We start from the raw sequence: 144,179 nt of genomic DNA, 5'->3' as shown, positions 1-144,179 counted from the left end.
GCATTAATTAACAACACCCATCTTCCAACACAGGAAACAACTTGCTGTTTTCGGTTGAGAAACACGCATTGCAACTCTGAACTCGGACTAACACTGTCAGCCTCAAAACTGCATAACATGCGTGCCTCCGTCCTCAAGTTATTACCCATTTTTACAGTCATGTGACTTACTCTAAATCACATGATCTGAATCTAACTATAACTAAAGCCTTTGACCGCAACAAGAAAATATCACTGATATTCACTGGAAACCTATTATTCGTTACGGTTTAGCCAAATTTGCTAACACGGTTTCAAGCACTTTCGTGTTCGGAGCAATTCTACAACATGTTCGCCACTAAAAACATTTATTTTTTAGGCCATTTATCAATAGGCAAATCCCAAACGAATTGAAATTAGCGTAAACATTTGCTTCTTGTCTTAAATATTTGTTTCTTGTGAGTTTTCCCATCACGTTTTTGATTTTGTAATAATAATAATAATGTAGGTGGCCAAAATATAGTAACGTTGCACCTAATTATCTTGTCATTTCAGACAACAGGAGTAGAAAAACAAGCCAGTTCCTTTCACAGCAAACCAACGCAAAACGGAAACAAGACGAAAACGGCACCTACCTGATGACGTCACGGCAGTTCGTTCGAACTGAGTTGATGCTGAATTCTCCAAACATTCAGTAACGGTACAAGTGGTGTGGACGGTATCCAATCTTCCAGCCAAACCTTATGCAGGTTTGCACCACTTATTCAAACTACAGTATCGTGACTCTGCAAGTTTTAAGGCGCCCTTGAGAATACCGGAAAGGACGTCTCTTTAGCTAAACGATTTACTGTTAGCAATATCTCTTTATCTCCACCATGACATCAATGGATGTCCATATGTTAATCAAACTATCAAACTTAAACTGCTCCACGCATGTGTAAGCTGGTCGGAATTAAAAACACGGAAAGCTCGTGCAGCGTCACGCTTACTTGACGACATATGGCACGTGCAAAACGAACTGGGCGCAGTGTGGGTTGCGGTACGAAGAAGCGTCATAGGACTTCCACTGATACAAACTTCACAAACATCACGAATTGCCTCTCGACATTCGAGGATAGGCGGGGATTATCTGAAAAGTCAGTTCAATTAGTGAATGTTCCGTTGAGAATAATGTCATATTCTTCATAGCACGTGCAGTCCGTGCGTTCCGTACACTGTGGAATAGTCTAGCGGGATACTGGTTAATTCGTAGGTTTTTGAAGCGAATGCTTAATTCTAAACATTATTTGAGTATACCGCACCAAATACTTGCTTAAATATACGAGGACGACAGAAAATGACGGCTTAAAGCCGCCCGTATCCCACCTAAATTTTAACTAGGAGGAAAAAGAGAGAAAAAGATGTTCAGGTAATATTTGACTAGAATGGTAGATACGACCTGGGTTTTTATTCTCGAAACGTTCGTAGCCCTAAGAATTCGTAACTTTGATCGTACCCAAAGTGTTACGAATAGGCCTAAGACGTTCGTAGAGCTACGAACGTTCGGGAATAGCTAGCCAGAAGTCTTTCCAAATGACTATCATGGACATGGTGCTGATCACCAAAGGCACAGAGAGCGAATGTAGATGCAAACCAGATCCTCTCGCGTGTAAGGGACGTAACTCTTAGCATCAATTCTGGTGCAAGACACAGGGTTATCCGTATCATCGTTCCAAAATCAAGATATAAACCCAAGTGCATTTTACAAATGTTCGGAATTTTAAAAAACCACATTTTATATTTATGTATAATGCATAAATATAATTAGAAATTACTAAGGACCACTAAAAGATTACCACAAATACGTTAAAAAAACCCAGAGCCCCTGAAGAGAAACCTTAATGCGGTCAATTTCTCCAATGTCATTGTCTGATTGTGGTAACAAAAGAAAAAGCAGTAAATGCCAACTGTCACAGATGAATACCTACACTACGTATCTGTCAAAAGACCACTGGTGTACAAGAATGATATATAGCGTCATTCACTGACCACTTGGACATCAGACACGCCCCTCCCCGTCAGTGCCGATACCTCCCAGCTGCTGCACCCCGCTGGTGTCGAGGTAGCTGCTTTGTCTCGCTACCCCGGGGTATCCTGATCCGATACCGTGCATACGTCAGGGAAATAGTATATGCCAATTCCATAATCTCATGGCAGGCAAGTCGACTTATATAGCAGGATTGTTTTACATCCTATTGTTAATTGTTAGGGCCAGAAATTCGAGAAATGCCAATAACTGGATGATATGTATTTCTGATGCTTCAATGGGGTGGAGACTTCAGTCTCAGTATATACCCTTCAATCCCAGTATATACCGTAAAAGCGGTTATTGATTATGACTTTTTGGGCGATATATTTTCAGTGAAGAGAGTACAATAGAATACAATGCAATACAATACAATACATACCGTACAATTTCAAAATAATTTTTCCAGGTCGAATTTTAGAGGAGTTAGGGGGGAATGAATGAGTTTAATTTTACGCCGCTTTTATCAATATTCCATTAATATCACGGCGGGGAACACCAGACGTTGCTTCACACTTTGTACCCATCGGAAGAAATGAACCCGGGTCTTCGGCGTCACGAGGGAAAGTTTTAACCAATCTGCTACCCACCGCCCCACTGTTGAAGGGATAATCAGATATGACAGACAAAGTTATCTCATGTTACCTTTCGGCAGAACCAGTTTTTGTATACTGAGGAATATATGTGATAGGCTACCTTGGATTAGGTTTTATGTTCACTTGTAACGAGAAAAAGGAGCTTTTCTCTTTATTGCCCTGTCATCATTAATATAATGTGCCGACTTAACCCCCATACGCCAATTCATACGATATTAACAAAACATTGCAAAATATATTACACAGGCGCTCTCGCAGTGACAGCCGTTCATTCAGACCCCTTCATGCGTAGGTGATAATTGAAACATCATGGGGCATTTACACAATTACTAATAAGCTGGTACATGAAAACACCTTTTAGTAAATTTGCAAGAAATATTATTTGTATGAAATAACGGGATACATATAACCCTACGAGATCTATGATTGATCACAGCTCAAGGCCACACTGATAGCGAAAATAACAGCTTGTGTATGGCTTGCATGGGCGCATCGATTCCAGCATTGAAGAAGATCCAGTTTCCCAACAAAAACACGCCATTGAATGTTTTCAGGAAAGCATCGGAAAAACTGTAGCATTGGCCTCTATATTCAATTTGGGAATTCACCAACCTAAAAAGTGGTGAAAAATGAGTCGTAAACTCGACAGTAATCTATCATGCATTTAACCGTAGATGTTTTGTGAGACGGACGTAATTTTAGTGCAGCTTTATAGACGGGCGTTAGATGGATGTTTTAACTGTTTCGGCGACAACACGTATATAGGGTTTCTTGTGTTACTGCAGGTGCTTGACAATGACTTAGTGAAACGGGTTGCGACCACTTTGGAGTAGACTAGATTTATGTGTAGCTCACGCAAGCGTTGTGGCGCAAACAGGTAAAACACCTTTTAACGATGAAAGCCCGTTTTTTAACCGACGGATGATTATGATTAATTGGTCATGGTGGTTTGAGTCGAAAATGTTTTTAAAAATATTTTGATTCGCTGGTAATGCAAACTTGTAGGGAGGACTGGAGGAAATGCATTAATAAAGGTCAATAATATTGAATGGACTCATGCCGACAGTGTGCGAAATGGTTTCCAAATTTTGCTAGCCAGTTGGGTTACCTATATCTTAGAGGTACCCGTCCATAAAATGACTCGCAGGCTCGAAATTTGAATGTAGACACGGGTTTCGTCATTTCGCTGAACGTTTTTATAAGGCCATAATCTTGCATGATTTAATAGTGTTTTATAACTTAACAAGTCGGAGAAAGTGATATATTTACAAACTGACCCCACGAAAATTCATTAGCCAGTCGTGCTGTTGACATTTACTGGTGCGACTGGATTTTTACTTGCCACGGGCCAACGGGCCAGTGTCACTATTCCACACACGGCATGGGGAAAGTATTTAGCACAAAGGGAAACGCACACCAGTGTTTGATGGTGACTGAAACGGAACAAACAATAATTGTTGATTCGAGAGCAATGTATTTGATGCATGTGTTGAAGTTTTGTTTGTGGGTTTGAGTGTCTCATTTGGGCAGTTATTTTCGTTTTGATAACGCATGTCATTCTTTCGTCAAATTACCAATGCTTACTCTCTGTCGGGGGCTCTCTGTTATACACTGATAGAAACAAGTAAGGATCATACCGAAAATGAGTTCTCATTAACATTTCCATACAATGACCTACTTTTCAGCCGATGTTTCTCCAGTGAAAGTGAAAATATGCACCTCAAACAACTCTGAATGCACTGAATTCCAAGAACACCATGTTTCATGAGAAAATGGTACTTACAAATGAATTTGAATTTTAAACTTAAATAACAAAATAACACCGTATTTCGATATTTTATGTCGTGGTTTAGGCAGCATACCTTACCTAAGAAATCACATGCTGCCCCTGATTGATGAGGTCGCAAAATGATTCACAATGCATCTGGCTCACTGGTTACACCTGTTGTATTTGGGGTCTTGTTGCTTATTCCGTACAGTTCTGTAACACACAATGAGATTGACATAATATCACTCAGACCGAATACCAATTCCTTACCAAACCGCTAAACCTATCTAGAGGCAGGTTTTGAGGTTTTGATATTTCCACGATATCCAGGTTTCCGTTTGTAATATTTTCCAGTTTTCGTCATGCATATGCGGGAAATAGAATTGCGCTTTTTGTGCCATAATGCAATTTGACAGTGTGCAACTATATTAGAATTCTATTGAGGGGATAATTAGAGGTAGCGTTTATAGCGCCATACACTATTGATACATGATGTAAGCGGCTGTTCCGGAAGCACGTGATCGGAACCAGATTTGAATAGCGCTGTGGTGATGAAAACTGGAAAATATTAAGGAACACTTGCATTGTCTTGTTATCCTTTATTTGTTTCTCTCAGTATATTAACGTTTTTCATATTTTTCGAGGCGTTTATCACTGCATAATCCTATACAAGTTATACTCTAAGGGGAACGTCTTTACACAGAAATACAAGTTTTCATTTGTTCTTTTTTTTCTCTCCTCGTTCTTTTTTCTGATAAAAGTTACCACACACTGTTATTTACCATTTTATGTTCATACATTTTCTAACAAAAGTGACCCGTGAAGGTCCGGGGTAGAATAGGCCTTCAGCAACCCATGATTGCCATAAAAGGTGACTATGTTTGTCGTAAGAGGTACGGGTGGTCAGGCACGCTGACTTGGTTGGCACATGTCATCGTTTCCCAGTTGCGCAGATAGATGCTCATGCTGTCGATCACTGGATTGTCTGGACCAGATTCACATATTTACAGACCGCCGTCATATAGCTGGAATATTGATGAGTGTGGCGTAAAGCTAAACTCACTCTCACTCATTCACTCACTCTTACAAAAATTTGGAAACAAAAACGAAACTTTCCTTTCCAAGCGGCATGACAGCAGACACGGACAGAAGGAAAATGTCAACTTTGTAAGGTCATGAGATGAAATAGACATGTTTGTTAACAGGAAGATGATTGTTCTTCTACTAACATTTATATTTGAATGGTAACAGTGAAACCTACTGTTGCTATGTGGCATGAAACAGAGTGAGCATAAATGTTTATTTCGCTCCATGACGAGACTGATTTAATATTGTCAGAATAATATCAGTATTCTACATCGTCATTTGCTATTAAATCGCCTATATCACAACAGTATAGTAGTTGATGGTTCTGTGTAAAACGTTCCCTCGTTACAACGATTCCATAATGACAAATTGTGAAAAGGGTCCTCACTGCCCCTGGACGTATGGTAAATTGAGACGGTCGGGGTCCGAACCCCACAACGACAAAACCATCTTTCCTAACCGATCGCCCCGAACGTCGAGACTATAGTTGTTACAGGCCCGTCATCAGTCGGCAGCCATGCCATGTGATAGTGAACGATTCCATAATGACAGATTGTGTAAAGGGTTCTCACTGCCCCTGGACGTGTGGTAAATTGAGGCTGTCTTGGTTCGAATCCACAAGGGGACAAAACCATCTGGCCAAACCGATCGCCCCATTAAGCAGGGACTACAGATGATACAGGCCCGTCATCAGTCGGCAGTCATGCAGTGTGACAGTGTACTACAAGAAAGTCCGCTGTAAGTACGTGATGGTCGCAGTAACGTCGTGAACTGACAGTAATGGAGTGGTCACTCTCCGCCACGTCTAGCAAGGTTAGTGCTGCCTCTTCAGCGCGTTGTTTCTTCTACCAAGTCGCAATCTTACTTCATTCCCACGAGAACTTTCTTCTCACGTTTTTGTTCTTAAGTACTCGCGGATGTTGTCACAAGTCAGAAGATATCGCATGACGATACGTTACCTTCAGTAAAACATAGTAGATGAAGTAACTAGGGAAACAAGAATGAGATGCCTCCTTTCGCGTCTCACTTGTAGGGCCGCCTCGAAGAAAGGGGGGCTCTCCATCAGTGTTACTGGCTTGACAGCGTGGAGAAACTTGCCCACAAAAACATGCAGTTAGGAGCGGATGCTTGTGAAAACAGGTTTTTATTTCAACAAAGGAAGGTGAAGTACAGAAACTGGTACTTTTCAGGAAATACGAATTTTGCTCATTTTGTTTGTGTTGCTTGTTTGCTGCATTTTTTTCAGTTAAGAATACAGAAAAGTGAGTAGATCCCGTTTTGTGTCACTTGTCAAATTGCCCAGCGAACACCCCAACCGCTGAGCTAACCCACCACCCTTGTCACCGTTAACAATATCCCAGCTATAATCTTGCGGTGATGCTAGTCAGAGATCGCCTCATAGCTGGAATATTGCTGAAGGCGACGTTAAGCACCAAACCAACAAACAAACCAAGAGTAACGTTCAACTCGTTCATGTCCCCTCATCATAATGGCGGCAAGTAAATAGAAATATTAAGAAGGCAGAATGAAACCCACCTGCACAGGTACCACAATGACATAGACACGAATCTGGGATTCGAACAATGATCGGCAGGCCAAAACAGAAAGCTCTAAAGTGCAATTTGGACCAATCTGAACCATAGATATACATCAAGAGAATCGATCTACACAATTAAGGTACAATTAGACGCATAAACCTAGAGCACAAGACTTAAAAACAAATCCCGTTAGTCGTCCCTTGTAACAAGCATAATTTGCAAAAGACAACTTCTTACCTGTATCTTCATGTTGTCAAAAAGGTGTAGATCTCTGGTGAAAAAACTAAATCTCCCGAATAACATGTCAGCGTTTTACCTGTGTTATATCACCATGGCTCGTTACACGAACATGAAAAAATGCCTGGAAAAAAACCCACAAAAAACGTTTGAGTGAAAGGTTAGCATAGGTCTAACGACTTTACGCTGTCGTTATAATGACATCGATCTTCAAGATGAATCATTCCTCTGACGATTAGTCAAGTCTTGAGTTGAAAATTCTGTTTTACAAGGTTAGCACGACGCCAAGCGATGACATTTCACCATGTACTGCATCTTTTGAAATGATCTCCTGTTAAATTTCCGTCAAACTTTGGCGTCGTGAGTACATACGTGAAATTATTTAGTAAATTACAAAAATTCAAAATCTCAAAATTTACATAAACTAAAAACATGGAAACTGTGTCATTTTGTTGTTTAGATGATAACGAACTCTGGGGTTTTGCGAGATTTCTAACTGCTAAACTGTATTCTTTTAAAGTCGGTTTTCAGGTATTAGTTTGTGAGAAATTGTGCCACTGAGTGAGTGAGCAGGTGCGCGAGGAAATAGAAAGGAGAGAGGGGAGGGTGGGGAGCAAATGTAATGTTGTCTAATAGTAATATAGACAGCAAATCAATACACGTCCAAATTTTACACTAGGTTTGAAACATTACACGTTCGCGCCCACGCACTCGTTCACAAAAACATGTGTCAGACGAGCTTATCCTTTCAGATTCTGTGGTCTCAAAAAGATTTTTTTTCTCTTCATGATTTGTTATCCATAACGTACACCATTTCCTCTCATCTCAAAGAACCTTTAGTCAGCGTCGTTAAACTACAAAACTGCCCCACCCCCCATCCCGTCCCCGGTTCTCTGTCCGCGTGGACGCAGGTGCGTGATGCCGCGTGTTGTAGTCGAGCTGTTGCCCGTTCAGTCGTATCAATCAGTTCTGCCAGATGAGAAAGGTTCAGCATCTTTTCAAGAATTCTTCAAAACCATTTGACATTGTCTTGTTTTATCATTCTCGCATTTCCGAATCGAAGCCAACTTTCAAAGGAGCATTCTTCTCAAGAGGATTATATGAGCGAACCATAATTGACAACTTTCTGTTCAGTTTCCATCAGTTTTCAGTCAAGACTTATAGGATGCGCTTTTCGATTTATGTCAGGTAGAATCCGAACAGCATGTGGGCAACGGTTGCTTAAAACCTTTAATCTAATTTTTTGAGACTTGCTATCTTTATCCACTCAACGATACACATTGCATATTTACTAACCAACATATGTAATCAATTTTTTTTCTCTACAAATACAGGCAATCCCACTCTTTGATCTTTTGCTTCGGCGAACTACACGCACCTGTCCCCAATCACGTGGTTCCGATCACGTGCTTCCGGAACAGCCGCTTACATCATGTATCAATATTGTATGGCGCTATAAACGCTACCTCTAATTATCCCCTCAATAGAATTCTAATATTGTTGCACACTGTCAAATTGCATTATGGCACAAAAAGCGCAATTCTATTTCCCGCATATGCAGACGCCAGTGGCACAAATACATTATTTTAAACACGTGGCATTGTATGTACGTTGCAGATATTATTTGCTACACGATGGTTATGAAATAGTTCTCGGAGTGGGTGAGGACCAGATCACCAAGTGATCAACAGCATGAGCACGATGATATGTGTCAACCAAGTCAGCGACCTCTTTCGACAAGCATGAGTTATTGAAGACCAATTCTGACCCGGGTCTTCAAGTTACCTCACTCACACATGGCTGTCGTTCACCTCCTATCATTCAAAACGAAGGCACTGCAGTTAGTTTATTATTTTGACTGAATGGCGAATGAATACACTGACTTGAGGTGGGAGTATATAGAACCATTCCTTCACGCGAATTACCATGAAGAGGTGGTGAATGGTTAACCACATGCACAAGAAAGACTATGCTACAAACTAGCATATTTGATGCCAGTTAGTGCTTGCACCGCTATTCTTCTATGATATTGAAAAATAATCTAATTTTACTAAATTTGGAAAGTTATTGAGCGATTATTACTTCCGATCGCGTCACTGCACTGACGTAAGAAAATGAATTGGGGTTGAAAAACAGCATGATTTTAATTTTAAATGTTAAAGTGGATAAACGTTGAGGAAGACTGAACCATCTCGAACATGAAAAAAAACCCCTGATGGATCTTTCTCCAAAATAGCTACCAGTGAGGCTCACGTCACCTGCAAAATATTATTTTAAATGAAATACAGACCGAAGGTATCAACGATGCTCTACTAAGTAATCTTTATACGTACGCGAAAGGACCAATAGAACTATCGAGTAAGTAACTCAGTAGGTAGGTTTTTAGCAATATTCCAGCATCACCACGAAGGGGGACACCAGAAATGGGTTTCACACAATGTACCCATTTGGGGAATCGAGCCTGGGTCTTCGGCGTGACGAGCGAGCGCTTTAACCATTGGGCTAAACCTCTGCCCTTAGAACATATAAGAAGCACAGTGAGTGATAGACTAACAGCTAGTCTCTAAAATGAACATATTTTACTGAAAAAACGTTCACAGTGAAAAACATAACATAATGAAATGAAGCCCTGAGACTTTCTTCATTTCTGAAGCTATGGAAATCTAGACTACATTTTCTAGACTTGCATGGGCTTTCTTGGATATTTATACTTCAGGGTCTGTACGACACACTAAGTGAGTGAGTGAGTGAGTGAGTAAGTGAATGAGTGAGCGAATTTTCTGTCGCTTGCACCAATATTTCAGCAATATCACTGCGGCAGACACCAGAAATGGATGTCACACAATGTACCCATATGAGGAATCGAATGTGGGTCATTATCGCGACGAGCGAATGCTTATATCAACAGGCTACCCCACGGCTCCCTAAGAGCACAGAACTATGATGTTCAATAAAACTATTTAAGCCTATACGTGACAATATATTGTCTTTGATGCTCGGCAATAAACTCGTCAAAGCATTGCTACAATCTGTTATACCACGCGCACTTCAGTTGTTACTAATATGCTTTGGTAACTAGTTTACAACATATGTGCGTGTTAACCGACGTCGCCTGCACGTGCGGGTCAAGTTGACACTTGACTTCCGGTCAGGAGGATTGCGCGAGCAGGTGACGTGTGTCAACCACAGGTGGGATGTTGTGTTATGGCTCGACTGCGATGCGCGATGGGAAGCACTTAGCATGACATCAGGGCTGAATGAGTGCAGTTCGCTTTGATGGGAAACACAGTCATGATGGACTGGGATCCTATCTACGTGCTAACACGGACGGGCGGCCACGCATTCAAGTAGCTGTGCCAGTCAAGATTCAAGAGCCTGATATTTGAATGAAGGCTGTGTTTCTCATCAGCCGGTAGGTGGCGCCAAGGGCTGTTGGAAACATTCGTGCTCACACGAGCTTCATGTTTTTTTTCTTTCTATTCACGTGCGTGTGTAGACAGAAACGTTTTGTTGTTGTAGTAGAACGAGCATGAAAATGGCGAATTTCATGTTTGATTTGGATTTAATATGAGATGATAGGGTTGAAATTTTCATGGTATAACACGTTACGTCTGTTGGATGTGTTTGGTGTTTGCTGTGGGTTAATTCTTTTTAAGTGCCTTAAGATGCACATTTGTCAGGGAATTGTGAATGTTGAGAAAATCTGTTTTGTTTCATACCGTTTTGAATCGTATTTCAGTTACATCATGACGTGTCATTTTGATGGTTACTCACTCACTAACTAACACACACACACAAAAAGCAAAAACAAAACAACCAAAAAAAAACAAACAAAAAACCAAAAAAACAAACAAACAAACAAAAAACAACAAAAAACGAAAACAAAAAAACCCAAACATACAGACAAAAAACCCACACACCCCAAACAAAACAAATGAAAAAACTCCTGAAAACAAAACAAAACTAAACAAAAAAGCCAAAAACAAAAGCCAAAAACTCAAACATTTATTTAGCCTTTGATTACAATAACGTTATATTTTTTGTCATTAGCTAATCCCTCAACAGCTATTATATGTATATGTGCGCATTGTCTACTCTTAAAACAAAAGAAAACTATGACAACCTCAACCACTTCCGATTACCGGAAGCTGGACAGACCACCCCAGTTCCGCACAAAAGGTCACCCGGTTTCAAATACATGTGGTTACATTCAGCAAAAGTCATCATGTTAAAAAAGCAATATTTGATATGGAAAAATAATTTTAATCACTGGATTACAAAACACAAAAATCTTTCACAATATCAGCTAATCACAGCTGTGATATTATTCTGGACGCAGGTCAGCGAAAGGTGTGAAAAACTACGGATTATAATTGCTTCAGGTTTAAACTGATTGACGGATTGAGTGAACGAGTGAGTTTTACGCCGCTTTTAGCAATAGAAACTAACATGATCGAATGGTCAGGCTGTCCTACTTGGTTGATGCATGTCATTGTGTCCCAAATGCTTAGACCAGTGCTCACGATGTCGATCACTGGATTGTCTGGTCCAGATGTCATTATTTACATACCGTCGCCATATTAGCTGGAATAATACTCGTTCACTAAACACCTTGCAGGGTGATATGTTTCTGAAAGCAGTTCTACACAGCGAGTTTGTACTTTAGGCGATGGCCCCACGAGAGTTGAGGTTTAATTTCATGTGCAGCCTGCATTTTTGTGTGACATATTCGCGAGAGCTGTACGTTTCGCGTTAATGAGGTTCATGAAACAGCGTAAATAATCAAAAATAATATATCGCCATATGTTTAATGCCAAGATCTTTATTATAAAAAGTCACCTAGGCATCAGGTTACATATGTCATACTCACCTTTTCCCTGAAAAATGCATTTTTTTTGTATTTCGTAATGTCAACAAGGCTGTGTGTTGAAAACAAGTTGAAACTAACGTCAATGATGTAGATGAAACGTATGATTTCATAATTGTGTGGTGGTGTTCAATAAATGGGTAGGATTATTTGTATGCTCAAATTTTGGTGTTTGTCAATACTTTGGTTTTGAATTTAATGATACCATGTCTGAATAAGCAGTCGTCTTGGCTATTTGCACCAGCATATGTATTGCTTGACATTATCCCAGACCGCTCACAATCCTCTTCTGGGCATGCGCACTACTTTGATCAAGTCAAGCTGCACGAAATATGCCGCTAATCAGGCCTGAAATATCTGTTATTTTGATTATTGAAATCAAAACAAAATGCAGTAATCACGTCTTATCTTTATTTTCCCGGCATTCCTCGGAAGCGGCGTGAGGGTTGGCTGAGGAAGATACTATTTCCCCGACAGCTGGTCGTGTTATGGCAGGAGACGACCGCCGTGGGGCAACACAAACAAATATTATGTTGTCATGTGAGTAGAATCTAGATCGTGTTTGTCTATACGAGTCGCTAACTAGAAGCATCCGACGGTCTCGCTCGGGCAGGAAGGGGCCACCCCGGGGTCTGTCAGCGGCACACCCTGTCAGCAGATCCTGTTAAATAATTTTAAATTCAACAAATTGTTTTCTTCAAAGAAAGGCACAGGTGTTTCATACAAACTGAACATAACGCGGGTCGTATGGATAACACCTGAAGCAGGAGCAGCAGCAGCAGTAGTAGTAGTAGTAGTAGTAGAAGTAGTAACAGTAGTGGTAGTAGTGCTAGCAGTCACGGTGGTGGTGGTAGTAGTAGTAGTAGTAGTAGAAGTAGTAACAGTAGTTGTAGTAGTGCTAGCAGTCACGGTGGTGGTGGTAGTAGTAGTAGTAGTAGTAGAAGTAGTAACAGTAGTTGTAGTAGTGCTAGCAGTCACGGTGGTGGTGGTAGTAGTAGTAGTAGTAGTAGTAGAAGTAGTAACAGTAGTTGTAGTAGTGCTAGCAGTCACGGTGGTGGTGGTGGTGATAGTAGTAGTAGTAGTAGTAGAAGTAGTAACAGTAGTTGTAGTAGTGCTAGCAGTCACGGTGGTGGTGGTGGTGATAGTAGTAGTAGTAGTAGTAGTAACAGTCGTTGTAGTAGTGCTAGCAGTCACGGTGGTGGTGGTGGTGATAGTAGTAGTAGTAGTAGTAGTAACAGTAGTTGTAGTAGTGGTAGCAGTCACGGTGGCAGTAGTAGCAGTAGTAGCAACAGTAGTTGTAGTAGTGCTAGCAGTCACGGTGGTGGTGGTAGTAGTAGTAGTAGTAGTAACAGTAGTTGTAGTAGTGCTAGCAGTCACGGTGGTGGTGGTGGTGATAGTAGTAGTAGTAGTAGTAGTAGTAACAGTCGTTGTAGTAGTGGTAGCAGTCACGGTGGTGGTGGTGGTGATAGTAGTAGTAGTAGTAGTAGTAGTAGTAACAGTAGTTGTAGTAGTGGTAGCAGTCACGGTGGTGGTGGTGGTGATAGTAGTAGTAGTAGTAGTAGTAGTAACAGTAGTTGTAGTAGTGGTAGCAGTCACGGTGGCAGTAGTAGCAGTAGTAGCAACAGTAGCTGTAGTAGTGCTAGCAGTCACGGTGGTGGTGGTAGTAGTAGTAGTAGTAGTAGTAACAGTAGTTGTAGTAGTGCTAGCAGTAACGGTGGTGGTGGTGGTGATAGTAGTAGTAGTAGTAGTAGTAGTAGTAACAGTCGTTGTAGTAGTGCTAGCAGTCACGGTGGTGGTGGTAGTAGTAGTAGTAGTAGTAGTAGTAACAGTAGTTGTAGTAGTGCTAGCAGTCACGGTGGTGGTGGTGGTGATAGTAGTAGTAGTAGTAGTAGTAGTAGTAGTAACAGTAGTTGTAGTAGTGCTAGCAGTCACGGTGGTGGTGGTGGTGATAGTAGTAGTAGTAGAAGTAGTAGTAGTAACAGTCGTTGTAGTAGTGGTAGCAGTCACGGTGGTGGTGGTAGTAGTAGTAGCAGTAGTAGTAACAGTAGTTGTAGTAGTGCTAGCAGTCACGGTGGTGGTGGTGGTGATAGTAGTAGTAGTAGTAGTAGTAGTAGTAACAGTAGTTGTAGTAGTGCTAGCAGTCACGGTGGTGGTGGTGGTGATAGTAGTAGTAGTAGTAGTAGTAGTAGTAACAGTCGTTGTTGTAGTGGTAGCAGTCACGGTGGCAGTAGTAGCAGTAGTAGTAACAGTAGCTGTAGTAGTGGTAGCAGTCACGGTGGCAGTAGTAGCAACAGTAGCTGTAGTAGTGCTAGCAGTCACGGTGGTGGTGGTAGTAGTAGTAGTAACAGTAGCTGTAGTAGTGGTAGCAGTCACGGTGGCAGTAGTAGCAGTAGTAGTAGTAGTAGCAGTAGTAGTAACAGTAGTTGTAGTAGTGGTAGCAGTCACGGTGGCAGTAGTAGTAGTAGTAGTAGTAGTAGTAGTAACAGTAGCTGTAGTAGTGGTAGCAGTCACGGTGGCAGCAGCAGCAGCAGCAGTAGTGGTAGTAGTAGTAGTAGTAACAGTCGTTGTAGTAGTGGTAGCAGTCACGGTGGCAGTAGTAGCAGTAGTAGCAACAGTAGCTGTAGTAGTGCTAGCAGTCACGGTGGTGGTGGTAGTAGTAGTAGTAACAGTAGCTGTAGTAGTGGTAGCAGTCACGGTGGCAGTAGTAGCAGTAGTAGTAACAGTAGCTGTAGTAGTGGTAGCAGTCACGGTGGCAGTAGTAGCAACAGTAGCTGTAGTAGTGCTAGCAGTCACGGTGGTGGTGGTAGTAGTAGTAGTAACAGTAGCTGTAGTAGTGGTAGCAGTCACGGTGGCAGTAGTAGCAGTAGTAGTAGTAGTAGCAGTAGTAGTAACAGTAGTTGTAGTAGTGGTAGCAGTCACGGTGGCAGTAGTAGTAGTAGTAGTAGTAGTAGTAGTAACAGTAGCTGTAGTAGTGGTAGCAGTCACGGTGGCAGCAGCAGCAGCAGCAGTAGTGGTAGTAGTAGTAGTAGTAGTAACAGTCGTTGTAGTAGTGGTAGCAGTCACGGTGGCAGTAGTAGCAGTAGTAGCAACAGTAGCTGTAGTAGTGCTAGCAGTCACGGTGGTGGTGGTAGTAGTAGTAGTAACAGTAGCTGTAGTAGTGGTAGCAGTCACGGTGGCAGTAGTAGCAGTAGTAGTAACAGTAGCTGTAGTAGTGGTAGCAGTCACGGTGGCAGTAGTAGTAGTAGTAGTAGTAGTAGTAGTAGTAGTAGTAGTAGTAGTAGTAGTAGTAGTAGTAGTAGTAGTAGTAGTAGTAACAATAGCTGTAGTAGTGGTAGCAGTCACGGTGGTGGTGGTAGTAGTAGTAGTAACAGTAGCTGTAGTAGTGGTAGCAGTCACGGTGGTGGTAGTAGTAACAGTAGCTGTAGTAGTGGTAGCAGTCACGGTGGTGGTAGTAGTAACAGTAGCTGTAGTAGTGGTAGCAGTCACGGTGACAGCAGCAGCAGCAGTAGTAGTAGTAGTAGTAGCAGTAGTAGTAACAGTAGTTGTAATAGTGGTAGCAGTCACGGTGGCAGTAGTAGCAGTAGTAGTAACAGTAGCTGTAGTAGTGGTAGCAGTCACGGTGGTGATGGTGGTGGCGGTAGTGGTAGTAGTAGTAGTAGTAGCAGTAGTAGCAGCAGCAGCAGTAGTAGCAGTAGTAGTAGTAACAGTAGTTGTAGTATTGGTAGCAGTCACGGTGGCAGTAGTAGTAACAGTAGCTGTAGTAGTGGTAGCAGTCACGGTGGCAGTAGTAACAGTAGTAGTAACAGTAGCTGTAGTAGTGGTAGCAGTCACGGTGGCAGTAGTAGCAGTAGTAGTAACAGTAGCTGTAGTAGCTGTAGTAGTAGCTGTAGCAGCAGCAGCAGCAGCAGCAGTAGTAGTAGTAGTAGTAGTAGTAACAGTAGTTGTAGTAGTGGTAGCAGTCACGGTGGTGATGGTGGTGGTGGTGGTAGTAGTAGTAGTAGTAGCAGCAGCAGCAGCAGCAGTAGCAGTAGTAGTAGTAACAGTAGTTGTAGTAGTGGTAGCAGTCACGGTGGCAGTAGTAGTAACAGTAGCTGTAGTAGTGGTAGCAGTCACGGTGGCAGTAGTAACAGTAGTAGTAACAGTAGCTGTAGTAGTGCTAGCAGTCAAGGTGGCAGTAGTAGTAACAGTAGCTGTAGTAGCTGTAGTAGTAGATGTAGCAGCAGCAGCAGCAGCAGCAGTAGTAGTAGTAGTAGTAGTCACGGGTTTAAAGTTTGAACCCCATTTCTGGTGTCTCTTGCTGTCATATTGCCGGAATATTGCTAAAAGCGGCGTGAAACCACACTCAGTCACCACTCAACAACCACTCATTGTCGGCTCCATACTCGAGTGAGCTTCTGTCTTGTCATGAAACTGCATACCGACATGCACACAGAAGTAATGGAACCAGTTAAACAGCTGAGTTGCATGTCACGTGATGACATGATGGCTGAGAATGTTGCACGGGCCAATTAGGGAGAAAGTGCACTGTTTTCACAGATGCCCGTTCATGTTTGCGGGTGATCGAGAAAATGAAGACTCCCAACAACGTCTACAGGTGAAAGCGGCACTGTCTTACTGTCGGCAACAACATCGTCAACAGCATCAATAACGTCATATCGGATAACCAGCATCCCTTTGCCATTCCAGCTTGTCTGAGATACTGACTGATTGAACAAATGTTTTATGCCGCATTCAGCAATGTTACATCTTTATGACTTATCCAGCACACTGCTCTGGTGAGTGAGTTGGGTTTTACGCCTCTTTTAGCAATATTTCAACAATATCACGACGGGGACACCAGAAATGTGCTTCACATATGATACACATGTGAGGAATCGAACTCGGGTCATCGGGACAATATATACCGTGAGGCTGAGTGAATACACTTTTACGCCGCTTTTAGCTCTATCAGAACTTTGTTTCACACGTAATACCTTTGCTGAAAATCGAACTCCTACGTGCGGTTCACGTGCGGAAACCTTAACCACCGGGCTAACCCACCGTCCCAGTGGAATATTCACATATGCATTTAATGTCATGTATAAAGGTAACAGGAATTATCGGTGGCCCTCCCTGGTTTAAAGAAAAGGCACTCATCGACCTTGAAATTACTAATGGTACACGTGCTCTCTTGTCAAACAACACCACTCAACAGGTGGCGCCATGAACTAACAACGCCGCAGAATATGCTCGCGTAGGTGGATCCATCTAGGAGCAGTCACCTGAACTCACGGACCAGTAATGCCCTCACACGAGAGTTGTTCATTCCCATATGTGCGTCGGCATTCTCGAAGCTAGAGAACCATCATAATCAAAAGAACAAAAACAATGGAGGGATAACTACGATTCTGGCCTTTATTTATATTGGACAAAATTCGATATTTGCCCACATCTTCGCCTTTTAGTCTATTTCATAATAAATCCATAAGCACAACAATAGTGCTATCTATTGTTGTAAGGACATATGGAAAGAAGATGCGATTCTTTTAATAGATTCTGGGACGGTGGGATGGCTTAGTGGTAAAAGCCTTCGCTCGTCACGCCGAAGACTCGGGTTCTATTCCCCACATGGCTGCAACGTCCGAAGCACATTTCTGTGATATTGATAGAATGTTGCTAAAAGCCAAGTAAAACTAAACTCCCTTTAGTAGATTCTGTTTAATGGTACTGTCGGATGCTGAGAAAACTACTCGGCTCTTTAGCCTCTTCGGTGCCAAACATATTCACACGGCACCAGTAAAGCGTTTATGGTTGGATATTGATTCGTACAGCAGTTCACACAAAACCTCTCCCTGTGGAACACAATGTGTTCTAATGGCTTTCCGTCATATATATTTTCTGTCAAATTATGGTGAATTTCCGTTTATGTTTTAAAAAGCAAAAAGCCTCGTGTCGTCGCCATATCAGTTTGACCTAGAAAAATGATTTCGGTAGTAAAGCGAACGAGTGACCGTAGAGTACTAATGGATACATAATTGGTAAATTGTGTTGTGAAAATAAACTTTGACCACAACGTGTCTACCACATTCCAAAACGCCAACTAAAATAAACATGATAAGCTCCAGACAAGGGACCGTGTGCAGAAGGTCCCCGTTAGGCCGCCATAACCGGAAGTCACGAAAGACGGCCATCTTGAAATCAGATGTGAGAGGAAACGAGAAGCTAGGTGAATCCTGCCTGCGCAGACGAAGGGGAAAGATGGCTCGCATTTTTTGCCGGATTTCATCCCGGAATCCGTGAGAATGGCAGCCCAACAGCTGGAGAAAACAATACAAGATCTGGTTATCCAAATGCTGAGCACATGAATAAATACAGCGACTTCCAGTCAGAAAATGCATGAGGTGGTTCAAATGTTTGTAGAAGCAATCATAGTGCGAAATAATGCACTTTGTGGACTTTGTCGTCATTTTGACACATGTATGTCTTTCTAGATCTTCTCACTGGAACACCATAGCCCCCCACACGCTCCAACCTTTTATTAGTTAGGCCTGGTAACGCAGAAAGCGTATGTAATATGAAACTGTGAAAATCGAGACGGTTTATGTAAACAACACATGAATTGATATTTTGCATTTTTCCACAGTAAACAGATTCATACAATATTAAATTCGTACTGAGTACAGATATACTGAATACATACACTGAAAACTTTGAAACCTTTCACAATCTGGTTTTACACTGCCAACGGAATATGACATCAATGACTGATTCTAAGAGAATCATTGATATTTTCAAAATTATAATAGGATCAGAAAATGTTTTTATTCAGTAGAACATTCGCAGGTAAAGAGCCATGTATGTTGTAGTGAAATTAACTGTTTATTCCTGTGTAGTATATAGTTATGTTGGAACAGTGTCTTTGATTTTAAAACGACTCGTGCAAACTCATCGTTTACGAAACTTGGCCCAGAAAAAAATCTGTCCAGACTAAAGAGTTCCGAATGAGTGAGTGAGTGAGTGAGTGAATGAGTTAACAGGCAATGTTTCAATTCAAATAACCTTCGTTGTAACATTACTGTTGATCATCTATAATATTATGACTTCAAATATCACGATAGATTATGATCCTAGTTATTTGAGGATAACTTTAAATTCAGTTTACAAACTCTGTTTTATTTATTTTTCCCATTAGAAAGTGTTTTATTTATGTCATATTTTGGTCTAAAATACAATGGCATCCGGATTTTTCGACAATTTGTTTAATCAAAAGTATTAAACATTACACATTGCACACGGTTCCTTTCGGTTCGTGTGTTCAATTAACACATACAAAAAATATATGAATGATTTCTCCCTTTTCTTTGTTGTTGGTGATTTGGTGCAAAGTGTGTATGATTTAATTGCATCAAACCTTCTCCTCCTCAGTGAGACTATCTTTAAGCTGGAACAACCCACTAAAATAAATGATTACCCTTCTATAATCGAATAAACGAATATTATCCTTGATGATTGCCAATGACAGACGTCAGTCTTTATTTTAATGCTCCAAATCAGCGTTTACTGGAGACTGAATGGCCCCAAAAATTAACCCGCATAGAGGTCGCGAAAACATTAATTATCAACAGTCTCTTCATCTGTCACTTAAATATTGTGTGATCCTGCCCAGTGTTCGGGATGTTAATCTGACCAAATCCGTTGTAATTCAACCACAGTCGTTGCCAACCACTCCGACCCTAATTATAGATGTGCCGGTGGACGCCATTTTTCAGTGCACGTAACCTGATGCAGATCCCCCCCAACATCCCCCGTTCTGAGAGGTCAAATATTAATTTACTAGAGTCGGATTTGAAACAAGATTGACGGGTTCAAATTAAATTTTGGTGCGAAAGTCCATCTGAGTCCGATGGGACTTTTAGCCGAATACGGTTTCATCAAGGGATTATTTTAATTATCAGGTGGCCATTATTGAGGAGTGTAGTGGTGGATTATCTACCCTTGGTGGCATTGTCGTCATGTTGAGAACAAAGAGAAGCCTCACAGTCGTTGAGAAATGGTTTCAAAATAATTCGAATCATATTATTTGTCACTTAAAGGTACATTTGCATGGCGGGTTTCAGTGGGTACAATGTCAGCTTTGGGGACAAAGGACCAAACTGATACTGCGGTCATGAATTATTTAAAGGGCCGTTTCATCAACACTTCCTTGTGTGCAGTTAACATGGAAATGACCTTTGTGCCGACACAAAACACTCATTTGTACGTTGACAGGGACGATGTTTCTGCTGCAGGCGGTTTTTGACAATCGTCATTCTTTCGTTCCATTGTATCGACGTTCTGTACAATATCTCAACATGCAGAGGGTACATATTTATTTATATGACACGATGATGTCATCTGACTGTGACGACAATTGAGACTTATTTTGATGTTAGGGTATGTAAGGCATGATGTACGACTGGAAGTGAGTAAATACATATAACGCTGTTTTAACGTAATTTCATTTTTTTAAAAAAAGTGTTAATTTGATATAAGAGGGTGTCAGAAGTGATGCAAGATTTATGCTGAAACCCAGAGCACACGTATTGTCACAATATTTCATTTACGATATTATCGATTTTTATATCGTCAATCATTGACCAACCATCGATGATATTTATCTACATTATAGACAACCCTAATATTAGTGAGTGAATAAATTTAACGCTGTTTTGAACACGATTTCTGTGATATCTTAATAAGGGAGGGAAGCCGTTTACCTCTATGAAATTTCGCGTATTGTGGTAGCATATCAAAGGATGTTAAACATTCTTATCATACAAATGCAAGCAACATGGGTAATATTCATTCTCGCTTGAGTACGCATGAACAGAAATGTATCCTCTTTGTTGAAGCCTTGCGTCCAATCGTTACGCTAAAGACCCGGCAGTAATGGTACAATGGTACATTTATCACCGCTATGTAAGTATGCATATGAGCGATGGGGTAGCCAAGTGGTTAAAACGTTTGCTTCTTCCACCAAAGTCCCGGGTTTGATTCCCGACATAGGGAAAATGTGTGAAGTCGTTTTCTGCTTTTCCCCGCCGGGTTATTGCTGAATATTGCTAAAAAGCGATATCTGACCCGGGTCTTCTTTTATCTACTGGCGTTTGCTAACTGGACAGGAATGAGGCAATGGTTTCGTTACGCTGACGGTTATCAGGCAATGGTTTCGTTACGCCGACGGTTATCAGGCAATGGTTTCGTTACGATGATGGTTATCAGGCAATGGTTTCGCTACGCTGACGGTTCTGATGCGATACGTTGCTCTAGTCATGGACTCGAATACAAATTCACAAATCCCTGGTTCTATATTTTTGATGGTACGAAGACTTAACAGTCCGTAGATCGGGCAACAATAAAGAAAAATCCTCATGCTGTTAATCATTAGTGTAACAGCTGGATATTGCTGCAATACAACCACAAGGCGAAACGTCATTGCCCACAGACAGTCACATCGAAAATTTTGCAAAATGTTCTAGATTGACTTTTCAAAGATTTATTTATACCAAACAGGTAATTTGGGGATGGAAAACAATTACCAAACCCGTCACCTAACCATGTTAATGTTCCTTATGTTTCCACTTAATATTTACATAATCCGGAGAGGATACAGTTTTTAGAACCAAGGCTGATGTGTATTTGATTTGAGATGCTTCCGCGAGTAAATATAAAGATATAAACTGATGGAGTTTTCATATTTGCATGCAAACAAAACGTAATCTATGCAATTTGTCCAAATTCAGTTTTCCAACATGCATCAAAATGTCATCCACAATTACATCTAGGAGCTAAATGCATTTTTTAACGATCTCTGAAATAACCCAAACCATTGCAATGCGACAGTACTTGTCAGAAATGCATGTTTGAGGAAATAAAACGCCACATTTTTGTCCGCAATTGTGAAAGAACTTCAGTTTTGGGGAAATCCATGTGGCGTTAAAACAATTTTCTCTTTGATGTAAATGAAAACGTTCCAAGAAATTCGATTTAAATATCACGTGTCATAAACGTAAGATCATTACGCTCATGTTGTCATGGATTTTGTCGTCAGGACATAATTGACATTGACATATTAAATCAAGTTTTTTGATACGGCTACGGTAATTGCGTATAAAGTTTCCGTTGACGGTCTGCCAATCAGAATCGTTCTCTCATTACACGACCTTGTGGCCAAACTTTGGAAATCCACAAACACCTCTATGGATTGAAGATATTTTTGCTATTTCGACATTATTGGCATTCATTATGTTATTTTCATGAACTTTCTGATGATACCGTAAATTCAGATTTAGATCAAATATAAATTATACTCGAGAAAAATCATTTACAAAGTTTTAAAAGTGATTTATATGACATGTGGAATGTGTATTTGGAAGGGTATGATATGAAAAACTTTAGAGAATTCGTCACATGTTACGTCTCAGTATCAGTCACGAAATCGCAAAGCCAAGGGGACAGTGGGGGTAGTCTGGTGGTTAAAAAAATTAAAGCCTCACACCGAAGAGCCTGGTTCGCTTCCCCACATGGGTACAATGTGCAAAGCCCAATTCTGGTGTCCCTCGCCGTGATATCGCTGGAAAATGCTAAAAGCGGCGAAAACTATATTCAGTCATCACACAGAGTCCTCTCAGAACTGAGATCCGCCGAGGCCACGTTATTGGTTCTCGGTAAATCAGTACAGACTTGTGCGTTTGGAATCCAGCATTGTCAAGCTGGACAATACCGCCTATTGCTTTCAGAACTCAGGCAACGTGAAGACCTATGAAGCTTGTATATTTGTACCTGCGCCCATTGGAGGAAGTCACCACACATCCCGAGACTTCCTCTATCGCACCAGTGCACTTCCGGTACGCAACTTCCGGTATAACACTCCCCGTCGCATATACACATGGAAGCAAACGGTAGTTGTCAGTAAACAAAACTCAACGCCAGCGTTACTGATGATGTAATCAATACCACTGCAAGCGCTGAAGTCGATTACGTTGAGGTAAATTAACGCCAAACGTGGGGGTTTCAGGCTCATCTTACCGTAGTTCGGAAATAGTTACGAACAGTTAGTGCATATTTGGGACGTAAACTAGGAATTTATATAGCTGTGGACATAACAGTGGATGTTTCGAGGTTTCGCGATCCCTGGTTGCTATGGTGATGATGAGCTGCTTGATCTTGGACAATCTCTTGGGCTGATAAACTGCAGAAGTCAGGAAACTGTACTCTGGGTAAAAGTAGAATTGCCTTCTCACAAATACTTGCTATCCAACAGTGTTTGACACAGTGTTGTTGAAACGTATTATCAACTTTCCCCAAACAGAATGACAACTTCCATGACTTTTTTCATTTCTTTTTTTTTCACTTTCCTGGGGAAATGGATCATGGAAAAGGTCATGAATATTACGTCAGTCACAGGAATCAACAGCTGTTCGTTATACTTTATGAGAAACCTTACTCACTCTCGGCGGTTTCGTCATAGTTGCTAGCTGCGTGGATAACTGCGTACGGCTCGTCACTGGATTGTCTGGACTGAACCGCCACCGTATAATAACCGAACAAAACAAAAGATCTCCACTTTGCAGTGTTTCGGGGACTGTGGCATTAAACAACAAACAAAACTTCATCAGAGTAATGGATGTTTCAGATCTGCATCATTTTGGGCTTTTCCTCCAACACTGATAAGCATATTGGCCGGGTTATAAATGGTACAGAGTTCAAACCGGCATGTAACCCAGCTTACTCACAGACACAATGAACTGCCTTGGTTCCATGCAGCATGAAATCTTTGAATGGTATTTGAGGAAATGAAGTGTCACGTTTAAAGATTATCACACCGTTGCATGGTTACATCTTGTCATGTCTTACATCAACTAAAGTGTACGAGGCCCCTTCTCATTCAACATCCTTGATATTTATTACACATGTTCCCCATTTTGTACAACACCATACAATTACAGATCTTGAATAATCTCTGTCACATGCAGATGCTTTATTTTGAATAATGTATTCTTTTCTATACTTTATCGATCTCTTTATTCAAATTTCTTCTTAAAAAACCCAAAAAAACCCAAAACAAACAAAACAAAAAACAAAAACAAACAAACAAAAAAGACCCCAAACACATAAACCGTCCTCAACATGCTCATCAACATTCACAGATATACGTGATCTGAATTCAAACTTGTGTGTGTGTGTACATCCATTCGCATGTGTTACACGCATGCATGCAAAGTCAAACATGCATGAATATACACTACGCACACTAACAGATACATGGTCAATGGGTTCGCGCACACACCCAAGGTATGTATACCGTCCATTAAAGAAAGCAGAAGGATAACTAAGCAACCACATGGACGTACAATCCATCAAACAGACATATACAGAGAGCCAAACAAACAGACAACCGTGTATGCACACGCAGACACACACAGACAACCGTATGGGCACACGCAGACAACGTGTAGACACACACAGAGAGACAACCGTAGGAGCACACAGACAACCATATGGACACACACAGGCAACCGTGGGGACACACAGACAATAGTATGGCCACGCTCAGACAACCATATGGACACACAGACAACCGTGTAGACACACACAGACAACCGCATAGACACAGAGAACCGAATGGACACACAGAGACAACAGTATGGGCACACACAGACAACAGTATTGACACACACAGACAATAGTACGGACACACACAGACAATTATGTGGGTACGCACAAACAACAGTATGGACACACACAAACAACCATATGAACACATACAGACAACCATTTGGACATACACAGGCGACCGCATAGACACCTACAGACAACCGTATGAACACATTCAAACAACACTATGGACACACACAAACGACAGTATGGACACACACAGACAATAGTACGGACACACACGGACAATCGCGTAAACACACACAGGCAACCGCGCAGACATACAGTTAGCATATCGACATCGACATACATGGACAATAAATAAGCGTAGTGGCACACAGAAGAAAGAAAACAGACTCACACAAGCATATAGAAGCAGGCATAGACTTACAAATGTAAGCATACAGACAAACAGAAGCAAGCATTCAAAACGTAGAAACAGGTTTACTAATACACACAAAAGGAAGCATTCACACTGAAAGGGCCATGACAGACACCGAGAAGCAGACTTACACACTGCAATACAACTGAGCATAAGGAGGCTAAAAGCTAATAAATATAAGCTTCATAAAATATAGACACGTAATTAAAGTGATGTGACACACGTGCGTACATACATTGTATATGCATATATAGACGCGTGCACATTTGTGTGCACACATGCACGATACAAGGCAAATGTCTTACAACGTAACATTGTTTTCAAGTTAAATTCAAATTAATTTCACCTGCCGCGCTAACTCCCATTTAGGGGCAACATACCTCGTTGTTATAACAGCTAAACAGAACAACCAAAAGTGATCTCCAACTGTTCAGCGGCAATTACTTACAGAAATCACACACAGATTATACATTTCCTTGACTTGTAAACTTTACGGCATGTAAATCTGGTTCACGACATGTCGGAAGTTTGTTAACATTGAATGTAACTCATTCTAATGAGACGCAGCTAAAGTTCGACCGAAAAAATAAACCTGTTTCAATTCTTGCTTATTAAACCATTCAAGGTTATGCACATATGTGGAGCATTAGGCCACGGCTGTGTAGCAGTTTGTTCAGCTTACGGCAGAAATGCCGATTGTTTTCATACGTTATGAAGTTATCGGGTCCGAAGGTAAACAGCCATCTTGGTTAATGGGGAGGGCAGATGTGCACGCTTCCATCTGCTGTTGACGACGTCCACGTGTCGCGAGATGATGGGCAGACGTTGCCGTAGCCTGATCGTCTAAGTCGATATGTTTATTTCTATGCTGGTTATGTGTATGGACGCCTAATCAGTTTGTTTCTTTCTCGCAACCATCATTAAAACAGTTCAGTTACGCAACAGTAGTAAAGCGATTGTCAGATGCATTGGGGATCTTGAAAACATCGAAAGATCGTAAAAATATTTAAGGCTTACTAGCAGACTTGGATTGCGCGATACGATTCCTAAAATAGCTTCGTGTGACTAGCTACATAACTGCTGATGCGGAGTGAAGCTACTTCACTCAATCTTCCTGAAATAGAAGTTACGGAGTGCGTAGCGTACGAGCGCTACGTAGAGTCAATGCGTCGCTTTACCATCTCAGACCGCCTAAATGGCGCAGTGGTTAGTGCGTCCGCCAGGAGAGAGGAATGCTGTGGGTTCGGGTCCCATTCGCGTCATACCAAAATTTGAAAGACGTTAAGATTGAATAGGGTACTTGTTGGTCCCTGTCTGGCGGTTGGCATTGATAGGTACAACAAGGCCTGGTCGGCTCGGAGTCAGTATAATGTGTCTGTGTGGAGTATTCATGCTTAACTCCGACACGGTATCTCAGTGAACTAGCACTATAAAACCAGCTTAAGTCTGGACTAGCACAAGCAACCACACATCCACATGCTTGTCATGTATGCGAAATGTACGACGTTAAACCTCAAGTATGACGTTAAACCTCAAGTATGACGTTAAACCCCATCTTACCTCACCTCACCTTTACAATCACCAAGAAACCATGCTGCAGTATCAACCTGTTGTCTGGTAGAAAACTAAAGAACGGCACATGACATGATTTAAAGTCAAGTCAAAGGAGATTATTTGTAATGAGGCCAAGGGCCCATATACAAAATATACTCTACATTATTAAAAGAGTATACAGATGAAGTCTATATAATACTTCCACTATTTTTAAACAACTGCATAAAAGAGAATTCATCACCAGCAGTTTGGTTAATCCAGATGTAACGAAAGCCATGAGAAGATAAAATATATTTTTTATGAACGATACCCAACTCTTTTTTTCCAATCTCATCAAAATATCTTAACATGTAATATGCTTTCTTGGGTAGTCTACACTCGCTTATTCTGAGCAGTTTTAGCCCATAGCGTGAAAGCCGTAGGTAAGTATTTATATATTTTGGATAGCGACCACATTCGCCACAGACAATGGCATTAGGAGTTTGTTGACTCCATTTCTTTGAGTGTGGCTATAGTTGAAATAAGTGGCAATACTGTCCTGTCTACAAAGCACAGCGGCGTGAAGCACGTCAGGCTAATGTAATAACCTTCTCATCTGTACTTCCACCTATAAACATATTCATATTTCTTGAAAAAAATATTTACCTGTCAGTTTGGTTTGAATTTCTTCAGGTGTCAAACTGAGAAATGGAAGTTTGGTTCGATTTATCGATTTCTATTGCAGACTAGGGCAGGTGGATATCCAAGTGGTTGAAGCGTTCGTCTTCACGTTGAAGGACCTGGTTCGAGTCTCCTTATGGGTGTTTGAAATCCTGTGTTCCTTGTGTTTATATAAAGAGAATATTTCTGTGAACCCACTCACTCCCACATTATGCAATAGTCCTTGATTTGTAATACCATTTCACCAAGCCTAATGCAGTAATTGATATCCCAACGTTCCATACAGAATAACAAAACACAAAGCCCTAATAACCTCTCATAAACTGAAGTTCCAAAGTTCCCATGACAAGACTAGATTAACCGTCTTAGGAGATAATCCCTATATTTCACATGTGATGGTGTGATACTAAAAGAAGCAAGCTTACAGTGGGATACGCGATTAGGGACGGAGGAGTTACTCACCTTGGACATATCAGGAAAGAAGCGTCATAAAATCTCCTTTTCTCGCTCCTCATTTTTTATCATGTAAACTCAACGTTTAAAAATCGTCTATCACAAGCTCATTTCGGGTGAATAGGAAGGGCAAAGCCGTCAAGTTTCGAAACACAATTGAGGTTTCTCAATCCATATGCTGTTCATTACAGCGAAAACAGTTTTACCTCATAAACATTTGGTGCCAATCCATTTCTGATAAACCACGGGAAGCACTTTACTCGTTCATGGCAGTAATTGGTTCTCCGGAACGTTCAACAACCAAACCGACAAACGATATAGCTTCTGACGTGTCACTCAGTCCTGTTTTAAATGTCAACGCGTTAGGGATTTTCCACAAATAACGGTTTTAAAATATGTTTGTTTAAATCAAAGATGTGTAGAGCTTGAACTCGGGCCCCAGAAATACCACATCTGTCTGATGTTGAAATATGAACGCAGCGATAAAGACCAAAGGAGATTGTTATTGTAACATTGGAATTATAATGCAATAATTCTTGTACCTCGAACGATGCTTTGAGTGGGCAGTTTTCTCTTTCTTCATCCTTTCAGTCTTCTTTATCACGTATCAGATTACATGGCTGACATTTCACGTTTTTCCGACCAGCTAACGTGTGAGTTTCACATTACAGAATGGAAAGAATTAGGTGCACAATTCTTTTCGGCCTGCCTTCATTTTTATCGTTAAAGATTTAATTTCATGTTCGCTGTGGATCTGACCATTACATGAATAGAGACTGACAGACAGGCACACATGCACAGTACAGGTGAGACACACGTGCATGATCCATCCTGTGACAACCTGTTGCTCTAACATCTAGGAACCCGTGAATATATTACGTGCTCATGCACACACAGGGAGTAGCCTAGTGGTTAAGTCGTTCGCTCCGTAAGCCGAAGACCCGGGTTCGAATCCCCATATGGGTAAAATGCGTGAAGCCCATTTCTGGTGTCCCCCGTCTTGATATTACTGGAATATTGCTGAAAGCATTCACTCATTCACTGTAAATGCACAGTTCACTTTAGAAAGTGCTAACTTCGTTAGATGACTGTCAGTGCTGACGATTAGGTACCTGATTTTGAAAAAATGTGTTTGGATCCCGGATGGGAATTAACCCCTTTCTAACAGGCAATGTGCATTCATAGCCTTTATTCACAAGTACAGCTCAACGGGGGAAAGACAGAATGTGTCACGAACTACGTTTTGAGAAGTGAAAGAATTACATTGGGCTTTGGTAAAAATAGGAAATCATAGGCTGTAAACGCACGAAGTGTAGATGGGAAGAAACGATAATGACTTTTCAGTTCTTCTTTAACAAAAACAAATGTCTGGAAATTAATCGTCGAAATATTTTGTGAGTTAATTATAAATAAGCCAAATTCAACACGACATGCGGTAAAAGGAGAAAAGGTGAAATCTTTCTTCAGACATTCGTGATCACTCGTGTTATTCCGGGACAAGTCGAATAGCGACTCCTGCCCCTCTCGAAGGATTTCATATTGGCGTGGGAACATCAGAACTACCTCAGACAGGAACGATAACTTTAGTCCTGTTTGATTCCAATGGTACTTAATATCACTCATGCATAGTATTGCTGTTTTTGTTTTTCCTTGTCTATTTCAAAGAATTAAACCTCCTTGATACACTTAAAGGAATGAGAAAACATTTGTTAAAGACGTATTCGGACGTAATTATTGCCACATGTTCACCTTGTATTTCCAATTAATTTTCTAAAAAGACTTTAATAATTACACACGGGATTTGTTTTATTGAATATGCAAATAACATTTTTGACTTGTATTGAAAAAGAAGCATACTGCATTAAATCCCAAAGCGGAAACTTCAAAATATTTCACAAACTGCACGTTCGTGTAACCTTGCCACCTTGTTATATACCAAGGTGAATTTTAACTAAATTCGCTGAAACATATATCAGTGACAACACCACACATCCAAAATATCACCACAGATGTGAAATATATGCTTAGTATTAAAGATCAGTTTTGAATTGGTATACAGAAATAATATTATTGTATAAACCCAAGCCTTTTATAATGACATTTCCTAACTGTTGGAATCGCACATACAATCACCACAACAAGCCCGCAAGGTCGTCAGAAAAACACTCATATTATAAGTAATAAGAACGTAGCTAACTGGATGTTAGTGTCTATTGTTAAGCTTTTAATAAAAATCATGCGATTGATGGTGAGAGATTCAAATACACGATCGTTAACTTTGTTAACATAGCGGCTCTCACTGGTCCAACTGGGTGTACTTGCTTACGATCTTACGGGCTTTTGTGTGATGATTGTATGTGCGTTTGCAACAATTACGTTTTAGGAACTGCTTCACTGAATATGCAAAAAAAAAAAAAATGATAAAAACCCAGATACACTAATAAATCCGAAATTAGAAACCAAACTGACCTTAAAATATATCTCGAATTGACCATTCGTGTAACCTTGATGTCACACCCTACGTGGGATTTTAAAGAATTCGCTCAAAAATATATAAATGACAAAAAAGTTCCCCGAAAATGTTCCAAGAGATGTGAAATGCAAGCCCAGTGTTAAAGATTAAAGTTGATTAGTTACAATGTTATTGTCTTGCCATTTATGATGAGAGTGCCAAAAACTGTTCGAAGCGCACATACAATCACCACAACAAGCCCGCAGAAATACACCAGAGAGTCTTTAGGATCGTGGACACCATCGTCCTGGAGGCAGAATTGGACCGCGAAGTCCCCCCAGAGACAGCACGACTGCCAAGAAGACATTCCATGGACAGAAGCGAACCAAGGAATCTTCTGGAGGCAGGCCCACTGCCACGAAGCTGACGTAGGTCCAGGGAGTTTTTCCAAAAATGCTTGAGGAAAACATAAGAAACATCCTTTGTTCACCATGACGTCACGTGAAAATAACAACTTGTGTCAGGCTACAATGTTTTGTTATTTTTTGTTATTTTTCTTTTCTTTTTTTTTAAAGGAATGATCATAAACGCATATATTTGGCATTCATTAACTATGTATTGATGTGAAGCATTAAACCTCTCATTATCTCCGTGAAGTCTCCCAGAGGCAGGGTGACTGCTAAGAAGACATTCCATGGACAAAGGTGGACCAGGGTCTCTCCTAGGGGTAGGACGACTGCCACGAAGACATTCCATGGACAAAAGTGGACTAAGGTCTCTTCTAGGGGTAGGACGACTGCCACGAAGACATTCCATGGACCAAGGTGGACAAAGGTCTCTTCTAGGGGTAGGACGACTGCCACGAAGACATTCCATGGACCAAGGTGGACCAAGGTCTCTTCTAGGGGTAGGACGACTGCCACGAAGACATTCCATGGCCCAAGGTGGACCAAGGTCTCTTCTAGGGGTAGGGCGACTGCCACGAAGCTTAAAGGGGACCAGACAAACTCATTTTTCAGGAAAACATGGTTCTTGCAGCAACAGACCAGCTAGTTAGGGTTGGTACACTCTGTGCCCCCTGTATTTCTCAGCATTCCCCAGTAGGCCCAATGCTGACTGCGCTTGACTGGGAAATTTAGGCGGATAGGTAGATAGGGACCCCTCATGCACGCTCTGCATGATGCTGTCATAGAGATGGCATAACTTAGTGCTTACCCACTATTTATTCCTTCCCAGACAGACCAATTCCCATATGGTCACTCTTGGCGGCAGTGTACTGACCGACTGTGACCACCTTGTCGTGAAGTTTTGCAATATTTCAGTTTGATAGTCTTGTTAAATCTTGCAACGCTTTCATATTTTAATCACTGTACATGTAGTTAGAATCTGTGTAAAATATTCTTTACCTTCTCTTGTAACAACCCCTACATAAGTGAGAAGTTTAATTCAAGATGGTTATCCTTGACGTTTCAGACACATGAACGTGAGCATGTGCGCGCTCTGCGACCCTGCTTCCTCCGTGACTATCTCGGCAAATGGATGCTGGGACCTTCTTGTAACGCAGGACTGAGGCATGGAGCGTCCTGGGGGTAGGTCCCCTTTAAGGGGGACAAAGCCACGATCCAGGATGAAAATGTATGCACTTCCCAACTATGCGAGTGGGAGAGTAATGAATCTGTAGCTGTTTCCATCTCCAGATATGTACATATATGTATATGCTTTGTAATGTGCGTTCTGCGTGTCCCAGGCGTGTGAACATTTGAAAATTATGGCCGTCTTATTGTTATGATAAGGATCAATTGTTTCTTAATTAAATGCTTTGCAATAAATATCTTATCTTACCTATGTTTTCGCGCATAAAAAGCATCAAGAGAGGTGCGAATCTTCCTGGAGGTTACGGTAAGGAGCGAGTAGTGACGAAAGTTTCTTCCGAGTGATTTCCGACCTTTTACGAGAAATACCGAATGGAACCGGAAGTGGAAATTGGAAACCATCGTCTGCTTCGCACCCCATTGTCGGTCATTTGAGGTTTACTTTCTGAATTTTCATGGGTGAATAGATTGTTATGATATACGTCTCTGAATGTAAGGATACTAGGAGGTCAAATAATCCTCATATTTCGTCATAATGACAACATATAGCAAAAACCATAAAGATAATAATTAGATTTATCAACAAACACTTGTGATACCTTAAGACAAGTTAAGTTGGCTTAACTATTGTTTGGTAAGGACTACGGGGCAAGTGCCAATTCTGGTTTCTGGAAATGTATTAGAACGTGTGATACACAAGTTTTAACTTTTTGAAGCTCTTATTTCTTTGTAATTTCAGATATTTTATGAAGCAGCCAATCCAATAATGTGTAAATAAGACGTTGCAAGCACTAGTGAACTGCATTCTAGCCTCTGCTTATATGTAAATATATTCAGACCTTTATAGCTTTCTCTTATAGCCTTACTCATAGAATGAACTGGTTTCATGCAATAACAAATCTGCATTATAACAGCTAATCAGTATCAGGTTAAAATATTTTGTTTCAGGATGAATATGTCATGTAGTGAGGACTTACTTCCCCTCAAGTGGTATGACAACCTTTCCCGAGATGCTCAGCAAGTCATGTTGTCACTACAGAGGAAGTACAGCAAGATGCGAGACCAGTATCTGATGGCACAAATGAAAAAGGAGCAACTTTCTCAAGGTGAAAGACTGTTCTATATCATTCCTTGTGGGGCTTTGTTTTTTTTTTATGTTTTTAAACAGGTGATATTTTCCAATCATGTTTTTTTGACTGTACAACACATTATTTTATAGAACATCCAGCACTTCCAGCAAACAATGTTTTGTCTTAGACAGATCATGAGAACAAAACGCTTGTTTCTAGCATTGAACAGAATCAGTCAATAAATCAGACTATGCTTAACAAGGGATGAAAATGCCCTTAGTCTTCAGAGTTGGAATGTTTCGGGGTTTTTTCATTTTTACTCCTATTTTCAACCTTAAGGGTGCATTCAGAGTATTTAGTGGAAGTTTGATGGAGTACCAGTAATCTTGCGTTTTGTTTTATTTATCCACCACAGCATTGCTTCTCTCATGTAAACAAGTCAATAAACAATAAAACAATACTTTTTTCAGATAATAAGACCATACACCACTGCTGTGGTGCGTATCTGCTACTTTTTCTTTACTACTACTGCACATATTTTTTCATACATACGTTGATACAGCCCTTATCTGGAACCCTGTGAATGTTATCACTAATCATCCTAGAATTTCCACTATATTTATCATAAAAGTACAAAATCTGGTTCCCATTTTACAACTTCTTGTAAGGCTATGACCTTGCGACTTTTGTTGTTGCATTCGTACTAACTATACTGTAAAGTTGACTTCAAAACTTGAAGCACTATGAGAGCTTTAACCTCTGTGACCCAAGGATTGCTGTGTCTATTCTACACATAAAACAATTAAATTCTGCTCCCCATAACTATATTGTCTATGAAAATAAGTAATCATTTTTCTGCTTCTGATAATAGTGTTTTATGGCCGTTCATTACAAGTAACCTGTTCTTCATTTCAGACCCAAATGAATACTACAGATCAATCTATTCCAACCAGTTCAAGGCTGAACCTCCTTCTTGTCGGTCTGTCACCAACTCCAACAACTATCCACTTCAGAATCTGAGAAATATCAACAAAGTCATTTCTCAAAGAACTGGATGCCAGCTGAGCCTAAATGAATCTATTCACATTAAAACAGAACCGCCAGATTCACCATTTGTCACTGAACAAATTTTCAAGAGGGCTTTTGAATTAGCTCAGAAAAGTGAAATTAATTTCTTGCCACCAAATGCAGGCAAAAATGTCCCTACCATTAACCAGGATACATTTTATGAGGAGATTCAAACAGAAAATGAAAGTCCAGCTAACACATATGATCTTGATGCCATGAGTCTTTTAGCAGCTAATGACCGAGAAAGGGCAAAATTGGAAAAAAGGAAAAGACTAGAAGCACCATTATTTGATGACTTTCACAGCACAAAGAAACTGAGGGCATACGATTTAGATATTAATGACAGAACTTGGAAGGAAAAATGTTCAGAGACTGTTATGGAAAATCAGCTTGTACATTACAATTCTAAATGTCCCAACATATCACAATCAGTGGTGGATGCCATACCAGAGACATCTTTCAACCTTGGCTTCCTGGAACAGGGTGAGTTGACCCTGGTTCCTACAATGACTTTAGAAGCTAATGGCTCCACCCTGACAACTGATGATGAAGATCTGTATTTTGCATCTCAAGATCTTTTCACGTCCCAGGTAGTACCTTTGGAAATCAGCAGTGAAGAGATAGCCATTGAGCAAAACAAGGATGTTGATGTACAAAGGATGCCTATTCGGGAGGAACATGAAATGAACATTGGACATGAAGAACATGACTCAAATATGAATCCAGGTAATCCATTTGTTCAGGTTGACCAAAGCAGCAAGAATCTCAGCCACTGTTCCAAAGAACAAAATACGGACAATACTGTCACTTATGGAAGCACAATCCAAAATAAAACAACAGGGGAAGCTGTTTCAGCTGAAACAGTAGAAGGTATTTCAACTGACAAACAAAGTGCTCCAAGTTTGCAGCGAAAGGGATGTCAGAGTCACATTGAAAGCTATTTTCAACAGCAACCATCTGCTGTTGCTAGGAAACTGGAATTAAACAAGCAGATGAGGTACTGACATCCAATGATCTGTTGATGTTTCAAATGTTACCCCTTTGCAGCATTAATTAAGCCTTTGGATAGAATTTTTCACAAACTTTCTTTCTATATTTAATTGTTTAATCCTTAGCTCTTAAATACATAAGGAGAAATACATCATTGGTATTTCAAATTAACCTTGCACAGAATATTTGTTGGAATTTGAATAGGTAGAAACTAAACATTATTTTGAACTCATCCTGTACGTAAGGATATCTGAATGGACTGTCATGCAATACTGAATGGTATGTTTAGTACTATGAACAGTAGATGCAACATAATTTCTTTTGAGAGAGCCGGAAATATCTTTGCAGGGAAGCAGGGAGAAAGATGAAAGCATCAACAACCATGCCAGGTATGACCTGATTCCACATTTGTAGATCCTGGTATAAAACAATAGTTATCTCCTAGAGTTTAGCACCAGTGGCTGACATGCTCGGTTTTACAACCCAATATTGCAAAATCATAACTAGCAAATAATACTAACCCACTTATTCCAGTATCAGCTCCTTCTTTAAAATTAATCCAACAATAAATAGATTTATTAACAAAAGGCTATGGTAGAAGATGAACTGTTTACATGGGGTATGTTCTATGAACTCATCATTGTGCAATCAACATTCATGAAACAAGAAACATTTCATCTCATGAAATGCTCCCTTATGATATGTAGGAGAAAGAGATATCTCTGAGAAGACCCCCAAGATTCCAGATTTTGGCAAAGCAAAGAAGTCTAAGATCTCCAGTGGAAGGCAAACTACCGCTAATCAGGTAGTAACTGGTCAATATATATGTATATTCGAATCATTATTTTGAACTATACAGGCAGAAGTGTTTTTTCTTTATAAAAGCCATATGACATAATGTCTCACAAGAATAATAAAATGCCCAGTAAAATTCACAGATACGTTTTTGGCTTCATAGTATTTAGCAGATTTTTCCCAACTCTCAGAAGGGATGAGTATTTGAGTCATTTTACTTAATTGTGGTCCATTAGTCCCTTCCCAAATACAAGAAACCGTAATGTATTTTCAGATCATTATCAAGAAGTTGCAGGGGATGTAGAGTCTGGTTTGGTCCGTCCGTCCATCCATCTGCATACTTTGTCTGAAGCATAGCTCCTAGACTACTTTTTAAGGCTTAACCAAACTTGGTACACACGTCAAGCATGATCCCTATATGTGCTTTTGGGGGATTACAACCAGACGTGAATTTTATTTTTGCTGTTTCTATGGAAACATGACTTAGGCTGTGACTATGAGGATGTCTTCTGGTCTGGAACTACACATGCTAGCTTTATAAGACTCAGAACATATATCAAGCATGATCCCTAGACGTGCCTTTTCGGGATTAGACATTGACATGAATTTTGGTTTTTTTTTTGGTTTCCATGAAAACATGACTTAGGCTGTACAGTGACAGATGATGAGGATGTCATCTTGTCTGGAGCAGATCTTCCAAACTATACATGCTAGCTTTATCAAACTTGGTTCACATATCAAGCATGATCCCTAGATATGTGTTTTGGGGATTAGACCAACATTTTAATTTTAATTTTTGTGGTTTCCATGGAAACATGAGTTAGCTGTGACTTTGAGAATGTTATCTTGTCCGGAGCAGATATCGCAACCTTTTTGCTTTATCAACCTTGGTACACATCTTCCTGTGTTCAACATGATCCCCATATGTGCCTTTTGGCTGCTACACTAGTGTATGAAATTTATTTTTTGTGGTTTCCATGACAAAAAGTTTGACTTTGAAATCGGTGGTTGTGCTCTTTTCTGGAGCAAAACTTTAAAACCATTCACTATTTCTTCACCAAACTTGGCATATAGATAGGCCTGGTGGTATAGTGGTGCCTTTTGGTAGGGTTGACTTCTGAATAAAATATTTTTGTATTTCCACGGCAACAACTTTGACCTCTACTGAATTTGGTGGTAGTGTTCTTTTCAGGAGCAGAACTGTAAAACCTTACAATACTCTCCTTCCACTCTGCCTTATTCACACCAAAACGCTGACATATTATATCATAATCAGTAGACGTATTCATGTAGAATATTTTGCCATTGTGGGGGATATTGTTGACTTTGTCTTCTTGCTACTGATGCAATATGGCCTACTGATTGGAGAAACTGTCTGCAGCTGGTATCAGGAAATGGTATAATGAAAAAAACCCAATGAGACCTAAGTACAAACTGATCTTTGTTTGCCCCCTGTTACATGACACACATACTGTTACCATTTATAAAACAAGATTCTACTGTGATATTCATCTGAACTATTTTCCCATTCATCAATGGAATATGCTTAAGTGAAACATGAACTTGGCTGATCCTTTCAGAAACAGATCATTTCTGTTTTTGTCATTGTCAGTCTTTACCTTTTTATATTTTGATAGATACAATATTTTCTGCATCATTGAAGTATCAACTCTCTATTGATATTCATAAGTTTCATGACAAATTAACCAATACATTTTATGTGATGACAATCTTTGTTTTCAGTTTGTATCTTTTAGTTTATCATGTTTCCAGTTAAATGAAGACTATGCAACAGTTGGGCATCTGTATTAATATTCATAAGTGTGATGACAAATGAACCAATACATTTTAAGTGATGACATTCTTTATTTTCATTTTGAATCTTTTAGTATATCTTGTTTCCAGTTAAATGAAGACTACGCAACAGATGGGCATACAAGTGTCATAGAGATGCATCACTTGTCAGAAGAGTCAAGGAACAGGATGAAGCAATACATCTGCAGCAGTCAATCTGTATGCATTAGTGTTGTGTATTCAGACAATACAACTAGCATGAGGTGCTTCCAGCCAGCAGGACTAAAGGTAAAATAATGGAAGGGTTTTGTGCCAGATGATCAGATTCACACTAAAGGTTATACATGCCAAATGTGAAATTCAACCAAAATGTTCAGTTGTTAAGTATCCATACAAATTGAGATTACTGGCTTAAAGAAACTGTAAATTATTCAGTGGTGTATCATACTTAGTTCTGTAATGATTCACTTGTGTATTCAGTCACTGGAGTTAAATAGTTATGAATATTTTTAAAAGATTGTTTGTTATTCATGTAACTGACACACGCAGAATATATCCAAGCTATGCAATTGTGTAACTTGAGCTGTTTAACCAAAGCACTGTTTGTGATGTATTGCTCTTTTGCTCTATAGAAATTATTGATAAGTTTCAACCTAAGCAATTAAATGACATGTTTGCCACATTAAACATAAAGTATTCATGAATAAATATTTGTATCTGTTACTATATATTCATAAAACATATCATAATGGCCCATGCTGTATTCATTACCGTCCTAATCATTATAGCATTATGACAGTCTGGAGTGACTTATTTTTACTTAGTTGACCTGAATATTGTAAAATCATGATTACACAATCAGGGCATGTCTTTGTTTGTTTCGGCAAATGTTTGATGTGATAGAGTATGTGCTCTGTATGCTGCAATCAGCTATGTCAGATTAGCAGAAACTGTAAGTGGCTAAGTAAGTGTTAAGCAGAATGAACAACGAAAGATAGCGGTAAGAACATGCATTTGTCATCATGTAAGTTTAGTTTCTTTAAACACTCTTGGAAACTTCAGTTAAAATCTGGATCCTGACATTTTTATTTCAAACACCTTATCTAATTTATGATATCTGTAATGCAGAGAAAAACATGGATGATAGGATCATTAATGGGATAAATGAAATGGATAATAAAATATCTGTTAGTATCAGAACACCCATAAAACTTGTTCATTTCAGCTCAAGTTTGTAGCTATGAAGGCATTCACTATGAAGTCCCAACCAGGATCGTCTGTGGCTCTGTTTTCCTGCACAGCAGATGATAAATTCTACATGAACTGGTTCAAGTACATTGAATAAACCAAATGACTGCTTAAATGCTCAGATATAGTGTCTCTTACGCCTTTCTTTTCTCTTTCTGGTTTAATATGCCTAAAGTTCCAACATAATCATCCTTTGTATACAGGTTATTTATTCTTTAATTATGTTGTTTTATATACTTACATAATTCTTACATGTTAATATGACACTATTGATAATTATCGCCTTTAAAGTACAATATATTTATATTTTCAGAAACTTTTTCTTAGATATAATGGAGAATAACAGTATTGAGAAAATAGTGATGAATGGAAAACAAGTATGCATTGAACTGTTCAAGCTTCTTGAAGAAACGTGGAATAAAGGTATGATAGATTATAAGAGTAAAATCAATATGTGAAAAATATGTGCTGATATCAGAAACAATTTGAGATTTAAGATTAATTGAAAACAAGAACCAAATACATGTATGTTGTAAATGAACAAAGCTTGAAACAACAATTACAGTTTAGTTCCATAAACATTATTTCAGGTAATAAAATTTCATCAAGGTTTACAAAGCAAAAATAGTGTATGAAATTGTGAAACGTTCCAAACATCCTTTACTTAATTTTCAGATGTTTTACCGGTACTTGAAACATCTTAAAAAGTGTCATAATATTCTACTCCTGGAATGAAAATTAGATAATTGCTTAGCTTTTCCTCCTAAACTGTCAAACGCTTTTTGCATCTCTTGGCAAAACATTTAAGACAATTTTTTCTAATAGTTTGCTGAAACTGGCCCATAAACATTATTTCAGGTAATAAAATTTCATCAAGGTTTACAAAGCAAAAATAGTGTATGAAATTGTGAAACGTTCCAAACATCCTTTACTTAATTTTCAGATGTTTTACCGGTACTTGAAACATCTTAAAAAGTGTCATAATATTCTACTCCTGGAATGAAAATTAGATAATTGCTTAGCTTTTCCTCCTAAACTGTCAAACGCTTTTTGCATCTCTTGGCAAAACATTTAAGACAATTTTTTCTAATAGTTTGCTGAAATTGGCCATATTATCCTTTTTGTTGTTTTAAGGAAAAATATCAACAATGCAAGCTGGAAGTTATTTGTTTTACCTGTCGGTCTCCCTCATTGAAAACACTGGTTAGTTTTGACATCCAAAGTTATACTTTCCTTATTATTTATCAGTTATTCTTAAAAATATGTAGATTATTGTGGAAGAGCAATTATTTCACCGAAGTGGCAAAGCACATCAAGGGAGACAACTGTATTAATTGTCATGGACTGTTATCCGCTTGGTTATCATATTCAGTATGTTAACAGTTGTGCAACATTGCACAAGTGGGTACAAGTGATATTTGAAAGTAAAAACATATGGGCTAGGAGATTTGAATGATAAAAAATACAGTGAGTGATTAGTGATACAAACAGGTGTAGTGTCTAGGAAGACTTGAAACATCTCATTCAACTTAAAAGGTGATAATTATGGCTTGGACTAACAGAAATGTTTTGAATGCTCAAAATATTTTTTGCAGATTGTTCTTCATGGAGACTCCTGGATCCAGTAGTTGGTTCCTGGTTGCTGAATTCTGACAAACCACCTAGGTGTCTACAAGATGTCATTAAGGAGTCTGGAGTTCGACACACTATCAGTGTAACATTTCTGTAGTCATATCGGTTGATGACTGTTTGTAATAATGTATAGGTGAATTCATAAGAGGTGAGGTGAGGTAAGGTGAGGTGGGGCTGGCGTGGGGGGAGGGGAGGTAAAACCATGTTTAAGATTCCATGCAGAAGCGTAGTCAGTCAATTTAGTATGGCCAGGAGATCAGTCCACAACCTCTGAAAAGCACAACCAGTTTAAACAGAAGGATTCAAAACCAAAGTGAAAAATACAAAGAGTAAAATAATGATTTGTGGTACCTGTCAATAGGGTCAAATGTGGCGATGTGCATTGTTCTTCAATGACATACTTGTATTCTTGCATTTTTCTCAATGAACCTTACTCTTGTTATATGTCCTGTGATTAACTGACTTTACTGCACTGAATGAACATTTACAAGGTGCTCACTTTAGACCAGAGGCTGACGTAAGTCTCTCAAAATTCTAAATTTAACATTTAATAGGGAGGCTAATTGTCAAGCTCTTGGCAATTAACATTTCTGTTTTTGAAAGTCAATGGGATCTATATTTTTTCACTCAGTTTTGTTAATATTTTTATAACATTTTGGAAAAACTGTCTGTGTGTTAATGACATTACGCTTAAGTTCTATTCCTTTCTGCCTTTCTGTACACAGTTATGTATGAATGTAGGTGATTCACGATGGTGTGAAAAGTCTGGACTATGATCTAACCCTCCTCCAAGACATCATGATCAAGATGAGAGAGCGGCTGTGGTCACATGATCTCTGGGGGTTATTCAGCAACGTTGAGACCAGCCTGATTCCGTTGTTAGCACACCTCGAGATGCAGAGATTCAAAGTCAACACAGCCATATTTGTTGCTTCTTCTAATATACTAAAGGTAGAATGCAATGTTTATCAAGACTTTAAAAGATTTTATAGGTCGTTTCCACTGAAGGCATTTAAATTTCATCTCGTGTTTGTTGATCTTACATCAAAAGATCTATGACAGGAACTTCCCTTTGAATTGTCAATCTGATACATGCTGGTTTGTAGTTATATTTTAGACTTTGTTCTGTATTATTTTAACTGAATTGTGATGATATCTCTGTGATGGTAATATTTGCCTTAAACTTATAACTTCCTGACTTATTCCTGTCAAACTATATACATTTGTTGCAGCTATTAATAGATATTAGTATGTTTTCTACTTTTGTTTGTAGAAAAAGCTGATAAATTTGGAGGAGAAAGCCTTTGCTTCAGCAGGGCATAGTTTCTGTATCAACAGTCATCCCCAGCTCAGACAGGTAGGTTGTCAACACATGGAATCCACACAGACATTTTAATGTCAGATGTGGAATGTGCCATTGACCAAGCCATAACTGTTTGTGACATTCAGAGGAAAAGAACTTTTAAATAATTACTTACTATGCTTGAAGATAATATTGCTCATTGACATGGGTCAAAATTCAACTTAAGCAATGTTGAAGTGAAGTTGAAATTTCTGGCCAGCAAACACAACATCTCTCCTGCAGTCATTAGATCAGGGGATCATCTGTGCCATCAAAACGCTAGAATAGATAGATCTAGGATAGAATGTATTGATATTGAGGATAGAGGACAGTTAAAATGTCAGAGAACTGTGCAAAACTGTGACTGTGTTGGATTGACATTGCCCTGTGTGAGACTACTAATGATCCCATACAAATAAGCCGATCCCAGGCCAGTCCATAATAGACAGATTCCAGGTGATTTTCATGTATTTTCTCTGGCAATAGGTATATGTTATTACAGACTGATTGGGATCAACTTACATACCTTTTTACACTCTATGTAAAATGAATTAAAACTGTCTATAAGTAATTTTTATCAATTTTTGCAAATTTGTCCTGCTTCATTAAAGAAAAATCATTCCATTAACAGTGTTTATTTTGGAAAAAAATATGTACCAGTCAGCAGTCATTTGTATGTATCATTTTCAAATTTAGGGACTTTTCTGTTCAGAATTTGTAAACTTACTTTTTTTGGACATCTATGTGTCCTTCCACATCTTCCTGCCTATGCCTGTAAATATAATTTCTTTGTTTCAGCCATAAGTCATCTGACATGGTTACATCCATATATAGTTCCATCAGTCTAGTACCATATTCAGTATTAATGATACCAAAAATGGTTATGTGGAATGGTTGGATTTTTATTCTTCGTGCATTCAGGTTCTGTATGAAGAGCTTCGACTGGATGAGAAGTTACCAAGTAAGAGTAAGATAGCCAAAACCACTATTGCCCATCAGAAGTCAACCTCTGAAGCCACCCTGACCCAGCTGAAGGACACTCACACTTTACCTGCAATAGTGTTGGAATATAGGCAGGTGAGTTATTCCTAAGATACATACATACAGTGTACTTGTTTTGTGCCTCAGCAAATTTCCATCTTTATCACTGCAACTGGCAAGTGATGACGTCTTAGTGGCAGATGCTGCTCTTTGAGAAAGTGGGGTGCACACTTTTGAGAAAGGGTGGTACATGCTTTATTATCACCCATTATCACGGGAGATTCAAAGGTCATTTAAACCAGTTGTATATATTGTGAGTAGCATCCTAAAATCATGTGATGCATTTTCATTTCATCAACTCAGAACAGATTTAGTACCTCCTTACAACTTAGCAATGTCCATGTGCTATTTTCTGACACAGGTCTCATGGAATTTCAGTTGATCTGTTACACACTGCCATGAGGCAGTTGCTAAGGCATTCATACATTATCATGAAGACAGGGGGTCAGTACCTCACATGGGTGAGGGGTACCCTGCCAGGTATTGCTGAACGCAGCTTAAAACCATACTCACTCTCTTTACATGAAAGGTGATACATTTGGACTGATTGTTTGCCTATGTAACCATCTATAATGTTGGTACAGTCCTGAAGAATGCATGTACAAAATATTGCAAATTTTATCAGAGGAAGACCAGGAAAAAACCCAATAAATTTTATCTTGTACCTGTGATACTGACAGCTGCAGAAACTGAAGTCTACCTATGTTGATGGGATGGCATCGTGTGTGAAGAAAGGCTACCTGGCAACCCACTGGGACCAGACAGCTGCTGCCACAGGGAGACTCACATCATTCCAGCCCAATATACAGGCCATACCTAAGGTTCCAGTCACCATCACAGATGTTCAGGACAACTTTATTGTTGGTAAAGCAAGAACCTTTTTTTCAATTTTTTCAAATGTGATGTTAAACTTATGTTATATATGGAGCCCAAACAACTATCATCCAATAAATTAAGAATTCATCAGTCTTTTTTCTTAGTTCCTTGCACCTTCTTTGATGATAAAACAGAAAGGAAAAAAAGACTTGGGTTGGTAAAAGTTACTATAATAACACTTAAACAGAATAGTAATCAATTTTCCCCCATCACACCAAAGAAATTATTATTAGCTTTGATATATCTGTAATAACTATTATACATGTACTTAGGATGTTACTGTTTCACATGGCCATCAGCCATTGATCACTGACAGTGATCTACCATTGATAAGGCAAATGTAGGCTAGCAGCTAGTCTCTGAAATGAACCTATTTTACTGAAAATAAATGTTCATAGTGAAAAAAAATAGTGTAATGAAATGGAGCCCTGAGACTTTCTTCATTTTCAGAGACTAAACAAATCTGCAGAGTGATAATTTCTTGGAATTTCTAAACACGTGCAAAGATTCTTATCACCCATTACTGACATGCCACTGAAGGTGTATGTGAAGCTAAGGAAATCTAGACTTGCCACATTTTCTAGACTTGCATGGACTTTCTTGGATATATATACTTCAGGGGCTGTACAACAGACTAAGCCAAATGTTCCCAAGACCCATAATACTTCATACTACCTGGACTTTCCTTTGACTCACTTTACCCATGTTTTCATGTCAGCCTGAAGCTTTGAAATGTATTACAGAATTTAAGAAATGTTTGAATCGTCAAATCTGTGTGTGCAAGCAGTCACTCCAGACATCTTAATGAATGTTGTATGGTTGTTTTGCCAGGTAAAGTAAGTGAACAAGCAACACAGATCTTTGCTCGAGAACCATTCATCAGCCATGATGGACACCTGTTACTGGCAGCAGGTAGAGAAAGTCATTTTTCTTTCAAACACTGATCAACAGAAAGTATTTGTATTCAAGATTTGAATTTATGTTTCCATCCAAACTGAGTTAGATATAAAATAAATGGCCCTCCTATGATGTGCCTTGATATCACATTGCATGAGTTTGTCATGGTAGAAAAAATGTGCTCTACATGATCATAACATGTCTGAGTGGTACTTCAGAAACTGGGAAGTACAATATAGACACAATTTTTGTGATGTATTCCTGCTTGACAACAGAAGAAGAATCTGTTTCTTGAGAAATGTTGCCCTCAAGAAATAATGAAGTTGTTATCCCTATAGTACGTCTATATTGTGATCATAACAGTCATTTCATTTTGAGCAACTAGCCTTGATTATCCAACACAAAGGGAAATGAATTCTTCTCACTCTGCCAACGTATATTCATAAATTCCTGGGGTGGTGGAGTATCATAGTGATTAAAGCATTTGCTCACCACTCAGAAGACCCAGGTTCGATTCCCCACATGGGTACATTTAGTCAGTCTCACAGTCCCTGAACCACATTATTTTGCCCCCTGCAAAACCTCCTCTGCAGTGCAAGTCTTAAATGAAGCAGTCTAGTTTTCCTCTGAATCGCATCTCCCTGGGTCTCCTTTTCAGTTAATATGGGTTAGTTGGTAGAATCAAAATAATATATATTCAGAAACTAAGCATTAGTCAAGGGTACATGGTGTGAACCTGTTTCTGGAGTTCCACACTGTGATATTGCTGAAATATTGATAAAAGCAGTGTAAAAGCAAAGTAACTCACTCACTCACTTATATATTCCAAGTCAATAAATGAATTCAGATGAAGTGTTTGTATATTATTTTTTTTAACCAATATCTTAACAAATGTTTTTAGACTTTCAGCAGATAGAGTTAAGACTGTTAGCTCATCTGGCTGATGACCAAGTCCTTCTGGGTATCTTCAACAATCCTCAACTCCATGACATCTTCATCAAACTCACATCACAATGGTTTGGACTACTTTTGTTTTTTTAAGATTGAGGTTTAGAGGGATTCATTGAGGTTATAAAAAATGATGTGCAAACTGTATGTAACTGGACATTTTACTAGAAGTGATTGTCTTTAGAAAAAGTACACATCCTGGTACACTGTATTCTTATGTCTGTTGTATGTTGTGAGACTTAATCGGTCGATTGTCACATGTAGGTTGGGCAAGTCTGTTGATGAAGTCAGTCCATCCGAGAGAGAACAAACTAAGAGAATAGTCTACTCAGTCATGTATGGAGTAGGTGAGTTGCAGCTGTCATCATCCAGTTGTGAGGAAATTATGCAGGGAGTATGTATTGATTTGGAACATGTATTTTGCTGTCATGTTCAAATATCTTCAACCATTTTGTTAGATGTTTGGCTGAGTAGTGATTAAAGACATTTTGCACAATATTTTTGTAACATGGTTTTAGTTGAAGAAGAACTGTCAATATGATACACACCAGTTTCAAGTTCCTTTATCCACCAATGAGCCTGATGATCCCTTGTCTTTAAATCAAGTCACAAATCGTTTCAAGTTCACTCACTGTGTTGCTTTTCTTATTTAAGAACAAAAAAATTGAACCACTTTTCTCAATTTACCAAAAATGAAGTATATAATTTCAAAATACATTTTGTGTCTACAAGAGGAAGCTGAATGATATGGAGTCTTTTATATTGTTTATATCTTCACCATAATCTAGGTTTCATGCCCAAAATCAGTAAAACCAACAAATACAAATTTCTTGCCCAAAAAACCAACAAATATGAAAGATGGCATTATTTGGTTATAGTGTAACAACCTTGGCAAACATTGCTATGAATTAAATTATAAATAGTTCAAGAATTATGTACAGTATGTATTATTTATTTTATCACCATGCTCATGTTTGTGGGTTGTGCCATTCTGTCATATGCCTGACATGCCATGATATAACTGGACTACTGTTCATAGCAGTGTTGAAACCAACAATCATTCTGAGAATAGTACTTCAGTCATATCCTAACTATCCTGATTGTTTTCATGTTTGAAAACCCAGCACCAGTCTATTCTTCCTTTTGGAAGCATATAACTTTGAACAAAAACCATTGTTGTGTTGTAGGTAAAGAAAAGTTGGCTGATTATCTAAAAGTGAGCCCCAATGATGCCAAGGCTATCATGACTAGTTTCCTCAGTATGTATTGCAGCGGACTTTCTTGATGATGATGATGAAGATGATGATGATGATGATGATGATGATGATTATGAGCATGATGAGCATGACTGATCATTATCAGTATTTAGTGGTTTCTAAGGGTGCTATTATTGGTACTGAATTATTATGTATTTACTAAGCTAATTTATTTTAACAAGATTTATAGGGGAATGCTAGGCCTAGGCATTTTGTCTATCGTAAGATGCTTGATTAAAGTAATTCACACACTTGTCACAAGTTGTGCTGTTTTGAATACAACCACAATGATCAATGCTCGATCCTAGATTGGAAATGGACAGCATGGCATGGAACATGGTAACTCTTCAATAATAGATTAATCAGATCAAATGGCAACTGTACCACTGCTCTCCGTGTTGTTCATTAATTTGGATTACCTATGGTTTCAGCGAAATTCCCAGCTGTAAACAGCTTCACGAAGAAGTGTGTCGAGTTCTGCCAACAACATGGTCAGTGTAATTCATGTTTATCTTTAAGCAAAAAGTAGACTATATGACATGAAGGATGATTTTCAACTCTACCAGTACAAATGTTTCAAGCTTCAATGTGCGTATCAACAAGAATAATGCCCATGCATATTTCTGCAATTTGTAGGTTTTACACATACAATTTTCAAGAGGAAACGTCTCATCCCACACATTAATCATCCATCTCACCAGCTGAGGGCACAGGCTGGGAGGCAGGCTGTTAACTTTTGTGTTCAGGGTAATCATATTAAAATCAAACTTTCTTTCAAGTCTTTAAGATATATCACTTGGACATGGTTGGAGAGTTCTGAAAGTAATCAGTAAACAGGAAATACCAATAATGTCAATGTCTTGCATGAGATTTAGTGCCAACCATTGTTAAAATGGTCAGTTTGCTTGTGGCTTATGGCAATACAAACAGGTTTAGATTTTGAACTATTTGGAGTACAAGTTGTGCAATGCTGCTACAAGATGTTATTACATATTGTATGTTTACCCACACACAGGATCAGCTGCTGATTTGTGTAAGGCAGCAATGATACAGGTCCAAAGTCATCTCAACAAGCATGGCATGAGTGCAAAAGTTAGGTATGACAGACATTACATGAGTGATTCTAGTTACATAATTTATAAAGTTCATAAATATTATTGTAGCAAGTATTTATTCAAATACCTGACAAGTAGACACTTCACCTTTATGATCCTACTTACTTTGTGTAAGGCAGCAATGATACAGGTCCAAAGTCATCTCAACAAGCATGGCATGAGTGCAAAAGTTAGGTATGACAGACATTACATGAGTGATTCTAGTTACATAATTTATAAAGTTCATAAATATTATTGTAGCAAGTATTTATTCAAATACCTGACAAGTAGACACTTCACCTTTATGATCCTACTTATCTGAGCACTATTCATACGTTAATGTATCAAATATTTTTGGAAATAGGACAAATAGACATGCTGCACCTTTACATCCCACTTATTTAAACTTTGAGGTCTGAGCACTGACTCCATGGTCAAGTGAATTGAGCACCTGTCTGGAAAGCGAAAGGTTGATCCCATATCATACCAAAAGTTCAGAAGTGAGGCTTCTTTTCACGTTTGCTTGGAATTGTTGGATGAAACAAGGACCTCTTGACACTGTGTAAAATGTCTGAAAGGGGTCTTCATTTAATTTTTTTCCTTAATTTTGGACACACTGAAATATTAAACCCCTGTGAGATTTTGCACATGCTGAATGTATACAGTACAAACATATTTGTCTCACTAATAAATAATGTGGATTTCTGCAAAACAGTTCAATCTTTTTGTCTGTAAAGACTGAAAATATTTTACCTTGAACTTGTATTGATGTTTATCAGACTTCTTGCCCAAATCCATGATGAACTGCTTTATGAGGTGGAAGAGGAACACTTAGACAAAGTCAAAGGTCAGAGAAATGTTTGATGGGACAATAATGTACACACCATTCATTTACATCTCAAATACCTTTTGTCTTCCTGCCATTAGAAATAGAGAGTGTCTAGTCACTAACGTCAGTTGTTCAGTGTGTAGTATCTTCATTCTGTTAAGAAATACTGTTAACCCTTATGCTGACAAGTTGCCATCTTCTTTTCTTTTCATTACTAGATTATCACTTATTTTATTGGAAATAAGAGTAATTTGATTGAAATGTTATAATTATTTGAGTGATGTGTCTTTCAAAATGGGAAGGCAATGGTAAAGTTTAGGTACAGGGTAATAATAACCACATGCTTACTGTTCATATCTGAATCTCCATATATACCTCCAGGCGTTAGATTTTCAAAATTATCTTGTGTAGATACTAGTAGTTGTAGGTGCCATACATTATCATTAATGACTATCTTAGAGCTAAGAGAGCTTCTAAAATATAGGTCCATGACATTTTCAGTGTTTGATTTGGAGGACCCTCAAAAAAGTATTCACTTGTAGTATCAATAACTTCAGATTGAAGATAGACATGTTAACTTGTGCCAAAGTAATTGTAATATTGAAGCATGTGTTCCTCTGCGTGATATGTTGCAGGTATTGTGAAAGATGTCATGGAAGACAGCACAGCTCTGTGTATGGACATGGCCAAACTCAATGTCCCAATCCGAGTGTCTCTCAGTACTGGAACATCATGGGCACATCTACAATCTTCTGAATAAACTTGTGACTATCTACCATCAGTTCAAGCCTTGACATACATGGGAATGTCAATTTAGTCTGGAGCTGAGACCATGAGTTTATGACATTAGACAATCATATGATGATCAGTTTAAGCTGCTGTGCTGACACATGAGCATTATGATCAGCCAGTGTGCTGAAATGTGGTATGAACAAAAGTGAATTGGTGCTTTTGAATTTGGAATGTATTTTATGCGGATGAAAAATAAATTTTAAAGAAGTTTCATATCTGTTAAGATTTTCTCTTTTAGATGTGGTTTTAGATTTGCCTGGTTATCCCAAAACCTGGACGATGTTAATGCATTTATCAAACATTTTCGTACCAGGGCTATTGATATCTTCAAACAGGACTGGCATTCATCTCTGTATGAAAGTTCAAGATATGACTGTTATCATGAGTTTAAATCTCTACTTGAACCTGAGTCGTATCTATACAACCTACGTAATACAAACCTTCGTAATGCTTTCATACGCGGGAGACTTGATCTAAATGAGTTATATATCAATCAAGGAAGATGTTCATCTATTATAAAATCACAAAGGCTCTGCCCATTCTGTAACACTGTTGAGAATGAACTTCACTTTTTATTTATTTGTCCTGTATATAATAACATAAGGCAGATTTATTTCCTGCCATGGCTAAGATCACACAAGAATGCTACAAAACTTTATTTAATACTTTCAAGTAAAGCATCCCTTTTCCAACATGAGACAGCTCTATTTATTCACCACATGCTCATACTGAGAAAAGATTTACTGTAATGTGTGTCATACGTTGTATATGTTGTACATACTATACATATATATTTTTATATGGGCCACTGGCTTTCATGCAATAAACTGATTGATTGATTGATTGATTGATTGGTTGATTGACATTAGACAATCATGTGATGATCGGTTTAAGCCGCTATGCAGACACATTAGCGTTATATATGATAAGCCAATGTGCTGAAATGTGGTATGAACAAAAGTGAATTGGTGCTTTTGAATTTGGAATGTATTTATGTGGATGAAAAATAAATTTTAAAGAAGTTTCATGGTTGTCTGTTCTTTATCACTGCACTCAGCAATATTCCAGCAATATGGCGGCAGCCTGGACCAAACAATCCAGTGATCAATAGCATGAGCATTGATCTACGCAAGTGGGACATGATGACATGTGTCTACCAACTCGGTGACCACCCAGTCCTGTTATAGGCCTCTTACAACAGGCATCGGGTACTGAAGACCAATTCTAACAGATCCCTTCACAAGAGAGAACTATTTGGTTCAGCGATGAGACAACATGTACGCAAGCTGCATCGAGTTGATGGAGGATTGCAAGGGGACCCCAGTTGCAGTGAATAACGTTTTTGCGGCAAACAACAAACCACATACGGAAAATCAACAGATTTTCAGGAAGCCAGAGATGTACATGTATATACAATCAATCAATAAGGTCCACCCACAATCCTCCATCAGTTGGGATCTGTGTGTGGTGTTACTCTCTCTATCCGTACTTTGATAACATCTGGCCCATACCGGCAATCAGCAGCATCTGAATCCTCTGCCATTCCTTGTGGGGTGACTGTGACAAATGCACATTTTTAACAGAGGGATTTACGTATATTACCGTAGATAAGCCGAATTTTGAGGACCAAAAAATCAGTCTAGCTGTTGCAGGGTGTCGGCTTATGTGTGAGACACAATGTCACGAAAGTATTTTTCAGGTCGTCAGAGCCTTTTCAGGACGATCTTACAGGCAGGGATAATCTAAAACACAGTCTCCCTGTTACAGGTTGGCGGTACACCTGCCTGGAGGAAGATTACGGCGATTACAGCCACTTTGTTATAAATGATCATTAATGATCAAGTATACAGTTTTCGTTATTTCAAAATATTTTGCTCTTAGTCATTACTAAGTTTCGTACCTATCTATTTACACAAGAGAGACTACATATGTGGTAGATTAACCCTGATTACACTTAACAATAACAAAGGTGTAATCCTGTCCGGTCGCCAATTGCAAAATGACATGTGCCAGTGCGATCAGCTGTTTCCTGTGACTTCATATACGGTGATTGCGTCTATCCTGTTGTTTTTGTAGCCACACAACTTGTGTCACAAGTGATAACGTGTAGCTTGACCTTGGATTTTGCGTCCAAGCTAGTCCTAAAGAGGTTTGGTTGGTTCATTTGGGTTTTTGTTTTGATGGTTATGGTAATGCATTGATGGCATCGTTCTGCAAACAGACAGTGAGGTCTCGTGATAGGTGAGGTCCTGGATCAATGTCCGACGATCGGCAAGGGGACAGCCATCAAAATGTGGCACAACAGAGGTATCCAGTACTTCCTGTTGATAACAGTGTTTGTTGTGTGTCTTATGTAGTGAAATCCAACTCGCAGTCATCACTGAGCCACTGCCAAAGTGTTTATTATGATTTCCAGTTGAGGGGATTGGGATTTGTCTTAAGACGTTAACGAAATCAACCCCATTTTAATATCATCGTTGTTAAAAAAACCCACACACATAGGGAAATATGTAGATACAATCATTAAGTTTTCAGTACACGGCAAAAGCGCCCACAAAACAGCAACGACCCTTCAGCTTTCAGACAAATGATACAATGATTACAACTCCTTTTCCACCCATGTTTGGTTGTATAAATCTACTCCAGTGTCAGTGTTTGCCCATAACTCTCAAAATCTGTAGTACGTAAGGACCCTGTGCCTAGATATTCAAAGCTCTGTTAGCGCCAAGACAATCGAAAGTGTTAATGTATGACACTTACGACTATCTTAACGCTAATTAAGGGAGCTTCTAAAACGTGGGCCCAGAACAATGTTGTAGGTCCTGATCAGAATGTGTACATCTTAATGTGAGAATAATATTCTTCGTTATTGGCGATGAGGCCATAAGGGCCTGCAGAAAACAAAAGCTGTAGGTACGAGTGGTTTTCAATCGGCTTTGAGCCTAATATAAGGAACAACCTTAATTTCGAACGCAGCACAGAAAAGAGATGTGCTGTTTCAGCACTCTATAACCTATATACTCATACATGAATCTTTTGTACAGTTACATTTTGTAAAGTCTCTCATAATACCGCATGGACTGGTCCTATATCTTAATCTTTTAATGAACTATATATGTGTATGTGCTTTAGTTACTCTATACTAGTATATATGAGGGCTGAGACTCAACTGGCTATCTGTCTGCTTGCCTTTTCCTTGCAGGTGTGTATGTGTAGATTACTATTCACTTATAGGAAATTTATAAAATACCCAGATGTTACATGAAATTGATGATCCTAGGTTTAAAGTCCAAAATATAAACATGTACATTGACTTGCATGTAGGATGACACTGAACTACATGGGAATATCTTACAGATGGCTAGGTTGTGAAGTAACTCAATTATGAAAGGGTCATGGGCTATCAGTAGTACTTAATGGGTTGCGAAGCAGAGCTCGCAAATCCTGGGATATTATCAGTGTTCCCTCGGGGTTAAAACAACAACAACATGCATTGCCTAAGCATCAACCAGCCCCAGCAGAGATCATATACATGTGTTATTATATGGTCTCTGGCCCCAGAGAATCGCTCTAGATTCGTGCCCCTGTGGCATGTATAATATTATCAATTCTCAGTCGACCCTGCTTCTGTTTTCAAAACAGCACAAGGCAAACTAATATTGCAACAAAGGATTCAGTTGTAGTCCATTTTTCAACAAGCGAAAGTTCTCTTAACGGAAAAGCACATACTTCAAGAAATGTATAAATAAAGAGAAACTTTGCATACTGACTCTCACTGGTAATTCTCTCTTTAGAAACGTCAAGAGTTTTAAGAACGCCAGGTGCAATGTTTCAACAAGGATCTATCAGCACCTTCTAATTACGCTTCAACAATTTCAGTTTCAATTTCAAATTAACAACTGTATAATTTCACGTAATACATGTTATGCTACAGTCTCAATTGTAGCGCAACTGGAAAATCGCCAGAGGTCAATGAAGAAGGTTATTGCAAGAGTTGTCTTTTCTTGAATAGAAGCACTTCCGTTTTGACATTCGATGGCAACAGCTCAAGAATGTAGACCTTTGTAACTGCCTAAACGATGTTTCTTCATTGGGAGACAGGAGAAGAAACTTAACATGGTAGGTAAAATAACATTATTCTTCTTAATATCAGGCCTGAATACACGATGACATATTAACTTATCGTCGCACTGGTATCCAAACGCACAGCTGGTTAGATCTATGCCTTTTCAGACCCAAACTGCCAGAGGTCGAGCAGACGTGAATTTGTAACTGTTCGTGTGCAGATATTTGAGTGAGATTGAGGAGTCTAATGTTCCTTTCGCAGCCACCTTGTTTGACACTGGCGTACATCCTTGTGCCTTTCGGTAACTGGGCTTGGTTAATGTTACTTACCGTATTTATGTTTTTATTAAAACATGAGAGAACAGCATGCAGCGATGAAAGATACCTGTGCCGGTGTTGGATTATTTCGAGAGAAATGTTGTTTTGGGGCAACTTCACTGCTGACTGGATCGTGGTATTTATTGTGCTTTCTTGTAAATTAAGTTTCGGAAGATGTTATAATTCTGTACTTATGCTGTTCACACACTGCCTTGGTGACAAAAATGTTCCAAATCTCTTAATTACATGTATGTACTCTGAATCTAATTGTCAAAAGATGAGATAAAATAGCCCAAAATCTTAAATGCAAAATTTTATATTTATGATAGGATTGGTGAGGTCCAAGAAAGGGAGATTGTTCTGCTGCTCTGTTACATTGTAAACTTATTTCTAGGGTGTTGATTGTTGGTCTAGAAGTTTATATGGTCATGATGGTTGTCTGGGATAGAAAATGTATCATCATCATTCCTGTTGAAATAGCCAGAGCAATTTCCTCAGTGTGTACAAGTATTTCTATTTGCCAAAGTACATTTGTTATTGCCACAGTACATTCTAAAAAAAATTGTCATCAACATGGTGCAAGCATTATCATCACCATCCACACAAAGAATCATCATCACGTGTTCAGGGTGAATTTACTGTAATATACCTGCTATGTTTACTCCAGGCTAATATGCATACAGATATTCAGATGTACTGTCAAATTGTGTTATGCTTTTATAACATCTAAATTGGTGTAATTTTCCCAAGGTGCATCGAATGAGGATTAGAAAGCACAAAGTTTTACTGGGTTTGCATGAAAGAATGCTGTATATTTGATTGCCTTATAGTAGTTAGTATATCCCTTTGAAGCACTTTAAAATCTGGCTTTATGTTTATGGTAGTTTTATATAGCATATTTTTCACTATTAAAAACCCCAGATTAAGTGGGTTGTTGTTTTAACCTCTGAAACCATAGATAGTATTTTCGTGTGACAAGTTAATATTTCCTTCAGACAGTATATCAAGGCAATCATCATACTTCCTTCCATACTTCATGGTATAACAGCAAGAGTCAGTAGGTTATTCAAAGTAGGATGAATGCCTGTCAACAGCTGACCAAAATTTGCAGTGTGTCAATTTATTCCAGAGCTGTGTGGCCTCCCTGGTGGAAGATATGCCCAGTTGTCTGGTAGTAGAGGATATCCGTAGACCGACTGGTTTCCTGACATATCAGACAAAGCACAAATAACACATCTTGTCTCTGTAGCTTTACGCTGGCAACAGGTTAGATAGTTTGCTTGTGAATGAGTGAGTGATTATTTAATGTCACATCTGCAATATCTCAGCCCTGTTGTGACGAAATATACAATAAAAAATGAAAATATTTTGACGGGTAAAACCTGTCGATGATGGACAGTAAAAATACTAGATTATCACAGATTTGAATGTAAAACTAGCATGTAAAACTAAAATATTTTAATTAAAGAAGACAATACAATATAAAACATGGGCTATTGCTTGCCAACAACTAGTTTGCTTGTGAATAGAAACAACTTTATACCAGAGCTGTCTACATACTGCCACTGAAGACGCCCATCTGGTACAAACACACATTGTACCTTTTGAATTTAAAAAAGTACAAGCAGTGCGTGAATTAATAAAATCCTCTAACATTTTGAAATCCTGGGGTAATGTTATTATTCAGTATATTGTAAAATACGTTCATTGTATTGATAGAGATTGATAAATGCGCCACTTTGCAAAAAAAATTGAATTTTTCACTCATTGACCTTTGACCTCAATTAGTGACTTAGTTGGGTATTTTTGAGCTTAGCAAACAACAGATTCATATTCAGCGCAAAGTATCTACCCGAGGATATGTGGTTTGCTTGCTTTTACTCGGAAATGTCTCATGCATCCTTAAAATGCACATTTCTGAGAAATTTGACAAGGCTATTAGATTGTTTCAGAAGCAGATTCACAGAATGAGCACACTAATGAGTCTGTGTAATTCATCAAGTATAACTTATGTTTAGTCATTAAGATCTTGAATTTCCTCAATTTTGGTCATGAATATCTCAGTTAGGAGAGGTGAAAGGATATGCCATGAATCTGCTGATACACCTTGCCATTTAAAGTGGGATGTTTCAAAACAGCTGTATACATGGCTGATGATGCTGTTGATGCTCACGTAAAACCTTCCATTGACAGCATCATATCAACCCGAAACATCCTATAACAGATTATATCAATATATTCATCACCACTCAAACCACCATCACCAAATCAAGAGAGCAACTGCTGCCACACTTTTTTACCATCTTATCCCATGAGGCTTCTTTTTTACAAACTGTTTTTCACCTTTTATCGCAGCATGTTAGTCCTATCTTACTGCAACATCTTAGTGCTCTTTATATGGTATTTATCTATATGTGCATGATTTTAGCGTTCTTGTAAAGTGCGTTGTGATTCAGTGTTTTGTTTACGATGTAACCAAAATTTCCCTCGGGATAATAAAGTATTATCTTATCTTATCTTATCTTATCTTATCTTATCTTAAGATACACAAAAACAATCAGTACATCTGACATATTGCAGCAACAAGTAGATCATGTGAAGACAACATTCATCATACACAATGGTTTTCTTAAGAAACTTGTTGAAACCATTATAAAGAAAACACTAGAAGATCAAGTTCAGTGTTCTCCGAAACCGGAACCATCTCCCATCCAATTCAGCATCCCGTATGTTGGGTCCATTATCCACCAAGTCAGTAGACTTCTAGAGAAAACGTCCATCACTGACACAACTTTCTCGTCTGGCAAAATGCTCAAAACTTGGTTATGTGCAAATGGTAAGGATTGCTCTCAGACTATCTCAAACCCCAAAGGCTGTGTGTATAAACTAAAATGTGATATCTAATTTGATGAGGCAAGCAGACCAGTAGCTACAGGAGTGAAAAAACACAAGACATCAGTCAACAAATCATATCAACAGTTTATCAACACTTTGTGAATAATCATAATCATGAAACTGCCCAAGGAACTGAAGTCTTCGCAAAAAGAGGGAAGCACAAGTTGATTAAAGCTATGTACATCAAACATACAAAACCAGCAATAAGGAGGAATCAGGGTGTGTACCTCCTGAAAAATGGTTCATAAATCAATACACAATACCCTACCTTCATAACTGTACCCATATTTAAACCATTATTTCTATGTATGCACTGTAATTACTAATTTTCAATACATGTATGAATAAGTATCTGTACATTTCCAAATTAATCAATAATTGCGTTAAAAAAGTATATGTACATTTCTAGATCAGTCCAATTGTCAGTAAACAATATTTAATATATTCATAATAATATGTATCTCTAGTAGCCCTGTTACTTAGCTCAATCCACATGCATTGCATTATCATAGCTTTGCAACATCATGGGCACAAGTAACAGTTACTGTCCATTAGTTTTACCTGATGATGTTGCTAGAAGAGGCCCTGAAACATATCCAAGAGATGAAATCCAGAAAATTCTTTATATACTGTATATACTGTGCACATTGTTTATTGATCTAGATTATGGTATAGTAGTGATCACATGGATAAAACCATCACATTGAAATGTTTAATGAATGGAATGACTGGAATGTACTTTCATCAGTTGATGAAGGAGCAAGAATTAATGTGTAATCAGATTACTGTGCATAAGCTGACCTCCATAGATAAGCCGACCCCCTAGCTTGACCCTTAAAATCAGTGTCGAAATGGTATGTTTGTAACACTGTGATGAAAAAAGCTTGGCCATAATCCAGTCCCAAGTGATGAAAACAGTGTTCCAAGAAATCCCAGTTAGTAGAAGCATGTACACGAAGCAGCATGCCAGGGTGGAAACACGTACGAGGAAGGCATGAGCGACACTCACCAGTCATAAAAATGAAGTCTTGGATCTGCTCAAAATGTAGCTTTCAAATTATGCATTGATAATAAAGAAGAGCTAGCTTTCTTTGCTATTTATCACTTTTGGATAAATAGTCCAGTAAATGTTAACACCAAATAACATGAAGATTTATTTTTTCATAATTACATCATCATGATTGTCTCATAAAAAAACAGGGCAAGTGGAAAATTAGGACAAGTTGCTTTCTTGAAGTCACTTGCCTTGTGGCAATCTGTGTTCTGATTTTTAGAAGCCAGGGCACATTTCAGTATTCTGAAGTGGAATGTAATTGGGATATTTTTGTTGATAGCAGTCCTTTACCTCAAATCGCACCGACCTCTGAGCTTGTGCAGGTGCAATTCAGTGGGCCTATTGTTTAGATTACCCTGTTGTAAGTATATATATATATATATGAAGTGTGATGTACAAATATACCTGGTATTTACAAATACATGAATAAGATTATTATGTATGTTGTCTTATGAAGCAAATGTAGGCCTTTTAAGATATTGCCGGGATAGGTATCGCATTGAAAGGTTTCCAAGCAACTTGTCACGCATGCTAATCATCCTGACTTACCAGTACTGGGTCAGTATGTGTTACACTAGGCTAGATACTGTGAAGTAGTGTAAGTATTATCCAACCTGTCCAAATTTAATTCAGGTTTTGTGGATTATTTAATATGAGTAGACCTTTTGGAAAAGCTCTTAATCTTTACAGTTTTCACTGGTTTGGACTAGTTGCCTGGTGATCTTGTTAAATGGTTAATTCCTTATAAACTGGGTAGACGAATCTGTATGTTATCAATTTGTTTAACCATAACTGAACATATACCTTTTAAAACATCAAGACATTTGAACATCTATTAGGAAAAATGTTTTATTTAAATTGTCATTTAATAAAAGTTATGTTATACTTTCCATATGAAAGTTTTATTTTTCTGCATGGTCAGTGTTCAATTAGTTTTTCAAAGAGTTTTGCTCTTCCTATCATCCATATTTTCACTTTGATCCAGTACAGTTTCAGAGTGAAACTCCTGTTGAAAATAGTTCATTAGACTTTGCAATTACTTCTTGAACAATTACAATAACAGAAATGAATGGTATCTCTGGGGTGGCTGGACAAATCCGACATTTCTCAACGATGCGATCATCATACTCCAAGTCAGGTTGGAAGATACAAAATGGTTACATAGCTGTTAGTGCTGTTGTGACTTCACATGAAGACATCAGAACACAAGACATATGAACATGGGAAGGTTACAAGTACAAGTGATAACCATGATACATGATAACAAGATGTTTGTATGCAGGCAGTGGTAATGAGGTCTCTATTTGAATAGTGAATGAATAACAGTACTATTCTTGATATTTTATGAAACCTTTTGACGATATTCATATGAACTAGTCCAGCTGATACCTGTCCAGCAGTCATAACATAACCATTCATTAAGATTAGGCTGATGACCTTATAGTGGCTTGGATTCGTTCGAAAATCATGGATTATTTGGAAATATCTTGTTTAACTAGATGGTGAAGTAAAAACATTCAGGAATCATCTTTTAGAACCATGGATATTGGATGCTTAAGGTGCTGAGAGCTGATATGCATGGTCAGATATTCTGCACTGACATGAGGTTCAAATTTTGTCATTGCAGTTTCATGGAAAATTTGTTACTTTTTTCTAACATATTTAATGAAAATTGCATAAAACGAAAAAGTATGAATTGGTATTGCTGATTTGTGTTAATGTACAGTGCTTTATAGTAATGCAGTTCTTTATAGTGATATCATTACGCCATATTTTCTTTGAAATTGACAGATCAGTGTGGACATGCACCATGAGTTATGGATAAAGATGTTCCAAGACCTTCCAGTGTGTAGGCTCTGACCACATCTTGAGACATGGAAGGGAAGGAGGAGCTACCAATTCCAGGTATCTGGGTGAATGTCAGCTCTGCAGAACAGGAGGCTGCAGGAGGGCCACACTCCCCCAGGGTCAAGTTCATGATAGGTGATGACTTTGAGGAGAGACCTCGCAGTCCAGGTTGCTATGAGGTAAATATGTAGATATAGAGACTAAATGTCTAAGTGTACATTTCTGTCTTGTCATGTGAAATGATGTGTTACATTACTTGTGATAACTGAATTCTCCATTTTCCAAATTAAATTAAAGAATTCTTTTTGGATGATTTTTACTATTCATCGGCGAATGGTTTGTTGAATATGTGGAAAGTGTATGTGGGTGTACATTGATTTGTCAGATCTTTACTACCTGTTGCAGTAAAAGTTATGAGACATTTGTCAGGTATCGGATTGAGAGATTATTTGCGAATGCCACTAAATTAACCTGAAGATGATGTCTTGTTCTGTCTTGTTCGTTTTGAGCCAAACTATGTATTATCAGTGTCCCGTATATATTGGGAATCCTGTGGTCCATTTTTGTTCCATGTGTATACATGGATTGTATCAGAATCATGGGACCATGTGATCTCGTGATCTTTACATTCAACATTAGGATTATAGTAATCATCAAAAGAGGTTTTAAAGAAGTCTCATTTGTATTTCAGCGATCTGATTCTAGTGACAGAAGAATTGTGGTTGGGGTGTGTGCAATGTCAAAGAAGGCCATGTCCAAGCCAATGAGGGAAATTCTTCAAAGACTGGAACATTTTGAGAGAATACAGGTTCTTGTTTTTGAAGAATCTGTGATCTTGAATGAAGCCATCGAGGACTGGCCCATCTGTGATGCTCTGATATCATTCTACTCACACGGCTTCCCGCTTAGCAAAGCCATTGCATATGAGAAGCTCAGAAACCCTTTTGTAATCAATGACTTGGAAAATCAGTATTGTTTGAGAGACAGGTAAGTTTTGTAACTTGCTGAAAACATGTAATTAATTAATGCTAGGGGTATAGAGGAATTATCATATATATATACATGTAGAAGCTTATGTCAATGTCCATATATATATGTATATATGTAGAAGCTTATGTCCATAGAAGCTTATGTGTGTGTGTGTGAGGGTAGGGGGGTGTGGGTTGGGGTGGGTTATGTGGTGTGGGTGTTGGTTGGGTGGGGAGTCTGTGGGTGGGTAGAAGCTTATGTCCATGCTGACCTCGTGGCTGGGGAGACAGGATGATGTCACTCTTCATACATGATCCGCCATTTTGAAGAGCAGAAAGGAGGGGGAGAAATACGTAGGATTGTTTGTTTCTGAGTATTTTACTGGATCTAACTTCTTGATACATTTTTTTAATAAACCAGATTGGAAACCTATTCTTCTAAAAATACCTGATTGTATTTAAGTTGGATTGGGAAAATCTTTCAGGAATCACCCTTACAGAACCTGCAGACAAGAAGTACTGACCACACAAAGAGATCAAATTATAAAACAAAACACAATGCAAAGCATAGTATCCCAGTAGTGCCAGCCGACACTTGTCATATATCCACAAGGTTCTGCTGTCACTGGGCGCCTGTTTTATATCACTTGTACGCTAGGAGGCTATTACACCATTGCTGACATAAGAGTGAGAGTTTCAAATATTAGCTCAAGTATCATCATGTCAAAGAGTCATTGCAAAAGAAGACTTGGTGAATGTTTTCATCTCACCAAGATTTAAATTGAGGTTAATTTTTAATTGCACAGTGTCATTTAGAAAGTGGTCAGACATAACATATTACATGTTATATTTCGGGTTACACTTACAGTCAAGCACAGATTCTGGTACTTTTGTTGGGTTGAGTCCCATGAGGGATTTGAACCCACACCCTCAGAGTCAGGCAGCTAATTTAGTAATTAGCATCATACAAAGTCACATTAGTTGTTTTATTAACAAATTTTTTTTTATTGTATTTTAGGCGACAAGTGTACCAGATTCTAGTCCGGGAGGGCATTGCTCACCCAAGATATGCTGTCCTCAACAGAAATGAAGAAAAAGCTATCAGTCAGTGCTTTTGTCTTGAAGAATACTGCTCTAACTGTTCTTTTCATATTGTCACAGATGTTATCCTCTGGACTCAAGTTTTGTGTCTAGTTCACAGCATTCCTTCTATCATGTCAGAGTAAACAAGGTTTGAACAAACTGTATGGTTTGAACTTTGAGTATTTCTTGCCTCTTTTATGTTTACAGTTGTGGTGCAAATAATGATCAATGGGTATGCAGGCCTAAAATTAGTGGTCCCTTTGAGTTCTTGACAAGAGTAGTTTACTGTATATTGCAAAGAATTTGAATTCTTCCTAAACCGCATATGTTGGCATTTCGCATTCTCATGGATATTGGCTGAAAAAATAATACAGACAATTCTCCTCATATGAATGCTTGTTGTTTTTTAAATGAAGAGAGTCCTCTAACAGGAGTTGTCCCCTACTGACTTAATGAGGCATCTCCCATTCTCATGGCATAACGAGCAACTAACGTTGTGAAGTGTAAGGAAGAGGAATCCTGCCAGAAAGGCAGCAACAAGTTATGATTTGTCCAAGTTGGGGAAAACTCACATATATGTGTTATGCTGCCAAATCATTACCATTCGCAGACTTGGGCCACCGATCAGTGATGTAAACAACCGCTAAGTATCGTGCAGTGGTGACCTCAGCAGGAGACGTGTTTACAGCAAGAATAGGAAACCCATGAGACTGGGAGATAGACCTATACCTATTTCTACCATAACAAACACCTATACCACAATAAATGAACTGCTGTATTTCTGTTCCTTAAGTAGGCATAGAAAACAGTACACTTCATCAATTAGATGTCATTGTACACACAGTATGTTATGTGCTTTGAAAGATCCTTGTCATGGCCTAACAGTTAAAGTAATGAGTTAAGTGGTCTCAGTTTGTATGTTATAATTCCTGGAAGAATCCTTCACGACCACTTTTAATTTCAAACATTGTGTAGCGATTGGGTGGATTGATTTTTGGAAAGATGGATACGTTTCACTTGTATCATTATGTTTAGCAATTTTCATGATAAAAGGCTGATAGCCAGCAGCTATGTCATCAATAATAATGTTATACATCTTGCTCATAGCAAACATACAGTGGTTTAAGAGTTGAGTTAAGTGCTTGCAGGTTTTTTTTAACATTTAGTGACAGTAGGTATTCTTTTTTCAGGTAAATATGTACAGACTGAAGATTCAATAGAGATAGATGGAGTCCTGTTCCCCAAACCCTTTGTTGAGAAACCTGTAGATGCCGAAGACCACAACATTCACATCTATTTCCCTATGTCAGCAGGTGGAGGTAGCACACGTTTATTTCGTAAGGTACGACAGGTATGGTGTTTCCATGTTTCTGACTGCTCCAGGTATGCTTTGTGCTAACAATCAGAAATTTGCTCTGAATGGTTTGAACCTGGTCTCTCAACAGTTTGATCACATCTTTAAACAGGAAAGAGATGTCAGTCCCGCATACCCATATGAGGATCAGGTGGTGATTTGGATCTAGTTATTTGTTATGGTATCTCAGTCCCATGAAGCTTTGATCATGCAGTCCTTGGTTTGTCTTGACCACACCAGATTGTGTTTACAGACAGCCTAGCCTTTTAGGGATGGTAATTTTCCGCTGATTTGGGTATTTGTGCTGATTTTATCTCCAGTTGGTCAGTTCAAAACCCCATTCAATGACACAGACTTTTCAGCTGAAAATACTTTTCCCTGTTGCAATCCCTGGCCTTGAAATGTGGGATTAATAAATACCATGATAACGGCATCAAGCTCGACATTGTCAGCTAAAACTAAAAGAGATTCATTACAGCTTATTCAGTTTGACCTGAAATACTCTACATAGGCTGGACTCAGAAGTCAATTGGCACAAATAGCAGGTCAAGTTACATAGGGGAGCAGAGAATGTTATGCAGCAACCTTGTTTGGCTGTTAGAACATGTTGACAATCAACTTACAAAGGTAGACAAAATCAGCTCACAATGATAGACCCAACCATTTGTGACACGGCCACGCAAAACATTAGTGTTCACTTGCTCCAGTTCAAGCTGAACAAGCCTTAAAGAATCAACTGCCATACACCTCATGAACAAATATTCATGTACAACCAGTAATTTGTTTTACTGAAAATTGGTTCATTAAATGTTTCATGTTTTTTACTCTGGATTATTTGCGTAGACAGATCAGCTTAATAAATAAGTCGCCGCTATGCCTATATGTTTTCTTAGTGCATTGGTGATTCTGAAGCTAAACAGAAGAGGCCAAAATATCAACTGCATGCATCATGCTTTTTGTTCAACCCCTTCTTATGGATAGCATTTTACACCCATTTTTGGGGCAGAAAGACCGACATCATTTCCAAGTGAAAAATACTTTGGCTGTTGTGATGTTGAAGATCTGTGAAGATCCAGGTTAAAATTGATGTTCATTAACCCATGCTTGTCATAAGAGGCAACTAACAGCATTGGTTGGTCAGACTCAATGAACTGGATTAACATTTCATTGTATCCTAGTTGCTTAGATGATGCTTATGCTGTTGATCACTGGATTGTCTGATCCAGGCTTGATTATTTACAGACCACCTTAAAACTTGAAACTTAACTCACTCATTCAACCTATTTCATGTGCTCAAAGAAAGAGATGATTATATGAAACAACTCTTCTTTGATAACTACCACATTGCAGGTTTTATGAAAGCATTCTGTGTACCCAGGTATTTTCTGTTTGGTTATTTTTGCACAAATAAAGACTGTACTAAGTTTGTATTTTTAGTAGTGGATTATGAAAAGAATGCATATGATTTTTAGGACATAAAGTATTTCGTTGGTGAGGTATCTGGTCATGTTTGTGATCTGTCATATTATTGTCAGTACTGTAGATATTGTGTTATTTTCTGTATTTATTCTCATATGGTGTTTACTGTGTTTTCTTAAAACTGATTTCAGAATGTTCTTAAAGTTCAAAATATTTAAGGATAGTTATTATGAGTGTTTCATCTTTCCGTCATGATCATAGTAGTTAAACAACGATTAGCATCACAACTCTCCCTGACCTTGTATTTCCAGGTTCATGACCGCAGTAGTGTGTACTCTGTCATGAGTCGTGTAAGAACTGCTGGTTCCTACATTTATGAAGACTTTATGCCAACAGATGGCACTGATGTGAAGGTATGTACTGATCCTTTGACAAACATAAATAGTCACTGAGGAAGAAACTGAGACTATATTTTAAAATCTGGACAATTTTACTGGGATTGGTTCAGTCCAGATTCAGTTTTTCACAGTCTCATATGTTAAAACAAGTACAAATAATTAGTACTATAATTTTTAAAATGTTTATTTCTTAGACTCATTTTAGACTCTCTTGTAATTTCAACTTGTGTTGAGGGGTGGGGTAGGTATGATGGCCTGAAACAAAGTTTCCACCCTCTTGTAACACTTTGCTCGGACAAACCCCTGCTCTTCCATTACATTAGCAGTATTATATTATAAGTTACAAGAGCTGTCAGTGACTATGAACTTGTTGTCATTCAGGTGTACACAGTGGGCCCTGACTATGCTCATGCAGAAGCCAGAAAGTCCCCAGCACTGGATGGGAAGGTGGAGCGGGACATGGATGGGAAGGAGATTAGATATCCTGTTATTCTTAGTGCCAAAGAGAAGATGATTGCCAAGAAAGTTTGTCTTGCTTTCAAGGTAAGAATATTTTATGACAAAGCCTGAAATGAGAACAACTGCAGCAAATCAAGTGAGGAAGGATGTTGTATCTTTTGAAAAGGAAAATTCTTCTTGTAATGATCTTTGATCTTTGTGTACAAAAGATTTGAAATATCATTATAGTAAATTCTCAAATGAAGTCATTAGAATAAATATAGCCTTTGAATGAGGTGATGTGAAATGGGGTTAATGTCTTTGTTAAGAATGTTTTTTGCTCATATGACAACGTGCATGTGTGTGTATGTGTTGCTGTTTGTACTAGCCTAGACTTTAAGCTGGTTTTGTAGTGCTAGCTCACTGAAATACCATGTCGCAGTTAAGCATGAATACCCCACTTAGACACATTTTCAGACTCTTGTCCTTGATGTAGTACCCTTTAATGCTGGGTGCCAGGCATCGACCAACAACAACCATGTTTTAATGGTTTTTGGTGTGATGCGGATGGGCATCAAATCTGTGACCTTCTGGTCTCTTTGTTGACGACTACACCACGGAGATGGTTGCCTCTGAATGAAATGCTTACAACATCCTTTATATAGTGCTTGTTAATAGATGTTTATTTTATCCTTTCAGCAAAATGTATGTGGATTTGATCTGCTGAGAGCTAGTGGCCAGTCCTATGTGTGTGATGTAAATGGGTTTAGCTTTGTGAAGACTTCCAGTAAATACTATGATGACTGTGCCAAAATACTTGGGTAAGTTATTTGGTGACGGTCATTGTTAAAGTAGTTTGCTTTCTTTTTGCCTTATAGATAAATAAGTCTTCATTTGTTTATATACGTATCAAGTACAGTGTTACATAGTCTAGTCCATGAAGTTCTGGGCTGAAATTAGTCTTCAGCAACCTATGCCTGTCATCGGCAGCTAACAGGTTCAGGTGGTCAGACTCGCTGACCTGGTTAATACATGTCATCATACCCATTGCTCTTGCTCTGATCCAAATTTGGAAACCACTGCCATATTGCTGGAATATTGCCCATATTGATGTTAAGAAACAAACACACATAGCCTTAAGCATGTCACTTGATCTGTTTTTGCAGCTTTCATCAGACAATGCAAAATAATGATCATCCAGAATCACCTCATAAAGTGTATTCAGGTATCTTAAGGTCTCGACATGTATTTTTCCTTAGCAGCACTCCTTTGATGAAGATTTTATTACCTTCCCTAGTTTATATGGAGCTCAAAGGCTCAGTCAGTAATATTGCTCATGGTTTTTGCAAGAAACAGTTTCTACTGTGGCTTGAGCATGTTGAGTCTCAGATTGATTGGCTTCCAACTACACTAACAGACATACCATATATTATATTTCTCAGAACAATGATCATGAGAGCCTTAGCCCCTCAGCTGCAGCTTCCATGGGTGTTAGGAGCTGGGCCTGAAGATATTCCCGTGGTTCCTACGACACAAGGACCCATGTAAGTACCTAGTAGCAGAGATGGCAGTTAGATTGAGCATTAATGTATATTAGAATAATATATTAAATTGGATGGAACATTAATATATTTTCTTAATTTGCATTGAAATTAGGATGGAGCTGCGATGTGTAAGTGCTATTATTCGTCATGGTGACCGGACGCCCAAACAGAAAATGAAGATGGAGGTGAAACATAAGAAGTGAGTATATATTTAAACCTTTAGTATTAATGAATTTCCAATGTTATGGAACAAGACTACAAAAGGTTTTTGATGACAGCTCTGTGACAAGAAGTAATGTGAAATTTTCATTTTCAGTTGAGAATGTTTGAATTTGAAGATGACATAATTGGTTAGTATATGTATGTTCTTGCACATATAGTATAACCAGAAATTATTGAGAATTTAAAGATTGTATATTTTATATTTTTTTAACTCATTACTCACGTATTAAATATGAATGTTAGTAGAACATAAATCCATATTCAAAGACAGTTGAACATTTAGTATTTTGTCAAGTCACCATGGACAGCAATGCATGCTTCAATGCAGCAGGGGACACTACTGATCAAAGAAATTAGAAAGTCCATTAGTGGTCCATGCTGTCCAAATATTGGACCACCTCTTCTATATTAGCAATATTAGTTTCAAGTCCCCAAACATTTTCTATTGGATTTTTATCACGTCTATAGCTCGGCCAATCTAATAATGTTATATTTTGGGTCTGAAACCAGTCCTGTGAATGCCTCAACAATGTTTTGGTTTGTTGCCCTGCTGGAAAAACAGAAAAAAAATCCATAGAACATGTGAGCAGATGGAAAAAAATGGCTGTTGAGAATATCTGTGTATTGATATGTGTTCATATTCTCTTCAAATACACAGAGGTGCATTGCTGATCTGATGTCCTTGTTATAATACACGCAGGGAGGTCTGGGGTAGAACAAGTCTTCAGCAACCCATGCTTGGCACTAAGGGTGACTATACTTGTCGTATGAGGCGACTAACAGGATCAAGTGGTCAGGCTTGCTGATTTGGTTGACACATCATTGGTTCCCAATTGCACAGATAAATGCTCATGCTGTTGATCACTGGATTGTCTGGTCCAGACTTGATTATTTACAGAACGCCACCATATAGCTGGAGAATTGCTAAAGGCGGTGTGAAACTAAACTAACTCACCCAATCACTCACTCACTCACTTGTTATAATACACTAAAATTAACTCCTCCTCTTCTCACTGAAAGTGTCATCTGCTAGCAAGTAAAGAAGGGGGAATAACTCTTCACAAACAAATGAAAAAGGATTAACAGAGTTTTCGCTCTTGAATAAAACCAAGAACCTGATAGCTGGTTAAGGTTGTTTATACTAGAAACTCAATTAAACACTGTCCTAAAATTCTCAATAATTTCTGGTCATACTATGTAGCCTCTCCTGAGCATCACTGGGCGTAATTAAGGTTATGACATGGACACTTATTTTCATTACACTGTCAGTAAAGAATAATAATTTATACTTTGGGGTGCTCTTGCTCCATTTAGCTAATAATTCACTAGGCTTGACTATTTACCCACTTCACAGTGGTTCATTATCCCCAAAGCATAAACTAGAGCTCAGAGTACAGTGGGTCTGCAGACCCATATTACATCCCAGAGTCCACAGACTCAACAACCCATACCTTGCACTGTGAGAGCTGCTGCAGCGGCCCCAGGACATAACCTAGCTCTCAGTCATGCCCCTATCCTATCAGTCAGCTTGCAAGTTGTGCCAAATGTTTATATACTGAAATGTGTTTTGTTGTGTTTGCACAAAACCTTGGCTAATGGTCATTTATCTGATTCTTCCAGATTCTTTGAATTGTTTGAAAAGTATGGAGGCCTGAAAAAGACTCACCTCAAGCTCAAGAAACCGAAACAGCTTCAGGAAGTGCTAGACATTGTGCGCCACCTGCTGAGTGAGAGTCAGTACAAAGTGGATCCAGAAGTGGAAGAAAAGAAGGCCAAGCTACAGCAGCTAAAACTTGTGTTAGAAATGTAGGTCTTATTTGTCAGTGTGTATGGTTCTATTTATGGCTGAAATGAAACCACTGAATTCCAGTGTCTGGGTTGGACGTGTCTTGTCATATCAGCTTTCAGAAAATAGTTGACAATAATAGATTGCATCAGGTACTTACAGTAAGGAAAAGTAATGGCTGACAAACAATCTGTAACCAGAAGATTTATTTTTAGTTTCTTAAATTGATATTCTGACTCCCTGATGTATTTATTTGTCAGAATGTTTTCAAAATGAAATTTACACAATATTAAGCTTGTCACTTAAGAAGGAAACTGATTTCATAAGCATACGAATGGAACATCAGAACTTCCATGGATTATTTGACAAAGCCATTTCTTGACATGCTGTAAACACTGATGGCCAAGTTCCATTTACCTGAGGAGTAATTAATTAAAGGTCACATACAACCAAAAAGTCAAATATAATTAAAACACAGTTATCAGTTATTCATGACATATAATATACATTGCTGCTTGTAAAAAAAACGATAAACAAAATTAAAAGCGTACAGTTGTGATTCAAAAGTGCAATATGTTGTACTTCGGCTTACTGCAATTGAAACGAAACCCTCGGGAGATCGAACCCAGTCATAGCGAATGGGTGTGCACACAAGTGTAACGATGGCTTATGATTGGCTGGTTCATTTGCTGATACAATAAGGGCTCATTGTGTATACAGAAAGATGATCAGTTTGATGGACATTTTAGAAGTATGGCGAGTCACAAGAAAAAAGAGATTCTGTATGGATAACAACTTCTTTTATTGTACTTGATGCGTCGTCTCAGTATGGATTCATATACTGTCGTCAAACAAAATCATATACCGGTATACTAGAAGAAGTTGTTATCCATAAAGAAAGTTGGGTTTTGTAAATACATGTTCTCTACTGGTGAACTACTGCGTGGCTGGAAACTGTCATTCGTTCAAGTACAAAGCAGGACTTGAAACTGACAAGAGTTTGTACCAGTTTCCGTCAGATCCAGTCATCTGAGAAAAATTGATGTAGTTTGTTTTCAACCCACAAGCATAAAAAACATGACGTGTACAGGTATCACACCTGCCTAACATACAAAATGTGGCAGAGACAGGACTCGTTTGCACAAGTGTAATCAAGTATACTGTTTATAGCGTATAGCCTGATAGGTGTTAAGTTCTAATTGCACATGGTCAATGATTGAAGCTATGTATTGCATATTGTCTTCAGCAGACAGGCAGGCAGACATGTAGGTGACAATAAACCAGACATTGAGCTTTCTCTTTGACAGAGGCTGCTTACCACAATCAACAAGTTTTTTATGTAATGAGTAGATTATTCACTTGTTTCCACACACAAACAAGACTACTGCTCATGACCTCATACTGCAGGTATGCATACTGTTTCAAGCTCCGGGAACATATTTACTGTGCATGCGTTATGGGCCACTTTTAAATCACTTTGATTCATTAAATTTTATGTCATCAAAAATGCCAATTCAACCTATAAAGTTGGAAAAAAAAACGCAATGGAAAAAAGCCCACGAAATCGGAGTTCAAACGATTCACTAACTTTCCCCCAGCGCTGGTTGAATTGGCATTTTTGATGATTTGTTTCGGTAAATACATACTGAAAGGTATCAGAATCTGCCAAGATGTGTTTTATGTTGCTTGTGACCTTTAAATATCCTTGCCATGACTGATCCTAGTAACGTGAAATATATGAATTCAAAATGTCTTGAAGATGTTTTACTGTTTTGGTGATTATCTATTATAATGCGATGTCTTATTGATTTTTTTTCTGAAAAAAGTGTCCTAATGGCATTTGTCTTGAGCCAGATAACTAATCTGTTCTTTGTTTCAGTTTGATTTTGAAAAAATATTGGTAGAATTATGTCTGGGAGTCCTGACCAGATTAGGTCACCAGTACCTTGTGCTTGTTGTAAGAGCTGATTAAGAGGCCATTACAATGTATGGCGTGGCTGATTAACATGACTGCCCAGATGGCATGAACCTTTGTGGATTGATCATCTGACTTGAATAATTCTTATTTCTGCTCATATTAAAATGCCTTTAGTCAATTATTTTCTCATTCTCATTTTATGCCCTTCAAAATTATCCCCCAAGTTACAATTTCTTACTGTTCTCTGTTTTGTCAAAACTTGATTTGCTGTGTTTAATTCTGGTAATACTGTTAGTGATTGTTTGACTCTTTGTCCACATTCATTTGCCGCATGTAAATGTGATTATACAGTTGATTATTGTCCCATTTTCTGTCCACACTGTGGCATGTAATTGTGCGATTACACACACTGAAGGAGATTAACAGGTTGATCTATTGTTCCAGTGACGTCATGATGGAGAATGTGACTTCATCAAAAAGATATTGGTTTTAATTGGCCCACTAATGTGTGTTGGTCACGTAATGTTTCAGGTATGGACACTTTTCTGGAATAAATCGCAAAGTGCAGATCAAATACCAGCCTCAGGGTTGCCCCAAGAAGTCTTCCAGTGAAGAGGGTGTGTAAATGGTCTTCAGATATGTAATCCAGACTCAATGCTGTTGACGCTCTGTGTTGTTTTGTGTGGGGACTTTGGCCGAATTGCTAGCAGTGCATGGTCAGTAGAACGCTTTGTGAAGCATGTGTAGTCTGCCCAAGTGATGGGGACAGGTTTTTGTTGTACAGTGTGTATATGTGTATATAATCAATTAAACAGGAAGAATATAGTTCACGGCTGACTCAGCATATCTGGTTATATAATGTGTACACTGGACAGCTGGAACCCCTTCTAAGATATATGTTTACGTCTGGTGATTACAAAGCAAACTTTGTAGGACACCAAAAAACTACTGAATAAATATGTTGCCTAAAATAATTTTATATTCCTACCCCAATGCTGGTAGTTAAATGAACATTCTTGTGTTTCCTGCAAACACCCTGTAGTACCATCCTGTTTATTAGAATGTGATTATTGTAGGTGTCTATTTTGCCAATTCCATAAATTCAAAATGCTCCCCAAATTCCTTTTGCATTGCTACTGCTAAAGAACTTAATAACTAACAAAAGCCCTCATAACAAGCGTCCACATAAATCCGAGCTTTAAAGCGGTATGTCTAATCCAAGTTTCTTATTTCTTCTAGGTTCAAGATTTCTAACTAATTTTTTTTTTCTCTAGATTATCCTTTAGAGATATATGAGAAATCATCTGGTGATCCAGCATCTTTGCAGGTTTCAACTGGACAGTCATGGAATCCTGGTACTTGTTGTTCACTGTTCTGTGTTCCGTTCTGTTCATTGCAAGGTGGTAAACTTGATATATTTTTTGTGTCATCTGAGTTCATCAGTGTCATTAGGCCTCCCAAATTATTTCTTGTCAGACTTGTGAAAAGAGAAATATACTCAAAAAAATAATGCTGTTTAACATGTTGAGAGACTTTGTATTGAGATGAAACTATATTGAATTACTGAGTATATTTCATCTTCATTGACTGAAATTCAGGCATTCCATCAAGTCTAGGATACATCAGTATTGGGTAGTCAGGGTTTTGGTGGTCAGGTTGGTGTTGAGTCGATAAGGATAGAACTTTCATATTCGAAAGAGCAGAAAGAGGAATATTCTAGGATTCTTACTGGTATGTCTTGATTTGTCAGGGAGAATAAGACATCTTTTTGGTGATGAGACATTTGATATTTTGAGGGATTAATTGTCAATTTTAGTCAAGATGAAAAAACCCCAGCGACTCAGAAGAATAGAGAAAGTTGAGAAAATGAAGTATGAAAAGAAAGCTTGACCCCGATGATACACTTTAGATTCAAGTCTGCCATCTTGCACGGCTTCTTTCTTGCTCTGCGTGTTGATGTAAATTTTTCTGTTGGACACATATAGGTACGAGTTCACGGGCATTCATCGTAAAGTTCAGCTCAAGAATCAGCCATTTGGCCATCTACACAGCTCGTCCAGTGAGGGTTTGTAACCTAGATGTGATCCAAGTTGGCTTCTTGTTCGCTGCTTGTTGTTGGATTGTTCCATTGTTTGTATTGCTCTGTTTGACCTGAATAAAGAATTTGACATGAGTACACCAATAGCTTGACAGCGTTATATTCGGATATGGTTACTTTGTGTAAGGGTAACAGGTTGGTTGTAACTCATGTTAAGCTCCAAGTAACATTAGGCAAGGTTTACGTTTTGTAACCTGGGATTTTTGTTGGTTTAATCTGTTAGTTTCATGTATACTGTGGATTAATAGATGTTCTAAAACCAAGTGAGTTGTTGCTTCAGGTTTTTCAAAGTTTTGCTCTGTAAGTTTTTCCTTTATTATTTGATTGCATGAACTCGTCATCAGTATAATAGTAGAGGAGGTATGCGGTAACAACGCAATACCTATAATGGTTGTATGATTCTCATGTCAGTCTGTATTTCATCTGAATTCTTCATCAGTTAATGATATTGACAACCATTAACATTGAAATTGATTGTTGATGCTGCACAAAATTTAACCATTTGAGACTTATTTGTGATACATGCCTTGACAAAGGATTGATGTTACTGAATGGAAATTGATAGTATTCTCATGATTAACACAGTGTAGCTATCTAATAAAAATTCACTGTTGGAGGGTTATATATGCATGTCTTGTCTTTGACATTTCTTGTATTTTACCTGTTAAGGTGAATAGTCTGTCTGAAACATCAGTACTAACAAAAACTGAAGTTGACATCTTCTTGATGGAAAGACCTTACTGATATTCAATAATGCCTGTGATTAGTAAAATTGTACCTTAAAAAGGTTAAAGGTTTATTCTCTTTATACAGGTTAAATTTGTTGGTTAGCAGGTTCATGTTTAGTCCACATCAGGTGTTATACCAAGTGAGCTTTTGTCATGGGCTTCTTGTCTTTTGCTGTTGTGAGTTGTGTGGATGTTAAAACTTTGCTCTTTGTTAGATGGTATAAAGGTGAAACCTGCCACACGGATTATCAGTTGTATTGGAAATTCTTTGTTACTAAAGCTGAGTGGTTTAATGATATTAAAGTTTTTAATATTTCTCCCAAATTTGGTATTTATTCTTAGTTGACTTTGACAGCTGTAGACTGCACAGTGACACATTATTCTGTTTTATGGGGTTATTGAAAAATGGGTCAGTTACTACTCAAGAAGTATGTTTGTGATTGGACTGGTTTAAGCTGTGAGGGTTTCCTGAAACATTTTGAAACATCATGAACAGTATTATGGCTGTTAAATCAGTTTGGTTGTTCTGAGTTTGTTAAAAAGTCACTGCATGAGTATCAATACAGTACACCAAACTTCCCAACTTCAGTGGTAGCTCAGTTCTCCATGTTTGATGAAAAACTATCACTGACCCTATGCTAGATTCCAATATAATGGTGATGACATCCGTTGCAGTTGAGGTAAGTATTTTGGAGATGTTGAGGTGCAGCTGTGAAATTATTGAAGTTCACGATGTTGTTTTAGTTTCTATTTCCCCTGCAAAAGTACTTTGATTTAGAACATAAGGATTCCCTTACACAGTCGTTGGCCATACATATTTGTCACTTTCAAACTCACCATAACTTTGCAAACGTGTGTACATGTATATTGAATGATGACATTTTGAAATAAATATTTATGCCCCACCTCCAACTGTGGTAAGATTATACTACATAAGAAAAACTTCAAGGTTCCTAGATGAAATTGTGGAATACAGTTACTAAATATTTTACAAGCTGACATTAATCCAAATTTCATAGATAGGCAGGAAAAGTTAGCAGTGGAACTGATTGTTTGGGAAAGGGTTTAAAAACTTTGATGTTAAGCCAAATGTTATTTATTATGTTGAGATCACTCACATTTTTGTCCATGTGCATTCACACAGCATGTGCCCACCATTCATGAAAGTAGTATTTTTTTTGTAAATGAAATCTCATGGAAAAACAAGCCAGAAATTATTCACTGGAATGTCAGTTCATATATTTTGGAACATTCGTATGGGCTTTGACAGCAGTCAGTTGTGGTATGACATCACATCATAATGGAAACCTTTCCTAGGTGTGCACACTAGACTAATTTCACTGACAAGTTACTGGAATAAATTGACAGTCAGAAAATATAAACAATCTCCAACTTAATTAACAGTACATAATATCACTTCTCTGAACTACACTCTACAACATTCTACTGACTGCTATATCACATTCTTTGCATTTTTCTCTGTATTTTCTGTTTACAGAGAGTTGCCCCCTTTTCATTATATTATATTTTGGTGAGTTAAGTTGCCTCACTGTTTCTTTTTTGTGAAAATGTCAAAGCCCTCCCCAATCTGTGCTACCAAAAGATTTCTTCAGACTACTTTGAATCATACTTCTTACTCAACCCACATGCAAGTAGGTACCACTGATTCTGTTAATGGTGGCCGAAGGCATACCAATTCCACTGTTTGTTGGCTTTTTCTGATCCATTCTTTCTTGCATTGTTGATGTAAAACCCATAACCTCCACATGTTACATGTGGGATAAAAGGCCAGTTGATGACTTCAGCTGAATATCACATTGAATGGATGTTAAGAAAACAGCACATATTTTGACTGGGATATACTTATAACAGAACAGCAGAGGGTTGTTTTGTAACCTGTTTTGCTGAACATTTTTGGAAGTGACGAATATGTATGTTTACTGACTGGGGATCTCTGAAACACAAAAGTTCGTTTTCTGCTATGAAATAATTGTGATCCAAGGTGGTCAAGGTTTCGTCTGAGGGCTTGTTATATGTGGCTGCAGCTCTTCACTGAATGGTATAGATAGTAACTTAGTGTCGTATTGACTATTGACCAACTTACCTCGCTAACAATGCATGGTATAACAGTAGTGTTTGCTGTGTAGTGAGGATTTGTTTGCAGTGGGCTGACATCATCATATATCCTTGTCATCAGCACCTTAATGCAGTCATTTTCATACTTTGTTTGATTTACAGGTTTCTTCAAAGAACTCATGTGATTTCATGATTTATGTCATTGTATGTGTGGTCACAACAAATTATTTATCAGGATTATTCAGTCTTTCCTTTGATTGACAAACTGTGTGGATAACAACTTCTTTATTACGATACAGATTCTTGTATGGTTGTCAAGCAGGAATGATATTCCTGCTTGACAGCTGTACAGGAATCTGTATTGAAACAAACTCTCATAGTAAAGAGGTAGTTATCCATAAAATTTGTCATTTTTGCACTTCCCAGCTTCTAAAATGCCACTGAAAGAAGTTGACTTTCTTTTGATGTAACATTTGTTGTCTCTATTCAGTTTATTAATATATGAAGACCAATATTGTTTTGCAAGCTTCTGTACTTGCTTTCATGAGTTCTAAGTAATATAACATGTTTAATCGCTTTGGTAATTTGTTGTGACTAGTAGTTTCAGTTCATGATTTAACATTTTGAATTGCTTCAAGAACTGTAGTTATTTGCTCTTAATAATGACTGACAAATGTTTCTGATAGCCTATAAAAGGTTCTTTGATACATTTCAGTTATTAGCTTTGATACCATCCTAAAAATCATCTGATGTATTTTAGTTTGACTTTAGACTCAATAAGTGTGTGAAATAGTTTCCAAATGTTGTTAGTCAGTCAGGCGAGCTACGCCTGAAAGTTACGAGACCACAAAATAATTCACTAGCCAGAAATTTGAATGTATTAGGGGATGTCCAAAAATAGTGAGTCTCACCAGGACAATGATATAAATGCAGCTGTTTTATGCTTTATTTTTCTACATAACATCTGTCAACTGCAAGCAAATTGGTTACAGCCTCATGATCCCCATTTTGTTTTTGACATTTTACCTTGGTACCCCCAAATAAACATAATATCTGCAGTAAATGCATCACAAACTTCAGGGAACAAATATGCAAGAAACATTTGATGTATTTGAGGTAGGTAGTAGTCAATTAAAGTCAAGCTTATATATTAAAGTGCATGAAAAAGCAATTTGAAACTACAGTCACTTGTCAAAGTGACTCCCTCCTTGTACTGATGTTTACTGAAAGAGCTTATTTTGGAGACATTATTATACCCCAATATGTTATGATGACTCATATCTCGTGAACCACATTACCCACATTTAAGTAACTTTGGATATGACCTGCTAATGATCCATTCACAATAAAATGGAAACTTTGCAAACATTGGACACAGAGTATAGTAGGGCTCACTACTTTTCAGCATCCCTTTGTAGAAGCTGAGCAAAAGAGTGCAAAAACAGATGAAAATAGATATTCTTGACATGCTGCTAATATGATAAAAAAATTTAAAAGCCACAATCTTGCATAATTTAAAAGTGTATTATAAATTAACAAGTTAGTAAGAGTGATGTATTTACAAACTGACTCTATGAAAAGGGTCAGTCAGGCCAGTGACTTTGGAGATTTACTGGCACAACTTAATTTGTACTATCCAGGGGCTAGCAGGCTAGTGGCTATTTTTCACACTGTACACAATCGGCCATTGAAAAACTATTAACAACCTATCAGCCATGCCAGCCTGATAACTCAATATCTGTAGCCATTTGTTTTGTGTATTCTAATACATTCAGGGTTATTCTACAGCTTGTGGATTCTGCAGGCTGTAAAAGTTCCCATAATTATGATGAAAAAAAAAAAAAAGTGATGTTATTTTGAATTAATGTTATCTGCCTTACCTTAAATTCATTGATGGGTAAGAAAAAAACACACAGACAAGAGAACACAAGAACATGATCTTACCAGAAGTTTAACTTGAATCATTCATAAATCTGATGTGCATTAAAAATAATCTCTTAATACTTAAACTGCCTAAGAAAGGGAAAAATCCGAATATAATACATGAAAATGTTATTGCCCAAATAACATACATTCAGCACTTTCAACAGAAATAGAATGTATTCTTATGAAATGACCACCTCTGTCATGTATTGGTTACAGCATCCAACTGGATTCCAGCTGTCTCATACCAAAAGACATTAAAATATGGTATTTGTTTTGTCCCTGCCAGGCACTCGGCATTATTAACAAGGACTGATCAGCTCAGAGTTAGTATAATGTGTCTGAGTAGCATTTTTATGCTTAAATGATGCATGGTATCTCAGTCAGCAATATAAAACTGGCTTAAGTCTGGGTTAGTACAAGCAGCCACACATTACACGCATGCACATCATCATGTAAGTGAAATAAGCTCAAGTGCGACATTAAACCCCGTTTCACCTGACCTCTTATGACACGACCTAATCAGCGTCATGCCAGTATCTATAATGAATGTTATCATGTTGTAGATATTGAGCTTCATTATTGTATTTGAAGGTACCCGAGATAACACATTACAAAGAAACAAAACATTGTGTAGCCAAATGACTAATTTCTCTATTCAACCTAGCAATTTACTTGAGCATAAAATAATACTGACTTCACGTCAGCCTGTCCTATCACCATTTGAAGACTAAGTCATTGGTATATTCATACAATAAATGAGATCAAGTGTGTTTTCTTGTTTCCCTTAGATGATGTGCCCAGAGATCCATCCCTTCTACTGATTGTCAAGTGGGGTGGTGAGCTAACTCCTGCAGGCAAGATTCAAGCAGAAGATCTAGGAAAGGCTTTCCGCACTTTATACCCCGGAGGTCAGGGTCAGTGCATGTTTTTAGCCATGTAGGAAGGTGTAGGTCAGACTTGCCTTGTTACATAGAGATAGCATAGTTCTTAATTGTATTCTACTAACATAGCAGGAAGATGTAGGCGAGGTGTGCCTTGTTACTCACATAGAGAGAGCATAGTTATTAATTCTGTTCTAATGTTAATGTAGCAGGAAAGTGTAGTCAGGGTTTACTTTGTTACATAGAAATAGCATAGTTATTAAGTATATTCCAGTTTGCAACCGAAGGTGAATCAGATAATTAGCTTGAGAGGATAGAATAGAATTGTTGATGGTGTGGACGCCAAAGAACCAACTCCACTGACATCTTACTATGTGCTGTAACTGTGACTGACTGAGGTAGTTCCCATCTGACCTTTTCTCGTGTAATGATGACATTATTTGAGTCTATTTGGTTATTTTAGAGCAATTTAAGCGTACACATTCATGTCATCTCTTCTTTTGAGGAACAACTGGTTGTTATAAGGCTGTCATTGTAAATGTGAAGTAACTCTTACTACATCCTTTGTGATATAAAATGGCGATGTATGAAGTTTAATCAATAATGGGTGAATTCATTTGAGTGAGGGTCAATGTTGTGTGAACGTCATGACGACGCGGCCATCAACAATTTGTTGCCCCTTTTGGAACATTTGGAATGTCACAGTAAAATATCTTACCCTCAGTTTAAGCTGAATAACCACCTTTCACATAGATTCACTTATGATATAATAATAATAACTGGCTATTTATATGTGCATATATCCATGTCCATGACATGCTCAAAGCGCACAAAATGAAAATTTCCTGAGTCACTATATACAAGTAAAGAAAAGAGATTGGTGGGGATCATTGATGAAAAGATAAGTTGTAGAGTTATGTCTTGATTTGGCTCCTGAACAAGGAGAAATCAGTACAGAGGTGGAGATGCTGAGAAAGATTGTTCCACTCTACAGCAGCAGAGTAGGAGAAGGTTCTGTAATAATTTATTTCATTCCAGACTTGGATTTTTAACTTTACTCTATTTCACTGAAAAGCATGGACCTCTTGCTGTATTGAAATACAATAGTGTGATAATAGAGATGTAGTTTTTTTTTCTTTTTGGAAGTGTTTGCATCTTTGAAGTTGAAATTTCAGAAAGAACAAGGTAACTTTCCTCATGGTAATTTGTACATTTTCTATTCACAAGCTGACACCAATCCTGTCTTAGTAGAATATATCTATTCTTGACCCTCTCAAAGCATGTCAACCCATGAAGGTCCAGGTTAGAATATTGGCCTGCAGTAACCCAGCTTGTTGTAAGAGGCAACTAACAGATTACGATCGCTGATTTGGATGACATTTCATCGGTCTTCTGTTGCGCCGATTGACGCTCATGCTGTTGATTGTCTTGGTCCCAAATGGATTATTAACAGACCACCAGCATATTGGAATATTGCAGAGTGAGAAGATAAACTAAACTCACTCATTCACTCTAAGCATGTCACAATTTGAATAATCAGTTTAGTCTACAGTGGAGAGACATGGTCAGGAAGCCTCACCCAAGTTTTTTGGCTGTTTAGTATTGTTGATAAGGTGAAAACAGACCAAGGCTTGCAAGGAGTTATGTTGTTAATATTATCATGCAGGTACATTTCACAGGTCTTCCCAAATTGGACAACTGTAACTATTCATTAACCCCTACGCTATGCTATGTATTTTTGGCATGACAGGTCAGTTCGAATCTCCTGGGTTGGGTTTCTTGCGACTTCACAGCACCTTCAGGCATGACCTCAAGATATATGCATCGGATGAAGGTCGAGTCCAGATGACTGCAGCAGCCTTTGCCAAGGTAAATACAGCTTGTTCAGGATCTTGTGGATGAAACTGCAGAGAAGTGTTATTCCTTACTGCATCAGAATCAAGATTTTATGTTCCAGTTTCGTCAAATATCATCTATCTTTGGACATTAATGCTCTTCTTGTGTTTCAAAAACACACATTTATGTAGTGTAACAATGCATTTCAGGGTTTGCTGGCTCTTGAAGGGGAATTAACTCCAATACTGATGCAGATGGTGAAGAGTGCGAACAATAATGGACTCTTGGACAGTGAGGGGAAGGAATCCAAGTACCAGCTTGTGTATGTTCTCATTTTTGTGCTTGCACTCTGTTAAAACACTCAGCATGAGATAGAAAACTGCAAATTCTGACATCTGATTAGAACGGCTTCAGAGTAATCTGGTAGTTACAGTAATAACAGAATTAATATCAAACAATTTCTAAGGAGCCATTTGCTTATAGAAACAACAGCAAACTAGCAGCACCAAATAACATAGAGTCAACTATGACTGAACGTATTTGCATTTTATCTGCTCACAGGGTAGTGTGATGGCAGTGCTTGTTTACCTGTATGTGGTTTCAGTTTTGAATGAATTAGGTATTGGAATTATTTGTCATTTTCATATGGATGAGGGTTGGCATTGTTTCAGTATGATCATATAGAGAATGCTTATTTTGGTATTCAGAATGTTTTTTGATGCATCATGTGTGAGACAAAACTAATAACTAGTATTTAGGATAGTACTTGTAACTAGATATTGCATGTCTGCACTTATATTGCCGTAATATTAGAATAAACAAGAACATGTAATGAGTTGCTGAAAAACCTTTCAAAGTGTTGAACCTAGAACCCTTAAATAAATCCTGAATTTATTACAGGATGTTCTTGTGACTTATTCAGTACATGTTTTAAAGGTTTGCATCCTCCATTACAAACTTAGTTTCTCTTATACATCCCTTTTTTCCATGAGACAAAAACTTGTGTTTTGCTTCTGTCCCTCTCTGTAGATCTTCCCAACTCATGTTCTACCTTGTGTTTATCAGTTTTAGTTGATTTCCTTTTAATGTAATGATTTAGTTAGATAAGCAGTAGCCTGACTGTGACAATCATAATACTTGATAGAATTGTGTCACTAATTCCAAAATTATAGTAATTTGTTGTATGTGAATTATTTTAAGTCATGTATCAGTTTTTGAATCTGATTTGTTTGGTTGATTTTTGTTGTTGCATAATGGGTAAAGCTTTATATGTACAGATTTTATGTGTTGTCTGAATTCTTGAACTTTTGGATTTTCAAAACCATTACATTCTGTGGAAGGTTTTTTTCATGCAGATGCTATAAAAAGAATATGCTGTATTCACCTGTGAGTTTCATGTATTGAATAATTTCTCAGAGGACAATTCAATTTGCTCATCACTCTGCTGATTAAGTAATTCCAACTCACCTTGACCCAAGGTCTGGGCAGATATTTGCTGTGGCTTCTTTGTCTGTTGCTGGTCAAGAAGAGCTTCTCTGTAAATTATGAACTGTTCCATCAATAAACCAAAATCTACTTCTAAATTTATGAGTGATTTGGTCGATATATATCATGTTATCACAATTACCTAGATAAATGAACATAATGTCAATCACTTTACTGTCTGGTCCAGATTTGAATATTTACTGACAGCTATCATGTTTTGCTGTGTGAGTTTCCGTTCGCGACCGACAAATCATGGAAGTGAGCCAAGAAATCTCCGAAAACGGCCGAGTGTGTTTCAAGTATTACCGACATTGCTTCTGATATGGCCGATGTGTTTCAGTTATTACCGCTAAATTGCCGATATGGCTGCAATTGTTTCGCGAGTGGGCTGCGTTTGTTTACGTTTGAGATGCAATTCCTTCAAATTTGCTGTAATTCCTTCAATTACTTAGGGGGGCCTGATACGGAGACAACTCATTTAGCCATTTGGATGACAATTTTGCAAACTGGTTTAATGTGTTGATCTCAGATTAGTTACATCCAACTTGTCTGCATTTGTTGTGTGTCTGTACAGGCCACAGCCCAGTAGACAAAACAAACTGTTAATTACTGAACGTTTGAAAGAATTTTTGATTTGTTATGTACTTTCACTGGCTCTCACAGTGATGTATCTATAATCGGGGACTGCCATTATAATGATAGTTGGATGAGCATGGTTATTGCTAGGTGGACAGACTGACACATCGCCATGTCTTAGACTGGGTTGTCATGGTAGTCTTGTGTGTCTACTGTTTTTGGATCCAGTTTGGGACTGTGCACACCTGTCAGTCCACCATGCTGTAGTTTGTAAGCTGAGAGTCTCTCACTCTAACCCTTCCAAATGCTTTATCACATCAACGAACATCAAATCACTGGTGATTTGAATGATAAAGTCAATGCTTTTAGTCAATCAACAGTGTCAAAAGAGCACATTTTGAAATTAGAGCCATTGGTTCATGACTATACCAAGACCTCAACCAAATACTCGATCAACATGCTCCATGGGTCACTAGACTTACCTCGGATCGCCCTGAGATCCTGGATAATTGGATTGTAAGTTGTGTTTTTGGCGTCACAGATGGGCTGAAGATAAATGGAGAAAGAGTCATCAAACAGTGCATAGAAACATTTTATAAATGTAAGGCACACTACAAGAATTACATTTGAAAATCCTAGGGAAAACATGTTCATAACAAAATCACAGAGAGTTTGTCACCAAAGCAACTCTCTCCTGTTACTAAGGATTTCATGGGAAAAGGAAGACTATGCCTCAGCCCAACAACTTTCCAAAATCTGATCTTCCACAGCGATTCTTTGATTATTTTTCAGACCTTGACTCATCTCCAGACAACCCACCAACATTTTCAAGATATGGTGGCCCTATGTTTTCATTTTACAGTCGCCAAACAAAACTTGTAGTGTAGATCCAATTCAAACCACTATCACAAAGCAACATATTGCTGAATTGACTCCTGTGATAACTGCTGTTGTCAACATATCTGTCTCTACTGACTTTGTTCCACAAAAATTTAGGAGGGCAGTTGTTATACCCCATCTGAAGAAGGTTGGACTGCATACAAACAGTGTGAATAATTGAATCTGAATCATAGCACCAAAGAGCTGTACTTAGTGTTTATCAACAACCTACTACAAAAGGATAGCTTTGATAGCCCTATTTGATCTGAGTGCAGTGTTTGATATACTACACCACTCTTTTTCAATTGAAGCCGATGGAAATAACATATGCCATTCGAGGTACAGTTTTAGTATGGTTTAAATCTTATGTCAGTGGATGTACACAGAGAGTTTAAGTTGATTCCATGCAGTTCAACCCCAGTTCCCTCACGTATGGAGTTCCACAGGGCTCTCTCCTGGGACCAATATTGTTTACTTTATACATACAACCACTCTCATTTGTCACCTTTTCCCATGACAGTGAATTTGAAAAATATGCAGATGACACCAAAATGTCAGAAAGTGTTCTTCTTCAGGATTTAGGCACTGTCAAACATGGTATCCAATCATGCACTGATGATGTTTTGGAAGAGATGCTCAGTAAACTGAACACTGACAAAACGGAACCTATGCCAGTTGGTGCACCCAAGTGTTTAAAACTCATCAAAGATGAGTCAGCTGTTGTCGGAGAGAGTGGTATTCCCTTCCATCCTTGTGTGAAGAACCTTTGAATACACTTACATCAATCTTTAAATCTCCATAACCACATTAGCAGTTTGTCCTGTTTCTGCTTCTTGGAGATGCGCCAACTTGCCTCTGTCAGACCATATCTCACTGATGATGCATCAGTCAGTTTTATATGTTTGCTTATCACTTCAAGGCTGGGCTACTGCAATTCAGTTTTCTTTGGTCTCCCTCTTGATGAGATCGCTAATCTCAAGTGAGTACAGCACAGTGCAGCTCGTCTTGTGATGAAGAGATGGACGTATAATCATGTAACTCCCATCCTGCAGCATCAACACTGGCTGCCTATCATGCTGTGATGCATGTACAAGATTGCAGCAGTTGTGGTTCGCCACATTTATGGTTCACTACTGCCATCCCTGTCCCCAGATCTCTTGATTTACAAGGCTCCACGAACTTTCCTCTCTTCCAGTGAGAAACTGCTAATAATTCCAGAGAACAACTTAAAGTCAGCAGGTCAGCACTCTTTCAAATACAGGGCACCCTCAGTTTGGAATGCTATCCCAAGTGAACTCCACCAATTCCCTTCCTTAAGTTTTTTCAAGATTGGTTTAAAAACATTCCTATTCAAAAAAGCTTTCCTTTTATGTGTAGTTTTCCATCCATTTTTGTGAGACAAATGTGCGAAGAGTCCTTTTGGAGATTAGTGCTATATAAATGTTATCCATTATTATTATTATCATTAAAATTAATCATTGTGTAAATCTGGGTAGCTCATCTGTATGTGTTGAATCTTTATGTTTGTGTATTTTACAACACAGTTGAATTGTGTTTCAGATAATGCTCATCTTGCTGTTTGAATGTGCCAAGTTTTATGTCCATTCATTATGTAAACTGTGTCTTAAGATTGAACTTTAACACATATAATTATAATTTTTTTACGGGAGTTAAAGAGCGGCGTGTCCTGGAAGTACTTGAAAAAAGTGTTCTAGTGCTTTCAGTCTTTGCCTAAATTGACTTACTTTAAGTGATGACTCATGAGGCCAGTTTTCTCCAGGCCAAAAATGTGATGATACAAACTTTGCTGTTTATGGTTAAAAATGACTGTATCTTTAAATACAGGATATTAATGTAGTGACATGACCTAAGTAACTGGTGTCTTCTTAGACAGTTAAAGTGAATGTGTCTTTAAAAGGTGAGCTACAGTGCTTTAGCGCTGTGTTAATACCTCTCATGTGTATGAAATCCTCCCATGCTGGATTTTAAGTAGGCTTATTTCTTCCAGGTGGAACAATCACCAGGCTTTGTAAGCACTGCACTCCATGACTTTATGGTTCTGACCCTGTTAAACTGCTACACTAACTGACAACAATCAGCTATCCTCCCTCTAATGCCACTCAACAATTTGGTCTGAAGTGTGGCTAACTCAGTAATATTCCCATCCCTCTCCAAATTCAGATAGTTTCACTCAACTGAGACCCTGTTTTATCAGTTAGGAGTTTCCACAATGCAAGAATTCATATTTGAAGCAATGTTAAAATAACATTCCTTGACAAACTCCTTGTCATTTCCTCTCATGAAAGTCTGATAGATACAGTGTCTTTTTGTTGGCTATGTTATGTCAATTTACTCAGACCCCTCGGTTTCAGTTTTGCAGGATTTATTCATATCTCATAACTTTGGTAGTTTCACATTACTCAAACTCATTTGTGTAAGTTATTTAGCACAGTATGCTATTATGACAGAAAAAGATCGACTAAGAGGTGAGACTGTTTGCTAAGGCACTGACAGAACAATACTATAATGTGTATCTTCCCTTTTATCTGTTTTCCCAAGGCATGTCAGCATCCTTTGGTCATGGGTTTGACTATTAGCCTGATTGTTAGCTCCATATTTGTACCATGATTTCAATACCATGTAATGGGTTACATATCTGCTTTATGTATGTCATCAGTTTGATCAGATTTTGTGGTTTGCAATAACTTGTATGTAGAAAGCACAGGTTTTAGAACTTCATTAAAGCAATTTCGTACTCATTTTTCATACTATTTGTACCGTAAGGTATTCTAGTGGTATCATCAATCCATCTTGCAGGATGTTAAAAGATACTCAGTTCTACTGGATACCAGTGGCATGCTGGCTTTTATCATGACATGCTGCTCAATAGTCATTCAATGCACAATACACGTGTCACATCAGTCGACAAAACTGGGCACGTTTCCTAAATTAACAGTTGGAAGTGGACGTTTTTTTTGTTATTTAGCTAATTAACTCTTGTCCATATCTTTGGAATAATTTAGGTACAGTTCATATACCTAAGCATATTCCCTTTTGTATACACACAGTTTGAGATAAACACATGACATGTGACACATGCATTTTGCATTTCATACTTTACTTAGGGGGATAAGGGCAGTGTAGTGTGAGCCTCGGAGGATGTATGTAGGATATTGATTTGTTACCAAACAGTCTCAGTAATAGTTGATCTAAGTGCATGCTTCTGCTAAATAAAGATCTCGGTACACTCCATTTCCAGTCATGTTAGAATGATGTATTGCAAAGTTTGACTAACCAGTGATATGACTAACTGGTTATCATTATAAAGTGTATTATAAAGCCAAAACGCTTTAAAAAATACTCCCTGGAAAGATTAATGTATGGTTGATGTTGTATGACAGCGCTTCTTGCTGGCTATGCAACATCTCTTCCATTGGAATGGTTATCCCATTGAAGTAAGAGATAAATAATAATTTTGTCTGAATTGTTCAAACAGGCTGTAATGACCCATGTCAAAGTCATCACAGTTGCATGATTAGAAAACACTTTCTGAATGTATCTTTTCCTGATCTGTTAAAAGATATATGTTGGTTACAAGGTTGTTCTGATTGTGACATGTGAAGGAATGACCTTGTTTTGTTCATCAGCAGCAAAAACTAAGACGTGACTTTGATGAGATTGTCACTCTATGACCAGTGTATGAACATAATGAGAGGCAGCCTCATCCATACATTTTGTAAGACTTTAGGATTATTTCAGTGTCGTTTCTTTTCCAGTGAACATGAGGATATTTCCAACTGTTCCTCTTCACCTCAGTTTCACATATGATATTTGCAGCATGCCAGTGCTATGTTTCCCTGATGTGATCATGCATTATCAGGAACAGTAAATTCATATTACTACCTTTGAACTCAGTATCACTTTGTACTAAATTCTGATATGGAAAACAAGTTCTTTCAATGACCTCCTGCTAAAGCCTGCATGGATTTGCTTACGCTAGTTGCCTTTCCCAGATTCAATGTTCTGGTTTTGACGGAAAGCTTGTGCGACCAATACTATGTGTATGCCTTTTGGAAATTGTGTGGTTGCTATTGCTGTTTGAAACTTACCAAAATGCCTTGAAATGATACACACAATAAGCAGTAGTTACATTGTTACCTTAATTTCACTGTTGCTGTTTTTGACCACTCTTGCTGTGCTTTACCCACAATGCACCTTCTAGTTAGGTTAATCTGCCCGAGAGTTGTTTACTCACAGATAGTGAGAGTTCTTGACATGCAGTATTTGAAGCAGATACTTTAAGAAGGAACTTGAAAATTTTCCATCTCTTGCTCATTCACCTGAGGAGTTAATCAGTTGTTGGACATATTGTATTGTTTATTTCTGCTTTAGTTCTCTTTATTTTCCTTTTATCAATATTTTGGTTGATGCTTTCATTCTGTCGTACTTCTGCTCGTATTCTTGACGTTCCTTTTAATAATTTACCATCATGTATATTCTGCTCTACGCTTAAGTTTGTTTTATCTTTTCTTACATCTTTATTCCTTCCTTACAAAATATTCTGAATATGTTCTCAAATTTACTACATACACTTTTCATATGTTTTGCATTAACTTTTTAATTACTTTCCAGTGTCAAGGAAAAATTGAAAGATATTTTTAATGAGGACAAAGATTTCTCTGATGAAGATTATGAGAAGGTGAGAGGTTTCTTTGTCTTAGGTGAAAATATATTGTTAGATATGATATTGGAGTGTTAAACTCTGTTTAAATGACTACTTGTCAGTCAAAAGACACCCATTCATTTTTGTAAAGCTTACTTGCTAAGAGATACAAATATTCCATCACCCGAGGCCTGGGACAAGTCATTTTTCAAAAATATTTTGACCCCCTGCTTGCTTCTAATAAAGACGTATGTTCTTTCAGCTGGCTCCAACATCCAGTATATCCCTTATTAATGCCATGAAGTTCGTCAAGAATCCCAGACAGATGTGTGAACGTGTTCATGAAATGATCCATGAAATCACATCCAAAATCAGAGCTCTCAAGGTGGAACTCAAGTCTCGGGGTGAGTGTCTTATGATTTCATTTCTCTCTGTCACCAAACAGACGACCCATGTTTGATGTGCCATATGGTGCAGTGTGTAAAGTCTGAAATATATAACAATTCTTTGTGGATAACAGCGTCTTTATTATTATATGATGCAACATTTTGGTATGGATTCATATTTGACAATGGTATAAGGATCCATACCAAAATGTTGCATCATATAATAATGAAGAAGTTGCTATCCATAAAGAATTGTATTCTATTATGGCTCACCAACTTCTAAAATGCCAATCAAACAGATCGTATAAAGGTAACAGATCGTATGTCTGGTAACATCATTGCAGCGTAATTCAATAATTATGGTAACGTTACAAATTTCTGGTTATGTCTTTTTTATGAAAAATTGCTGTAACTTTTACTGGAATACACACTTGCAATCTAAATTTTATCCATGCAGATCTAAAGCTGTATCATGGAGAATCTTGGGAGTTGCTGATCCGAAGATGGGCCAAGTTGGAGAAGGATTACAAAACGAAGACCGGGAGGTTTGACATCAGCAAGATCCCTGACATCTATGACTGCATAAAGTATGACCTACAGCACAACCAGAAGACACTGCAGTTTGAGAGGGCAGAAGAGCTGTTCATGTGTTCTAAAGCGCTTGCCGACATCATTATTCCCCAGGTGAGGACAGCCATCTTCAACACAGGCATCATGGGTCTACTAACTCTGATGTATTTTGGGGCAGTGGGATGGTCTAGTGATTAAAGCGTTCACTTGTTAAACCGAAGACCTGGGTTCAGTTCTCCACATGGGTAAAATGTGTGAAGCAGATGTCTGGTGTTCTCCGAGGTGACATTGATGGAATATTCCTAATAGCAGCATAAAGCTGAACTCACTCGCTCAGTGATGTATTTTCAGTGTACAAATGAAACAAGTATGAGCATTGGTTAGTTATTGAGTGTATACTCAGGTTAAATTGAAGGTTTTGAATTGGTCTTCAGGAACCCATATTCATGATTGGATTGTCGTGATCTTGATTTGATTATTTACAGACCATTGTCGTGCATCTGGAATATTGCTGATTATGGTGCTTAACGATTGTGAGAATGGTTTCTTCATAGTAAGCCATAGCAGATCTATTATTTGGTACTCAAGTTTAGATTATACAGAGTCTGTCACAGAACATTGTGGAATAGTGGGAATGATGTCAACTGTGTGACTTATTAATATGGAGATTTGTTACCTCAGGAATATGGTATCACTGTGGAGGAGAAACTACATATAGCCCAAAACTACTGCACCCCATTGATGCGGAAAATACGCAGTGACTTGCTTCAGTGTTTACACTCCAGTGACTCCACAATGGATGATAATGCCACAAGACTCGACTCTCGGTAAGGTTTCACCATTGATAGAAATTGCAAATAAACATCTGAAACTGCATAACAATATCTTAATATTATTAACAACATGGTCAGATAGGAATGTTTTATCAAGTGGTAAGTATCAAAATGTTGAACTTCCTGTGTACTTTGTATGTTGTTGCCCGTTAATTCAGTATATGATATTTGGAAAGGAAGGGCTCCTTAATACAAAGTAATGATTGACTGACACAAAAAACTGAACTGACTTATTTCACTGATCACTGTTATTTCCTACCGTTCTGTTTGTAGGTATTCTAAAGGTGTTGCATCCCCAGAGAGGTTTGTGCGGACACGCTTGTATTTCACCAGTGAGAGCCACATACACTCACTGCTCACAATGCTAAGATATGGAGGACTTTGTGATGTATGTATTTGTTATGATTTTGTCAGATCAAAAATATCAGGCTACTTATAATGTATATATTTACTTAACAATTTACTGAGGTATGGACACCATATATGTGATAACTTGTTATTGAGATTATGTACAAGGTATTATATTTATGCTGTCTATCCACAGCCATATTCGGCAGTAAGATTTTGCTTCATTGACGTGTTTCCACTGCTCTTTATAAAAATATTTTACCCTGAACATCAAATATAGAGAGGCAGTCGGTATAAGAATTCAATCAGATTCTTTTCCCCACTGAATTCTATTACAATGATGTTTGAAATCCTGACAACATAATTATGATGAATTTCTTCCTCTGTAGCCAAAGAAAGATGAACAGTGGAAGAGGGCTATGGACTTCCTCAGTGCAACAGCAGAGCTCAACTACATGACCCAGATTGTCTTAATGATGTTTGAGGACCCTAGCAAGGTATATTTCATATTGATATAGAATGTAAAATGTAAGTCTTTGATGGGGCATATTATTACTTTCTTCCTTACATGAAGATCTGGTTAGAATTGGTCTCCATTAACATTAACTTGTCGTAAGATGCTTCTAATGGGATGGGGTGGACGGGTTTATACTGACTTAGTTAACACATGTCATCATATCCTAATTGAATTGATTGATGTTTATGCTGGTAATCACTGGATTGTCTGGTCCAAACTTGATTATTTACAGTCTGTGGCCATATAGTTGGAATATTGCTGAGGGTGGTGTTAACCAGCAAGCGATCAATACTTCATTACTTTAGGGCCATGACTATAGACACTGGTGTTTTATTCAAATTCTAAGATTATGATTTTTTACGTAAACTTACGTGCAGTCTTATTCATTACACAGCTTTACTGAATCTAACAAAGTGAAGGTCGCATCTGCTAACCTATTGAATTGACCAATTACTACATGCCTTAACAAATTTGGAATTCCAACATTTGCACATACCATTTTAACTTCCATCCAAAAACACAAATGATTCTGAGTACTATTTCCTCCATGATCACTCCAGAGTGATATATGTGGAAATGACTAAACTGTAGCTGAAAAGCCATTTTTGTCAATGTTTCAGGATGTCATCTCAGGTCATCATCATGATCATACATGTTAATAGTAACTGTGTTTTCAGAAACCCCATAAGCATATATACTGCAGGTCAAATATCTGTGTTTTATGCAGATTTTTGTTTGCTGAGAGATAAATTTGGGTAAGAGAAAATATGAAACCCATTTTGTTTGTCCTGACAAACCTTGTTGTTTGATTGGTTAAATCTCTTCAGCCATCTCGCTTTTGATTGGCCGGTCATAGGTTGCTGAAAGGTTCGCAGTTGTGACCTTCTTCAAGGGTTTGTTAAATTCAGTATGGCAGTATAACAAATAATACTGAGCCTAAGCTTCCTTAGACTGGTGATTTTTATCCTCCCGCCATGTAATAGTTGACCCCTCGTCTGTCTGTCCGTAATCATTTTGTTTCCTTAGCATAACTTCGAAACCGTTCAATATTTTTAGACCAAACTTGATAGATATACTAATCTATGGTTGTACCTTTTGCTGTTTACAGTTTCTTGGCATTTATATTTTTTTTTGTTTTTCCATGGAACATTTTGGTGTTAGTCTTCTGGTGGGATGGGCTTCATTTCCGGAGCAGAACTGAAAAAAAGTTCAATATTTTTCTGCAAAACTTGGTAGATATATCAATCAGAAGCTAAAGTGGTGCCTTTTGCTATGTACAGGTTTTTGTGATTTATTTTATTGGTTTCCATGGAAACGTTTCAGACTTACTCTCAAAAGTGAGAGGTGTGTTCCGTTTCCAGTGCAGAGCTCTAAAACTTCTTAATAATATCTGTCAGTAAAACTTGGTAGATATGTGTGGCAGACCCCAAAGTGGTGCCTTTTGCTATTTACAGGATTTTGTGATTTATTATTTTCTCGGGTTCCTTGGACACGTTACTGACTTAAAATGGAGGGATGGGCTTCATTTCCGGAGCCGAACTCGAAAAGCATTTGATATCTTTAAACAGATCTTGGCAGATATATAAGGCAGATCTTGAAGTGGTGCATTTTTCTCTTTACAGATACATGTATATGGCACTTACATTTTTCATGATTTCCATGGAAACGATTCAAACTTAGTCTGAAAAATCATCAAGTAACCTTCAGATGATTTGTCCTACCAAATATGTGGGAGCTGGGGGATATTTCATCTTCTGATGACTCTTGTTTAAGAAACACATTGTCAGTGAAATGTTAGTAAATGTTAAAAAAACAATGATCCGAATTCCATAAATGTTCAGTTCAGGTAATTATATCAAGAAAACATGTCTTACACAAAAGGGACATGCATATGAAGGTACAACTATCATATACACTAATGATAGCTTTTTACTGAAATGATTTGGAAATTGTGATGGTTTCAATTTTATTGCTGAACGTATGAAAATCCTTTTTCAAGATTGATTTTGAAGAAAAATGAATACTTGTTTGAATCAGGATCCCAACTCTGATGAACGGTTCCACATGGAGCTCCACTTCAGTCCTGGTGCCTATACTTGCTGTGATACCAGTCTGGCTCCTTCGTGTAGTATGGGATACAGGCCTAATCCCAAATCAGACAAGGTAACATGAAGATCGGATGATTCATGTTATGTACCAAACTGATAACTTCAAGCTATATTCCCTTGGTGCAGTCACATGCTAGATCTGTATGTCTGTCTTGTCTTTCACCTCAAAGTTATCACCTATATTTACAGACAGGTTTTATGGCTGCAATAAGTCTTATCTGAGGCAGATATCTGATGATATCACAAATATTTTTAAATGAATATGAATATTGGACAATGAATACAGTAACAAGTCCATATTATGTATTATTTGAGGAGTAAAACCGGGAACGCATACCAATATTATTGTGAGCCTTCATCTCTTTGAAGTAATAGAAAACATACATAAGATAATATTAATATTGTTTTATGTTGTCAATAATCTAACTTCTGATTCTCTTTCATGACAGAAGGAGAAGGGTTTTGGAGAATGTTCTATAAAGGGCTCCGCATCCTGGCAGAGTTACACTTTACCTCCTGACCCCTTCTTGAAGCCGCGACTCTCACATTCAGAACATCAAGCAACCATTATGGAGTCCCTGGAGGTAATAGTCATCTTGAATAGCATTCTGTGATAGGTGTCCAGAAATTATAGTGCTTTTGAAGGGTTGATTCAGAACTCTTGTAAACTGGAGCCATGAGTATCTACTCACAAGTCAACATTCACTTTGGGTATCCAGTATATTTTTCTCTTTTGTGTTTAAGGGTTAGGTATTTCTAGAAGCTTCTTTTTTCTTTATTTTTCACTGCAATAGAATTTATCAGGATGTGATATGTTTATTTCATCAATATACATGTACAACTATTTGTAAAGAAATGCTGAAAGTATACATTGGGCACTGACGCGGAAAATTGTTATTCTATAATTTTTTATATAGGTTTCTGATTTCATGCACATTTGGACAGATGCAACACTAATGAACTGGGTAATGTATTTTTGTGTTTTTGACAGTTATATATTTGGATCTCTTGCAAATCGACACAGTTCATTGTTCAGGTAGATTTCCCACATTATTGTTGATTATGAAGCTGTATTTCAACAGAACATGTACCTACAACAAGAATCGAAGCCAAATGAGACAGCAGAGTCAAACATGCCAGAGTGGGACTGGGGAACAGATGATTCTACTGAGGTAAGATGTGGCAGGTGATATGGTAGCAGGAGTCATCTTTAATTTAATCCAGGGCCTAGATTTTTTAAGCTCTCTTAGCTCTAGGATAGTCGTAAGTGCCATGCATAAACATTGACTTATGATTATCTTATTGCAAAGAGAGATTCGAAAATCTAGTCCCTGGCACTGACTTCTTGAAACAGACTTAAGTATTAACTCAAATTTCAAACTGAGTTTGACAAATTGAAACAGCTAACTGTTTAACTCAACTACATTGTGAAAATATAAAAGCGCAAACATTAGTAGTAATCTATCCACCAAACTCAAATTGTACTCTATGTAGGTGTTTTAATATCAATTCTGGGACATGCATTTTCCCGTGTTTTCTCAAATTTGAGTAAAAACTATATCTCAAGGCAAAACTCAAACTGAAGTTGGTTTCAAGAAACTGAGACCAGGATACCAACAGATCACACTACAGACATTGTGGCTGTCTGTGGGATCTGTTTGCTTTCGTGTATTCATGATACTGATACACCTCTTCTAAGGCAAATGTTTTAAAGTCCACCCTGCTGTCTGCTGTATGTGGGGTTTCAGTAGTTGTCAGATGAGAGGAAGGTTTGGGTTCAAGGGGAGATAACAGTTTGGTTACCTGGTGTACAGAGAGGCACATTTTGGGTTCTGTTTTATTTGATCAAAGACAGAAGGGAAAATACTTCATAGTATGCTTACCATGTTCATGCCACACTGATGAATTTATTGAGTGTCCTTGTAGTAGGTATAGTAGGTCACTGGATAGGGTCTGTAGATTCATAAGTATTTGTTATTGTGTTGACAGACAAAGGTTTCAAGTCCTGACACAGATGAAGAAAAGCAAGTGCCTGGAACAAGTGATTCTGATGAGACTCTATCTGCAAGCAGTGTCTCGAGACCCATTGCCATCTCAAGAAACTCCTCCAACAACAAACTGAGTGGTAGCTGCCCATCAGGTAAACTGGCTAACATTAATATCACCCTATCTCTACAGATTCTGCATTCTGACTGGCTGTAACCATATTGAAGGGCTGATTAGTTGTTAAATATTTAGTCTTCATCATCCCTTGTCTTCTATCCTAATGTGGAAATGCACCTAAGTTTCACACATCAGAACGTCTAATCCCAACATGCAGTTGTCACATGATCTCCCCATAAACAATGGCTTGAACACACTAACAGATTCTAGATTACATGACATTCATTTTATTTTTAATCACCTTGATGTATTGGTGATGTTAATGTACTGAAGAGCATTGATTTTTAGGGTAAGGAGTTTGGGTTGTAGATTCTAAGGAGTCTCCTTCATCCTGAACCCGCAGCTTCAGTGCTGTAGTGGCATGGCTTGTAGATCAGCTTTTTTCCTCGAGGGTGATCATTTGTCAGGATTTGTGATGTCCATAATGACTTGTAGGTGTATGTCCTTAACCTGCTTAGAAGGGGAATGAGTGTGCTTGGAACATCATGTGATCAGGTTTTATGGGATACAGGCAGTGTTCTGCCCACTGTTTATGGGGCGACAAAGAACATGTTAGGATGAGATGTTTTGAATGTGGAAACTTGTCTTAGGAATTGAATACACAGTGTAGATACACACATATAAAGTGGTCAAATGTAACATATGTTATGTTGAGGATTACACTTTCTTAGTAAAGTACAAATCCCAGTACATTTGTTGGGTTCCATCTGGGATTGGAACCCACAACCTCAGTCAGACAGACACCTAACCCATTCAGCCACTGTGGCTTACCTGTCATGTTGTCTTATGAGTGTTTCCACTCTGGGTCGAAGAAGGAAGAAATACAGGTGTAAGACAGAATGAGTTTGTAAATGTGTACAGTTAATATATTACTTTGAAGCAGTTATAAACATGGCCTAAAAAGTCATGTGTTTCAGCTCATTTTGGCCATACTTAATGGAATTTTAAGACCTGTTACTATGTGTTTGGATTCAGAATGTGTCAGTTATCAAGCCCTGATGTCTCTTACAGCCATCAGTCTTTCCTTCCTCTCCTCCTGCACAGTGTTCGATATTAATGGAGGTCCTGGGGTCCTTTTGGTTTACATCCGTAGTATCTGAACCTAGGGGCCCTCAAAGTCTTTACCTCTTTACATTAGGATAATTTGGAAGACTCCTCGACTTCCACACATAATTTCGAACACTGTATAGCTTCCGGAAGGGTATGGTATTTTTTATGCTTATGACATGGTACCTTGCATTTTCTTCTGCTTCTTCTTTGGCTTTTACCACCATTTTCTGGATCACTGTGGCACTCTCATCATTGTGAGACATATATATTATTCACTTGGCAGGAACAAATGGTGGACAGAATTTGGATGACAAGAAGAGTCGTAGCCTTGATGATAAGTCTATTGACACTGTTAGAGACCCAGGTATGTTGTCATGCTGCATGCTAGAGTATAGAGTTAGGTAATTTGCATGGTTTTATATCATGCTTGAGTACATTTTGAAATTGCTTGTTTCCAACTTTCCAATGTTGGTCAATAGTAATTGTTTAATGACCCATATGCATTGAATATTTTCAAACATTTGCATAGAATCATGAAGGGAAAACGTTCTACATCTCAGTCTCAGAAAAAACAAATTAGAAGAATGCTAAAGGGTGTTTGTTGCTTCTACCTTTCATGATAACAAACAAAAGATATATTTGCCAATTGAACTGCCATGCATTTGGTTTGTGTTTGTTTGCTGATTGCATAATGGGTATGGTTTCCAGTGTGACAATAATTAGATGTGTGATTTTTTTTAAAGTGTATTTTAGCTCCCTTAAACGTAGTGATGTTTTATACAAAATGCTCTCTTTCTCAAACAAGAGCTATCAGAACATTTCAGAATATGAACTTCCTTAATGGCCTGGGACCCCTTCCACTAAGTTATCATAGTGCTACGACTGTTGTAAATCAATGTTAGACTATGGGAGTTATGGCAGTCATAGAGCTATGATCGCTTTGTGGAATGGAGCCCTGATCTTGCTATTGAAGAGGTTAACTTATTGATATTAAACTTATGGTATCCAGAAAAAAAGCGCAGCCGAAGTCTAGAGGACAAAAACTCTAATGGTGATAACACATCTGAACCAGGTGAGAATTGAGCTATGACCTGCTCATGTTGCCTGCTTGATTTATACTTGCTCATTACCCACATTCACCCTCCCATTTGGAACTTGCCTTGCTGTTGTACATCTTCTTTCATTTCAGACTCTGTGCTTGTACCTATTAAGCTGTTGTATACCCAGTAGTTGGCACACTAGATGATTGTAGCTGATTGATTTTTTTGTACATGTATTATACTTTTATCACCTGAACGGTGTTTGCTTGTATTTCAGAAGTTATTTTAACACAATGTTAGTCACTCCTTACCCAGCAGTAGTCTTGATAGGTTTTCTAAATGATGAATGAAAATATGAAAACTTGACCCTAAGCAAATGGTATCCTCTTTGTAAAAGAAAAATAGAGAAATCTTGGTATTTTTTTCTGTACTCTGCTAAACATATTTAACAGGAAAGCTTTAGAACAGCCGTGACATTTTTTTCATGCTATACTTGTTTCTCCCAGATACACACTAAGGTGTTGAATGCTCATACAAATACAGAATTGATACATTGTTTTCACATTACCAGTCCTGTGGGCTTAAAAAGGATGGCTGTTTGTATCATTAAGACAAATACAATTGTAGATTCTGGTAAGACTGATAATTCTATTTTGGGAAGTTATAAACTTTAGCTTCAAAGTGGCAATGGCTGAGTTTTCTCAGTCTGACATTGGAATGGCCATTTTGGATAGCCTTAAGGCATTGGAATTAGTGTATTGATAAAAAATTATTAATCAGAGTCACCATAGATTCACCTTGAAATCCCAGCTTACATCACGGTCATTCATCCTTTAACATATAGTGTCTATAGCATACATGTATTTAAAAAATACAGTTTGCTCTGCCACTATATGTAGTGTAATAAATTACACTTTTGCCAGGACAAAGACTCTTGCACATCTTAGAATTAACAATAATGGTTTGATAATGAATTCCTCTTAAATGAAAATAACATTCCAACATACTTGTCCTTTTGTAAAGGCAGACGAAAAAGATATTTTTTGTTCACAAGGTACTGCTGAGAATTATTTTTTTATGGAAGGGTGACAACAGTGAGTCACTTTCAGTTGTGACTTAACTGTGTCATGTTGTTTGTGGTGTGTAGAACTGTATAGACTGCTGTTGTGCCTGGTTCTGACTACTATGATATTGCAGTGGCATTACTTCTTCAGCATAACCATAAACACGTGCTGTTCACTCACTATGGTTTGAAACACTTGTGTCTTGTCTGGTCAACAATAGCATGTGACGTCTCTCTTTGTTCATTTAACTCACATTAATATTGGGGAAACCCTGTTTGTCAATCACACTGTACATGCCTTAAGCACAAGAATAAATAATGTTGGAACCATTTAACTCACCCAAACAGGTATTTACAGTGGAATTTGTCAAATTCATACTCAGTGCAATGCGTTTTTCTCCACAAACTGGTCTACTGAGTCCCTCCAAAATTGTTCTTCATTTGTCATTAAAACTTTCTTTATAGTGTGGACTCTCTCAATTACGGATTACCGACTAAAATAACAGTCCCAACAATTAATTTGCTACGAGAACAATGCATTGTAATCCAGACTTGGCTGACTAAAATAACAGTCCCAACAATGAATTTGCTACGAGAACAATGCTTTGTAATCCAGACTTGGCTGACTAAAATAACAGTCCCAACAATGAATTTGCTACGAGAACAATGCTTTGTAATCCAGACTTGGCTGACTAAAGTAACAGTCCCAACAATGAATTTGCTAGGAGGACAATGCTTCGTAATCCAGACTTGGCTGACTAAAATAACAGTCCTTTGAATAAACATATCTGTTACTTCTTGCATCCTTATCACGGCCAACTCAGACCACAAGAAAGGAACCTTTGTTACTGGTGCAGCTGGATGATCACATGTTAACAAGCACTTTTCGTGATATTGCTCAAAACCTCATCGATGACAGGTCAAATTATTCCATACCTTAAACTACTGGGCAAATACATCCAGGTGCTGTCTCATAACATTAGTTATGATCACAAATATTTTACATTTATAGAGCATTACCTGCAGTTGACATGACACAATGCTGGAATTTGTTTCTTTTCGTAAAATTATATTCTTTTTCATAGAGATCCTCCTTGGGGTACTTATAAGCATTTAAATGTTCTTTAAATTCTCGCGACAGTTGTAACTATATTTTTTCAATAAAATATATACAAAACGAAAAACATCGTTTTTGTCTTGTGAGACCACCCCTACAGGGCCCCTGGCCCCGTGACAGCCAAGAGCAGGTAACTCTTCAGACTATAGCCTCCAGCAAAACACTTCCTTTTCTGTCGCCCGCCTATGCAGACGTGCTTCAGCGTTCTCAGAGATTCTTGCTACAAAGACAAAGACAAGTACTAAGATGAGTACCTCAGAGGCTCAAACTGTATGTATGGTTTCTTTATTAGATGCATGGGCGCATTAGGAATCATTTTTACAGTTTACTTGTCAAACTGTTGTAACTTTTGCCGTCCCTGTTGGTAGCCACGTGGTTAGCGTAATGGTGGAAGGCAAACCTTTTTTCCCGCCAAAACTTTTTAGTTTTATGGCGGTCTTTTTTAAAAAATAGTAAGCTTGTGTAGCTATGCTTTTATGTACTTTATTCTTGTTATCTCCATATTTGCTACTATTTTTTATAAAAATATGTCGTAAACTATGGTGTCGTGGCACTTAGCTTTTACCTTAACTATGTACGTAGTTTTAGTTTTAGCTTTGCGCCCATGCGTGTCTTGTTTTATTGTTTTTTATTATGCAACACTAGGAGGTTATTTGTTGCCTTGCAGTTTAAATCCTGCTCAACATGCAAATCCTCCATTCCGGCTAAAGACCTGCATGATGTATGTCTAAGATGCCTAGTGGAATGTCATCACGACGATCAGTCTTGTGACCAGAAAGACCTCAGACCAGAAAGTCTAGACACGCGGACTTCTTGTTCTATTCCAACCTACTGAAGGCGGGGGGGGATATCTGGGCTCAGGACCCTCCATCTAAGCGCTCCCACAAAAAGAAAGGCGCAGCCTCTTCTTCGGAGGGGTCGGTTAAGAAGGCCAGGGTGTCTAGGGACCCTTCCCCTTCTTCTGCCGTTGTATCCTCAGCACCTACCCCTACTTCGCAAGCACCATTAATCTCTGTTGATTCAATTAATGCCTTGTTTCAGCAACAGATGTCTTCGGTACAATCAATGATAGATTCAGCGCTGTCCGGTTTCCGAAAGGAACTGGACGCCCGATCTTCATTGAGCGGCCATGGTGGTTCAGTGGAGGGAGGCCCCGGCCCGGGCTTAGGCTCGGAGAACGCTCCTCCCTCTGGGCAGCCGTCCTGCGCTTCGGGCGTTCAGGCGGATGTACCTAGGGCAGTCGACCCCAGCTTGTCCCGTGGGGCAAGTGGGGCAACGACGCCTGGTGTCGGCGGCTTGACCTCGGTCAGCGCGCCTGGTGCCACGGTGGGCAGGCAGCCTAGTGCTGCCCAGCCGCTGGGACATCGACATCCTATCCATTTCCTGGGCTCTCGGGTCACCCTCCGGTGGGGGGCTTGCCCCAGTTGCCCAGGCGACCTAGTTCGGGCTCTGGCAAGGGCGAACCTAGCGGCTCGGCCCTTCTTAGTCTCTCTGCTCCTGCGAGTTCCGTCTCGGTAGCGCCCTCGGTAAAGGTAGCCCCCGCTTTACGGTGAAGGTTCCCTGTCCGAGGAGCGTGAGGAGATATTGAGGAGGAGGGGATTGGGGAGGAGTGCGAGTCGGAGGTCACGTACTCGTTCGGTTCGTCCCTCAGACAGGTTAGAGAAAAAATTGCCGAGGTCTTACCTCAGGTTTCTATTCCTGTGTCGGAGCCCGACCCCTTGGAGTTTCGGCTCCCTGGGGAGGCGTTCGCGCCTACTAAGGTCGCTGAGGCGAGGTTGCGTCTGCTCCCATCGCTGGTTGGGGAGGTAGTGAATCCGCTCCTTTCGGGTACCCGGTCGCGCTTTGATATCCCGGAGATTAGCCGCCGGTATCAACTGGATGAGGATTTGCTATTCGAACCGCCAGTGCCGCTCCAGTGCTAAGGTCCGCCTATCGTTCCTTTGAGGAGCAATATAGGTGTGCGGCCCAGCAGCTGAGAGTAGTGGTCCATTCAGCCTACCTTTCTGCTTTGCAGGGGCAGCTGTGGCTATCCGTAGCCAGGTACTCTCCCGCTACCCAACAGGCACTCCTGGCTCTGCCCTACAGGTTTGGATCTTCCCTCTTCCCTGGGGCATTACAGGTTGTGCAGGAGGCCGCGGAGGCTGTTAGCACTTTCAAGGACTCTAAGCCCTTGTTAGAGCAACCCTCCTCGTCTCGCCAACGAAGGAAAGTGCTAAGTGGACTGCTCCTCTGCAGCACAAACGTAGCAAGAGGGCGAAAGGCAAAGGCAAGGGGCCTGCGTTGCAGCAGTCGCAGCAACAGCAGCCTTTTTGGGGCAAAGGGAAGCCGGCCCCGGCTTCCCGTTAAACCTTTGCCCGGAGCCTTTGGTGTCCCCCACACAAGCAGGTGGAGAACTGTCGTCGGTGGGGGTACATTGCCTTGCGCCAGAGGTCCCTGTATGCGGCAGGCTGTCACTATTCCTGTCGGAATGGCAGGCAGCTACTTCAAATCCCTGGGTCCTGTCCACAGTCAGGGATGGCCATATGCCACAGTGGAAGCGAGACCCTCCATGCTTCTCAGGGATTCGGCACACGCCGGTGCCGTTCTCCCGGGAAAGAGCAGAGGTCCTCCGTGCCGAGGTCCAGTCGTTACTGGACAAGGCTGCCATCGAGATGGTTCCGGAAGGTCAACAAGAAGACGGGTTTTATTCCACGTACTTCCTTGTGACCAAGAAGGACGGAGGGTTCAGACCGATCTTGAATCTCAAAGGGCTGAACAAGTTCATAGAGGTTCCGTCCTTCAGGATGGAGACACTGCGGTCAGTGATCTCTTCCGTAGAGACAGGGGATTGGCTCACGTCAATCGATCTCAAGGACGCTTACCTCCATGTTCCGATACACTCCGAGTTCAAGAAATACCTTCGGTTTTCGTTCGACGGGAAGTGTTATCAGTTTCGGGTTCTACCCTTCGGCATCTCCACGGTGCCGAGGGTGTTCACCAAACTTATGTTGATTCCGGCTCAGCTAGCCAGGTCACAGGGCAGATGTTGTCATCCGTACCTGGACGATTGGCTTTTGAGGGCCCTTGGGCTCCTGTTATCACACGATGCCACACAACAAGTGATGGACATCCTGTTGAAGCTCGGCTGGATCATCAATCTCAAGAAATCAGACCTGACCCCTACGCAGGATCTGGTGTTCTTGGGGGTATGGTTCAATACGGCTCAGGGGATTGTTTCCCTAGCCCCAGACCGCATCGTCAAAGTTCAGAGAACTGTATTTCAGTTTCTCGAGTTCCCCAGAGCCACAGCAAGAACTTGGCTTCATTTGCTGGGCACTATGGCGGCTACAGTGGACGTGGTCTGGCGTGCGAGGTTGAGGATGCGACCCATTCAACAGGCATTAGCCCAGTTGTGGTCCCATTCGGAGAGCTACGAGACTATTCTCGAGACTCCCGCTTGGTTGATTCCTCACCTGCGGTGGTGGACGGAAGTCGGAAATCTGTCCAGGGGGATCCCCTTAGAGACACCGACACCTTCCCTCTCGATTCAGACGGACGCCTCCCTCACAGGCTGGGGGGGCGTCCTGGGCGAACTATCGGTCTCGGGCCGTTGGGCCGAGGACGAAGTTACCCTACACATCAATGTGTTGGAATTGAGAGCAGTTCGCCGGGTGTTCGAGAGCTTCGTGGAGTCAGTTCGGGGTCAAGTGGTTCGCCTAGAGATGGACAACCAGACCGCTATGACGTATATCCTGAAGCAAGGCGGCACAGTGTCTCCGTCCCTCCTTCAGGAGGCATGGCAATTTCTGACTTGGTGCGACCAGTTCGACATTCGGGTGCTCCCTGTTTATCTTCCGGGCATAGACAACGTCCGCGCAGACGCGCTATCGAGACGTATACTAGCCCCACACGAGTGGATGCTGCATCGGGGGATATTCGGGATTATTTCCCAGTTGTTAGGGTCGTTCCAGGTAGATCTGTTTGCCTCTGGGGCGACGAACCAGCTTCCTGTGTTTTGCTCAAGGATACCGGATCCGAGAGCGATAACCAACGACGCCTTTCTGCTCGATTGGACAGACAGAGTACTTTGGGCATTCCCGCCAGTGCCTCTGATCTCACGAGTCCTCTCGCAGCTGACCGCACAACCGGCTCGGCTGCTTGTGCTTCTAGCACCGCTTTGGTCGGCTCAAAGCTGGTTTCCGGTAATTCTCAGGTTTCTGGCTCAGCCTCCTGTACTGTTACCCTTTCGACCGGACTTACTATCCCAGAACGGAGCGCCACACCCCAATCCCAGGATTCAGTGGGTGGCTTGGCCGCTGTCCGGAGTCGCCTCCATGCGAGAGGAATTCCTGCACCAGTTGCAGACACAATTCTGGCTTCGCGGAGGGATTCGACGAACGTTCAACATGAGGATAGATGGGCCTGTTATGCGCGCTGGTGTGTCGACAGGGGGATTCTCGATCCCTTTTCTGCAGATCTAGTATCTGTGTTGGAGTTCCTGCAATCTAAACTGGAAGCCGGTCTGGCCGCTTCTACAGTTAGAGGTTACTCCATGGCAATCTCTGCCTTCCACATTCCTGTCGATGGTGCATTATTGGGGCAGCACCCTCTAGTTCAGCGCTTTCTTGCAGGCGTGGACAGAATCCGTCCGTCTGTCCGGCGGATTAGTCCCCCGTGGGACTTGCCAGTCGTTCTTGATTGGCTGTCCGGTCCTCTTTTTCACAACCTGTCGGCTCTGTCCCTCCAGCTGTTGACATGGAAGACTGCTTTTCTTGTGGCGGTAACCTCTGGCAGGCGGGTAGGCGACATACACGCTATGTCCGCCAACCCTGAATTAACGGTGTTTCACAAAGACAGAGTTAGCATTCGATTGCCAGATCCTTACCGTCCTAAGAGAGATAGCGTTTCACGTTACGGCGCCTATTGAGCTTCCCGCTTTCACGCAGCCTTCGCCGCCCGGTACCTCTCTTCGACGTGCTCACGTCTTAGATGTCCGTAAGGCCCTTATGGCTTATATCAAACGAACAAAAGACATTCGGAAGAATGATCAATTGTTCTGCTGTTTTGGTGGCGGCAAGGCTGGCCTTCCGGCGAACAAGCAGACCATATCTAGGTGGCTTGTCTCTGCCATTTGTATGGGATACACCTCGAACGGTCGTACGCCCCCTGAGGGTTTGAAAGCTCATTTGGTTAGGACTGTGGCGACGTCTAAGGCATATGCGTCTGCCTTGCCCATTGAGGAGATCTGCTCCGCGGCTATTTGGAGCCGACCGAGCACGTTCATCCGTCATTACCAGTTAGATAGACTGTCAAGGGAGCGTGCTCAGTTTGGCCAGTCAGTTCTCACCAGTGGGCAGGGCACGAGTGCCCTAGCCGATTGAGCTACCCTTGCATTTGACGAACGATCATTTGACAAACGATCATTTGACATTGTAGCTGCAACAAGTAGACTGGTGGTGGTGTCTTACTGTATACTTTCCATCTTTTATCCCGGTGGTGGGCTCTATTATGGTGGTGGTATTTTTTGCTTTACCGGTCTAGACTGTTTCAGGTCTTCCCTAGCACCTTGGCCAGTGCACGAGAATGGACCCTGATATATCGGTCGCCTGTCTCGACTCCCGTTTTTTGTGAAAAAAAAAGGGGGGGGGGGGGGGGGGCATTTTTCATAAGCACCCTACGACTTTCTCATAGAAATGTAAGGTTAGACCGTGTAATAGCCTGGCCCTGGTCCGCATCCCCGCCGCAAGGCATAGAAGGTCACGTGACCAGGTAAGTTTGATTCCTTGTTACTTTCAGTAAATGTAATAAAGGTTATCATCTTATGTCAGGTTTATGAGCAGACAGAATGCCTCTCCCTAAGATCAGTCTTTTGGAGTCTGTCTTATGCTTATAAGTACCCCAAGGAGGATCTCTATGAAAAAGAATCGAACAAACCTGTAGAGGTTGCAGATTCTTTGAATAGAGTCCTCCTTGGGGTAAGGCCACCCACCTCCCCACATTCTGTCTGTATTGCTTACAGAACGGAAGTGTTTTGCTGGAGGCTATAGTCTGAAGAGTTACCTGCTCTTGGCTGTCACGGGGCCAGGGGCCCTGTAGGGGTGGTCTCACAAGACAAAAACGATGTTTTTTGTTTTGTATATATTTTATTGAAAAAATATAGTTACAACTGTCGCGAGAATTTAAAGAACATTTAAATGCTTATAAGTACCCCAAGGAGGACTCTATTCAAAGAATCTGCAACCTCTACAGGTTTGTTCGAATTTCAGATACCATAGTGGTTCGATCACTGTATTGGATTTCATATCCTTATATTATTGTGTATGTGTCATCAAAACAGCATGGTGGATCAGGGCAGGTTGTATGCACAGCTGAGTGCTATTTCTGCTTTTTATACGAGACAAATACTCACAGTAATCTTAATCATTGCATATTAGAAAATGCCTAGGCAAAAACAAATTAGAACTGAAAAGGTAAATAATCTTGTCTAGTGATCTTAAACTGCAAATTTGATGTCTTTAGTGACAAAGTCATCTTCAGTTGTTTGTTTACGTATGGCGATACAATGTTCTTTTCATACCCTGAGAAAAAAGTTTGAAGTGTTCCTCACAGATAAGCTGATGAGTATCTATGGTAACGAACAAAACTTGTCTATTCCAGACCTCTTTTTACATTCTGGTCAATGAGTCAATCCAAGGCAAGTCCTAATAGACAGATTCCACTGTACCTCCCATCAACAGAAAAACTTACTGTAATAAATTATCATAAACAAGTTTGATCAACATGACAACTGTGGTCCCATTTAAAAAAAATATCAGGCTTTAATATCATTGCAGGTACTATTATTTGTTTAATATGTACATAACTAGTGCAACATTTTGACCACTGAACATAGGTAGATTATGTACTTCGAGAACCAGTATGTGCATTTTATGTATGGTCATTTTCGACAGGGTAATAGTGTCTGCTGTGTGTGTTGTTAATGTTTTCAGTGGGTATATATGATGGACAGAACTGTGGAATCATTATGAATAAACTGATATTGGGACAGTGTGGTCAAGTATCATGTGTGTTAGAGGTTTCACGTATCAATTATGATGTAGTTAAAGTTCTTCTTATGCTCTCGGTAGCCAAGTGGGCTTAGCTTTTGCTCATCATGATGAATTTCTGGGTTTGATTCCCTACATGGGTACAATGTGTGAAGCCCAGTTGTGGTGTCGACCACCTTGATATTGCTGGATGTAAAAACTTTGTCAGTCAAAGATGTTGTCTGATTATTAGGATCCTTCAGGTGAACATTTCTCGTTCCTTTTTTCTGCTGTTTCTGAAGTGGAATTGTGTTTGAAATGTGGCATCCGCTACAGCCCCTTTCATAATAAAATTAATAAAACAAAACAAATCAAAAGTACACTTGTGAGTCAACTGTTGTGGCATGATTTTTAGCAACTGAATAAGTGGATAAAGAGTGCCTTTAATACAGACAAGACTATGAGCAGTCCTCAGTTCTTGTTTCTATGGATTTGACTGGTGGGCACTCAAGGAAGACCCTGTCTTGGCTTGCAAGGAATGGATTCATGCTCATGCTGTGAAGCCCTGTCACCAAATGAAACCTCTCCTGGTCACTCACTCGCTCACTCAGTGACCTTCCGCATCACTGTCGAAAGGAATTAACATTTTGTCACAAAGAGATATTTTCATGTTATGAATGTCTTTAAGTTACAATTCTAACAATAGTTTTGTGTTATATTTGAGTAACATTTGTTGGACATCATGTTCTAAATACCATGAGTCAGTAACATAGATGTTTGTCTTTAATAATCATTAATTCCTTAACATCTTTGGTAGTCTGTTTGATAACTAAGCAAATATTGATATCAAGTCAAGTCTCCTTTTGCGAATCTTGTATAATGAAATTAGGTCATATTACCAGAATCTGGCCTGATGAAAGTTTTTAGATGGTAACTCACATAATCTCATCATCTTATGAAAATTATCTATAGAAAAGTTTCAAGTAACCAGAAAACAAACTCAGTAGTGTCAAATAAGTAGTAAAGTCTTAGAACTGTCCTTATAAACTGGCATAATAAGTGTCTTCAGGAATAGAGAATCATTACTTTTGCACACTGTTAAATTTTACATTGTTATGTTGGGTTCAGTGTTGCCCTAAAATGTTTTAACTTGGTGCAACATGTCATTGCACTTATTGAGGAACCCACATATCAAGTATGAGAAAAGGTTTTAAACTTGTTACCATAGGTTGGATGAAAATTATCTCCTTGAATGGGAATGACTGTCAAGTTGTCAGCGGCATCCTTGAAACACCCAAGTCCTTTGCTTTTTAAGGGTGTCCTGTCACTTGGTGTTAGATGCTTGTCACTTGTCATGGTGGAAATAGTCTGGCTTTCTTTATTGGATGAATAATCTTATGATCCCTACCCCACCCTACCTATTATGATTATTTAAGCGTACGAGAATGACATTCTTATTAGATGGGTGAAAAAATACTGTTCCTTAGTTAGTCAAAGTTGAGACCCTGATTGATGTACTTTTAAAAAACAAATGTCAGCATTAACATACAACCCACTTGTCACTTCATGTTATTTTGTATGGACTGATAATCAGTGTATGATAATAGAACTCACATATACACTTGACATGTTTAGAAGAAAATAAACTTCGCAATGACACTTACCAAAGTGGAGAATATATATTTACAAAAATATTTGCAATGCATATATGTAATGATGAGGAGATTAGTTAAGAGTATTCTACAGGTATTGCAGTGTGTTTTGTTATTAGAGAAACTATTTCTAATCATAGTATTGATTTGATTAATGGACAATTTGTTTTCAATTACCTGTAAACCACATATAGAAGGTATGTTGATGGGTTTACTTTTGATAAGAATCTGATCATGTACAAAGATCTGAATTTACATGTGTAAGATTATTGATTCAAATAATGTGTCCTAATGATCCATATTTACTGTACCTTGTAGTAAAGTATTTCCTTTAAATATTGTTTTGTTGGTTGCAATAATACAGACCATAAGCCATATTTATAGGCTGTTCTTAACACATGCTTATTTCTTGCAGCATATGTACAACGTCACTACAAAACTGTCAACCTACCGCTGTCGTCTCGCCAACATCATTCCTTTTCCAGCCTTTTCTACCTCAGCACTGATGTGTTTAAAGGTAAGAAGATGTATTATCTTTGTTTAAGTCGGTTATCAGAAGCACGGAATCATGCATTAACTTAGCTTGCTCTATATCTACTCCTTTAATCCAACATTATTTGAATGCTGTTTCATTGCATCATTTTTCATCCTACTCAGTGAATGCTGTAGCTTTGTGTATTTTGCATACATTTCACATGTGACATTAATGAAGCACAGAATTATCACAGAAGTGAATGCTTTGGTAGACAAACTAAAACATAGTTTTTTTTCCATGCTTTTTTAGTTACAGTGTTTTCTGGTTTTTTTTCTCCTTTTCTTCACTCTCACATTGATGTATCATTTATAATTTACAAGTCAAATATAGTTGTGTTTATGCATATATATATATATATATATATATGTATATTTTTCATGTTTTTTTCATTTCATAATTAGTGCACCGATCATGGTTAGGTTTTCAAATCAGACATTTGTACTGTCTTTTATGAAAGAAGATACGCAGACCATGTTGAAGAGAACATACTTTTCAATACAACTTGGTATCAATTGACCTATTGTATGTGTGTATCAATTAGTTAATTCAAATGCATTAAACTCTGTAAGTTTCTTATTTATTGTAAATTGTTAAACAGTTTCAATTTCACTTGTTTATTGTTACAAGGCCAATTGACCCATAATACGCTACATTAAATGTACATGAATATATCCCCATGCACATCATAGGAGTTCTCCACGGACATGAAACATGTTATAAAGATATTTTGCTAACATCAATTTATGATCATTGGAATTCTCTAAGGATGAATTTAAGAACAGATCAAAGAGTTGTATGTCTTGATGTATGTGAATAGAATTTATGTTACAGTAATTAGTCCTGTTTGTGTGTCCAAGATGTATGTATGCATTCCCTTTTACACCATATTCCTCCAAATACAGACCCATTCTCGAAATTCTTCAAGACAATCAATAACATCCGTGAAAGACATTTCACATATCTTTACAAGACTTTAAGTAGGCAATGAGTGTTTTATAGTTCATAAAGTAGATCATTTTCCATGTGTAGACTTACTTTCAATTTATTGTGAAAGTAAAAAGTGTGAGAAACTACATCACTGATATAGTGGAAAACATCAAAAACCTGAACTATCTCAATTCTTCCTTTTGATGCTATTGGGCATTTGTGTTCAGTTTCAGAAAACACTTTCTGTCTCTAAAACTAAATACCCAGGACCACCCTTGCAAAAATATCATCCATTAATTTCCAGTACTTTTTATGCTGTCTGTGTCTGTTTCTTCAAGAATTCTGCAGACATGTTAACATTAGTATTGTCAATTTGTTTTTGTTGGTTTATAGATTTTGTTATGGTGATAGTTTAAAGGTGTTTGAAAATAACTAAGTGAAGATCTCCATTTTTTTCGCCAAAGTAGTTTTCAAGCATTGTCACCCCTGTATGTATATTTGGAACTTTGCACATTGAACAGCTTCTAAACCTTGTAGAATATTTTTAGGGTGTAGTGCCCAAACAGTCTCAGAAAATATGATTTTTAAACAGCTTTATGTTAATTTAAGTTATTTTCAAAGGACCACTCTTCTGTCATCTAAATCGGTTTATTACAGGATGTGAAATTGAACATATATTTCACTGGTTCTACAGACTCTTTTTTCTGACTAGTTCAGTTACCTATCCTGATTGAATGTTTCAATAACCAAAACATGCATTCAATAGGCAGATGTTCGATCATACAGTGAAGACCACAGGCGCCCACTGTGGGTCCGAAAATCGATAAACTAAGTCCTGGTTTACTATCCAACCCCCTTACTATATAATCTGTAAAGGTGCATCACCAAATCACGGCAAAGTGATTGAAAACTGGACAATTACGTACTCGTCATTGAATATATCGTATTTTAAAAGTCTCACGAGTATCAAATGCTTCTGTCCACATTTCTTATATGTGTGGGAGGCCTATACACAGACCTTTCGAGGGGATGCACTTGTTGTTTTTTATTAAAGGGGCACTGATGCAGAGCAATTTCCGTGGACGGATGTAAACGTTTGTTATTGTTTTTCTCCAGTGAGTACCCAGATGATATCCCAGAATTTGTGACTGGTTTGTGACCTCTGCTGCGCAGTCCATATGCGCAGTTGAGAGTTTAAATATAGACAGATCAACTAAGGTGAAGTCATTTTTACTTCATTACAAATGTATTATGAAAACAAATGAAACACTTTGAAGGTTAATCATCTGCCAGTGGTAGAAATGGTAAAATACTATTAGGACGCAAAAATAACGAAGCCAATGGACGTCTCTGTATTGTGTCATAACCCTAATTAGTTTATTGTCATATTTCTATGAATTTGAAAATTAATAAAAGAACACACGGTCTGCTTATACTTATAGTGAATTTCTAACATGATAGCAACATTTATACATTGTATAGATTGCCAAGGTGGATCCTATTTCACACACATACGGGATCTAGTGTGTGTTTTCTGTCATATAAATTCTGCTAAATGCTACAACAAATAAATTAAAACAAAATGCAACTAATGAATGTAAAACAGACTAATTTTATAGCAACAATGTCAGGCTACTACCTTGTTCAGGAATGTATCCATCAATATCCACATAAAAGAACGATATTCCATTCATCTGCAGCTGGTAAATAATCCTGCTGTGTGTCTTACAACAGTCTAATTTTGCGAAAAAGTAACACATCGTTTTATGTCTTTCACATTGGTGAAAACCTGATAAACCTCTCATTGATCACCCAAGAAAGCACACCTGGCAACTAATTGTATGATGTCCGCCATTCTAAGTAATTTAGTTAACCAGTAATGAGGAATCAATCAATCAACACAAGGGTGGTTAATTCTTTTAAGGGAGGGTGTTGTTTTTACACTCGCACTTTATGACAGGGTGTAGTCAGTATAGATTAGTACATCTACACACCTTGCCTTTTGACAAATCAGCTGTAGAAGATAAAAGTAATTAATCAGTGTGTTATCGGTTAATCCTTTGATTGATGTTTGTTTTTGTAACTCAGCTGATAAACCCACTTGCATCACTTACATGCACATATTACATAACATACAATACATTTGCCATTACAGACCTTAATTTATAATGTTGAGTATTTACTCCAGACAGGAGAAATGCCAAATGGGAACCTTTGTTGAGTAACCGAAGTGGTGTTACTACTAATTATACCTTTTATAAATTCATTAATTGACCATCCAGAGAATGATGCCAAATAACATGTGTAGGTTTACACCATCAAACACGAGGAAGATGTAATCTCTGTGTCGCATGTAGCCTGAAAACACTTATGGGCCGAAACTGTTTTGAGGATACCAACGGAACTTTGTTACATAAGGAATACATACAGGCATTTGCTGTGTACTTGGGTGAATAGGTGTAATAAGTTTTTTTTACGTAATAAGATTTTCAGATTTTTCTACCAAAGGCAAAGTCATCGTTTTTAGTTTACGAATTCAAATGAATCAACTGTGTGTTTTTATTATCATAAAAAATACACCAGGGTAGCTACCATAGATAGCTACCTCAATTTACGTATGATATTTGCTATCACAGCTGAACCAACACTCAAAACTATCTAAATATAAAGCTTTGCAATCTTTCGGACTGAAACAAATGGCTTGCTATGTGCCTGTAGACATCATATTTTCACATAACATGATTAAATATTGAGGTTAAAAACACAGAAATAGGATCAAATTGGATCAGTCACTATACCATCCAAGAATCCCAAAAAACTACACTGCTTGGATATTTTGATATGATCATGCAAGGAATGCCATGGATATTTTTAAATAATGGTATATGATGGGCATCTGGCCTCCTGACTGTTTAGGCGAAGAAATTCTGTCCCTTTGTCCGTCACGGTCGAGGGAGCGGACGCTGACCAATTTGCAGTTTGGTTTCGTAATTAGACGTTTGGCAAGAAACTAGGTGTAATAAGTTTTTTTCACTCCGCATCAGTGCCCCTTTAAATCGCCAAAGACCGAGTTGCTGTGCTGGAAGTATACAAAACTAGGTTGTCAGTGACAGGCTCGAGGACCTCCAGCAATCTGATTGGCTAACACTTATGTGTACAAAACACACTCCAGTATTTTCACCCACGCGAAGTTGTATAGTTTGCATTATTAACCAATCCAATTGCCGAAGGTTCTAAAGCCCATCGCTGACAACCTAGTTTTGTAAACTTCCAGCACAGCAACTCGGTCTTTGGCGATTTAATAAAAAACAAGCATCCTCTCGAAAGGCCTGTGTATAGGCCTCCCACACACATAAGAAACGTGGACAGAAGCATTTGATACTTGTGAGACTTTTATAATAGGTTATAGTCAATGACGAGTGTGTAATTGTCCGGTTTTCGATCATGTCGCCATGATTTGGTGATGCACCTTTATAGAGGTTGTTCTGACAGGACCAGTAATAAGATTTCCCTCATATCTTTGCAAAGAGGTAGTAGGAATTAAGATAAAATTTGAGATTGTCAAATTGCATGCTTCTATTATCATTTTGATTTTGAAAATTTTCCACTTCAAATCTCCCCCAGAAAGCTTTATTGTTCAGTGTGTGGTCACAATTTCTTATTCTTGTGTTTAATTTATTTCTTCATGTCAGTTTAATCATTTTGCAGATGACCCAGATATGATGCAATTCTGGCTTGCTTTACAAATCAATGAAATTGGTACCGTTTGTTTATGTTAATGATACATTCTTAGCTAGTTTGCACCTGTCCTTTGTAACAAAATTCTTAACTCTGCACACAAGAGTGTCTTAACTTCTTTTTGTTTTTCATATGCATGGTTATTTAAATAATGTGTGCATTAGTTAACTTGGCCCCATTTAAGATATGCTTTGGTTTGAAAGTTTGTGTTAATATTGTTCTGTCAGTGTGTAATGCTGTTGTTTGCCATGGTAAACGTCCTCAAACAGAATCCTGTACTTGGTTCCTCCACCCTCCGAGTTCAACAATCAAAACTCCTCAAACTACCCTCATACCCTGTAGCTTTTCACCAGCTCATTTATGTCTCTGGATAGTTATATTCTTCTAAACTGTGTAAGTCAGTTTGCTTTTTTGAGTTTTCATGATTGTTTTCTTAAAAATAAATATCCCCTTGAGGCTTGTGTAGGGATGTCACGATTAACTATTGTGTTGATAATAAATTTATACCTGAATACTTATTTTGTAATAACATGCTTGATATCTACTCAGGCTTGTTTAACCACATTCATTCAGGAAACTTTTGATTAAATTGATTGCCAAAGGATATCATAATGAGTCATAATAGGGTTAAGTTTATCATTCATGTTACCAAATGTCATACCAGTTGTTATGAACAACCTCATGTGCTGCAGATAAGTGTAATGAAATGTACATTTGAGGTAGCTCTGTCGTGACACCCCCAGTTCTAGGACTAGATGAATCCACATTATCCCTGCTTCTGGTTAAATGGGTATGATCTGCCTACAACTGCTTCAGGTATATTTTGTTTACAGTACTTGAATCACAGGTGATAGCCTGTAACCTCAAACTGAAAACAATTTTGTAATAATGGAAACAGCATTTATAATATATTCTTACAATTACTTGACATCTCCTAACAAATCCTTTCTAGATATGATTAAATATCTCATTTCTTACAGATCTTATGATGCCTTAAATAGTCCGGGATTTTTCATTCCCACTATAGTTATATGCTGATTCACAATATGTATAACATACACATAGCTAATATATGTATCTCTGAAGACACTGATCATTTATTTATCAAAGCCATATGCTAACATGCATTTACGTACATTTGCCAAGCTTTGAATATGATGAGCATTAATATACTGATACATGTCAACATGATCATTGTATCATCATCATCTTCATCATCATACTCCCATCTCTACTTATGATTTCATCCATTGGAAATGTCTCACAACATTGAAAAGCATATGTGATGTACCTTAACTTATACTATAATTTCATTTCTACAAGTGTTCTAATGATATTCTTGTCTACTCTTAATGATTTTTTTTGTTAATAATTTGGTTATCTTTCTGTCAGGAGGCTCTATGCTACTGTGCAGTGTTTTGTCCGGTATCTTTTATTTAACTTTTATCAATAGTGCCTAATATGGGATTACCTAACATTTAACAGGCTTTTTATGTCCAGGTTATATGAAAATATGCACTGGGAACTAAATATGCTTCTAAACTCAAAAACTTACAATAGCTATTATTGAAATAGCCTATAACACTTTGTAATGTTATGAGCACACATCCAGTTCACACTGATAGTAAATCACTTTCTTAGAAGTTAATAAATCTTTGAAAAATCAAGTGATCTTATAAATATTTAGTGCTGTCATTGATAAAAAATGTCAGTATGTCAACTAAAATATATCAATATACTGATTATTAGTAACATTAAATATGCTGATTGTGTATAGGTAAATATTACCATGTTAGACCTGCAAATTTAATCAGTTTATCACTAAGTATTTATTTGGACTGATTCGTTCATAACATAAGATTAATTTTCTAAATGCTCATTGTTCTTCCTACCCATGAGTTATGAAAACCACTGTTCCAGCAGTGAATCATTTCGGTCTTATGTGTACAATGTGAAGAGAAAATTTATGGAAAAGAGAGCAAAATGTTTTCATATAGAGAGAGATGTAAGAAGATTAACACATATTTTTGAGAGCTGAGATTGCTGAGAAAGCATAAACTCTGTTTTGAGAAACTCCTTGCAAGTTATTGTTCAAAACAACCTAAGCACTGAGACTGTTGTAATTCCTTCTAAGGTATGGTAGTTAAATCACCTCAGCAATACAATCACTTTGTACACCCAGATCTAGCTGTTAGTTTTTACATAAATAATTTTGAGTGTGATAAAAACAAAAATATAACAGAATATTCAGAAAGTGATTTTACACAATCACACCACCATGATCACAATCACCACTTACAACATCAATAAGTAGTAGTTAGTTATGCACAAACTGTATGTAGATAAGATTAGTCTTCTTTTCATAGAAAATATTGCAACTCAGTGGTGCAGTTTGCCTGATTTCGTAACTTCAGTGTATCCCATATAAGTACTCACATCCTATTTTTCACAGGCTTATTAAGTACTAGTTTACTGTTGGGCTCAGCAAGCACGCCCGATCTCATGACCTACCAGCTCAAGAATGATGGTGGTATGTCTCATGGTGCTGTTTGTTATAATTTGGCTTTGCTTTTCTTGCCTTAGTTATCACTACTGATTGACTTTTCAGTCCTATTGCATTCTTGTGTTATTGTGAAATGATGAAATATCAATAATATATAATTAATCCAAATACATATTTCCATTTGACTCCAGATTGCAGTGTCAAATTTTTGGCTTGTGCAAGTTTTATCTCAAGAATCATGAATGCTGACACTTTTGACATTAAGCTCACATGTCTGAGAGTCAAGCAGTTATGTTGTAGCCTGTGTGTATGGTGTCCATCATGCTTCATTTGCCACCTGTCATAAACATTTTCCCACAAAAATACCAGGATGTATGAAACCAAAATTCACACACTTGTTCCCCAAAATGATGACACCCCAGTTCAAGATGCATTGAACCCAATTTTCAGTATGCTTTTCATCTTTGGACATTGTTTTCAGTGTACAGTCAATCAAAACATTTTTCTTTTAAAATATATTTTTTCTTATTACAACCTTATTCACAAACTACAGTTTGAAATACCGTTCAAGAACAGAGAATATATTATGCATGTTGGTGTCAAGATTGCAATAGGACTGTCATGTTTCTTGACTAACATGTTTACTTAACTTCAATCACTCACTCACTCTCTCTTTCTCTCTCCTTTGTTCATCATCATATTGGATTATTTTGCAAAGTTATCATTTCTTTCCCCACCCAAAGCATCCAAAAGGAGCACATTGGTAACAGGTTTGTATGTCGGTGCAGTATCCCAGTAGATATAGGGTTAAGGTGGTTATCCTGTTAGTATCCTGTTGTATCAAGCATCATGTTGCAGGGACTTGCTTTGTTGCAGCATGGACATGGCAAACTAAAATTACAAATATAGAAGTATATAACGCTGTGGTTTTAGTAAACCACTACTGAACAAACCATAATAAAAGATATTCTGGCTATATGCTTACATTATTACTTTATTGCATTACAAGAGACAACATTTGTTTTTGTACATTTCTGATGACCTTCATACACTGCAGTGTTTTCGCCTGTAATATATGGATTTATCAAGATACTGATAAAAACATGAAGCTTTTGCTCTTGTGGCATTGTGTATTCATTTTGGTTTTCTTTAGAAAATGCTGTCAGCCTTGAAATTTCCATGCAGAGAATAAGACATTTGAATTTGTGAAAAAGTCATCTGTGACAAACAGGAATTCAGTTCATGGATCTGTGATATCAATTTGCCATATGTTTACTTCAACAAGCAACATTGTGTTTTTTCTTTTTGTTTTCATTTTAAGAATAATTTCTTATGTTTGGTAGATTAATTATGTGAAGCATTCTCAGTTTGTATTTTATTTGTTATGTCTTTTCCTTTCATTTTTGGGCAGTAGGTTAGCATAGTGGTTAAAACATTTCCGTTTATGGAAGGAATGGGGTCGTTTTCTCCTTTTTTCTTTCTTTTTTTTTTGTGTATGTGTGTCTGTGTGTGTGTGTGTGTGTGTGTGTGTCTCTGTGTGTGCCTATGTGTGTGTCTGTATGTGAGAGAAAGAGAAAACCCATTTCTGCTGTTCCCTGCCATGATGTTGCTAGAATATTGTAAAATGTGGAAAACCTCCCTCACTCACGCTATTCAGAGCTAGATACACAAATATTATGTTGATGTTGTATATGTTTGTATGCTGGCACAGTGTTCATTCAAACTGATAAGAATGAAATTAAAAATGAGCTAACTAGTGACAAAAGAAGTGATGTCATTTTTACAAAAGGGTCCGTTTTTCAAAAGAGAAGCTCCAAATTATTTCACATCTTGTGTGTGTCAGGATGTTAGGCATTCAAAATTTATTTGTTTTTTTGTGCTTTCAATTGTCTTTGAGTTTATGTTCATTCAAAACACCAGAAGAAAAAAGACAGCCAACTACTTCTCTCAGAGCATGTAGAGGTGGAGTTAGTCTAGATTGATGTTTTATCCACTCTCACAGCAAAACTGTACATGGCTGATTACCAAATTCATAGATTTGAAAATCTGATCGTTCCGTTGCAAATTATGCATTTTCAAGAAGTCGTTTCACAAAGTACTCTCCGGTAGTTGTTTATTTAGACATGTGACACTGTTGCTTTATTGTTATTTTTCTTCACTTAGAAAGAAACGTCTGCCCATCATACAATTGTGTATTAAAAACCAAAGTTTTACATGACAAATATTACACCAAAACTTCCAACATTGATACACTTTCTTTGTGCTCTAATGCGTGTATAAACACATTGCAAGTGAGACACAGTCACAAATCTTAATGTCATGACATGATGCTGTTGAGCTTTAAAAGATGTCAAACTGGTGCAAGTGGGGGTATTTCTTGAATCATCTTTGTAAGAGGTTGTCAAGAATGAACTCTGCATTCATACATGTATTAGGCATGCTTGTACATCTTTGTGGCATTACAGGACAGTTGTGCTTATGTTGCAGAACATACACCGTACTAACCAAGTATGTTACATAGACTTGTACTCATCGTATGCAATATAAGTGTCCTCATTACTTGTCAGTAATAATGTTGACCGCATGAAGTCATAAACAAATGTTATGAAAACTATTGTTGAAGAGGTTTGCATAAAGAATGACATTTAAAACATTGAGGGGTGGAGGAGTAGGGGACGGGAAAGATGGTGTAGCATTCATTGTTGTTTGGTATTTTGTGTTTTGTGTGCATGCCTAATTATTTGATATTGTATGAGAAAATGGATGTTTGATAGTCTGTGGTTTGTATTTAATCTTTTGATGGAATAGGACAGTTTCATATTTTATAAAAACAGTGCTCTAAAAGGAGAAAATCTTTTGTCACTGAACAATAGTTAACATTGATAAATCATTCTTATAGTTTAGTGTGCAGCTGATTCAGTAAATAATAGTAGCAATTAATGTTCGAAGATATGAGAGAAAATCAATAGAATAGGGTTTAAAATTAGAATGCACCAAGTTACTAGTAAAGTACTAAGAGTGATGTTTAGATGATGAGGTTGAGAAGAGCAAAGGACACCTATATGATACATACTAACTGCTGATGTTATTGTTTTAAAGCATTTTATGTCATTCTTTTTTTTTTAATTTTCATGACAAATTCTTTCATTTATTATTCAAAATTGTGATATTTGACTGAGATGTTTAAGCCTGAGATCTTTACAAATGTGATATTCTCTGGGTTGTGTTTGTGAAGATAAAGCATTTTACCATTTCATCCACAAAGTCTCTGTCTTAACTTACTTGATATACTTATTTCACAAACGATAAGGGTTTAAAATAATATTTGAAGGTTTTTGTACTTAAAAATTTCATGTTAAATCCATGTATCAGGGTCTGCACCCTTCAGCAGTGTTTTGCATATCTATACCACACCTAGATAATTGTGTTCCACCCCTCACAAAATATGCAGTCCCCCCATCCACAAATATCCTCTTTTGTCTTCTTGTATAATACATATGCATGGTTAGATGCTAATATTATTCTTCATTACTTTCAAGTTCACATTCTTAACTGTTTTGTTTTTGTCTTAATATAATATTTTGTTTAAATCATTTTTTAAATAATGCATCAGTAGTCTCATACACTTTTCTATAAGTGCTTGTCTCTAATGTGTATCCAAGATAATTTGTTTCTGTTTTGAGTTTGTTATAAACATGCAAACATTTCACTGAGCCTATTTTAATGATGTTTGAAAGAACATTTCATGCTTCACTAATCAGTATTCTGTTACAGAAACGTTCAACATAGAAGAACCTAGTACTTTGACTATTGAACAGATTTACAAGGCTGAACCAGGCCTTTTTCCTTAGTTTTTGTTTTGGACTTAAGTGCAAACTAGACAGGCATCATTATTTATTCCATCTATATGCACATATCAAAACTGAGGTGAGTATTTTCAAAATCCAAAGTCAGAGTACTCAGGTGTGAACAATCCAGTCTGTGTAAGTAATAAGCATGTGCAATTTCATTTTAGCATTTGGTGGATTTGGAATGGTTCCATCACTACGGCCATTGGAGACTCTACATAACAACCTAACCTTCAAGGACATGGATGACTTTCTGGGTATCGCAACCAACACCAAGTTTGTGACCCCGATTGCATCACCGCCATACAGCATGGTCGGCCCCCCTTCCACCCATCCCGCTGCCACCGCCTCTGGCTTGCCCCTCAATGTCTCTAGAGGTTCGTGCATGCACCATTAATATTGCCAGTGGCACTAATAGTCAGCCTGGTTCATCCAGTACAATAGCACCTTCAACAATTATTCTGAGACCTTTTCCTTTAGTACATTCAAAGGCTTTGGCTACAAGGGAACTAAGGATAAATCTTATCCGAAGGCCTGGGTGTTATTCTCCCTTTGGGTTATGATGTGTGAGGGACATTTCTGCCCTACCCTGCTGTGCTGTTATTGAAATGTTGATGAAAGTTGTGTGAATCAGAGTTTTAAGTCAATGTCAGGTTGTTCCCAGACAAATTTGTATGATTGATGTGACAGATGTGTGCATTAGTTAGATGAAGCATGTGAAACCTTCGAAGTAAGACAATGGTAAAACACTTTTAAAAAAATACAATTAAGAATGTAGCAAGATTTCACAAATTGTTCATTTTCACAAAATTAAAGTCCATGGAAGGGTTTCTCTGATTATGTCACTAGTTTGTTCTGGGAGACTTATTTGATAAAATTCACTTGTCTGGAATAATGGTTTCTTATTTCACTAAAACATGTGCCTGTGCCAGAGACACATATACCAGTTGACTAATTGTGTATGTTGATGTATGTCATTTGCTTGGTACCAAGTTTGATATACATCATGAGTTAACATGAGTGAGATCCAGAGATGATACTAACCCCAATAATATATCCTACTATTAATAGGGAGTGACACTTAACCTGATTTTACACCCTCTCAGACTCTCAAATGTCAACAACAGTGATCTACATTACCTTTTTTTGTTTTATGAGTAGATTGAGGCATGGCTGTCAATGTTTCTTCACATGTATGTGAAAGTAATAAAATATACCATCATCTGCACTATTAGGTTACATGTCAGGTATCATCTGAACAGTTTTACTCTTGACCTACATTTAATATGATATAATGATGAAATTCTGGTATAATAGTAGATCTAATCAAATTTTTTTTTTGTAGATCAATTTCTTTCTTTTTTTTGGTTTCCACTCCCAGCTTGGAGGTGAGACATGACATTATGATTTTGGCTTGGTTACTGCTGGTAACAGACTCTCCTTTGGTATGGACGTTGCTGCTCTATTCCGTGCCATAATGTGTAAACCATTCAGTTTTTTTCTACAGATCTTGTGACATGCATAGATTGCCCATTGACATATCTGGTGTTGTGTGCTATTGTAAAATAGTTAAAAAATTGATCATGTTTTGGCTTCCATGGGAACAATTTTGATTTTGGACGACTAAAACAAAAGTAGGATTTGTTTCTTGGACATAACCATTTCAACGTGATTCTGTGTTGGCATTAATCATCAGCTCAACTGGTGCCTTGCTAATTTAAAAGTGTTCTAACTCATATTTCCTTTTGTGTCCACGGAAACAGTTTTGACATAGACTTAAACAACTGTAGGCTTCATCTCCAACCCATAACTCTCTAACTAATGAATATTTTTGCATGAAGCTATACATGTGCAATGACCATACTCCACTACTGTCTTCTTATTTTTTCATACATATTTTTTTTATTTGTTTGTCTTTAAATTTCGTGTGTTTCCATAAAAACAAATGACATAAGTGTGTCAATAAAAATGTTGGCTAAACATAGCCTTTTTGAGTGCAAACACTTTCAGGTACCCATTGAGGAAATATATAAACATATAGAATGTAGCTTGAGAATTTGTAAACAATGATCCCATAATGGCCATTTGTGTTGTTTCACCACTTCCTGACTTTACAAAGGGTAGTGAATTCAGTGAACCGAAGTCTGTAATGCTGTTTAAAATATTCTACATACTGATTATATTTCACCATGTTTCTTAAAGTGCATTGCCGAAATTGCCTGTTATTTCAGTTGGACACAGTCTCCCCTCCTCGAGCAACTCTTCTGGTGGTCCATCATCCCCGACAACAATGTCAACACCAGTTGACATAATGCAGAAGCTGAAGATGTATATTGACAGTCAGACTGAGAGCATGAGAATTGAAGCCGAAGCCGCCAAGGCTACTGCATCACAAAATAAGAAAGAAGATGTGAAAGATGACTTCGAAAATATGTAGAATTTTACTTGGAAATATTGTCACCATGTCAGCACATTATTTGTGACAGTAAAGATGCAATGCTTTGAAATACCTCATGGAATGCTGATCTCAATGCAACACTGATTATGGTTTAATCACACAAAACCACATAGCTATATTTGAATAAATGATGGTTTATTGACTATTTCTATCCAAGAATACATCTTCATGACTTTGGTCGTGCAAGAAAAGAAATGGAAGTCTTTTATTAACCAAGATGACTTATTTTCAAGATTCTTTTCTCCAGAATTTTAGGACAATATCTCAGACATTTATTATATTTTACCATGTGCTTTATTTTGCCTTTTGTGAAATGTTCTTCTTTGGAGAAATTCATCAGTAGTCATATCAAGAACTTGATCACTGAAATCATTATAATTTCAGGTTTGTAGACAAAGGGTAGAGTAGGTTAGATTCTGGTGTGAAAGGTGACTTTCTGTTTGCACGGGGATCTGAATCAACACCCAAGCCCATGCTATCCAAAAAATTGCATAATTGTTCACCATGCTTACTACTCAGGGCAAACACATGTAAGTATCGTTAAGCATGCTGAGAATTTCATCATGATGCTGAAAAACTGTATGGTCAACATTGTAAATAGTCGTTGCAAATGTATGATAATTTTTATGAATATGATTCTATGACAATTGTTAAATATATTTCTTGTGAGTATGTAAGATCACAAAATAAAATGTGTCCAATTTGCAGACATACCTTATGGTAAGGTATTAAAAAGTGCACAGTTTCATTCTGCAGTGTTTCATTGTTCAGATGGGCTTCATTTGGGGTGCTGCATCTGTCATGTGGTATCTGTCAGTATAAACCTCCAGTAACGTCCCTCTGTTGTTCTCGTGAGGCAGTATTGCTTGTCATATCCCAATGCCCGTCGATGAGGGGGCGTTACTTTAATATCATCCCTCTGCCCAAGGATGTTACTTCAATATTGTCCAAATGCATCTTGATATTACTTCAATATCGTCCCACAGTCCCAGAACTTTGAATTATAACTTGTTTTTTAAGATTGATATGACTTTGTCTTTCCATCTCTGAATATGATAGGAAAATAAGACATTATTGACAATTTCCAACATGCATAGTGCTGACACCTGAGTTCAAACCTGCGTCCGTTTGCTTACTAGCATGGCAGTTTTATCGACTAAGCTACGAAAGATTGCTGTGAAGAATGAGATTGTTTCTCGGTATGAACCATGTGTTCTCACAAGATGGGTAGTGCGGGCAGCGTACGGCAGGGCACAGGTAATGCGTGTGGTACACATGCATTGTGCGTGCAGATGCGTCGGCGGCTAGTTTCATCCCAGTTAATTTTGAAATTATATCTGAAGCATAGTTTCAGTTGGTTTATATGTTGGATAAAGAATGACCTTACGTCCCTCTGGCATTTCTCATTGGGAAAACACCCTTACTTTTTAGTAATTCCCATGGGTCATGCTTGATCCTATCCATATGACATCTTCATATACTTGAGCCCTCATTCCTGTGTAAACAGGAATTTATACAACTGTACAAACTACATATCAACTATGTCAAATGGTGATAAAATATTAGGACATCCCTTAAAAGAATGAAGATCTGGCAACCTTGAACATGTGACAGGCATGTGTCAAGATTGTAGTAGTCATACAGTGTTATCCATTTATCAAATTCTGTAATGATAGAAGCATATTTGGCTTGAGTATGCCTTAGTTTGTCTGTAATGAAATCCTAGCTGTAAGATTTGAAAGTGTAAGAGTTCCAAGTATCTTTTTCAAATTAGTTCCTGGTAAGTAGTGGTCCCCTTAACAGTTTAGGCTCATAGCTATCAAATAATCCCATTTATGCCTTGAGTGTTCAAAGTGGACATGTAGTGTCCAATGCTTCTGCATTGCGCTGCAGGGCTACAGGTAGACTGGCTTATTGCTGTCCCACAGTGTGTTTTCTGCTCTGTTATCAACCATATTTTTACAAACCTGTCTCTTTACATCTCCTACCATGATGTTGGGTTTTTCCAATAAAATGTCTCAGTGTTATTCAAACATCACTGTATGCAACTGTGGTATTGACAATACCATGTTTTACCTATTGCTGTGTCAGTGTATGAAATAAGGCCTGTCCAACTGCAGGATAGATTTCTGACAGTTGACATAATTTACAGCAAGCCAGCTCAGAGGTCTGTTAAAAAGTTATGATGTTCCATGCACCAAATCTTGGTGTCTGGTCAGGTTAAATCCACGGGGCTGGTAAATTTTGAAAGTTTGACTTATTTCATGCACTGGTGTTTTGTTTTATTCTATTTCATGCATATTTCATGAACGACATCCTTTTCCCAAGGCATTATCGGTATATTTTTAGATGATATTGTAAAAGAATTATTCCCTGTGATTGCTGAGATACGAATTATGGTGTAAATAAGATTGTTTGAGAGCTTATATTTACATAGGACATTTCTGTGAGCGTGAAAAGCAAAAGATGTATATAGTGTATGAAGGCTGGTTGTCATTTATAAATACTGGTTATATGGAAGCATATTGTTCATGATTTCGTGGATTTACTATCGTCTGTATGATGTAGATGCAGACCACATGAACATCTTACCCATATATCTGTAATGAAATGATGTACAAACTGAAGCAAATTATTTATACTATTATGTTTACTTTTTCAGAAAAATGTTACCATGCTTTATGTTTTAGACATTATTCAGAATGCATGGTTATTAAAATTTTTATACTTGTAGTAGAATTGCAATCAAAATTCATAGATGCCATTCCATACAATTTTACCATATTCATTCTGAACACACAAAAAAAACCCCACTAAATGTGCAACTATGATAGCTGTAAAAATATATCTTTTATAAAAATAAATACAGTAATAAAATTATTGAATGAAATTATTGAATGTACCATAGACAGTACATTTCAACCACATATTATTCATAGTCAAGCTGTATGTGGATACTTACTTGTGATTTAGGTGAGTACAGTGTTAATAACAAGGTCTTACACTATGTATCTAAATTGTTCTTTTAATGTGAAAATTCTTTGGAAAAGTAAATACTGATTTGGGCCCATCGGTTTTCAGCCGAAATACTAATTGGAATAAATTGGTGTTGTCATTTCTATAAATGTGCTATTACTTAACCATATTACTGATGAAATTTACAGGTTTTAACTTATTCGAGTAGGACAATTATTGCCTTGATGTCTTTTCTTTATAGGATGTTTCATGACATTTATACTTTGAATGTTTTTTATGCATTTTTTTTTTAATAATAAGCATGGTAACATGAATTTTTTTGTTATATTTTACAAGCAGATTTTACCACAGTGGCATAATGTATTACTGCACTGGAAGAAAATCTGAAAATGGAAAGTCCACGTGTTCTCTTAAAATTTAAAAATGATTCTTTCCAGTGATCAGTTATTTTTCATTCTTTTGTTACAGTGTAATCCCTCCCATTTTTGGGGTACATTAATTTGTTGTTATATATTTGATATTGTGTTCACCTATTTTATCCTCTTATACTATGTTACATCTTTGTTCAGATTTGAGTATGTATGGGACGGTGATTTTCAGGTTTCAGGATGTTCGGAATAATTGCTTTCACAGATCAGTACTAATTGGAAATGGACAAAATGAATCTGAAATAGAATGTTAACATATAGAATACAATATCTTTAATATTTATAGATGCCATTTCTCATTGGTGATTGTTTTATGTCAGAAATGTATTTGACTTGGATTTGTGATTTATGTCTGTAACAGTGAAATCTTTGTCTGCATTACAAGTAAGCTTGAGTTTTGAAATTCTGAGGCTGTCTTTTCAAGTCATTGATAGCACTGTGTTACTTGGTATTCACTTTCATACATTTTTCTTGACATGGTTTGAAAGCATATATGAATGACTTGATTATGAAGATAGTGCAGAGTGCAGTTGTGTATCCCAGTTACATTGGTGAAAATGTGGAGACTGTTATGTGAAAACAGTTTTGTTATGTTTTGGAATAAATTGTTTGATGTGTAAAGCTGATGGTTGTTATTTAGAAGCACAGTATTGATACTTTGGAGTACAGAGGAACTGTATTTATTCTTCACATAACAGCTGCAAATTCAGTGAATAATGGGAGTAACAGGAGAGTTTCTTTTATTCATCAGTGAGCAATATATTAGAGTATTGGAAGTGTATTGTTGAAGTTACAAACTGTCCTTGCTTTTATGACAAGACAAGAACTCTCATAAAGTTCCTAGATCATGGATGCCTAAATGAGGTTCCACCAGATGTCCGTCTCTGTGTCTCCTATTTTGACAATGGGATGGATGGCCAAATTCTAGGATGCCCTACAATTTCTATTGCAGATGCTCTTTGTGTCAGTCAAACATTTATCTGTTACTGACATGATCATTGGATGGTGGTTAAAACATACAGAAACATGTTTAGTACTGGAAAAAACCCAAACAAAACAACTCAAGAGCATTTGCAACATCAGGTTTACTTACTCTTTGAATGCATACATAAGACCCTTAAATTGTCATTCAAACAGTTCCGTTGTTAAACATGTTTGTACGCAGGCACAGCACTGACGTCCCGTCACCAAGAAAGACAAAACGTGGTCGGAAGTAAATACTCAGCACAATGTTAAATGTATTATGTTTTGCTATGAATTGAGAGGATGTAATTTTTTTGTATTTCCCCCTTGGGGTATTCGACGGAATAGGTCTTGAGTATTTGAAACGTTTGTAATGCTACTATCAACCACCGAATTGCAATGTGTCACCCAGCTGACTGAACGTTACCATTGCCTGAATCGTTTCTTGTGGTAACTGGATGGATGGGCTTGAGTGGTGTCGCAGATATTATTTTCAGAGTACGTGTCAATATGTCCCTGAACCATCGTCATTGCATTATTTAAGAATCTTTCTACTATTTGGCTAATGTAGACAACTCTATGGGTTTTTTTCTGAACTTAGAAAGCATAGATATTTCAGTGTTAAAGGTCAAGCTTTGCAGTCGTGGCATTAACTTCAGCATTGCAGTCACGGTTTCACCTTAGTATGGATTCAGCACTCACGAGACGTTGTCCACTAAAATATCGAAGAGCTAAATGGGTTAAAGGGGTATGTCTTCTCATTTGCTTGTGTTCATTTCCGTGTGTTGTACACAGACATTTGATACAACACTGCGATAAGACATAGGCACAAGCATTGATGTTCTGAGCATGTTGTCAAGCGTACTTTGAGGAGCACCTGTAGGTCTTGAACACAGTTTAAGTACCTTTTTTAAATCTTTGGTGATCTTCAGATACCAACTCTGATATGCAATGAACACAGTATTTGACTGAAGAACCCTTGTCTGTATTATGGGAATAGGTCTAAAATTAAGGTTTATATTGCATCTAATAAAGGCTCTTTCACCGTCTATACTGAAAATGAAGGCATGATTTCATCGAGACATTAACTGTAGACGAGTCTCTGAGACAGGATTCGAACCGAGAGTTGAGATCCGACTTAAACCCAGCTATAGCAACAAGCACAAATCAGATTCATGAGTGAATGTCATCTGGGTTTCTTTTCAGAAACTGGTTGCTTGAGTTCATATCTTGTTGTACATGTAGACCACGCCGGGGATATTGATGAAGTAGTCTGGGACCGTATATCGTGCCACTTGGACCCATTTTCCCGCCATTTCCAGAAAGTCCATTAATGGTTCCAGACGGTCTTTATATTCGTCCACTTCTATCAAATACTGTTCACGCATCACGATACATATTAGTCCGCCTGAAAATAGAGTGGACAGAATAAGACGAGGCATGAACGTTTCTCTTTATGATATTCCGCTGTTCGGGTAGTCTTTCTATCCATTATATGGATTGGCTTGTTTTTGTTAAACTGCGTTAAGCCATACAATGATAAATGGTGGTGGTCCATAAATAGTCACGACAAGACTTAATGTGTCTCACAGTCCCTATTCCATATTATTTTCTCTGCTACCAAGCCATCTCTGCAATGATAAAGCCTTAAATGAAGCAAGTCTAGAGTTCCTCAGGTTCTGAATGTCTGGTCTCCATGTGACTTCTTTTCAGTTTACATAGGCTAGTTTGTTACTTTCAAAATTATATATTCAGAGACTAAGCATTAGTCTCATCAAGACTAGACAGTCCCGCAGTTGGCCCCCTGATTATCCATCCGTCGACCCAAACTATCCCGTCCCATTAGAAGCCTCTTACGACAAGCATGGGTTGCTGAAAACATTTTCTAACCTGCATCGTCACGATCCCAGTCCTCTAGGCCACGGAGCGACTTTTTGAGGCCATGACGTTACAGACAGATGGACGAATGCAGGCTTTTACCGAAATGGTCTTATCAGTAGACAAGTCGTTCCTCAACTAATAAAACTCTTTCGCATCTACCTTGGTCATCTATCTTGGTCTTCTACCTTGGTCGAAGTTTTCCTAGAATGTCTTTACCAATTGACATAATAGTTCTTTGGACGAACACACAATCATAGTGTTATTAAACGGGGAAAACCTGAGGGACCTAGAAGTGCAAAGCGCCCAGATTTGCAGTGTAGGATCCGCTGACCATCGTTCGAATCCCTGTTCGACCCCATTACTAGTTCTTGGACTGACAGTGTAATATCCGCCATAAAGGATTTCACCAAAGCCCTGAAATATTACCTGTATGAAGTGAATTGTAATGACCTGAATATTGTTCCACATCCACCCAGTTGAAAACATCATGAATCTCACTCACTTACAGAAATTGCAAGAGATTCTTACCCTGTTTGGTAATTCGAATAAGTTCTCTGATACCGGAGCAAGGTATGTGACCTTCACCCATTCCACCACAAATAACAACACAGTCGTAGGTGTCTGAAACCAAACAGAGAATGCACATCGCATGTACATACGTATATATAAGTTTACACTATATGTAGTAAATCTACATAACCACGCCTTCTTTGGCAACTTTATCAAGCTCAGCGCCCGTTATTGCAGCACAGTGACAATGTCAGGAATGGAACTCGAACTTGACATGCTAACACGTTATCCATCGGACTATACTTTTAATCAATCTCATACGTGCTAATTAAGATTGTTACTATACTTCCGTGCATTAATTAAGCACCACCCTGTTCTGATAACAGAATGTGATTCTACAGTAGGTACCCGAAATCCAGACAGAAAATATTTAGTCGGTGACTAAAAGTTGTATATTTACATAGTCACTCCTTCTTTCCCAGCTTTATCAAGGTCAACGCCTGATACCGCCATTTTGTAAATCCACATGTGTGGAATGTGACCATGTTAGGAGTCGAACTCAAGTTTGACTTGTTAGCACAGTATCCATTGGGCCATAATTCTTAATTGATCTAATATACGTACTTCGTAAGACAATGAATATTTGATTTTCAATAATGGTTGATATCAGTGCACCGTAGCTCAGAGACATTAAAGAGTGGCCCGGTTTATATGTCTACACCTTAGCTCACCTTCCACGATTGTTGGAGACTCTAATCTGTGGCTCGGTTTACATGACTTGTTAATATTACACTGTAACTCACCTTCCATGATTGTTGGCAGCGGGTCGTCGGACAGGAAGTCGGTGTAGTAGTTCTCATACAGCCCCTTCTCCTTGGCCCTAAGGAGCATCTGTGTTGACGGTTCCAGTGCGTCTATGTGACGAAACCCCTTGGCCTTCAGCTGAAACCACAAAGGCAGGAACATCATGTGTGAGTTTAAACAATATATATTATCATGATATTGTTCTCTGGTCGAACTTTCACAAAAGTTATTAAATAACGCACAGGTACGGATGATGCTTGAGGAATCACGTAGAGACGAGTACATGCACCATGGTGGAGGAAATTCTAAAAGAATTGTTTTGTACATTATTACTGTAATGCTATACTGATTGTCAGAGATTGCATGTAAATGTGTAATTTTCCTGCAACCACCTTATCAACTTCTAAACATACACAACCCGTGAAGATATCCGGGATAGAACTGGCCTTCAGCAACCCATGCTTGTCGTTAGAGGCAACTAACGTGATCGGGTGGTCAGGCTCGCTAACTTGGTTGACACATGTCATCATCCCATTTGTGTAGATCGATGAACATGCTGTTGATCACTGGCTTGTCTGGTCCAGACTAGATTGCTTACAGACCGCCACCATATAGCTGGAATATTGTTCTGTGCGGCGTAAAACTAAACTCACTCACTCACTCTAAACATGCACATCCTGCACTTATCAACACCTGCAGAGACCCATTTGCACCTGGTAACCGTGTGCACACTGGTTATATACTTGAAAGAACGTGTACTTGCATGCTTTTAATTGATCGACCAACACTGAACCAAAGGGCTTAGTCAATATTTGTTTTGACGGATAACAAGATGTGAGGTGTCCAGCAAATGCACTGTCATGCTGACAAACAGGATGCATAGGATGGTCATGCGCGTATCGGGTCATGTCATTTCCTATTTACGCCCAATGAGGATACACAAACAGCCGTAGTTAGGTTCTCTGCTGTAAATTTAGGGGGTGTCATCGATCGACACTCAAAGGTAGAAATTCGAAGACCTAAAGTTACACGTGATCTAATAAAACCCGAACCGACTACGATATTTCAGACGCAGACAATGTCTCTTACTTGACACCAAATACCAACGTTTTGATATTGCAAAGGCAATATAACAATTGATCAATTAAGAATGACAGTTACATGTTCAGCAACAAATCCGGTTCCCGCAGCGATATCCATGATCTTCTTCTCCTCTCTATCCTGGGGGAAGAACTCTGCAACAGCGTTAGCGGTAATCAGTGGTCCGTTGTACCTTCCAGGTCGCAGATCCTGAAAATAAGCAGTACAACATCAAATTCAGAGTTATTTATCTTCGAACACAGACCTTAAACAGTTTCAGCGTACCAACCTATATATTTCCCGGATTAACAGCTCGCCGTATCGAAATGGGAGGTTGGGGGTTGAAGTGCTTGTTCGTCGAAGACCAGGTTTCGACTAGACAGAAGAGTTTAAATTGCGCATTTCTGAGTTCCTCGAACTTTTCAGCTCAGTTTTGATTATAATATTTCATAACGATTTTTAACAAACAGGCTTTTGTCACATCAGGTGAGGTAAAATATGACATCAAAACAAGTTGAATAATAAGTGTAATCGTAATCAAATCTGAATTTAAGTCATTTATGAAATACATAAAGTCTCTTTACACGAGCGTTGTTTTACAGCAACCGTTCTATATTGGAGATATTGCTGAGGGCGGCGTTATATATTATTACATTATTTGCATTATTTATGTTATCTCAAATAAATAAGAACGCTTACAAAGCATCAGTAATCTATTACACGTACGTCGCTGCGTCAAAGACCCAAGATTACATTGGACTAGATTGGATAAGGCTGAAGTGATCCCTCTGTGAATGTGAAACCAGTCAAGCTCGGTCAGATCATCTCGTGTTTACACATGATCCCAGTGTCGATCATCTTGACAGCCAGTTTTCAACTACAGAGCAGATATAGAGTAAATTTGTTGTTCAAGTTATTATTGTATGTCGTACACTATCTATAAACATCTTTGTCACAAACATACATGCAAATGTGACCGTTTCAGAAATGAACCCTGTCATCGAACCCGTGAGGATCCGAGATGGGTTTTCAGCAACCCATTAGAAGCGACTAACAGCATCGGGTGGACAGGCTTGCTAACTTGGTTGACGCATATTATCGTATCGAAGCTGGCCACTGGATTGTCTGGTCCAGACTCGATTACAGAATGCAGCCATATAGCTGGGATGATGCCGAGTTCGGCATTAGACAACAAACGCACAAAGAAACTATGTCATCGTGTCACGAAGCAAACGTGTCTCTCCCAAATATGGACTAACTTTGTATCCAAATCCAATCATTTATATGCGGCCATGTGAATATGTATGATGGAATATGGAGTTGTTAGAATACAAAGAATTAAGTCATACTTTCACTTTACACCAACTCTCTTTATTTCACCCATCTCCTAATCAGAATAAGTGTATAATGACATTGCCGGTACATTCGTTAGATAACCGACTATCTACACATTTATATCAGCGTAAACGGAAACAAAACCAGAAAAATCTGGTTCGTGCAAGTTTTGTCCCGTAGGCTGTGAGCCTCACTATCTATTCAGCACGAGCCTTCTAGACCTACCTGTACAAAAGGTGCGGAAGTGTTTTCACAAAATAGTACACAATCTCACTGCAGGTTTACATGGACATATTGACAGTAAACGACGTTACACTTGTGGTCACCGTAGTCGGAGTGAGTAAGGGAATGTAGTTTTACGCCGCTTTAGCAATATTCCAGCAGCTGACGGCGAGGGACACCAGGAACTGACATCACACATTGTACCCATGTTGGGCATCGATCCCGCGCCACAATCACATATATATCTGACTGTCGGCTTTGTGGCTTGGCTTATTGAAACCTGGCGGGTTGAGATGTTCTTGATATCAACCACCGGTGTGTCTGTCCCAGAAACCATCGTACACGTGTCGTCTTGATACTGACGGGACGTTACTGGCGTACATTCTGGCCAACACAAAAACATGAGCCTCACTCCATTGATCATCGTACTTGGAATAGCTTCACAAATATGTTTCAAAATGGCATCATATTTTAGAGTAGACGTTCTATGGTATGATTTATATACAGCTGGGAATAAGAACATGTGTCCCAATAGTTTGTTTGCTTTCTTAGTTACTATTACTTTCTTTGATCAATTATTGAAAAACAAATACTGCTAAATCCTCGTGCCAATATACTAGCGAGTATATGTGATGATGCCTCAGGCAGTTATGTAACATTATTTGTGCCGAAAAGGGGGTGCAATATACCTTTTTGGGGTATTTTTCAGTACTAATTTCGTCTCGAGTTCTCTGCTCATATATTTCTTGTAAAGATATTGATTTTTTTTGTGCGGTAAATACCAAAACGGGAAACATGTCACGTTGCAGCAGAGGGATGATGTAACAGTACATGTATTCTGACTTAGTCTCGCAATACATATTCGTGAAGATATCTACTCGACTTAACGCCATGGCTTGCTGAAGGTCTAAGTATACTGGCCATGCGGCAAACAGGGTAGGGAGATTGAGTTTAGTTTAACGCCGCTTTCAGCAATATTCCAGCAGTGTCACGACTGGGGACACCAGAAACGGGTTTCACTCATTGTACCCATGTGGGGAACCGAACCACGATCTTCGGCGTGACGAGCGAGCACTTTAATCACTAGGCTACCCAACCGCCCCTGCAAACAAAACTTTTTGAAACATCTTCACGTTCATTGAAACAATGTATTTAATCTTTGGGAAAGTTCTTGTAATAATGGCAACACCGATGATTCGCCACGGGATGGGTTTCCAAGTGTGACGACACGACAAAAAACACAAACTTTCCCGGAATCAATTTGAAACCATGCTAAATCCAACAGATTGTCACAATTACTTGGATTTAAATTTTGTGACTAGATTTTGTCAAATCATCCATTGTTGCCTCAAGCTCGACTGTAATGACGTACACGTAGATAGATACAATCGACATATATCGGAAATGTCAAAGTTTTCATGTTCACTAACTTTTTACATGTCGAAACTTTTAAAACCCAAGAACTACTCTATATTCTTATACACAACGATATGATGTTAAACTGCTTTAAAGATTGACGGCACTTTGAGTAACTCAACAAATTGTGACATTCTCAACTCATTACGCCAGTTCATTTCTGAAAGTAACTGTTACTGTTTCCCGTGAGTATCACCTTTACACACGTATTCAGTGTAAGACAAGCTTAACAAATTTTAACTTGATTTTCTGCGGCACCTCATATCGTTGCTAGGCATAACCAACACTATAATGAACATATTCATTACTCGATCATATATGTCATGTGTTCTCACTATTATTCTTTCTTGTCAAACTATTTCATTTATGTATCCATATTGAAACAATGTTCTGGAACGGCGTTTATAATTTTTATAAACCACAAGGCTTGTTCGCCTATCCAGGTTTCTCCATGCTTTGAGGAAATGAAAATATGTTTACACGACAAAAGAGACATCATATTCGGTTGATGCACCTACGGGGTGTTACGATGCCAACTGCCGCATTAAGAAAAAGCAGAAAATCCTTGAGATGAAACCAAATAATGGCAAGGCCATACGCAATGGTGGACAGCGGGTGACACCAGAAATGGGGTTCCACTGCCCGGATAATGCATGTGGGCTGTTGCCTAGAATACCCCACTAATTAAAGCCCCTTTAAGAGGCTGAATGGTAGCCTAGCGATTAATGCCTTCGCTGGTCACGCTGACGACCCGAATTCGATTCCCTATATGAGTGCAGTGTGTGTGAAGCGCATTTCTGGTGTCCTCCGCGGTGACATTGCTGGAATATTGGTAAACGTGGATTAACTGAACTCACTCACTCACTCACTCACTCACTAGAGCCCGTTTGTGGTGTCACTCCCCAGCTGTGACCAAGTACGCGGACAACCGTCTTTTGCATTTAAGGGCACGACAAACGTCTTCTGCATTCGTTCTTGATCGCGATCCTCACGCGAACATACGCGCTTGGCTTGCGATTTAGCCTGTCTCACTTAAACAATTCAGATTAGATACGAACACTCATCTTTATTTCTCTGTTTGCATATCAAATTGTATTTAAGAGGAACAGCTAAGAACAAGGGAAAATGAAAAGAATACATGTGACAAAAACATACAAACTCATCCAATTTGTCATTAATCATGAAATCGTGAACATGGATCTGAACGATTTCAATGAAAAGAGTTTAAATGTCTGAACTTTTTCACATTTGATCAAACGTTATTGTTTCCTCACCTCATCATACTGGTGACATTCTGCCCACTGGGAGTAGTAGTCGACAGCTTCAAAGGGTGAAATACCCTTGCGAAATGCACGTGAATTCTGTGTATAGGCGACGAGATCGTCCTCCCTCCACGTGTCAAGTTGATCAGGGATGTTTGCGTTGTTTGACATCTTGGAAGTTTCTGCCTGTGCAGGGTGAGATCGGTCGTTTATAAACAGTTTTCTTGACAGCAGAACCCACGAAGATGCGAAGCAAGATATCTTGCGTCACAAGGGTCCGTTTCATAAACTGTACTATGAATTTGCATCGACCAAGGGGCCGTTTCATGAACAATTGAGTAAGTGAGTGAGTGAGTTGAATTGTTCGCCGCACTCAGAAATATTCCAGCGGTATGTATGGTGGCGGTGTGTAATATTGGGAACCGATGACATGTCAACCAAGTCAGCGACCGTGACCACCCGATCCAGTTAGCCGCCTCTTGCGACAAGCTTAGTCGCCTTTTATGGCAAGCATGGGTTGGTGAAGACCTATTCTACCCCGGATCTTCACGAGTCTTATGAACAATTAAGCTTGTTTAAGTCAGGAAAGCGTCGTCTTATCAAAGTTACGTTTCCTTGATAGGCCATACTTGCGGGTCAGAAAATCGGTAAACTAAGCTCCGGTTCACTATGATTTCCTGACTCGCAATGCGAGCCTGTGTTTCGTTACATCGAGGAGACGTTACTATAAACTGATGGTTTCTCATACAAGGGAGGTAACTCTCTTCGTTCATCTTGGTGAAGAGATCTACTTGTTTGTTTGGTGTTTAACGCTGCGATCTGTATATTTCAGTCATAGTATGGTGGTCTGTAAATATTTGAATCTTTTCCAGACAATCCAGTGGTTGATATGTGCTACCATCAACGTAACTGTGTTACAATGACATATATCAACCAGGTCAGCAAGCCGCACCACCCATTGGTTACTGAAGGCCAATTCTAACGTGGATTGGACAGGTTGACGTTCAGTGTGTCAGTGTTCAGTGAGAAGCTGAAGGAGTATAAATCCTTAGGAATGAATACAAGTTTCTGGGAATGTACACATTCACGGTTTATGTAATGTGGAAAGCATATCGTGACTGAAATTGGTTCTGCAGTACACCGCTCCTTCGGTACATGTGGTTGTGTTGCATCATCCGTCTGCACAGTGACAAATCACATTTAACATGGCTCTATTTACCTCTCTTAGAAAACACTTTGACACTTTTATTTGAAATCTACTGTAGGATGTTTGTCTTTCGCTTATGAGTTGGCTGATGCAATAATAACGCCGTTATAACTTCTTCAGCAAAATAGATTCATAATATTATTGATTGCAACGTTATTGTTTGTAATGGTGACGTGGAAACTGTAAACGGGTTTTACGTATATGCGGGCTAGACATAGGGGCTACCAAGATGACGTTGACATCTTTGCGAACAAGAATCATAACTTTACCAGGTGTTAATAGAACACTTGCGGTCATGCTTCAGATTCATTCAACATACAGATAATTCAGATTGTGTCATCAGGTGATTCTGGTCGTGATATAGCATACAGTGTGTTATTTGTAAACACGAGGTGGGGCAGCCTGACTGACTTTGATTATTCATGTCAATGTAGAGGATGATAATACACATTGCAATCTGGTGTATTGCTGATAGGATCTGGATTATTCCGGTTCTTACTGGAGCCATGGCATGCCGAGTGTCAACACGCAGTTCCGCTAGTTTATTCCGGAACAGTTACCGTTATCTATGTTAGGTGACGTGTACTGAGGTTTAAAGTCACGTGTATGATTAGTGCTCTAGACCTACATGCTTGTGGCTGCTTGAACGGTGTATCGTGCATAATGCGCACCTTACTTGAAATGTTTGGACCCGTGAAGAGCCGGGTTCAGTAACACGTGTAACTATCTTGCTTCTTTTGTCAATGAAACATCTTCAGCAACCTGCGCTTGTCGTACGATGCGACTAACGGACCCTGTAGTCTGTCATACAAACCCTGATATATATCCAAGCCCACGCAAGTCTAGAAAATGTGACAGGTCTAGATGTCCACAGCTTCTGAAAATGCAGAAAGTCTCAGGGCTCCTTTTCATTATATTTCATGTTTTTATGCTATGAATTTTTTTCAGAAAAATATTTTAATTTCAGAACCTAGTTGTTAGTATAGGGGTCGGAGGGTCAGGCTCGTCGAGTCGGTTGACAAATACCATCGTATCCAACTAGATCGATGTTCATGCTTTTGATCACTGGATTGTTAGGTCCAGACTCGATTATTTAAGACCGCCACCATATAGCTGAAATATTGCATCCTGTGGGGTAAAACTAAACTCACTCGCTTAAAGTGTAACTATTGTGCTTCTTTTGTCAGTGACACATCCCCTACTCATTATCGTAGTATAAATGAGATCATATTTTGTTAAGACGCATCTGGGTATTTGCTTGTTTTTATTTTAGTTTGTAAACCTTCCAGCTATGTGACAACTGTTAGTATTTAAGTATGGAACAGACAATCCAGTGATCGACATCATGAGCATCAATCATTGCAGCTTGAATATGATGACACGCATGGACCAAGTCAATGAGCTCGACCACCCGGTCCTGTTAGTCGCCACTTTCTACTGTCCCGAACAATTGGGGAAGACTAGTTGTAACCCGAACACTACTACACTACTACATGCTGATGTTTGTGAAACTCTGAGTTAGTGAGTTAGTTTTACGCTGCTTTTAGCAATATTACAGCAATATCACAGCAAGGGACACGAGATATGGGCTTCACAGATTGTATTCATGTGGGAATTGAGCCCGGTTCTTCGGCTTTACGATCGTAACCACTAAGGTACCCCGCCACCGCTGAACCTCCGAGAAAGTTTAACGTAGCCCCATGAACATACCACACGTCACCAGGGGTACATGTAGCTCTATGAAGATACAACACGTCACCCGGGGTACATGTAGCCCTATGATGATACTAAACACCACTCGGGGTACATACAGGGCTATAATGATACCACATATCACCAGGGGTACATGTAGCCCCATGAAGATACCACACGTCACCCGGGGTACATGTAGCCCCATGATGATACTACACACCACCCGGGGTACATGTTGCATCATGGTACCACACATCACCCTGGATACGTGTAGCCCCGTGGCCATACCACACACCACCCGGGGTACATGTTGAACCATGCCAGCACACATCACCCGTAGTACATGTAGCCCCGTGGCCATACCACACACCACCTGGGGTACATGTTGAACCATGCCAGCACACATCACCCGGGGTGCATGTAGCTCCATGAACATACCACACACCACCCGGGGTGCATGTAGGGCTATAATGACACCACACATAAAACGGGGTAGCCCCATCACCACGCATCACCGGGGTACATGTTGAACCATGAAGATACCACACATCATCGTCTTCATCAACCCATGTTGGTTATGTTTGAACTAGTCTTCATCAACCCATTTGGTTATGTTTGAACTAGTCTTCATCAACCCATATAAGTTATGTTTGAACTAGTCTTCATCAACCCATGTTGGTTATGTTTGAACTAGTCTTCATCAACCCATATAAGTTATGTTTGAACTAGTCTTCATCAACCCATATAAGTTATGTTTGAACTAGTCTTCATCAACCCATGTTGGTTATGTTTGAACTAGTTTTCACCAACCCATGTTGGTTATGTTTGGACTAGTCTTCACCAACCCATGTTGGTTATGTTTGAACTAGTCTTCATCAACCCATATAAGTTATGTTTGAACTAGTCTTCATCAACCCATGTTGGTTATGTTTGAACTAGTCTTCATCAACCCATGTTGGTTATGTTTGAACTAGTTTTCACCAACCCATGTTGGTTATGTTTGGACTAGTCTTCACCAACCCATGTTGGTTATGTTTGAACTAGTCTTCATCAACCCATATAAGTTATGTTTGAACTAGTCTTCATCAACCCATGTTGGTTATGTTTGAACTAGTTTTCACCAACCCATGTTGGTTATGTTTGAACTAGTTTTCACCAACCCATGTTGGTTATGCTTGAACTAGTCTTCACCAACCCATATAAGTTATGTTTGAACTAGTCTTCATTAACCCATGTTGGTTATGTTTGAACTAGTCTTCATCAATCCATGTTGCTTATGTTTGAAAATTGTGTTCAGCGTCCTATGCTTATATAGGCTTGAACCTGCTGCGTGTGGCGTTAAACAAGGAGAGATTTAGACATTATAAACCCAAATGATAATCGCTCTCACATATTTCGACGATGTCTAAAATATTCTCAAGTATCTTTCAGATTGAATCATCACAGGAGCCGATATGATTTAATGCTGAAGCTGCCTCCCGACACATTGATCGGGACACATTGATCGTATCATAGTGCGATGAACACACCCTCACACATTTAGATCAAATGACAACAGATGGCAACACAGATCATTACGTAACGTTTACATTTGTTTGTCAAAAAACCCATCAATTCAGAATGTGTCTACCACTGTACATACAGAACAGCTTTGATATTGTGCGTTAGCAGTGAAACCGTGAGCCAGTAGTCTAGCATTGCGATGTGCGAAGTTCCATGTCACCCTGGTGGTCCCAAGGTCTGGGATGATGAAGACAAGGAGGCTAGCAGAGAAGTTGATAATTCGTACAGAAAGGGGATAACACCAACTGAAGCAATTCAGCATTATTCCAGATGGGTGGATGATGATCAGAAGTATGAGAAGGTGAGACCTATTAATGTTTCAATCGACCTTAAGCCTCTCTTACAGCAAACCGCTACACCAACCTGACGCCCTTCCGCCTTTTAACCGCCAGAGTAAGATGTTTCAACACGGCAACGCTCGACTCCACACAGCTCGCGTGTGACAGGAGCCTATCTCGGCAATGCAAACGTCATAGTCCTACCCAGGCTTTACACATCGCCTGATCTTAACCCGACCAAGCATCAGTGGGGCGACGAGTCAAACACTGACAGAATCAGACAGAACCAGAAAAGGCGAAGAATTCCCCAATAAAAAATCCGACGACTTGTGCAAATCTTTCCAAGGCGGTGTCGAACAGTGACGTTGATGTCTGCAAGGGATTGTGTTACCAGGGCACTTACACAAAGCACTAAGGTGATCGTAAAACAGCAAGGTAACCTCAGTGCAATGTTAAAGAATGGGAGTTAAAGTTAACCTTAGCAAAAGGTTGCTTCGTGAAAGGAGCCCCAGGTACTGAATACATATGTTCATCCGTGTGTTGATTTTCGATGTTAAAGCTTAATCGACGTATATACACGTTTAACACATTTCCTTATTTCTCACACATGCGTTTCTTTTTTTGAAGAGTTCAATTAGCAAATAGCTATATATAAGCAAAGTTGTTTAACAGAGCGAGCAAATTGTTGTTTAAAATTACTGCCTGAACATCTGCTGACATCAGGATAATTTTCAATTAACATTCGGTTGTTTTATATTAACATTCGGGATGTCTAATCGTTAAGAGTAAAGTCCCTTGTATCAAAGAATTTAAACACCAACAGCAATTCGTCAGGATGCGAAAGTCGCAATAACTCACCTATTCGCTGAGTTGTATGTCAGGGAGTTGAGATTGATAATAAGATGTGCCGTTGAGGCTGACATCGTTGAGCTTGTACAAAAAGCGTGGATATGTGCGCTATATAAATATCCAACAATAAATAGCAAAATATATGCAATAAAATAACTTGGTCCTGCATTTGAGATTCTATTTGAAGAAGTAACTTCACTGCAAGACCTTTGTACTTCAGGTGACAGGTCTGGCGGTCGTGAATGGGTAGACTATAACCAGCTACAGTTTGGTGGTCTGCAGGATTTAACGCCACTGTGAACAGTATTTTATTTTCTTTCCAATGACGGTGCCACTCACGAGCACTGACAAAACAAGTATCATAACCATCAGCTTAGATATGTCCCTAATCAATCATAACATAGCTGACATACTAATTTTGCATCTGATGTCTATACTACTCAAAGGAAGTAAAGGGTCGTCTTCTTCTCTTATTTCTATTTCGTCTTAGAACGCCAGAAAAACTACAAAGTCGTGAACTAGGAAAGCGTACTCAGCAATATTCCGATCACGTTTATCGTCTTTTAAGAAGAGAAATTCTAAAGACCATACACTATATGCGATATTTTAGAAAGCTAATCAGTGCATTTTCATCTTTTTCTGAAAAATGTGCCATTTGTAACAGAATTCCTGAAAAAACCCCGCATCTGTACTAACATCTATGAGCATTTTAATTATGAAACTTGATCCGGAGCATGGTTTGGTGTAAAGGTTCTACATGAAAGGGCCTTGATACTCTCATTAAAATCGATGATTAATGGAATTTACGAACAAAGAGGAACCTACTCTCGTATGTGACATGTGTGAGGATAACATCACCGTTGGTACTGCCCACGCCTGGGACGACGAGGACTCCGAGGCTGAGAGGGAGTCACGCCTTGTATACAGGAAGGGCATTACAGCTGATGAGGCTGTCGAATCTTATGCAATCTGGAGTACGAAATATGAGAAGGTAGGAGCGTAAAATATGTGTTAGTAACTGGCGCCGACAGACTGTCACACATTGGATATTTACAAGCAGAAACAGGTTTCCTGCATTCACATAAAATGTCTGATAGAATATTCGACTGTATAATTTCCACTCTGTCATGAACTCATGTTCGTGAATCCGTCAAAAATAATGATGATGTCAGGTTTACCAACTTATACCGTAGTAGCTCAGCGGGTGGACGGGTTTGATGATGAAAGTGTCATGGTGTGGGGATTCATCTACTTCACGGTTAGATAACGGCTAGTGGTGGTGCCATGAACGTGTGTTGATGAATCTTTAATAAATATTGATGTCAGTATGTTGCTCATTTCCCATCTCATTTCAATGGGATTAGCATTGGCCCTGACGGGTAGAATCATTTATTTCTAGATAAAAACTAGAATCATCATCAGAGAAATTTCACTCCTCTGTGAAGAAATGTGGGCATGTGAAACGTGCAAGATGAAAATTCATGGGCCTTATGTAATAGACATGACATGACATGACATGACATGACATGACATGACATGACATGACATCCATATGTAGAGAGATTAAGAATGATTCCATAGCGGTCTTTCTATGCATACTTATCCAGGAATTCCTAGCTAGCGAGCGAGTGTCAGTGATATAAAATTTGCCTCCTATCAGTTATTTTAGCCATAGAGAGGAGAACACTTTGAACAGATTACTTTGTCCACGAATACAAACCTTTAAAACCCGTGAAAGTCCGGGTAGAACAGGTCTTCAGCAACCCATGCTTGCCACAAAAGGCGACTATGCTTGTTATAAGAGGCGACTAACGGGATCGGGTGGTCAGGCTCGCTGACTTGGTTGACACATGTCATCGGTTCCCAATTGCGCAGATCGATGCTCCTGGTGTTGATCACTGGATTGTCTAGTCCAGACTCGATTATTTACAGATTGCCGCCAAATGGCTGGAATATTTCCTAGTGTGGCGTAAGATTCCTCTCACTCATATAAAAATTTAAAGAAATACATACATCTGAGAAACAACAGGAACATGTATGGATTTTTACAGGCTGGGCAATGTTTTGCTTATTGTTACATCTCCTACAGAAATAATGTACACCTAGAATGCACCCAATTTCTGATTCACATGCTGCTTTGCTTTCATTATGTATTAATACATAACATGTAAAATGATGAACTGTCATTCCGGTTATATTGTTTTGCTGATTCAATTAATTCCAGGACGCAATGGTATTAATGAAATTGGAAATCGTAGTAATACAGTGCATTTATGAGGATGGTATGAAACATGACGTTTCATGCTTGCTCATATTGTGTAGGTTCTGCATTTTCCGAACTGCCAGTGAGAGCACTGTGGTAACAGGGGTTCAACCATTTCTTAATGGTTGCTGAAAGCCGCGTGAACTAAATACACTCACTCACCCCATTGGACTAGTGAGGCACAGACACCCTCCAACCCCCTCCCTGCTGGTCAGAAAATCGATAAACGAAGTGCTGGTTTACTACTTTCTCCAACCCCCTACTATATAACAGGTTTTATTCTGGGGAGGCTCCATGGTAAACCGGGGCTCAGTTTATCCATTTTGTGACTCGCAGTGGAGGTCTATGCAGTGAGGCTTAATTAAATCTCGTATAAGTGTTTCCATCAGTGGTTTTAGATACATTTGTTCAGGGATTTCATTACCAGATTCAAGTAATGATGTCGTCAGGCAAATAGCGTTGATGGCAGACAAACGACCGTGTAACAAAACCGTGGTTGAAATCCGTGATTGAGTGAGTTGGGTTTTACGCCGCTTCTAGCAATATTCCAGCATTATCATGTCGAAGGACACCAGTAAAGGGTTGCTTCACACATTGTACCGATGAAGGGTATCGAACCTGAGTTTTCAGCGTGACGAGCAAACACATTAACCACTAGGCTACACAGATGGAACCTGATTTGTTACTCCACGATTGCCTGACCGCCACATTACTGGGATCTCATTTGGACATCAGGTATGTCATAACCAACAACCGCATGTCAAAACATTGACTAGAGAACAGTCTCGTTTCCTTTTTACTTGGTCCCGTCCTATTGCGCAACTTAGTGCGATAACCAGTCCAGAATTTTTAAACTAAGTCAGTTAACTGGGTGCATAAATATTAATCAGTATGATTTGATAAGTCTATGCACTTGAATATTGAAACACTAAGCTCTTTCTAATCATAGCAAACACGTCGTACGGCGTGCTCTGTCGTAAAGCGGGCTCTGACAAACGGAAACCTAGAAATCAGGAAATCTCAAAACGAGGCTCTGCCGCTAGAAAAGTTTGGCGGTCTCTGACGGAAGTGATATTACATCAACCTCGTTGTGCGTCACAGGACTACGGTGAATAAGCGCAAAAAATACATAACAAGTTTAACCAGTGAGCCAGATGCATTGTGACTTATTTTACGACCTCATCATACAGGGGCAGTCTGCAATTCCATAGTTAAGATATGCTGTCTGAACCTCGACTTAAAGTATAGAAAGACGGTGTTGTTAACGTTTATAATTACAATTCATTTATAAATATCATTTTCTTATGAAACAATGAACTGAAATTCAGTTTAACTAGAATTGTTTGAAGTGTCGATTTACACTTTCACACGAGAACATTCGGATCGGCTGAAAAGTAGGTCAGTGTCTGAATAGGTTAATGAGACTTATGTTTTGGTATGCTACATCTCTCATTGAACTTGCCGCTGCCCTGCAGTAAGAACAGAATGAATGTAGTTGACATTTGACGTATTGTTTGGTGCCTGTTTCATCGAAAAGGGAGGAATTGTCTTGAGAAT

The 144,179-nt window shown here is 38.6% G+C and overlaps 4 protein-coding genes across 10 annotated transcripts in view; 3 read left to right on the top strand and 1 right to left on the bottom strand.

Annotated features, from left to right (window-relative positions):
- The first annotated feature begins 40,463 nt into the window (after positions 1-40,463).
- Positions 40,464-49,788, top strand: LOC137266049 (DNA polymerase nu-like). Its single transcript, XM_067801547.1, has 13 exons — positions 40,464-41,451; positions 41,774-41,857; positions 42,764-42,919; positions 43,564-43,747; positions 44,591-44,671; positions 45,558-45,672; positions 45,869-45,951; positions 46,792-46,863; positions 47,292-47,351; positions 47,497-47,607; positions 47,876-47,957; positions 48,734-48,801; positions 49,419-49,788. The coding sequence occupies exons 1-13, from the start codon at positions 41,299-41,301 to the stop codon at positions 49,541-49,543; spliced, it is 1,374 nt and encodes a 457-aa protein (XP_067657648.1). The 5' UTR covers positions 40,464-41,298; the 3' UTR covers positions 49,544-49,788.
- A 3,797-nt stretch (positions 49,789-53,585) lies between these two features.
- On the top strand, positions 53,586-125,918 carry LOC137265124 (inositol hexakisphosphate and diphosphoinositol-pentakisphosphate kinase 2-like). Of its 6 annotated transcripts, none has more exons than XM_067800431.1 (32): positions 53,586-53,694; positions 59,699-59,934; positions 60,447-60,742; positions 61,742-61,827; positions 62,997-63,148; positions 64,891-64,992; positions 65,359-65,520; positions 66,115-66,236; positions 66,858-66,959; positions 67,072-67,158; positions 68,802-68,987; positions 71,417-71,502; positions 78,502-78,621; positions 80,345-80,463; positions 80,640-80,752; positions 85,379-85,399; positions 88,003-88,069; positions 88,296-88,437; positions 88,877-89,103; positions 89,671-89,816; positions 90,096-90,210; positions 90,560-90,667; positions 92,725-92,850; positions 93,245-93,379; positions 93,878-93,967; positions 94,785-94,935; positions 96,292-96,372; positions 97,018-97,080; positions 108,300-108,401; positions 115,537-115,614; positions 119,603-119,812; positions 121,667-125,912. In XM_067800431.1, exons 2-32 carry the CDS (start codon positions 59,782-59,784, stop codon positions 121,870-121,872), a joined length of 3,954 nt encoding a protein of 1,317 aa, XP_067656532.1. In that variant the 5' UTR covers positions 53,586-53,694; positions 59,699-59,781; the 3' UTR covers positions 121,873-125,912. The 6 variants fall into 6 exon arrangements, with proteins under 6 accessions (XP_067656532.1, XP_067656531.1, XP_067656535.1 ...); XM_067800430.1 differs by having other exon boundaries at positions 78,502-78,627; XM_067800434.1 differs by lacking the exon at positions 115,537-115,614 and having other exon boundaries at positions 78,502-78,627; positions 121,667-125,918.
- A 445-nt stretch (positions 125,919-126,363) lies between these two features.
- LOC137265533 (methyltransferase-like protein 27) lies at positions 126,364-134,948 on the bottom strand. The gene is made up of 5 exons (XM_067800952.1): positions 134,783-134,948; positions 130,617-130,745; positions 129,455-129,593; positions 128,670-128,762; positions 126,364-127,668 (listed from the first exon to the last, which is right to left on the bottom strand). The coding sequence occupies exons 1-5, from the start codon at positions 134,939-134,941 to the stop codon at positions 127,484-127,486; spliced, it is 705 nt and encodes a 234-aa protein (XP_067657053.1). The 5' UTR covers positions 134,942-134,948; the 3' UTR covers positions 126,364-127,483.
- Positions 134,949-139,048: 4,100 nt separating this feature from the next.
- Positions 139,049-144,179, top strand: part of LOC137266069 (methyltransferase-like protein 27) — an 8,779-nt gene continuing 3,648 nt past the window's right edge. Inside the window, exon 1 of one of the 2 annotated variants that reach the window (XM_067801570.1) lies at positions 139,049-139,533. In XM_067801570.1, coding sequence (XP_067657671.1) covers positions 139,372-139,533 — 162 coding nt within the window. In that variant the 5' untranslated portion in view covers positions 139,049-139,371. Of the gene's footprint in view, positions 139,534-141,176; positions 141,351-144,179 lie in introns of those variants that run through there. The other variant, XM_067801571.1, reaches the window with a different exon arrangement.

Source organism: Haliotis asinina, chromosome 15, assembly GCF_037392515.1.
Source record: "Haliotis asinina isolate JCU_RB_2024 chromosome 15, JCU_Hal_asi_v2, whole genome shotgun sequence".
Lineage (NCBI taxonomy): Eukaryota > Metazoa > Mollusca > Gastropoda > Lepetellida > Haliotidae > Haliotis > Haliotis asinina.
This window is presented reverse-complemented; position numbering and strand designations above follow the sequence as displayed.

Excerpts from the sequence above, each read along its gene's own strand:
- LOC137266049 (XM_067801547.1), top strand. The coding sequence starts at position 41,299 with ATGATCAAGATGAGAGAGCGGCTGTGGTCACATGATCTCTGGGGGTTA. Across the intron at positions 41,452-41,773 it reads CTTCTTCTAATATACTAAAG|AAAAAGCTGATAAATTTGGA; the intron begins GTAGAATGCAAT and ends TTTTGTTTGTAG. Across the intron at positions 41,858-42,763 it reads GTCATCCCCAGCTCAGACAG|GTTCTGTATGAAGAGCTTCG; the intron begins GTAGGTTGTCAA and ends TCGTGCATTCAG.
- LOC137265124 (XM_067800430.1), top strand. The coding sequence starts at position 59,782 with ATGGAAGGGAAGGAGGAGCTACCAATTCCAGGTATCTGGGTGAATGTC. Across the intron at positions 65,521-66,114 it reads AAGTTTGTCTTGCTTTCAAG|CAAAATGTATGTGGATTTGA; the intron begins GTAAGAATATTT and ends TTATCCTTTCAG. Across the intron at positions 90,668-92,724 it reads TGTTTGAGGACCCTAGCAAG|GATCCCAACTCTGATGAACG; the intron begins GTATATTTCATA and ends TGTTTGAATCAG.
- LOC137265533 (XM_067800952.1), bottom strand. The coding sequence starts at position 134,941 with ATGTCAAACAACGCAAACATCCCTGATCAACTTGACACGTGGAGGGAG. Across the intron at positions 130,746-134,782 it reads AATGTCACCAGTATGATGAG|GATCTGCGACCTGGAAGGTA; the intron begins GTGAGGAAACAA and ends GCTTATTTTCAG. Across the intron at positions 127,669-128,669 it reads TATTCGAATTACCAAACAGG|GCGGACTAATATGTATCGTG; the intron begins GTAAGAATCTCT and ends CTCTATTTTCAG.